General features: G+C 43.4%; 1 protein-coding gene across 3 annotated transcripts; it reads left to right on the top strand.

Moving 5' to 3' along the window:
• The first annotated feature begins 41,530 nt into the window (after positions 1-41,530).
• On the top strand, positions 41,531-138,221 carry LOC135460627 (mothers against decapentaplegic homolog 2-like). 3 transcript variants are annotated; one of them, XM_064737524.1, is made up of 11 exons: positions 41,531-41,581; positions 55,779-56,073; positions 102,829-102,918; positions 104,050-104,243; positions 104,736-104,870; positions 107,914-107,988; positions 109,407-109,460; positions 111,851-112,063; positions 114,170-114,307; positions 114,468-114,612; positions 136,339-138,221. In XM_064737524.1, exons 2-11 carry the CDS (start codon positions 55,838-55,840, stop codon positions 136,460-136,462), a joined length of 1,404 nt encoding a protein of 467 aa, XP_064593594.1. In that variant the 5' UTR covers positions 41,531-41,581; positions 55,779-55,837; the 3' UTR covers positions 136,463-138,221. The 3 variants fall into 3 exon arrangements, with proteins under 3 accessions (XP_064593594.1, XP_064593596.1, XP_064593595.1); XM_064737526.1 differs by lacking the exon at positions 102,829-102,918 and having other exon boundaries at positions 41,532-41,581; XM_064737525.1 differs by lacking the exon at positions 107,914-107,988 and having other exon boundaries at positions 41,546-41,581.
• Positions 138,222-144,179: the final 5,958 nt, after the last annotated feature.

Here is a 144,179-nt window from a genome sequence, read left to right as displayed (position 1 = left end):
TGGAGCTGTTTTCTGGGATCTGAAAGATAAAAATATTCATTCTAAAATATGCAATTTATTGTAAGAATCCGTGTCTCTTGGGCTGTTGTATGAGTCCAGCCCGGCTAGCTCGGACCCTAGCCCACATGGACTTACATGGACAAAGTAAAAGTCAAGAAGCGCTCTTCTCTACGTGGGGACAAGTGTCCTGTATATTGGCTTGGGAGGAGACACTTCAGGTTCTAGCTACCTTCCACATGAAAAAGAGGATGTGACCTTCTTGCAGTGGACTTTTATACCCGAGGGGATGGGGGCGGAGGAAGAGGACCGCAGCAAATGGGATACCATTGAGGAGGGGCGAGGGGAGGGGTAACCAGGGAACAGACCACCAGGGGGTATAGCAGAGGGGTGCATGAGGGAAAGACTATGTGATGGGGGAAGATAAATAACACTCGATGTGACATATCATACTCAGTACAAATTTCCAATCACCCAGTGCAAAACAGCAACTAAATAAACTATTTAGTGCAATACAACACCTCCCCCTTTTCTGCTAACCAAAATTAAAAGGAAAAGCATCAGACTATTTCTGCTGCAGATTATGAATTTGTCCACCACTCATGATTCGTGGGCCTGTCAATTTGCTTTAGGTCCACAAACTCTGTGGTTGATTTTTGAGGTTGTGGAGACCAAACCGTTGATAGCCTTTAAAAGTATGCGACGTAGAATCCCGAATGCTAACAATGACTAGAAAAAGAACAACAAAAAACAATAAAATTGTCCTAATTATAGAAGTCTGCCCCCCTGAGAGTCCCCAGTCCTTGAACAGTCCACTGAACCAGTCCTTGGATTCCTGCTTGACTTGTCCAATCAGGCTTTTAACTTCTTGGAGAGCCGCATGGACATTGGGGGCTTTTGATGTTAGGTTCATGCAGCACAGTGCTTCAAATTCCTGGCACTCGTGTCCGTGCAGCAGCAGGAAATCTATGGCCGCATGATTTTGGAGTGTAGCCTGCCTGGTAATCTCCTCATCCTCTAGGAGGGAGCTGATGGCCGTGGATGTCAAGTTTGCCTGTTTGACTACCCAGCACTCCAGGTGGCCCAATTCACCTACCGCCTTGGCTGCTGCAACCCATGGAAGGAACAGGGATACAGCAACTCTTTTTGACTTGGCCCAGTGGAAGATTTCTGCATCACAATTTGGGTCCAAATTGTCAATGTTTCTCTTTTGAATTTTGCTGACCAAATTGTTCTTTCGAGTCCATTCGCCAATCATGGTTTGGTAGGGTGTCAACAGGGACAACCACCCAATGGTACATGGCCCTCCTAAAAGCCAAGAAGGGATGTCTGCCCATTCCCCATTCCCACAAATTAAAAACAAACCTTTGGGGAGGCTTTTGGGATGTGAATGGTACGGATTGTCTACTGCAACATGGCTTAAAGCCTTACACCACCTTTTGGCAGTGAATTCCTCTCAATACTGTTTAATGTTGTTAAAAGGTTTGGTGTTGGAAAGTGGGATAAAGAAGAAGTGTATGCAGTATTGTGCAGGGGAGGAGCCCAGCAGCTCTAACTCTTGAGGCTCCTGAGCAGCTCTGGGTAACTTTGGCAGCCACTCTTCTATGGGGTTTTTAATCATTATAGCTCGCCGGTGACAGATGTTGTGTGGTTGTGTGTGATGTGATTTGGGACTTGGGTGAGGTATAGTAATGAGCCTTAATTGGTCTCATCCTAGGGCAAGCTATTACAGCTCCAGAGCTCAGCCCCCAAGAGGACTGAGTGCCAGAGGCCAGCTCGCTCAGACCAAGGCCGTGGGTCAGCCCCTAGCAAGCAGGGGATATTCAGCTCTTATAGTGATTAGCCAGCTCTTATGATTTCAGCTTTGATTGCTAGGTAACTTGCCCTTGGCTTGAGGCTCCAGCAGACGGTAGAGAGAGAAGGAGAAGATGCTGGCTGTTCCACGAGTATGGCTTTATTGGAGGGGTCCGTGAAGGGTCTCAGCTCTTCTTCTGAGTTAGTAGGGGTACAGTATGCTACTTTTATAGCCTTGGCCCGGTTCCAATCCTGACCAATGGCAAAAGGTTAGAGGGACCATAAGTGATCAATGGTAGGGTTAACAAGATACTGCCTAACATGGTTATAGGGATAGGTTATAGGGTGAATGTCCCTGGAGTCAGGAAGCTTCTTTGCTGCTGTGTCAGCATTTCTATTATTCAGATTCTCCACGGGGCCCTGGCTAAACCTGTGGGTTTCACTACAGTATAGGCATATCTAACTTGTCTGTAAACTCTTCAGCTTGCAATGGAATCCCTACCAGGCAGGTAGACATTGGGTCTTTCACTGCTGCTGGGGACAGGCATATATTTTCCTGTTGGAGTGTCTGTGCCAGGGTCACCCAGATGTTTTGGCGTAGCTGTGTAACGATCCACGCAGCTGTCAGACTGCTCAGCGCGAACAGGATGACAACTCGGATAGGGCTCACCGTGAGGTTAGGTGGGAGGAAGATTTTCTTTTCTGCAAAGAAAAACAAAAAAATAAAAAAACATATTCAAGTTCATGGGTCTGACGGACTGCAGCTCTTTTAGGAAGATTCTTCCTCCTTTTTCTGGCGGAGTCTTCTCTTTGAGGCAACAGCTGCTTGCTTCTCATCCCTGTCTGCTGGAACTGGATTTTTGGGGATGAAAGGTTTTACCCACTTTTGGGGTATCCACTGAGGGCCTGAGGGGGTGGATACACACACATAACCACGCCCCTAGGTGATGAGCTCATAAGGACCCTTGGTTTCCCAAGTTTCTGGGTCCTTAATGAGAACTGGTGGACGCTGTGACAACTTAAACCAATTGTTATTATTGAAATTATGTATTACTGGAGGATTCATGTTTTCAAATGAACAATTCAAAAAATTTATGGTAAAAAGGGCTTTGCAGAGCTTTTGTTGTGGAGTCATCCACGCTGCAGAACTGCCCTGCCTAGCCAGGACTCCTATGAGTGTATGGTGGGCACGCTCGATCACAGCTTGACCTGTGGGGGAGTGGGGAATGCCTGTCTTATGCTCCACTTCCCACTGCTGGACAAACTCTAGGAACTCCTTGGAGGCATACGCTGGGCCATCGTCAGTCCTAATCTCCCTAGGGATCCCCAGTACTGAAAAGGCTTGCACGAAGTGTTGTTTGGCATGCGCAGCCCTTTCCCCTGCGTTGGCAGAGTCATAAACTGCACCTCAATATGTGTCTATGCTGACATGCACATATTTCATGCGACCAAAACTGGGAATGTGAGTGACGTCTGTCTGCCACACTTCACAGCTTCCAAGGCCTTGGGGGTTAACCCCAACACCCAGTGATGGCACTGCCTGAAGCTGGCAATTGGGACAGGTAGCCACAATGGCTTAAGCCTGACTTCGTGTTAGCTGTAACTGACGGATTAGACCTGGAATATTTTGATGGTATTGCTGGTGACTTAGCTTTGCCTGTTGGAAGACCTCCGGAAAGCGTGCCATTTCTGCTGGGGCAGCAAGGGAATCTGCTTTGCGATTACCTTCTGCGACCTCGCCTGGCAAATCGGTGTGTGACATCACGTGCATCACACAGAAAGGGTGCTCCCGCTGCCAAACTAAATAAATTAGTTTTGAGAGCAACCTGAAGAGATGCTCATTCTTGATGTCTTTGAGAACTGCCTGCTCCGCCCTGGACGCTACTCCCGCCACATAGGCTGAATCGGTGACCAACTTAATTGGCTCCGAGAACTTCTCAAAGGCTCTCACAACTGCGGCCAGTTCAGCGATCTGGGGCGACCCCTCCACAAACTCAACATCAGCTTCCCAATGCTGGGTCTAGGGATTTCTCCAAGTTATCATACTTGTGGGATGCCCCGGACGTGTCAGTGAACACTGTAAGTGCCTTGAGTGGCCCACGACTCCTTTTCTCAGGAGCAATGAGGTGGAATTCCTCCTTTAACAGCTTGTGTGAGGGGGCTTGGACTGATACCTGTCCACTGTAGCTGTCCAGAGATAGCTGGAGACTGGAATTGCTTTGGAGCAGGTGTTTGAGCATCACTTTGGTTAACCTCACAGGAGAGTTCTTTCCCTCCTTAGAAAGGCTGACTGGAAGGTGAATACACTGAAAGTCACAACCAGCCAGCTAATGCAATCTTACCCTGGCCTTCCAGATCAGCTGAGCTATTAGCTCCTGTGGCTATGTGATGGTCTTGGATCACTGGTGGGAGAGGAAAACCCACTCTATGATTAGAAGTGGATCCTTCTGCCCTTCAAACCACTAGAATATCAACCCGTGTATGTGTGGTAACTTCCCCAAAACAATGAATTCAAAAGGCAGCTCGGGCTAAAAACAATGAGCCTGCCTCTCAGCCAAAGCCTTCTCCACTTTTTGGAGTGTGTTTTTTGCCTCTGGGGTTAGTTCCCTGGGAGAGGCTAGCTCTCTCACTTCAGTAAGTTGAGAAGGGTAGCTAGGTACTCGTTGGTGAGGCCCAGCCAAGGCCTGACCCAGTGCAAAGACCCACACAAGGAATGGAGATCTTCTAGTGTTTTGGGATCACTCTTAATTTCCAATTTCTGCGGAAAAAACGTCCGCGCAGTGATTTGCAAGCCCAGGTAATTCCAAGGTGGCATCCTCTGAACCTTGTCTTCCTGCGGTTGGAATCCAGCAGAGGTTAAAACTTTAATCACTAGGTCAAGTGTGTCTTGGAGTATTATGTCATCAGGGGCACACACAAGCACATCATCCATGTAGTATAGGATGATTGCCTCTTTTTTCTGGGCGTGCACTGGGGACAGTAATGAAGCCACGAACCACTGGCAGATGGATGGACTGAATTTCATCCCTTGAGGCAATACTTTCCAGCATTTCCAGCCAATTTTTGGGGAGCATCATTGTGGAGGGCATCCCTGGTTGGAGAGATCCCATGTCCACAATTACTTAGTTTATTTCTCTTAAATCATGAGAAGCCACCACTTCTCCTTCCCTGGCTTTTTTATTACAAAGACTGGGAAATTCCAGCAGCTAGTTGACTCTTCAATGTGTCCTTTAGCCAATTCTTCTTCCACAAGCTCCTCGAGCACCTCTATCTTTTCATTACTGAGTGGCCACTGTTTTACCCAGGCTGGATCATTTTTCAGCCATGTTAACTCTTGGGCAAGGCGCTCCACAGTGGCTGCTTCTGAAAATCCTGGGGTGTCTTGGGGATGACCAATTTGACCCCCCACTGGGACATGGTGTCTCTACCCCACAAGGGAGCTTTGTAATTAGTAAAAAATGGGCAGACACTGGCCAATTTAACGTCTGGTCCCTCAATTTGCATGATGCTTTTTGATATCTTAGCCAATGTGACTCCTCCTACACCTTGGATTTTACCAGTCACGGGCTGCAAATCCCAATGTGACAGCCACAACCTTTCAGGTATGATTGTCACATCTGCCCCCGTGTCAAGCAACCTTTCCACATGGAGATGTTCTGCTCCACACATTAGGTTGCATCCCATAATGGGTTTGTCCTCAGCAACCACTTCTGCCCAGTATACACCTGGTGCCTTATCCTCTACTGAAATTTCTGCTGGAACAGGAATGGCCTGGGCGATGATTTGCCCCTTGGCCAAATAAAAGGGTGGCTGCGGACAGCACGCCAGGAGAATGAGGTTAGGTATGTCTCCTTTGATGGTCATGGGAGCCACCTCAATCTCCATGGGTGTGTGTGCCGTGTCCCCAATAACAAAGTACTCACTGTCCAATCTTGTGTGATCTTTTCTCAAGTTCTGCGAGTCCTCCGGTAGGTCCTCTCCAATGAATGTCCACTGGGTAGACCTGAAAACAAAATCTTTGGTGGTCACAATATTGAAAGTCTTGTGAGGCCACCAGATTTTATCTTGTATACAGTTATTTTGCTTTCCCACACCCTGCTTCCCTTCCTCCCCCTTTTCTGTTCTGAGGGAGGTTTTCCCCTTTGGAAAGCCCGCTGCATTTATGTCTGTCCTGGTTTAGGGCAAATTTGTTAAAGAATCTGCAAAGGAGGGCCCCTCCAGAAAGCAAATCCACACGGCCCCTCCCCCTAACCGGTTCAGAAAAAAAATTCCTTGGAGAGAGGTGGAAAGAACCTGTTTATTTCAGGCACAGCACCCCCCAGCACACAAAATGAACAATACCCGATGACACCGCTCTGAGAAAGATGGCAAAATCAGAAAGTCTCTTTCGGGGGTGGTTGCTCTGTTCTCAGTCCCTCCGGCGCTGGGGCAACTGCTGCAGCTAAACCTTTGGTGTTCCCACGTCCCAGTCCGGAGCAGGTTCGAGATGGTCACAGAAACGGGAAGGGAGAAAGAGTCCAGGAAGGAGTGTGGACTGTTTAGCTAGAACTAGCTAATAAGCAGAGGCCAAAGCAGAGCAGAAGCGAGAGCAGAAAAGAGAGCAAGCAAAGCAGCAAGCTGAAAGCAAGAAGTGAAAAACAGCCCTAAGTACTGCTTGTCTCTGTGTCCCTGATAAGAGGAACCCAAACAAAACTTCCACTCTTCAGAGCCGGTCTTAAAAGGCACAGAACAGATGAATGGAGATACAAGCATCATAACGTCACCCCAGGACAATGTCGTGACATGGGGAAGGTGCACGCTCACATCGTAGCTTTTTTGGTGTGAAGGGTATCTTTTGTTGCTGGCTTTGGTGGCGGTCTTGGGCAAAGTTTCTTGTTTTTTTGCATATGAAGCAAATAACATGTTGAAGTTGCTCTGGGGACATCTGTTGCCTCCTGACTCCTGGAGATACAGCTGCCACAGTCTCTGGGTTTTTTGGCCTTGACCACGCCTCCCGTGCAGCAAAGAGTTCCGCCTTCCTAGCACAGGCTTACATCATCTCTGACAGTGTAGGTGGGGGGTTGAGAGGCAGTCCCAGGAGCACCCTGCTGCAGGCTTCATTGGCATTCCTCTGTGCCATCTCTTTCACTGTCTCCACTTGTGTCTTGGGGTCCGTACTTGTCTCTCAACCTGTGCACAGAGTCGGTCAACAAACTGCAAGAAACTTTCTGAAGGAGACGGTTTAATGTCAAGGAAACTACCACTAGCTTCAACAATTGGTAGCTGGTTAAAAGCTTTATCCACAGCCTTTGAAATCTTATCTAGAATGAATTTTGATGACACCCGAGCTTGGTCCTTAGGCTTAGCCCACTCCCCCTCGCCGCACAGATGTTCATAAATAATGCTATTATTTTCTAAATCTTTGGCACCCTGGGGGGTTTGTTTAAGTTCCTCCAAGAGATCCCTGAAAGATCTCTTTCAGGAGCTTTCCCATAGATAATTCTGACTGGGTAAGCAGGCACCGGAAAAGATCTAGGAGGTCAGTAGGAACAAATTCAAGGGATGTTAATGTAGCTCTCATCATGCTTCTAAAAATTTCACTACTTCTCCCAAATTCTAATTTACTTTTACATAACTCATGCTTTGTCTGATATAAGAAGGGCTGGTAGGTTCTTGGGCTGGCCCTACCACCTCTGTATTGAACAGGGGCTACCAAGGGAATTACTTCTTCCTCCTGGTTTTGAACCCCAGGGTTTTCCTTTTCAGCCCCACCCCTGTGGGACCCAGCAGGGGGACCACCCTTTCCTCCTGTACCACCCTCATGGGAACTGGGAAGGGAACCATCCCCTCCCCCACCCCCACTGCCTTGGGAAGCAGGCGGGGAAACACCCTTCACCCCCCCCCATGGGGACTGGGAATGGGTACACCCCCTACCTCTGCACCCCCTACCCCAGAGCCTTGGTAACTGGGAGGGGGGACATCCCCTCCTCATGCCCCACCCCCATGGGAACCAGGCAGGGGCCCATCCCCCTAGCCCTTGGCCCCACCCTCTTGGGACCCTTGCAAGGGAGTATGGGAAACAGGAACAGGCAGGGGGGCAGGGCAACCGTGGGAACTGGGGGCAGCTACACGGGATGATGTCACAGAGGGCGGGGACATGAAGAGAGGGGGAGAAGCGTCCAAAGGAACGAAGGGGTTGTGAGACCGGAAAGGGGTTGGGGGAGGGGACAGGTGGACAAAAGGGATTGTGGGGAGATGAAGGCTAAGTTGAGGGCTGAAACACGTGGATGCAGCCATTTAGGGCTCCGACTATGCAGTCAGCAGTATCCTGAATGCCAACCATGTGGTCATAGCCATTTTGGGAATAGGGGGGGTCAGAACACGAAATTGGGGTGACTGGAGCTAGGTTAGAGGGGTGCAGGGAACGTGGTCCGTCAGCCTGCGCACAACTGCCAGAGCCAGGGTACTGAGAGGGAGGTGGGATGCCAGGGAAACAGTGTCAGTGCCAGGTACCCTGTGATTGCTGGGGAGCCTTGCTCATCTCTCTCAGTTCAGGGGCAGAGGGTTTGGGAGGAGGGGTAGGAGAAGCTGCAGGAGGGGAGATTTGCTCTGGATGTCCTTTCAAATCCCTCTTTAGGACTTCTTTCTGAATCACCAGCAACGTAGGAAAAAATTGAAACACTGTCCCATCTCCCTGTTCTGCTTTTGCTGTTAACAAAGCTCCAGTTTTGTCCCAGGCAGAAACAGAATTAACATTCTGCTGGGTAAACTGAGGAAAATGAAAAGATATCCAGCGAACAAACTGTTTCAAAACTGCTTTGGAAACCTTAGTGTTTCCACTACTTAGGGTATCTAAAACGAGGATATAAATGCTTCTCTGTGTTGCAGAAAACTTTGCACCCATTCTGATGTTATTTGCTCTTTGCAGCACTCAATCTACCTTCTTTACAGTCAGCACAAACAAAAAACTGAAAGCACTGAGTCCACAGCCAATCCAAGAAAGAATCCGGGCAGCCTCCCCTCCCTTCCTCTCTGGGGGAAAGACAAAACTGCTTGCGCCCAAACCGCGTGGCTTTTAAAATAACGGGTGGTAGCTGCCGGCTCCCCCGCGCCACGTGGCCGCCACGCAGGTGCTCAGAGCCGCCTGTGCTGGTCCGCCGCTGCCCGGGCGCAACCGCTCACTGCAAAAACACAAGCCGTAGCTACTCTGCCACCGCTTGTGCCACCGCCACGCCAAAAGCTGCCCGTACTACCGAGTTTACCGCCAAACCTGCCCGCGCTGCAGAATTACGCTGCACGCGACGGTACCGCCGCTTCTTGGAGTTGCGCGCCTTGGGGACCCGACCAATGGAACCACGCAGCCTCCGGAACCTCGCACAGGTGCTGCCACAGTGCCAAAGCCGCTCCGCCCACGTTGGACCGCGCGAACCCGCAAACCCTCACTCTCGGGACTGGACCATTCCCTGCACCAGGAGCTCACCACCAACCTCTTGGGGCCCCCCGGGATCCCACTACCACTCGCAGGGAATACTTACCCCTCTTGGGGACTTTGGTTGGCTGGGACAGCTGTAAAGAAGTCCTCGTCCGAAATCAGTCCACCAGGTGCTCGGTAGGTTCCTGATTCCACCCTCTAGCCTTCTTGCCGACAAAAACGCGATGAAGGAGACAGAGGAAGGTGAAAGTCCCAAAAGCTAACGTAATCCACTCATGGGAATTACCAGCTCCTTCGTGACCATCGTGGGAGATGACCACGTGGGGTGCCACCTCTAAGAATCCATGTATCTTGGGCTGTTGTAAGGGTCCAGCCCGGCTAGCTCGGACCCTAGCCCACACGGTCTTACATGGACAAAGCAAAAGATGAGAAACGCTCTTCTCCAGGTGGGGACGAGTGTCCTGCATATTGGCTTGGGAGGAGACACTTCAGGTTCTAGCTACCTTCCAAGTGAAAAAGAGGGTGCGAGCTTCTTGCAGTGGACTTTTATACCCGAGGGGATGGGGGCGGAGGAAGAGGACCGCAGCAAATGGGATACCATTGAGGAGGGGCGAGGGGAGGGGTAACCAGGGAATAGACCACCAGGGGGTATAGCAGAGGGGTGCATGAGGGAAAGACTATGTGATGGGGGAAGATAAATAACACTCGATGTGATATAACATACTCAGTACAAATTTCCAATCACCCAGTGCAAAACAACAACTAAATAACTATTTAGTGCAGTACAACATCACTGGAAAAATCAATGCCCAGAACAAAGAAGAGGTGACTGACAAGTGGCTGCACATGTACAAAACAACTGAGGAGGACCGAGGGATTATACCCCAGAGGATCCACTGGTTATAACAATGAGGCTGGGGGAAAAAGGGAAAAGGGTGGAAATTTTAGTTGATACAGGGGCCGCATATTCAATTTTAAATAACGCTTTAGTACCTGTGGAAAATTATTATGTTGTAGTGCGGGAGGAAACCAGCCATTCTGAAAAGGCATATTTTTGAAAACCTTTGAGGTATAAATTGGGAAAACAATAGAGTATTCATAAGTTTTTGTATATGCCCAATTCACCAAAGGCACTATTAGCAAGAGATTTATTGGAACAGCTACAAGCAACCATTAAATTCAAAAATGAGGAGGTTACTCTGGAGATGAATGATCAAAAGAATATAGAGGTGTTAAGTTTAACCTTAACAGCCACTGAAATTAAGAAGGAAATTAATAAAGAGGTATTAAGTCAAGTATTTCCCGGGGTATGGGCCTCTAATTCACCAGGGAGGGCAAAAAATGCCTCCCTCATAGTAATTAAGCTTAAGGAAAGGACACAACCAGTGAGAATTAATCAGTACCCCCCAAAAAAAGAAGACAGGGAAGGAAGTAGCCCAATAATTGAAAATTTTCTGTGGTTAGGGTTATTTGAAAGAATGCTAATCTGATCTCAGTACTCCCATTTTTTACCCATTCGTAAATCTGATGGGTCATACCAGATAGTACAGTATTACAGCGACCTTAGACGGTCACTGTGGTGAGAGAAGGACGAGAATCTTGTTTCTTGATCAGAAGGCTTGATTTATTTATATAAGATATATAATACATTATAACTATACTAAAAAGAAAAAGAAGAGAAGTTGCAGAGAGCTGCTCAGCTAAGAATAGAATAGAAAGAATGAATAACAAAGTTCTGTGTCCAGGGAATCTGTCCCTGAGCTGCTCTTGTGATTGGCCTTTAATGGTACACATGGAAGATGAGCCAATCACAGGGACACCTGCTACATTTCACAGCAGCTGATAACAATTGTTTACATTCTTCTTCTGGGGCTCTGCTTCCCAGAAGATGGACAAATGTGAAAGAAAAGATTTCTATGAAAAAATGTCTGCGACATCTCACCTTTCTAAATTGTATAAATTAAAAGAAAAATGCTGATGTGAAATGAACAGGAAATGTCTTCACCTGTAAAATATACAATACTAACAAATCACTAAAACAATCCTACAATATAAGAAAACGCAAAAAACAATGCAAAGAGAATTCAAGTCCAAGCAGCTGGGTTTCAGGAACAGTCCAAGAGCTGAAGTTGTTTCTTTTGGACATCTGAGAGTCCTTTTTGGTCCTGAAAACAGACTTGCTGCAAAAGAGTCCCATCAATAGTTATCAAAAAACCATTGACAGTCCTACAAAAATTTCAAACAATTTGAACAACTTTGGAATGTCCCTTTCTGGCCCTTCAATGCTTCAGTGCTTCAGAGCTGCTGCCCGCTATTTTCAATCTTTTTTATTTAATTTTAATTTTTTTTTTTTTTGATCGAAAATGAGAAGAGCAGCAGCAGAGCAGAGCAGTGCCAGAGAAGGAAAGGCCCCGGGGGCCCTGGCCCATGATGGACCAGGAACCCCAAAACTGGCCCACAAAGGGGGACCAGGACCGGTAGGAGAAACCTCAACCCCCAGTAACACCAAGAGGCCAAATGCTGGCCCTGGCCCAAAAACTTCCTGAGCCCAACGGCCCAGGCCAAACCCATGAGGCAGGCTCTGCATTCCCACAGGCCTGCACCCTGCAGCCAGTACAATGGCAGCACGAGTGGGGACATGCTTCCTTTTCCCAAAACCACTGAGGCATGCCAGCAGCAGGGAAATAGAAGCCTTCCCCACCAATCTCATCTGGGGTCTGGAGATGTTTGTTCCCCACAGCAAACCAGCTATGGTCTCCTCCATCTGAGCCCTCTCCCTCTGCACTGCAAACGCAGCAGGTTTGTCTCTCATCTGCCCCATGGTTTCATCCCCACCCCCTCCAGGCTGGGAACCAAAGGCAGAGCTCTCGGGATGCACCTGCCCCCCGCCACTAGGGCGCAAGAGAGGCGGCAGAGATGGCAGCCTCCATGGGACAATCCCCGAAAAACCACCCCCGAACCCGCCGAGAATGCTGATCTTAAAAGCAGGGAGACGGGCTGTCCCCCCAGTCAGCTGGCGGGCAGCCCCCGCTCCACGGAAGGGAGGACCAGCCGCCGGGGCCACTGCTACAGCAACCGGTCCGGGATGGTCCGAGCTCGAACAAGCCGCCGGTTCCAGGGCAGTCTCTGACGCCGACAGGGAGGACACAGCCTCCGACAACGGCAGGACTGCTGGGGCAGCCTGTGCAGGCAGCGGGGGGGAAGCCGGAACCGGGGAGGGAATCTCGCTGGATGTAGGAGTGGCCGCGGGCTTTTCCGAGGGTCCCGCAGGTTCGGCGCCATCTCCAGCACCATCCTGAACAGGGACTGTCTCGGCCTGAGGCGGCTAGGAGGCCGATGGAAGCGGCAGGGGGGCCCGAGGGGCTGGAGAGATCTCCTCCGCTGAGCCGGAAGCTGGAGACGCGTCGTCATCGCTTAGCAACTCAGCAGCCACAGGAAGTGCCTCTTCTGCATTCTCAGACGCAGGCGCTGGCAGGGGCGGGGAGGCCTGTGAAGCCGTGGGCGGGACCGCCTGGAGAGGCGGAGACGGGATCGCCTGGAGTGGCGGCCGCGCCGGTGAGGCGGGTCTTGAAGGCGGACGCAGCGCTAGCAGGGGTGGCACCAACGGCGCTGGCTCGAGCGGGACCGCCCACTCCCATCCCCCCGGAGAGAGAGAAGTGGGGGAAGGAGAAGGTTCCGTCTGCGCAGGCTCCGGAGAAAGAGTAAAAAAAACTTCTTCGCGCGGCGAAGTTTCGCCCCCCCCCGCCGCGACGCAGGGCGGGCTGGGAAGCCCCCACTCATCCCCCGCCGGGTCTTCTCCCACTGGGGACGGTGGAAACGGAGCCTGCCCATAGCAGTTAGAAATCCATTGAAAAACAGCTGCTCTCCGTTTCAAAACTGGGAAGAGCTTTATAAATGCTGGGTAGATAGAAGGCAAAACACGTTCCTGGCCCCAGACGAACTGGAAAAGGGAATTCATGCACTCCCAGACAAAAACATCCAAGGCGTACAGGACATCAGTAAAGAACCCAAAAAGCTTTGCCCATCGAAAGAACTCATAGAGATCTGTTGCTGACAGAAAAATCCCATCTTCTCTACACCATTTTTGCCAGAGGGCAATAAGTTTCTCCTCTGAAGGAGAGAACTGAACCTCTTCTTCCAAGGCATGTGTCTGCCATACCAACCGCCACAAACTACGAAGGGCTGGTTCATCAGGAAGGGAATAGCCAACAGTACCTTTTGAAAGTGTCCAGCTTGCTCTGGCCAGCTCCTCGGGTCTGCTGCCGTCTCCGAACATCTTCCTGAAGGTTTTCCAGAAGAAGGTTCACTTGTGGTCAGCCTTGGCTGTGAACTCTGTCCAAATCAGGATCTTCAGTTCTGCAACTCCTGGCTGAATCCACTTCTGTGGTCACTTCAAAGCAACCATCACTTGCTACACATACAGGATTTTTCCCAGTGCAGCAATTTTGCTCCTCTGGTCTTTATCAAATTAATTTTTGCTCTGACACGAGGGGTCACCAGATATTACAGCGACCTTAGATGGTCACTGTGGTGAGAGAAGGACGAGAATCTTGTTTCTTGATCAGAAGGCTTGATTTATTGATATATGATATATAATACATTATAACTATACTAAAAAGAATAAGAAGAGAAGTTGCAGAGAGCTGCTCAGCTAAGAATAGAATACAAAGAATGAATAACAAAGTTCTGTGTCCAGGGAATCTGTCCCTGAGCTGCTCCCGTGATTGGCCTTTAATGGTACACATGGAAGATGAGCCAATCACAGGGACACCTGCTACATTTCACAGCAGCTGATAACAATTGTTTACATTCTTCTTCTGGGGCTCTGCTTCCCAGAAGATGGACAAATGTGAAAGAAAGGATTTCTATGAAAAAATGTCTGCGACAAGTACAGGATTTGAGGGCTGTCAATAAAGTAAAAGAAGATTTAAATCCTGTGATAGCCAATCCATATACTTTATTAACTTGTCTAACACCTGAGCTAACCTGGTTTACTGTTTTATACCTAAAAGATGCCTTCTTTTGCCTCCCTATCCATGAAGCAACCCAGAAAATTTTTGCATTCGAATGAGGAAGCCCTAAAAGCAGGTGCAAAACCCAGCTCACATGGGCCGTGTTGCCTCAAAGTTTCAAAAATCCTCCACTCTGTTTGGGGAACAACTTGCAAAAGATCTGGAGTCCTGAGAAGCTCCACATGAAGAAGGAAGGCTATTGCAGTATGTGGATGATCTTCTAGTAGCCACTCAAATGAGGGAGGCTTGTGTGGCCTGGACGGTAAGCCTTTTGAATTTCCTAGGACTTCAAGGATATAAAGTATCAAAGAAAAAGGCACAGGTAGTGAAACAGAAAGTAATCTACCTAAAGTAGGAAGTGAGTGCTGAGCAACGGACTTTAGGGCAAGCTCACAAAGAAGCCATATGCCAAACCCCAAAACCCCAAACAACAAAGAAACTCTGAACCTTCTTAGGCATGGAAGGGTAGTGCCGGCTGTGGGTTTATGATTATTGACTGCTGGTCAGACCCCTCTATTCTCTTATTGCCAATGGAAACAGAGATCTCCAGTAGACAAAGGAAGCTACCAGGGCCTTTCACCAGCTAAAGAGTGCCCTCATGTCAGCTCCAGCTTTTGGACTTTCAGATGGAAGTAAACCATTCTATCTTCCCATTAAAGATAGGTAATTGCCTTGGGAAAAGTGGCTCAGGACTTAGGTCGATTCAGAGAGCAGTTGCTTACTTCTACAAGCAACTAGATGCAACGGCCAAAGGATGGCCAGGTTGCCTCAGAGCTGTAGCAGCAGTTGTGCTGAATATTCAAGAGGCACGCAAGTTTACCCTGGGACAGAAAATGACTGTGCTGGTGTCCCACACAGTGTCCGCAGTACAAAAAGTAAAGGGCAACCACTGGCTTTCACCACAGAGGTTCCTGAAATACCAGGCCATCATGGTAGAGCAAGATGGTGTAGATAGTGGTGACTAATATTGTCAACCCAGCTTCTTTTCTCAGTGGAAATCAAGGAGAAGCAGTGCACCACGATTGCCTGGAGACCATTAAAGCTACTTACTCTGTGACGGTGTTCACTGGGGTTTTCAGATGAGGGAAGAGACAAGGATGTTGACTCCATATTTTGCAAGGCTTGATTTATTGTTTTATGATATATGTATATTACAATAAAACTATACTAAAGAATAGAAGAAAAAGTTCTCATCAGAAGGCTAGGCTAAGAATAGAAAAGAATGAATAACAAAGGTCTGTGGCTTGGACAGAGAGAGAGCCAGGTCTGCCATGATAGGCTATTAATTCCAAACATCTACAGGAGACCAATCACAGATGCACCTGTTGCATTCCACAGCAGCAGATAATCATTGTTTACATTTTGTTTCTGAGGCCTCTCAGCTTTTCAGGAGGCAAAAATCCTAAGGAAAGATTTTTAATGAAAAGATGTCTGCAACATGTCACCTTTTTTTATTTAGTTAAATTATAAAGAGAAGTGTTTGTAATTTTCTCTGCTGGGCTCATGCAGAGGAAAGAAGAAACACTTGACAGGTTATCTGTTGCCAATCAAACCTCAATCAAGTGCTGATGTGAAATGATCAGGGAAATTCTTCACCTGTAAAACATCAAATTCTATCATATCGCTAAAACAATCTTACAATATAAGAAAATGCAAAAACAATGCAAAGAAAGTTCAAGTCCAAACAGTTGAGTTTCAGGAAAAGTCCATGGACTGAAGATGTTCCCCTTTGACATCTCTGAAAGTCCCTTTTTGTCCTGAAACAGGCTTGCAGAATCCTGAAACAAATTGCTAAAGAAAAATTCATCAATAGTTATCAAAAAGTCCATTGACAGTCATCAAACAATTTCAAAGAAGTTTGAGAAAAGTTCTGGAATGTCTTGGCCACAGCCCTTTATTGAACAACTTGAGCTGAGGCTAATTTTTGGCTCTTCAATGCTTCTGAGCTGTTACTAGCTCTTTCAACCCTTTTTATTTAATTTAATTTTTTTTTCCCCAGAAATAGCAGCAGCAGCAGACAGCCTGAGAGGCCCTGGGGGTCCCTGGCCCTCTTGGAAGGATCGGGAACCCCAGACCTGGCCCACAGAATGGTGGCCCCGGACCTGACCGGGGAAGCAAAGCCCCCAAGCCCAACATCCAGCCGGGTGGTGGCCCTGGCCCAGGGAACCAAGCCAAACAGCCCAGTCCAGGCCCATGCGGCAGGCTCTGTGTTCTCACAAACCAGCACCCTGCTGCCAATGGAATGGCAAAACGAGTGACCAAATGCTTCCTCCTCCCCTGACTCCCAGTACAGACCAGTGCCTGGGGAAGAGAAGCTTTCCCGAGAATCGTCATCTCGTATCTGGGGATGGTTCGTCCCCACAGCAAGCGAGTGATGGTCGCTTTCTGCTGTTTCCCCCGCCTCTGCAATGCAAATGAAAAAGATGTTCCCGCCTCCTGCCCCACGGCACCACACCAACCCTCTCTGGGCTGGGGACCAGAGGCCGAACTTTCGAGAGCCACCTCCCCCGCACCGCTGGGCCGCGCAAGGGATGGCAGGGACCTCTGGAACCCCCAAGGGGGAACCGCTGACAAAACATGCACCAACCCGCCAAAAATGCTGAGTTTGAAAGCAGGCAGCTGGTGTGCGCCCACACTCAGCTGTCGAGCCATACCTCCTCCACGGAAGGAGAGGCCGACGCTCCCTTCCTGTCCCAGCTCGCCTCGCAAGGGCAGCCCTGAGGCAGCCCGAAGAACTTGGGGGGGAAGTCACGCTGGTTGCAGGAAGTGCCGCTGGGCGCAGTGGGACCGCGGGCGACTCTGATGAGGGTCCCGCGGGTTCGGCGCCGTTGTCAGCGTCATCCCAAACCAGGATCGGTTCGGCGGAAGGCGACGAGGCCGCCGGGGGAGCCGGTGGGGGCGTCACGGCCGGAGGGAGTGCATCCCCTGCTGGGCCGGAGGCAGCAGCCGCGTCTACTCCGGGTTCCAGAATCTGCAGCGCAGGCGCAGACTGCAAAAACGGCGGAGCCGACATGGAAGGCGGCAAGACAGCCGGGCGGGGCAGCGGGAGTGTCGCTGCCGCAGCCAGAGCCTACACAGGTTCTGCTGAAGGGGCGACCGCGAGAGGGGCTGCGCGGGGAAGCGCCCGCACCCGCGGGGCAGGTTGGGGCAGCCCCACGGGCCCGGGAGGCGGGGTCACATGGACCGGTGCCGCCTGCGGAGCTGAGCGGGGCGGGGTCCACGGGGCTGGCCGGGGCGGTGCTCGCGGCGCTGGCTGGGGCGGCGCAGCCCACTCAGATCCCCTCCTGAGAGCAATGAGGGGAGGGAAAAGCGGTTCCGTCTGAGCATGCTCCAAAGACACAGAAAAAAACCCTTCTTCGGCTGTGGACAAAACTTCGCCCCCCCGCTGCGACTCAGGGGGGCTAGGAAGCAGCAGATCGTCTTCCTCCAAAGGGTCTTCTCCCGGGGGAATTGGGGGGAACAGGGCCTGCCCCCTGAAATCAGCAATCCACTGAAACGCAACTGCTTTCCATTTCAAGACTGGGAAAAGCGTCCTGTATGACGGATGAATCCGTGGGTACCCAAATCCACGGTCCACGGCAGCTTCAAAAATGGATTCCATACATTCCCATATGTACATATCAGGGGCGTAGAGCACATTTGTAAGAAACCCATAGAACTTTGCCCATCAAAAAAACTCATAGAAATGTCTCTGCACCATAGGAATTCTGTCCTCTTCACCCCATTTTTGCCAGAGGCCAATAAGTTTCTCCTCTGAGGGGGAGAAAGGAACCTCTGCCTCTGTGGGGACCCTCACCTGCATGTGCAGCCACATTCTGCGAAGGTCAGCATCGTCAGGAAGGGAAGAGTTAACAGTACCTTGTGACAGTGTCCACCACGCTCTGGCAGGCAGCTTGGTGCTGCTAGGCTTTCTGGACATCTTCCCTGGAAGCTTTTCAAAAGGTTCTCTTTGTGGTCAGCCTTGGCTGTGAACTCTGTCCCAATCACGATCTTCAGTTCTTCAGCTCCTGGCTAGAATCCACTTCTGTGGTCACTTGTGAGGTGACCATCAAGGCCACACACTCGGGATTTACCCAGTGTAGCAGTGCTCCTCTGGAGTCTCACCAAGTGATGAATCTTCTTCAGTCACTCGAGGGTCACCATCTGTGACGGTGTTCACAGGGGTTTTCAGATGAGGGAAGAGACAAGGATGTTGACTCCATATTTTGCAAGGCTTGATTTATTGTTTTATGATATATATATATTACAATAAAACTATACTAAAGAATAGAAGAAAAAGTTCTCATCAGAAGGCTAGGCTAAGAATAGAAAAGAATGAATAACAAAGGTCTGTGGCTCGGACAGAGTGAGAGCCAGCTCTGCCGTGATTGGCCATTAATTCCAAACATCCACAGGAGACCAATCACGGATCCAACTGTTGCATTCCACAGCAGCAGATAATCATTGTTTACATTTTGTTTCTGAGGCCTCTCAGCTTTTCAGGAGGCAAAAATCCTAAGGAAAGATTTTTAATGAAAAGATGTCTACAACATTACTACAGCTGCCCAGACCTAAAGGAAACTCCTTTAGATGATGCAGAGACCTGGTTTGTGGACGGGAGTAGCTATGTTGCCAGTAGAAAGCGATATGCTGGGTACGCAGTGACTACATGCAGAGAGGTAATAGAGTCTGGACGTTTACCAACAGGCACCTCTGCGCAGAAGACTGAGATAATTGCCCTGACCCGTGCCTTGGAAATAGCAAAAGGAAAGAGAATAAACATCTATACAGACTCGAGGTATGCATTCGAATTTATGCATGCACATGGAGCCATCTGGAAAGGGAGGGGACTGCTGACCTCAAAAGGAAAGAACATCAAACATGCACAAGAGATAATCCAGCAGCTGGAAGCAGTAGCAATTATGCATATTAAGGCACAGCAAAGAGTGAGCTCAGAATTGGAAGAAGGAAATAAGCTGGTGGATAGAGAGGCAAAGGAAGCAGCGAAAGGTGAGGTAACTATTGAAGGAGCCCTAATTCCAGATGGACAAATTTCCCTCGAAGGTAAGCCAGAATATAATAAGAAAGATAAAAAACTAATTGAAGATCAAGAAGGGATTTATAACCAAGAAGGGTGGGCTACCATTGAATGGAAGCTGGTAATCCCTTCCCATTTGTTGTGGTCACTAGTAAGGGAAGAACATCAGAAAGCACACTGGGGAATAGATGCTCTAAACACCTACTTGACTGAGAGAATCGTTGCTGGGAATTTATATGCCGCTATTACTCAAGTGACCCAACAGTGTGATCTTTGCCTCCAGATTAACCCCAAAAATATTCCCAGGCTTAAACCTGGTCAGATTAAGAGGAGCCATGGGCCTGGATAGCAGTGGAAAATTGACTATTCAGAACTCCCAAAGAAAGGGGCGTATTGGTATTTATTAGTACTGACAGATACATTTTCAGGGTGGCCAGAAGCGTTCCCCACCAGAACTGTCAAGGCTCGAGAGGTGACCCGGGTATTATTACAAGAAATAATACCACACTTCGGAGTTCCAGCCACAGTATCTTCAGACAGAGCATCGCATTTCATTTCCAGAATAGTGCAACAGATTAATAGCCACCTGAGCACAGATTGGGAACTTCACAGTCCATACTGCCCCCATTCGAGTGGCCAGGTAGAGAAAATGAATAATTTGATTAAGCAGCAGATTGTATGACTAAGGCAGGAAGTTAATCTACCCTGGCCCCAAGCTCTTCCACTGGCATTGTTGCGAATTCACACTAAACCTAAGGCTAAAGAAAAGCTGAGTCCCTTTGAAATGCTTTATGGAAAACCATATGAAATACAAAAGGGAACGTCCACCCACACTGAGGAGGTAACATTGGCCACCTACATGGTGGCTTTAAGCAAATAGCTCAGAGAAATTGAAAAACACGTGGCTGGAACTCAGAGCAGGGAGCTAGATGGACCAGTACATAACATACAGCCTGAGGATTATGTATATGTTAAGCCTCTTGCAGAAAAGACTTTGGAACCACAGTGGGAAGGACTACTGCAGGTGCTTCTCACCACCTTCACTGCAACCAAGATTAAGAAGCATAAATGCCTGGATCCATCACTCTCGGGTGAAGAAGGCCCCAGAAGCCCCTTAGAGAGTGACATCAAGAGACAATGAGCTGAGACTAAAACTTACTCAGGCAAAATGAGTATATTGCGGCCGGGGGTAGTTTGTAATTTCATTTACAGAATTGTTTTGTATATAATTATTGTTGCGGTGTGAAGCAATATCCTGTTCCAGTTCCTCCCTCAGGTGTGCCAACCTCTCCCTTCCCCTCCCCCTTGCCCCCTTCCTAAGTGCTGTCTGTCAATCTTAACATCCCAGCAAGGGTGTCATCTGGTTGGTGAAGTTCAAAAGATGCTCCTCAGCCCTGGGGTCATTGGCCCGTCTAGGTGTCATTGTCCCCTGAGACTCCCTCCCCCCACCTGGTTGGTGGCACATCTACCCCTTCCCCTCCCCCTTTCCCCGGGCTTAAAAGGACACGGGACCATGCGGTCGGTATTCTGTTGTAGCTGTTACAAGATTCAGAGATCCGTGACCCTGGAATAAAACTCTGGATTAAACCCTACGGCAGAATCCGTCTCCTTTTCCTCTTCACATTACCTAAAGCCTTTCCACCAGAGGTAATACTGAGTTCCTGCTTGCCTGGACTTGTTCTAAGTGCCTAGCTGCAACATCCAGCCAGTCAAAGGTGTCTCTGAGGTGAAACACTACAGCTGCCACCTTTGGTCAAGCAGCAAGAGCCAGATGAGCCCAGGCACGTTCCATCTGGTAATATTGGGATCTTATTCCAAATTATAACTGGAATCTTAGAATTAGAGAGTACCTCTATTCAAAGCGATGCTGAATGGCCTTGGTCCCAGGCTTTTAATCAGTATACCGGATCCATGGGAAAACTTTCTGAGATAATAGATCTAAACTTATCCACTGTAGTAATTCATGAAGATCAGGTATATGAGGAGCAGGAGTGGCAAGAACAAGAACTGTGGACACTTCAAGATATCAGGAGAGAAGAAATCAAAATAGGGTGCTGGGTAGTCAGTGGGATGGCTTATGAGAGACCAGATGCAACTAGTTGACCAGTCCGGCTGTTCGTCTCTGCCTGGTCACGCTTAGGATGCCCTTGGGACAGCCCGTGCTTCAAAGGATGAGTCTGGACTCCTCAGATTTTCAGTCTTCGATATTGTTTATTATTTCTTATCTACAAAATTTTCTTCCAGCCTGACAGAGGTCTGACCAGCAAGGCAGCCAAGGGCACTCTGACCTCCCACTGAGCGGTCGTCTATTTTTATACTAAAAACTACATACATCATATTTACCTTTATTTCCCAATACCTTTCACCCATATTAGCAAGTGCACCTTCACCACAAACCAATCCCAAAGTGCCAACATCACCACAGAAAATGGATGACAAGAAGAAGAAAGAAGAAGGACAAGACACGCCCTGATTCCTTCATCTTGTCTCCATAAACCCCCTGTACCAAAATCCCAAAAAATGTATTTCCACCCTGTGAATACTTAATTCTTGCACTATTCATCCCCAAGTGATTCTCTTGTCCTCAAACTGGTGGCACATCCTGTGCAGGGTCAAAATCCAACCACCAAGCACTTCTGGCAACATTCCAGGATTTCCGAGTCCCCCAAGGGTTGTCTCGGTAACTCTGGACATCTGGAGTGATGTGCTGAGTTCCCACAATTAGTGTCTCGACCTCTCCCATATACAGGCACCAAGAAGTTTGTGATAGCCTAATGTCATGGTTTGACGCTGGCGCAATGCCAGTGCCCCCATGAAAATACATTCTCCCTGGTGTCTGCTGTGAGATGTGACCAGGAATAAGCAAAGCAGCCTCCCACTTAGAAATAAAGAAAAAGAAAACTTTATTAACTAAGCTACAACTCTAAGTAACAAGAAACACACAGGGAAAATGAAAACTTTCCAAAAACATTTTGTCTTCCCCCCCACCAAATTTCCAATACATCTATCCCCCAAAATCACCAACTCTCCATCCATCACCACCCTTTAGGTAACCAATTCTCAATTTATCAAGAAGAGAGGAGTCCTTCTTGTGCCATAGGTGTCCCCAGGAAACACCGTTGAAACCTCGTGTGTTTCCATGTCACTCGTGGCACCGCCCGGAGAAGATCTGCCATCGTGACCTCTTCCTTTCATGTCTAGTGCTCTCACCACTGCACATGGACCAGAGCTGCTTCTAGGGTCGTCTTTTTTAAGGATGCTTTGTCCCGTTCCAAAAAGAGCAGAGTCTCACCTTTGGGACACCTGTCCCCCCCAAATTTCACCCCCTGGGGCAGAGGGGTATCAGCACTTCACCCTCTTGGCTCCGAGCCATCGCCTCCCCCTGGATGCAGTCTCTGTGTCACAAGGAAACACGGTTCTGTCCATGGCTATAACAAGAAGAGCCCAGCAAAAGCTACTCCATCATCTCTTCCCATCTATCTCTCTTCTAGGAAAGGTTAATGTTTTGCAAAGTTTTCATTGTCCAACAAAAGGGTTAAAAGATTGGGCTCTGCCCTCCCAGAGCGGCTGGACACCTTCTCGCTGCACCCTCCCCCACTTTCTCTGCTGGCTGGGCTGGGGCTGCCAGCACATGATATCAGATTTCAAGGTGGCACAGGATCTCTCTCTCTCTGTCTCCCGGGGGGGGGGGGGGGGGGGCTGCCCAATGCCTCTCGGTGCTCTTCCACTCTTCCACCCTTCCATCCTCAGGGCCCGGCCTACCTCTCAGCTGCATGGCCTCCCCTCCCCCGCCCAGCCGGGAGCTGGGCAGGGGACATCTGACCTGCTTCCCTCGTAGGAACTCAAGAGAACTTCCCATGGGAGATCTCTGCTTTTTAACCCCTGTGTTCTCAGAGGCGTATCCATTGTCCCCAGTGGCCACACCAGGTGCCAATATTAAAATCTGAATACCTATTGGTGACCACAGCATATCCCAGAAAAACCTACTTCCTCTCAAACCACGACACCTAAGTGAATCAGACTGTTGGTGTAATTTCACCTTGACACAGCCCGTAGAAGTGACCTGCCTTTAGGCTCGGGATGCTATCAAGCTCTTGAAATAAAAAGGGCCAGGAGACTTCTTCTCCTTTATAATGCCTTTATTAAAAGTGATCAGCTCAGGATTGGGCAGCTCGGCAGGGCTGCAGTCCCCGTCGCGTCTCCCAGGGCGACTCAGAGGAGGAGGATATGCGCAGCTCTGTCCACTAGGGGCAGAGCCGGGGGATCCAGTCCTCGTGGGAGCCTTTAGGGCGTGATGTCCCCGTCAGATCTTGGTTTCCCTGGTTCGGTCCTGCCTGGTCCCGGCGTTGGGACGACTCTCTGCTCAGGGCGACAGGGGCTCCGCATCTCTGCAGGCTCAGCACTTGGCTCCTCACGTCTGGACATCACTTTAGTCTCTCAATTCTTAGGTGGCTCGTTGTTTTTAGGGTTTTCTCGTTGCATTTTGGAGTCGAGGTCTCAAAGCATGCTGGTCTTTGGAGTCACTTTGCATAACCCCCCCCACCCTCTCAGGTGTCTTCCTTATGCTGGAAGAGAGCACAGCTTTGGGGAAGGGCCATCACCCCACCCAGCCAGGGCTTTTACTAATACAAAAGAGGAGATAAGCTACAATGACCCGTGATTACAATAACAAAGCACCAAGAACCCTGGCAGAGACAGTGATCTGGCTGCGTCCCTGTAACTCTTTCTCAAAAAAAAAATATTAACTGAATTTTTGTTCATAACAGTCCCCCCTCTTTTTCTTTGATCGAGCTTAAATTCTTAAGCTCGCATCAACTCACAATTTTTTGTTTTGAATCTACTATAAATCTTTTGTGTACTTTGGTAATCATGGTTACTTAACCTTGTTACTTTTCTTGGTTTCTTCAGGTTGGTCTGTACAGCCAATACTGTTTTACTAAAACAGATAAATAAGCATAGTAAAAAGAGCAATCCTCCAAGTCTACACACAGTGAGAAAAACTACCTTTTCCCATACATTTCTTCTGAAAATCTCTAAGTTCTCCCACCCACTGGGATCAAGTGTAGGAGTTTGATCTTGATTATTTACACATGATAATCTTTTTATTTTGTTTGAAATGTCCCTAATAATTGAATTCTTTATTTTTAATACTGCCTGGAGCCGGATGACTTTGTTCAACACAGATTTTGGGATCCGAACTTGGCTTTTGCAATTTTGGATTTTCTCAATTTCTATTTCACTTTCCCTGTTTTGTTTAATTTCTCCCTAATCATTATATATAGGAACTCCCAAACTTGATCCACTTTCTTTGGGTAATAAGAAAATTGGTTTTATCACTCTAGCAATGCAGTTGCCAGATGAGATCAAACTTAGGGGTTTAGAGCTCCCCTGAAATGTGTTCCAAAAGGGGTTTATCTCTTTTCCAGTACACTCATATAAATACTTGTAACAAACAATTTTTCTTACCATTTTCACCATTTCTTTGCTTTTTACTAGATCTGCTGAGCTTGTTTCAGCAGCATCACATTCAAAGCAAAACCAGGCTTCCTCTATAGGGCACTCTCCCAGGAGTGGCTGCCTAAAAGTGGCAGTATTCTGGGCTATCCAATACACTCTCTTATTTTTCTGATAAAGAACCAATTGGGAGTGGTTAACACAATCAGGGTTAGAACTGATGTGGACTCTCGACAAGGAGCTCACTTCCTCCTCATAGCGGGGTTGGTAGCATTCACTGCACAGCTCAGCCGGGGTCCCCTGAGCAACACCAGCAGTTAGAGCTATCATTACTACCCTTCCCAAGAGTCCGGTATGGGTCATCTTGCACAGCCTGCCCACCCGGCCTTGCCTCTTGGGGTATTTTTTACTGAGGAGAAGGTTCCAAGCTCTTTAGAGTCCCTTCTACCCACTTCTCTGGTTAAGCCTCTCTTGGTCTGTTCCCTACAAATTTTGGTTTCCCCCCCCAGGGGAGTGTTCTGTAGAGAATTAACCTGGAGTCTTTAGAAATATATTGGGGAACTTAAACCAGAATTACTTATTTACAGCCTTAAACTTTTTACCAACATAGTTTACACAGAACAGTTTTGAAGCATTTTAGGCAATGTTAGGACTCTGATACCAATTTTTCCCATACAGTTCAGTCTTTTTGACCCTTCCTCCTGAGAGTCAACTTTAAATCCCAATATACTCAGGTGAATTAACTTGTGTGTGGATAAATCCTTATCCAGTGCCCGGAGGTGATTGTTGTGGACTCTGGCCCAATGCCAGAGGGAAAAACTGAGAGTCTGGCCCAATGCCAGAAGGAGAAAGGGGTGGAGCCCGGTCCAATGCCAGAGGGAGAATGGGGTGCAGTCCAGTCCAATGCCAGAATGCCAGAGGGAAAAACTTGGTGTTGAATCCTGGTCCAATGCCAGGGCGTGAGAGTGATGTGAGTCCAACCGTCTTAGTAATGAAGAATACCTGAAACGGGCTTTTAAACACAGGCATTAATGATCTGCTGTTAATGATTTTATCAAAACTCAGCTTCTCTGTTTAATGTTATCAGTAATTTCTCTTTTTCCATAGCTTGTATGTTTCTCTCATCAACTTGTACATACTCTGTATTTTGCAAGGAGTTGTATTTCTCAGCTAACTTGACTCCCAAAGTACTTTTATTCTCCTATTTTTCTGTGTATTTAATTCACTGGTTTTCTATTTTTCAAGATCTTATTTATTTATCTCTTGCTTCTGTTTCTTACTTTCACTTACAGCTTAAATACTTCTTTCAACCCCTTACACATAATTTTTTTATTATTTTTTTCCTTACACCATTCTTTAACACAATACACTTCCCTCTAAGGAGATGTGGTAAAACTTGTAATGCACAATCTACATTACCTCTATTCTAACTAGTTTATATTCACACTCTCATTTCTCATTCACTTTCACACATTCCTTCACACCCTCAAGACACAAAGTGGATCATTATTCCTAGATAATCACGGGTCCCTGTAGCCCTCCTTTCACCCTGGGGGTTGGCCCACAGGTCTCAGTATCTCTGGGCCTCTTGGAAGGGCCCTGACTCTGGTTGCCTCTGGTGCACATTCACCTGTGAGGCTGTCTGTGTGTCAGTCACGCTCTTACAGCTACGGCTCCCTCACACATCTGGGGAGCACTAGTCTGGTTTGCAGGTCACACACACACACACTTTGGTCACAGCCCCCACCCGCCCGGGGGACACAAGCCTGGTTTGCAGGTCACACACACACTTCCACTGCCCCTTCCCACCTGCCCGGGAAGTTGAGGCTGACTTTGCTTGTGACTCACTCTCACACACACAACAAGACAACAATAAGGTACCTTTTACTTTCACACTACTTATTTCAAGTTTTAGTCTTACTGGCCAGTTTTGGTGCTATTGGATATCCTTTCTGCCTAGCTGGTTTTTTGTCTAACTTCAGATGTTACTTTGTTGAGACAGGACTTATCTGCTCCTGTTTCAACCAAAAATTCTAATTCTTCATTTAGGGGTCCCACTTCAAAGTTTACTAAGGGCTCGTCTAGATGTTGCATCGGGTCCCCTATAGTGTAAAGCCCCTGACCCTCTTAATCGTCACTTCTAAGGATCTTCCCTAAATTATCTTGTTCCCTGGCTATTGCCGCATCGAGACTGAGCTTTCTACAAAATCTCCTGGTGTGTCCTGCCTTTCCACAGTAACAGCAATATTGTTCTCTCAAAGGGACTTGAGCTGTCTCTATCCCTCTTGCACCTGACAGTACAAAAGGCCTATCCTTGCCTCCTCCTGGTGGTGGACCCGCCCACCCTGCACTTTCTCTAGCTACAGTAACCATGATCTTAGTCTTGGCCTTTGCTTTTTCCTCCTCCCTCCTTAAATACACCTTCAATGCCTCTCTTAATAACTCATTAATGTCCTTCTCTTGCCAATCTTCCATCTTTTCCAGTGTTCTCCGTATAGAGGGCCAAGATTTGGTAACAAATTGGACTTTTAGTAGCATTTGACCTTCTAGGGTGTCTGGGTCTATTCTAGAGTACAACTGGAAGTTCCGCTTCAGGTGGTTAAGCCAGGCAGCAGGAGCTTCATCTTTCTCCTGTGTACCCTCAAATGCCAATTGGGTGTTAGTTCCTTTGGGAACTGACTCTTTGATCCCCCGTATTATTAAAGATCTATATTCCATCATGGCCTTCCTCCCCTCCTCCTGGTTAGGGTTCCAGCTGGGATCCGTTAGTGGCAATTTCTGTTCACCTGATAGCACCTGGGGTCCTGGACGGTTATCTTTCTCCCAAATTCTTATGCCAGTCACCCTAATCATCTGAACCTCTTCTGGGGAAAATAATATACTCAGAATGGAGTTCATCTCCCCCCAAGTGTAGATATTTGGACCTAGAAATTGATCTACTTGGTTAGCTATGCCCACTGGGTCCTCAACTAAACGCCCCAACTCTTTCTTGAATCCTCTCACCTCAGAAGCAGTTAGGGGAGCATTCACAAAGCAAACACCTCCCGCTATTCCTCCCATAGGAACTTCTCTGAGGGGAAAGAGTGTCTCTGCTTTGGAGGTCTTTGATCTGGTGCTACAGTACGGCCCATCTTCAGATGCCAAGCTACTTTGAGGGATATCTGTGTTACCCTGAACATTCTGCCCATCAGCAGGTGTATTTGCTGACAGCTGTTTATTGGGCGAGGAGGCATTTGTGTCCCAACTAGGAGGAGGTAAAGGGACAGCAATAGGAGGGGGAGAAGAGCCTGAGTGAATATTAAGTGGAGCTGGAGAAGGGGTGGAGAATGCAGCAGGTGGAGTAGGCGCTTGTGGTGGTGCAGAAGGAACTGGAGGACATACTGGGTTTATCATAGCGGAAGCTGAAGAGATAGAAGGCGGAGTTTGAGCAGGTGGTAATGAGATGGCAGCCGGGGGAAGAACCGGACCTGCCATTTGAGGTGCTTGAAGAAGAGGATTATAAGGTGGAGGGGCAGAAGGAGGCAGATAATCCAGGGGGTCCCATCTTTTACTAGTCCTATCATCCCCTCCTTCATTCCCCTCTTTCTTCCTCTGTACCTTACAAATTCGCACCCCTTCATCCCCAACAGTGCTCTTTAACCAGCAAGCTACATACAATAATTGCTCAGGATCAGTATCTCCTCGAGCTGTCAGATAATTATTTAATAGTTGGCACATCCACTTATCCTTTGTCCCACACCAAGGCCATCCTCCTTGCACCTCTAATTCTGGCCATACTTCCATACAATAATGGATCATTTTCACTTTATCTAATCCCTCCGTGGCCTCTATAGAATCCCATTTTACTAACAGTTCTCCCAAGGGACTATTGGGAGGTATGTCCCTCAGTCTCTTGCCGGTCTTTTTACTATTACACCCTCCCATTTTACAGGTCTTAACAGTAAAAAATCCCAAAGGTGCCTTTACTGACCGGTAATTTCAAAAAAGACCCTTCTTTGAGGAGCTTCAGCCTCCTCCACTGAAACTTCAAATTTCTGCCTGATGCTCAGGACTTTATACTGAAACAACTGCCCGATCTCTTGATTGCCTAACTTTCCCCACGTCAGGTCTTACATCTATTGGGACTTGAACACACGAAGCCTCGGCCTAAGAATCCGGGTCGTGCCTGACTCCCTCTGTCAGGAAAAACAACTGCCTGATTTTTAGTTTGCCTAACCCGCCAATTTTTAGACTTCATCATATCAGGACTTAAAAGCAAACCACAGCCTCCTTCGCTGGGGTTTGTGCCTGACTCCTGTGTCAGGACTTACTTTTGCCTGCAGGGCTTGTGAGCTACCCGAATCCGTCTCAGGACTGACAAAATCGTACGCGAATCCTTCTCGAGACTTACAAATGCTACCCGAATCCTTCTCGGGACTGACAAATCTGCCTGACTTCCCTCTGTCAGGGCCTATTTTGGGTGCGTGCCACTCAGACAAATATTCACTCGGCACGCCCGGGGGGGCCCTTTATTCCCCCTTGGGAGATGTCTCAGTCACACTAATTCCACTCGTTTCCCCCTGTTCCCGGCTGGCCCCTTCGCAGGAGTCCGGAACCGTGGTACTGAGGGGTCAGCTCTCACTTCGAGGGTCCGGCTACCGACCTCGTCTAACTCACACACACATGCGCACGTCTCCCACTCCCGCCACCGGCTTCTCTCACCAGTCCGGTGCTCCGGTGCTCCTCTGCCGTTGCTGGTCCTGAGCCGATCCCTCTGGTCCTGGTAGCCAGGTGTCCTGAAGTCCAAGATGGCCAGTCTTGAGTCTTCTTGCGGCGTGGCTATCCCGGACGAGTGTCCCCAGCTGAAATAAACAGGGCCAGGAGACTTCTCCTTTTTAATGCCTTTATTAAAAGTGATCAGCTCAGGATTGGGCAGCTCGGCAGGGCTGCAGTCCCCGTCGCGTCTCCCAGGGCGACTCAGAGGAGGAGAATATGCGCAGCTCTGTCCACAAGGGGCAGAGCCGGGGGATCCAGTCCTCGTGGGAGCCTTTAGGGCGTGATGTCCCCGTCAGATCTTGGTTTCCCTGGTTCGGTCCTGCCTGGTCCCGGCGTTGGGACGACTCTCTTCTCAGGGCGACAGGGGCTCGCATCTCTGCAGGCTCAGCACTTGGCTCCTCACGTCTGGACATCACTTTAGTCTCTCAATTCTTAGGTGGCTCGTTGTTTTTAGGGTTTTCTCGTTGCATTTTGGAGTCGAGGTCTCAAAGCATGCTGGTCTTTGGAGTCACTTTGCATAACCCCCCCCACCCTCTCAGGTGTCTTCCTTATGCTGCAAGAGAGCACAGCCTTGGGGAAGGGCCATCACCCCACCCAGCCAGGGCTTTTACTAATACAAAAGAGGAGATAAGCTACAACGACCCGTGATTACAATAACAAAGCACGAAGAACCCTGGCAGAAACAGAGATCTGGCTGCGTCCCTGTAACTCTTTCTGACAAAAAAAATATTAACTGAATTTTTGTTCATAACAGCTCTCATTTAAATTTAAAATAGACACTGCACTTTTTACAACAGCAGGACCTTATACAACCCACACTAGTAATCAAATAGTTCTGACCCAACCCAAACTTGAATCTGAAGTGTATGAAATAGGCTTCTACGTAGTGAGGAATGTGGGTGAACAACAACTGTTGTTCAATCCAGAATGGTCTCTCAAACGTGTGGAGTTGATAATGCAAATCAACATCTCAAAAATCCAACCAGCCTGCTCCTCTTTCCTGAGAACATCCTTTGAGAGCTAGACAACGTGGTTACAAAGATAGGTATACCTCAGGAGCAGAATAAGAAAGGATCTAACTGAGATATTAAGGAAAAGATTGAGAGTTTTAAATGGAATTGATCAGAAATACTGATGAATAAGCTGGCCACTGCAGCAGGTAGCCTAGCAAAATTGAAGCAGCCTTTACAGTCATCTCTATTGGCCTTAGGAACTAGCCAGTGGCAGATTTCAAAAGTACTACCAAAGTAGGAAAAGGCCAGGGACCAAGACCACAAGTTAATAGTAGAAGCACTTAGTACAGTTCAAGATAATGTGTTTTTAGCTTTCAGTTGTATACAAGCACAGTTATAGATGCAAGCAACAGCAGCTCTGATCATATGGGAAAGGGGTGAAGGTAATTTTCCAGCTGAAATTCAGAATATTGTCTGAGATAATGTGATTGATTTTGAAAAGAAGGTTCAATCCTGGTGGACTATGGTAATTTTCACCTATGATCCTGCTTCTAATGTGGCCACTGCCTTTGTGCTTACCATACGTAATGCCACTGTTTACGTTATCCATCCCATCATTGCACTAAGATTAAATAATGAAAAAACAGTGCTCTAACCTTCAGAACATAGAGTGTAGGCACGAAAAGATGAATGAAAAGTGACAAACAGTAAATTTAGAATCCTGCATTACTAAAGAACAACTAAGATTCATTTGTTAAAGCAATACTATTAATGCCCAAGATGTGTGTTTAGACACTGAACAGAGTATTTGCCACTTCGAAATTCATCCAGTTACTGATCAGAAAACTGTGCTTGTATATACTGGTAAAGGTTGTGTGGGCCTGAGAACTGCTTGTGCTGCTGTAAAAATTGATAACAACGATGGTTTTTTGTCTAGCAGAAATCATTCTAATTTTTGTATTTGTAATTTTGTTAAGATCATTGAGTGCAATTTTTCGTACTTGGTCCCAGTGACATCCCACCAGTTTATTAAAATCAATTACACAATGTATCACTGACTATCACCTACTCCTATTAGGATGGACCCCACATTGGTAAAACAATTAATTAAGCACCAAGACCTACTGGGGATCTTGAAGAAAAACCAAAGAAAGCAGAGAGAAAACCCTAATTACTGTCCAATATTATACGAAAGAATTCACCAGAATTCTGGAAAGAATAAAACAAAATGCAGATCATCACTGGTGGGACGTGATCTTTGGGTGGTCACCATCTGCAAATGGAATCTTTAATAAGTTGTGTCATCCCATTGTATTTTTGTTAATATTAGTGGGAACAAGTTTAGGATTATCCATTATATTGCTAATTTGGAATTAGAGAATACTACAGCAAGTAGCTGTGTTAATCTCCTTATGAAACGTACATAGTAAAGCACTAAAGTACGCTTATTGTCATAGTCTTATGAACAAAAATTCAGTTGATTTTTTTCTGTGAGAAAAAAGTTACGACTATTGCTGGGCTGCTGCTTGTATTATGGTAATTATGGGTCGTTGTTGTTAATAGTTGATTTTGTATTAGTAAAAGCCCTGGCTGGGGCGAGGTAATGGCCCTTCTCCGAGACAGTAACGGGTGGGGACCTTCCCGAACAGTGAGGAAAAGAGACCTGGGCGGGGGGGGGGGTTTATGCAAAGTGACTCCAGGACCAGCATGCTGTGGGGGACTACGGCTCCAAACGTACTGAGAAAACCCCAAAAACAACGAGCCAAATAAGAGTTGAGAGACTGGAGTGATGTCTGGACGTGAGGAGCCAAGTACTGAGCCTGCAGAGATGCGGAACACCTTTGGAGTCCCTCTCGCCCTGACCATGGGAGTCATCCCCAGCGCCGAGACTGAGGGGGACAGAGCCGGGAAAAGTAACAATGAAGGGATCTTCACGCCCTAAAAGGCTCCCACGAGGACCTGATCCCTAGCTCTGCCCCTAGTGGACAAAGCTGGGCATATCCTCCTCCTCTGGGTCGCCCTGGGAGAGACTACGGGAGACTGCAGCCCCGCCGAGCTGCCCAATCCTGAGCTGATCACTTTTAATAAAGGCATTAAAAAGGAGAAGAAGTCTCCTGGCCCTGTTTATTTCAATAGGAATTTGCATGAAGTAAAAGAATTTACTTCTTCCTTTTAGGAAAGGAGGGAATGAGGCAGAGTAGAAATTTTTCAGGGTAGAAATTAATTTTGATTTAGGTGGAATTTACATCTTTAAGTATGTAGCTTGCTGTGTAGTTTGACTGCAAAAGCCTAGGCTCAGAGAAACTGCTTCAGTGAAGGACAGAGATAAGGGAGGGGGAGACAGAGAGTGATAGAGAAACAGAGAGACTGCTTTGAGAGCAGGTCAACCTGATCTAATAATTCTTTCTGATGAAGAAGAACTAGTGGCAAATGTCACACGAAATTTGCAAAAATGAATATGTATGAACCTATTGTGAAATTGTATGCATATGTATTTGAGAGGTGTTGTAGTGTGTTGGTTAAGTCCATTTAATTCCTCCCCCATTTTATGTATCTGCTCCCCCCCATTTTGTGTAAAATGGTTCTGCCCTCAGTTTTTCCGCCACAGCCCTGCCAGTTATATTGTCAATCTTCTAGTTATATAATTCCTCCTCCCCCTTTTCCCTTATATGTATGCTTTTTCTCCTCCCTGGGCCAAGTCAATCACCCTCCCACTCCACCTAGTATTCCAGAAGCTTCTCCGCTTCTCCTCTTTGGGGGTTGTGGTTGGCTGTGGTCCCGGGGCCCCTCCCATACCTGGTACCTATTGGGCTCTCCACTATGCCATTTGTGTTAAGCTCATCCCCTCTTCTCCCCTTATTGGTCTTCTGTAAACCCCTCCCGGGTCCACCCCTTCCCTTTATAACCCTGAAGCACCTTTTGTTCTTGGTCATTCGCTGATACATCGTGGGCTTTCCAATAAACCAAGTTTAGCCCCCCCGGCAAGTGTCCAGCTCCTTCCTTCTTGTCGTTTAGCAGCGATCCCGTCCACAACCAGCGCAGCCCGAGGCCTTACGACGCCGAGGGGTGCTGGCAGACCATGCAGCGAGGTGTCGGCCTTAACCTCAGCTAGCTGGACTCTGACCTTCTCTGCTCTAGAAGGCTAAACACACATCACTGCAGAGAGGGGGATAAAAAGGGACCTGAAGTTCCCAGAAAGTACGCATGTCATTTTAGGGGAATGATTGCCACATGCGTCCAGCACTGTAATAAACATACCGGCTTTACAACTTTCACAAAAGTTGTGGAGTTTTGTTTATCTCCGCAAAACACTGTGACCAGAGAGCCCCCACCACAGCAACAGTGTGTTTCTTCTGCTGGCAGTTGGTTGTAAGGTGGAGCTTCCTCAGCATGGGGTACCTGTTCTTGCTCTTCTTCGTCAGTGAGATCAAAGTTTTCACCTTCTGGCCAGTTTGTAATTATTTCCAAGATCCCAGGACGATTTGGGTTTCTAATATGGGTGTGGTGTGTGATGAGGGTAATCCACTTCCTCCCTGTGGCATCGGTGGTGTGGTGGGTAGAGGGAACCTTTGCTTTGAACATCCACCCCAGCACTGGTAGTCTGGGTGCCAGGAGGAGTTCGCTTCAGTGCCTATTACCTCTGAGGCAGCTTGAACTCCTTCATAGGCTGCCAAGATTTCCTTCTCTGTTGGGGTATAGTTGGCTTCAGACCCTCTGTATCTTTGACTCCAGAATCCCAGTGGTCGGCCCAAGTCTTGCCAGGTACCTACTGCCAAAGGCTCCAGGAAAGACCATGGTTCCTGGCTGCAGAGTAGAGCATGTTCTTCACTTTGGTCCTGTCCTGACTGGGCCAAGGACTACTGCATGAGTGATTTCCTGCTTGATCTGGGCAAAAGCTTGTTGCTGCTCAGGGCCCCACTGGAAATCATTCTTCTTGCAGGTGAGCAGGTAGAGAGGGCTCACAATCTGGCTGTACTCAGGAATGTGCATCCTCCAAAAACCTATGGCGCCTAGGAAAGCTTGCATTTCCTTTTTGGTGGTTGATGGAGACATTGCTGTGATCTTGTTGATGACCTCTGTGGGAATCTGTCGCCATCCATCTTGCCACTTCACCCCCAGGAACCGGATCTCTTGGGCAGGTCCCTTTACTTTGCTCTTCTTGATGGTGAAGTTGGCTTCTAGAAGAATCTGGATGATCTCTCCTTTCTCAAATACCTCCATTGCCATGTTCCTTCACGCAGTAATGTCATCAACATACTGGAGATGTTCTGGAGCCTAATCACCAGTACCAAGTTTCTGGCTGCAGGCTCTGCAGCAGCTTGGAAAAAACCAAACAGAGACCACTGCTTCTTTTAGCAGGATCCATCTTTATTAGGCATACTTCACTATTTATATGCTTCTGCTATGAGAAAGGTTTGGGAAGGTGCAGAAGCAAAGACAAAACAGTCACACCACCAAGCACCCGTTAGAGCAGATGTTTCTGCCCTTATCAGTCATTTGCTCAAACATGCCATCTCCCAGTGTTTGGGTGGTAAAGGGAAACATTCACACATGGTGTTTATGGCTGTAGTCAATCCTTTTGTATGCACCTTTCCCAAGAGAACAGAGAGCCTTTATAAAAGTTGAGATAAATGTGATCGACTGCTGCTTCTACATAGAGCTCTCATCAAGGTCAGGATGGCCTGAGCAGGCTACTGCTTCTTCAGGCTCCTCTGATACAATGAGCTGGCTTAGTTTGTCCTGCAGCCAAGGGATTGGTGCAGCACTACACAAGCCTTGGCCTGCTCAGATTAACTGTTATGTGTAAAGGCTTTACCTTGGAACTGGAAGATTACTTGCACTTTAGGAGATTTAGTATCTCACAAGGACAAAGGAGTCTGGGCCAGGAAAGACAAGAGGCTTTCTGTCAAACTCCTGAGCCCCTTTCTAAAAGAGAACTGAGCCTGAATGCAGGAAAGCCTTTTGGGAATTGAAACATGCTTTAATTACTGCTCCTGCATTGGGACTACTGGACTTAAAAAAACCTTCAGAATTGTTTGTGCATGAAGGGTCCCATTTGACACTGGGGGCATTGACATGACTGGGATCCTGGAAGAGCAAAGGATGGCCAGCCTGCCTTAAGGCAGTAGCCTCAACAGTCCTCCAAATCCAGGAATCAAGAAAATTAACCCCAGGACAGAAATTTACTGGGTTTTGTGCCCCATATAGTTACAGTGGTGTTGTAACAAAAAGGACACTGGTTATGATCAAGCAGGATGTCAATATACCAGGCAATATTGTTAGAACAAGATGATGTGGAGTTAAAAGTAACTGCCCTTCTGAATCCAGCAGTGTTCTTAACAGCTGACCCAGGAAAAAGGGAAATTGGTCTGTGATTGTTTGCAGACTATTGAACAGGCATACTCCAGTCAAGATGATCTACAGGACATGCCCTTGGAAGAAGTCAATTGGGAACTCTTCATGAACAGGAACAGCTTTGTGAAAATGGAATCTGAAAAGCTGGGTATGCAGTAGTAACTCAGCATGAGGTAATAGAAGCCAAAACTCTAATTCCCCAAACATCGTCTCAGAAAGCAAACTGATTGCACTGATGAGAATGTTAGAGGTCTCACAGGATAAGACTGTAAATATATGGATGTCCTAGGGGGATATTATGATGCTTGTATCCCGAATCGTGTATTCTGTTTATGTTGGATATATTCTGTGCCCTCAATACTGGCTGAGAATGAAGGTGGGGAGAAGAAGAAGCACAGAGTTTTGTTACCAGGGACTGGCCTCCTTCTCCACAGTCTGCTGGAACACTGTTGATGTTTGGGCACAGACGGGGCAGAACACCATGCTCCTTTTGGTTTTTTTTGCTCCTTTTGCTTTTTGCTCCTTTGGATTTTTAGTTAGTTAGTTTAGCTAGCTGAGGCAGTCTGAGCTTTCCCAGGACTGTTTTTCTTTCCCTCTTCTTGTAACCATTTGAACCTGCTCCAGACCGGGACCTGAGGAAATACTGAGAACACTTTGTAGCCTGCTGGGGCCCACTCTGCAGCCTTTCCCAGTGCCAGAGGAACTGATAACAGAGCAACCACCCACCGGAGAGACTTTCTGAAATTATCATCTCTTCAGAGCAGCAAATGAGTTTTGTCATCCGGTATTATTCATTTTGTGTGCTGAGGAGTGTGGCATTCACATTCTCTGAAAAAATCCCTTCACCCAGGATTTTTCTCCTGGGAAGCTGAGAGGCCTCAGAGAAAAGGAAAACAATTCTTATCTCCTTTGCTTCTCCTGTATTGTTCTCATCTGGAATGTGTTTGAAGATTGTTTACCCAAAGGTGATTGCTTGATTGGATTCTGGTGTGAGTTGTTTTGACCCTTTGGCCAATTGGTACCAAGCTGTGTCCAGACTCTGGAAAGAGTCACAAGTTTTCATTATTATCTTTTTGGCATTCAGTAAGTATATTTTCTGTATTCTTTAGTATAGTATAGTATAGTATTCTTTAATATAGTATAGTATTCTTTAATATAGTATAGTATTCTTTAATATAATATAGTATAATAAAGTAATAAATTAGCCTTCTGAGAACATGGAGTCAGATGCATCATTCCTGCCTTTGTCAGGGCATCCCTGCAAATACAATAGGGGAGTGCTTTGCCTGATAAATAAACAGATTCTTTCCACTTCTCTCTGAGGAATCCTTCCCAAACCGGTTGGGGGGAGGGGCCATGTGGGTTGGCGTTCTGGAGGGGCCCCCTTTGGAGGTTTTCTCCCAAATTTGCCCTAAACCAGGACAATGGACTGTCTTGAAATTTGCTTTTGGAGTGGTCCATGCCCATGGAGCCATTTGGCTGTAAACCTCTCAGGGATCCCCCGTGAAACATGGACTATAAAGAGATTGTTAGAGGGGGTATAGCTACCTCAAAAGATGGCAATAATGCATTCTAAAGCTCATCAATTAAGAGAGACCCCAGTGAATATTGGAACTAGCCTGGCTGACAAAGCAGCTTAGGAGGCTGCCAGTGGAGACATTCTGTTGGTCTTACCTGAGAAATATCGGCATTTGGACAAGGAGGCCTCCGAATATCAGGCTGAAGATGAGAAATTGGCAAAATTGTTAGATGCTGAAGAGTCCTGAAGGATAGTGGATTACACCCAGAAAAGAGGTAATAACTCCCCATCACCTTATGAGGAAAATTGCAGGGGAACAACATAAGGTAACTCATGGGGGAATAGAGTCTATAGTAGTAATATTGAAGACTCATGTTTTGAGCATACGAATGACTGGTGTCATTGAAAGAAATTATCCTGAGGTTTGGAGTGCCAGTGGGAATGTCATTAGTGAGAGGTTCACACTTCGCTGCTGAAACAGGGCAAAGCCCAGCTAAAACGTTAGGGGTGAAATGGGACTTGTATACCCCATGGAGATCTCAGTTGAGCAGGAAAGTAGAAATAGTGAATCAGTCTAACAGAGTATGTTATATCCCTAGGGAAGGCAGTGCCTTCTCACCACAGATACATTGTACTGGCAGCACCCATGATGCTGGACATCACTGCCCATCTATACCAACCCAGAGACTGGGTGTACCTCAAAACCTTGATTGAAGAACTTCTCTGAGAATGGTGGAAAGGACCACATCAAGAGATCAAGTGGAAGATGTGTTTAATTGAATAGCATAATGAATCCCAAATTTAAGTGCAATAGTAAGAAAACTGATTGGCATAATTATCATAGTTTTGATATTAATTGTTGGTTTATGTATTTTATTCCAAATTTGCAAAATAGGATGTAATAGAATGTATAGATCTAACAAAAACTATCTTTCTTTTCTAAAACTGAAAAAGATCTCAAAAAGATGGCTGGCTACTCTGTATAATGGAATTTTTTTGAAAAGTAAGGTTTTTTTAATCTAGTGTTAAGAAGCTTGATTAGTATTGTTAAGGTACTAGATAATTTAAATGTTTTGCCTAATAAGTTTTATTAATAGTGATTATTACATTTTAGTGTCTTAAGTATTGCTAAACACGCAATGATTTAAGTGGAAGTAATCTTTAAAAAAGTAATTAAGATCACTTCCAAAGGGGGAAATTGTTGGAAATTATATACATTTCCTAGCTAATTTTTAATTAGTTGTTTTAATTAATTGTAAGCAGCATCCACTTTTAGCCAGCACTAGTTAAGTTTCTTCACAGACTCTTATTGTTACTTTGATCATTAAATCACTGAAATCTTAAGTTTTCTAAACTAACCCCGACAAGCTTCAATAAACAAAGCCAAAAGGATTTGAATACTGGGCATCTGAGATCTTAAATGTATGGCATTTCAAGGACATTTTAACCAAATGAAGTACTAAGGCCTGAACAACAGGCCTTGTGGCAACGTTGACCTCTGGACGAACCTTCCAACCAAATGTTATATGTATCCACTCATTAATGAAGTATTATTAGCAATATGATATATGTATCATTAGTGAAACATGTATTTACTTTTCCGTAAGTAGAAGCCAGACAAGGCCATGAAATCAGACATCTGGCTTTGTGTCAGGACCCAGGACATCCCTCTGGCTGTCCCGAGCAGCCAAGACCCCTGCCAGGGGTCTCAGAGACCCTGGCACAGAGCCCAGAATGCCTGTGGTTTTGATTATGACCCGCGAAGCAAGTTACCAACCTTAGATGAAGATCTGCAAGCCACAACAAATTAAGTAGAATGATAGTGAATTTATCACGAGGTGAAAAAGTAGATTTTTGGGGGTTTTTTTAGAATGGAGGTTCAGGGGGCAAGATGGAGGGATCTGGGCGTGTTCTGCCTTTATCCTTCTTCTTGGCCTCCATCTTCTGCTGTGAGGTTGGCACTTTTAGATTGGTTTAGAGTAGAAGCTCACTGTCTAACATAGATGATAGGTATTGGAAAGTAATTGTAAACATTGTATACCTAGTTTTTAGTATAAAGACATAACACCGCCCCGGGGGCAGGCAGAATGCCTCTGACCGTCGTGCTGAGCGGACCTTGGCAGGACAGGAGAAAGAATTTTATAGATAAGATACAATAAACAACCTTGAGACTGAGAAATGAAGAGCTCTGACTCTTTCTTCAAGCACCGGGCTGGGAAAAGAGACTTTCTAACTTTTCTCAGGGTCACTCTGACCAGCTAGAGATCCAGACAGCTTTGTTTGGAGGTGTATGATCAAAGACAACTCCCTTGTTTCATCCTTGAGCCCTGGCCAGGCATTGGGAGAAACCCAAGGGGAGGATGAAACCAGATGTTCCCATGCTAGAAGTTATGTCAGCTTGTTTATTCAACAATATAAAAGCTGGGCCTTCTCACAGCAAAGTTGGAAGCCTTGCTTGTGGGTGGACGGACCACACAGGATTTCCCAGTTGCTGGGAGTGGATCTCCAGTCCTTCGCTGTGACAGGAGCTTCCCCAGCTGTTGCGCAGTCCTGGATGTAGGAGTTAAGTATTAGGGTAACTGGTGATGTATCTTTCCTAATCACTATAGGCAATGTTTTGTAGTAATTATCATGTGCATTGCTTAGCTTATCCTTTTGCAATTATTTGCAGCTTTGCATTATAGTAAATTACACTTGTTCCTTAAGTTTATGTCTGCGTCTTTGGTGCTGACTCTGCCTACTGGCAAAGCACCAGAAGATACAGAGGAGATTAAGGCCTGGAAAACTGAAGACTCCCCACCTGAGAAAAAGAGAGCAAAAGGATTAAAGAATGTGGACTGGATTAACATGAAGAGGGAGAAATCAATAACCAATTGAGGATAGAATACTAATTAATGAAAAGAATTATGTAACTTAGAACCAATGAATATTAATGTCTTTGTTTGCTGAAAATGCATAAATAAGTGAAAAAGTGTTGTATAGGCATCTGTGTGGAGGCCAGAACTTTGTCACCCCCACACACACCTCCTGGCCAAAAATAAAGTAATATCTTACGCACCAGCATCAAATAGACAGTGGTAGGGAGTCTCATTTATCCCAACGATTTCAGTGACACTGTCACTTGTTACATAGGAGAGAAGACCAACCCCTACCTGGCTACAACCTCCTATGAGGCAGTTATAGAGAGGTCTCCCCTCAGTCTCCTCTTCTCGAGATTAAACACCCCCATCTCCTTCAGCCGTTCCTCATAGGACTTTTTCAGCCCCTTTCCCAAGCTCCATTGCCCTTCTCTGGACACACTCCAGTACCTTAATGTCTTTCTTGGAGTGAGGGACCCAAAACTGAACACAATACTCCAGGTAGAGTCCCACCAGTACGGGGGCACGATCACTGCCCTCATCTTGCTGGCCACACTTATTGCTGATACAAGTCAAGATGCCCCTGGCTTTCTTGGCCACCTGAGCACACGTTGGCTCATATTCGGCTACTGTCGACCAAAAGATTCAGGATGTGATCAGGGAAAAGGGGCCTGGTGAGGGCTGGGGGAAGGCCAATTTGTCCTCACCATAGCTGCAGAGACTACAGTATTGTGCCCCTGAGGGGTCACCGTGGTTCCCATCCGTACCCCGACACTGAGGGAAGAGGTTTTGCCCTCCCTTATCCAAGGAACATTTAAACCTCGATTTAGTTACGGCTTTATTGGCCGCTTGAGGGCAGGAGGTCCGGATGAACGGAGCGGGGGGGTGGTGTCACCGTGCCGGGCCCGCCGCGGTTCCCGAGGTAATTTCTGCCGGGAAACAGCGCATTGCTTTTTATCAGCTCCCTGCGCCCGGCACGGAATGTTACGGCAGCGGCGCGCGAGCGCTCATCCTCAGTGCGGCTGCGCGCCTGCGGGTAACCCAAACTTCCGCTCCGATTGTCGTGTCTTGATCAACCACCCTTAATGGGCGCGTGGAACGAGGAGTGATCAATAAGCGTCGCCCCGCCCTCGCCGCGCGGAACACACCGCCCCACCCAACCGGATCCATCTCTCTTGGCCTCTCTTCTTTTTTTTTCTCTTATTTTTTTTTCGGGTCGCGTGCATTCGATCGGCGGCTAAATGCGCCAATCGGCGGCTGGGGTCGGGCCTTGGCAACCGTTGCCCAATCCTCGCTCACTGTTTCTCAAGTGACGAATGGCCGAACCAATGCGGCGCCTCCCCGCCCACTGCTGAGGGCGTGTCTGAACGGGAGCCAATGAGTGTGGGGAGGGCGGGCGCCCAGGGGAGAGCAACGCTGAGGGAGCAGGGCGGCAGGGCTGCTTGCTGAGCAGGAGGTTGGTTTTGGGGTGGTTTCGACGAGCGGCTCGGCCGCGCTGTGGGAAGGAGTGTCCCGTCGGCGGTGTATGGGCTAACTAGGTCCGGCGGGAGACGGGGGCTCCTTCCCGCGCCCTCTTCTCCGCGCACCTCTTCACTCTTTGTTGTGGTGGGGAGCTGCTGGCGCTGAGGGCGGCAAACAGGCGCGGTGGGCCCCAGTGGCGGCGGCGTTAGCTCTGGAGGCTGCCTCTCCTGGCGGAAGGAAACTGCCGCGGGGGAGGGGGGGGGGGGGCGGCTCCTGCTGGATGCTCCCAGGAAGTAGGGCCGGGGGCGTCGCTGTCACCTCCTCCGCCTTTCACACGCCAGAATAGCCCTCGACGCGGGGTGTTGAAAGGTGGGAAGGGTTGGCCTGCATCCTCGGTGTGTGTATGAGGGATTAGGGGGAAAAGGAATATATGCTTTTCTCTCCTCCCTCTCTTGCTTGGACTTTTTATCTTACATAGATTAGGTGTGCAAGACTTCGCGCCGGGGTGGTGGAGAAAGCTAGAAGCAAGTTGGAAAGAAGTGTTTAGGATTTCAAGGTTTCACTTCAGCCAGTGCTCTTTTGTGTATTCCAGAGCCGTGAATGTCAAATATACACAGTCTACATGAGACACGTACATGGAAATTTATTAGTGGTTTTCTTGATGGTATTAGTCTTAATGCTGTCGCTATCCATGCGTTGGAAGGTGAAAATAAACATCATCTGTTAAGTACGTCATCTACCTAGATAAGCACATGGGGAAAGTTGTGTTGTGATAAATACAAGTAGTTGGTGTTACTGCAGAGTTCCTTTTTGTAAATTTGTGGAGTTCCTATTTGTAATTTTTTTGTAGGGGCTGGAGGGGAAGAGAAACAGTGTGACACTAGTCTATTAGTCTTCATTCTGGGGAAATAAAAGAATGCTAAAAAGTGGGTGAGTGAAGAGCTCTTGTGATAGTCTTGGAGAGCTGTTGAATTGGACAGCTGGAATTCACACTGCAGCCTAGTCCCATGTATTTTTGTTTGTCACAGTTTTTGACTAAAAAAACCCCAATGGGGTTGTTGTGCTCTTTTCAAATCCTTTACAAACAAGTGGATAGCATTAAAAAAAAGTTTCACTTACTGAGTTTACCATCAAACTGTTTCTGAGAAGAGCGCTAGTGAATGCTGCAACCTGTATAGGGCTCATGTTATCACAGTTCATGGTTATAAACGAGTCAGATTCCATATATAACAAAAAGTTTATAATAACAGCTTATTAGGAGACTGCACGTAACAGCAGGTTTATTTTTTCTGAAGTGTTCCTCTTAGCCTGGAGTGCTGTACTTTCAGATTGATTTGTGACATTATTTTTGTGGAGACTGGACTCTCTAGTGAGAGACTGATTAGTCTTTGCTCTGTTCTCCAAACTGGAAAAAACCCCAAACCAACAAAACCCCCTCTTGTTAAAGTGAAAGGCTTCCCTTAGTCTATACAGCAACGTTGTTCTTCTTTCCTATGCTTCACTGCAGTGTTGGAGCTTGCATTGTGTGAGTAGATTGACTGTGTATTTGTTCTAAGGTATAGCTTTAAAACTTAAGTGTTTACAAACTAGTGAATTAGAGGAGAATGAGAATGTAAGTAAACAGGAGGTTTGTGAGGTCCCTTCCCCTGTTTGCTTAGCACTATCATGATGAAAGATAGCATTAGTTACAAATGCCTTTAAAAAGAGAAAGGGGAGGGTCTCATTTAAAGTGGCTTAAATTTAACTCAAAGACGAGTCTAAGCACATATTTACGACCATATTGTGATTTTAAAAGAGTAGCCTGGTAGTTGATTGTTGTTCTTCGGTTGTGTGGATCAGACTCAGACTACACTGACAGTCACCAAAAGGAATGAGAGTGTTTGAAGATCCAGTTTTCTTTAAGGAAGAAGCTGGGTTTGTGTAATATAATCTTGAAGAAGAATTTGTCAACTTTCCCGAGGTTCTCCTTGATGATTAAAAAGAGGACCACAATTGGAAAAATGACGTTAAAATCATTGGTCTCTTAATTGATCTCTTCTTTTACTCCACCCAGAACAAAATCAAATAATTACAGTAAATCTCCAAATGAAAGCCCCTTCTGGGTCCTCTGTTTTCCTGTTCTACTTGATGTTTCAGAAGTGTTGAGCACCAGTTGATATAATTGAGTTTATTCGAGCTCCAAAAAATTCTCTGCTACTAAACAGAACTTAAAAAACCTTCTTTCCACCTCTGTAATCCTTTTCCCACAAAAGTACTGTGAGAACAGGCCTGGATAATGACTCTGATCTCTGCTTAGAACTGAAATAAATTCCTAAGTTTTGTTTGTATAAAGAATAGCGCATAAAAGTTTTAATTATTATCAGAAGTGTTTTTGAGCTTTCAAATGTATTCAATGCTGCCTTAATGATTGTGCATATAAATACCTTGTAATTACAAGCATCCATTTATGGGCCTGACTTGCTTAGTGAGCTGTAAATTCTGCTTTTCAGATTGGATTTAATTACTTTTATCATAGAGCCATTAACTGATTGTGAAGTGTGCTGAGAGGCAAACAATACCTAAGCTTACTTGCCAAAATATTTGTAATTGTTGATTTGTTAAACTGAATTACTGCAGGTCATGCGATGGGATTATTATTTTTTTTTTTGTAATAGAATGGAGACTACAGGCAGCCCTGTGTTCCGTACTCTGGGCTACGGCAGAAAACCTTCCTAAACGTTCCTCTCCACTTCCAATAGTGAAACTGTTACAAACAGTAAGGCTTCATTCCATATGACTTTTTATTATTCTGATGGATGACAGCCATAAGTGGTCAAGTAACACCAAGAAGAGACTGAGAGAGCAGTTCCTGGGTGTCCTATCAGTTTAGTCTGGAACTCAAGCTAAATTTAATTACACTGGAGCAATATGAGCTTATGCCAAGTGAACTCTGCTTAACAAGGGAGATTGTTTGAGAAATGTTTATGTTTGGCCTGTATCTTGCATTAACTAATTGTTAAATGCAATTGTTTGGGCTTTAGTGAAGTGGAGAAGCTGCTAAATTATACAGATAAAAACTGAAATAGCTACCTAGGTACCTGATAATCCATTCTGTGAATATTCCTGTCTAATTTAGCCTAGGAGTATTTATTTTCTAAAATAATGAAGTTGACACTTTATTACACATGAAACATTTTAGTCAAAATTAATGAGGTAGGGGCTTAAACTGTTGTGGTTTGGAGTGCTTCTTTGGTGCTTTTGTGGGGCTATTATGGCCTTCTAGTTTTAAGGAGCAATACTGTTAGGTTGTTCTTAACACAAAGTGGAAGAAGTTTGCTGCTTTGCAGAAACAGGTGAATTGGCTGACTGCAGTTGTAATTTTCCTCATTTGCAATTCTACGGGAGTTGCTAAAATACCTCAATCCTATTAGTAATTTGATGAAAGGTTAGTAAAATTAATATCTTTCTTGTGTCTCCAGTTGCATGCAATTTTAGTATACCATGAATGAATGTGTTACATAAAGTGGGATTTTCTAATAGCAATATAGCTTTTCATTACTACATTTGGATATCATTTTTAGTAGTCCTTAGTAATTAAAAAAAAATCCAATTTCTGAAGCTTTCATAATGTCACGATTGTGTTTATTTTAGCTCTGTGTATGAGAAATATGAGTTTTCTCATTTGATTCATAAACAAACTTCATGAAGAGAGTGAGAGGAAAAGTCTACTTTCAAAGTAGGTGGGTAATTCTGTTTTCAGTGAGCTAAAGGTACTACAGTTATGCAGAGTTTCAAGATGCATTGCAACACTAGAACATAGTATACTTAAAAATTGAGTATGTTGAGTCTCTGTAGACATGTTTGAAATTCTCATTCTAAAGCTGACCCAGAGCAAGAATTTTCCTTGCTCCTGTCCCCCCAGATCACAAGCAGCCAGCCTCATTGGCTCATGTCAAAGCTCAACCAGGACCATGGCTTTTTACTCCTTGGAACCTGGGGCTGTGAGCTGGCCAGATGGAGCCCCTTTGGAGGGAGCTCTTCAGAGCCACTCCCCACTGCTGAGCTAATTGGCTGAAAAGCTGAACTGGGAGTTAGATTTGAGGGCATTGCTCAGTAAGGCTGCATTCCCCTTCTTCCAAAGCAAAAAACCCTAAAACCCTAACACCCAAAAACCAGTAAGGGAATACTCTAATATGTCCTACTATGACTAAAATATGAGGACAGAAGATGAGTACCATCTCATTTTCTTGTGTGGTTGTTTTTCAGAAAAGTATGTATGTGGCAGTAGGCTTGAGCTTCTCCAGTATGACAAAACCAGGTGTCTAATATTCATTTGTAGAGAAAGAATTAGCCCTTATGGAATTGCAAAAGGCAGTTTTTGGAGGGATTATGGCTGCAATAGAAGTGAAATGTCTTGTCTGTTACACTGTGTAATTTAACTAGAGTGTATTCTATCTGAAAGGGAATTTGATTTTAGTTTGAAGTTCATGCAAAATTCAGGTTTCCTGCAAGTTGAGATCATTAACACAGCAGAGAACTTTTTCAGATTCCACAGAGAATAAACTGTCTCCTTGGATGGAATAACAGTGTGAAGGATCGAGAAGCAGACAATAAATTAGTTTTGTCTTTTCTTCTGTTTAATGCAAGATGAAATACTTGTTTTATTGTTTTTCTAAGTCTTAATGACTTCTGACTTAATATAGGAGACATGCAAGTACTGCATAAACTATGCCTTTTAAAACTTCAGCTCCTACTATTGTTTAACCTAAAGTCTTGACTCTGTTTAAAATAGACTATGCTTCAATTAATGTCACTTTATTGTGAAACCGGTAATATCACAGGGGCACATGTGAAGGGAAAGGGTGGATATACCTTTGTCTTCTGAAAGATCTTAAACATTGTGCAGTTGGTGAAATTGATAAAGAATCTTGTCTGAATTCCAAAAGTAATGAAAAAAAAATTTCTTAAAAAAATCTCAGAAATGGGACTAAAATTGTGAGGAAATGAGCTTGTAGACTCTCAAATACCACTAATTATTTTCCTTGATCTTCTTTCCTTAGGAGCTTAATTTATGTACTCTTTATTTCAGAACAGCTCTTGCAAATGAAATTCCTCTAAGACAGAATGCTTCTAGTAAAACTAAGAGAGATCAGATTTCTTTATTTTCAAGTTTAAGATGAATAAGCAGACTGATATTTCATATGTTGCATAAGGTTTTAGAATAAATTAGCCAGAAAGCACTTGATACTTTTGGTAACACCTGTATGTTTATAGTATGTTCAAGTCACTCAGGAAAGGAAAATTTCTCTTGAAGATGTTAGTCTGATAACATGCTGTCTTTAAGGTTTACTTTGTATTTTATGCTTAGTTATTGCTGGGATAATGGGCTTAATACTTGTTCCAGAGGACCACAGCAGAATGAAATAAATAGCAGACGTGACTCAAGCTGTGACTTTAGAAGCTGCCAACTATGACACTGACACACTATAGAAACGTGCATCAAGAAGCAGAGATACTATGGGGGCAGAGATTAAATAAATATCACCAGAGCTAGGCAGTTTGTAGCTTTTCCAGCATTAATCTGTTGGGAATAACAGCATGTGTTCCCTGTGTTCCATCAATCTAAAGAAACTCTTGTACCTCTCTGGGAAACAGTGAGTGCACCTTGAGTATTCAATGCTGCAGTTTTAAGGCACAATCCAGAGAATGTGGAAAGGGATAAAATAGTGGAAGTTTTCTGCTATGTATTGCACTGCTGCCTTGATTCTAATAGTTCACCTATAGTTGAGTTCAGGAAGTGATCTTAAGAATCTCTCTGTAGTTACTCAGAGTCCCTGTATGTTGGTGCGTTGTAGTGGAAATTGAAAATAGTACATGGGAATTAAAAATCCGATTTGGGCTGTGGTGTTGGGCCTCAGTAGTAGAGAGAGCAAAGGAAGAGGCAGTAAAAAGAATATGTGATTGTGAAGCACGCTTAAAATCCTTAGAAGCAAAGGCTGTAAATGAGTACTCATTTTTTTGAGATGGTTGGCTGTAGGCTACAAGGAAATCACAAAAAACATATGGCAAGGAAGAGGAGATATTACATATTTAGCATGTCTTTAATTTGCAGCCAATTTAGCAACATGGAAATATTTCTTGCATTGTTGGCAAAGATTGTTTTCTGGGTGTGTTTGGGGAAAAAGCATTTTATATTTTTTTTGTGAATGAAGAAAATGTACAAGGCAAAAGAACTAGAGGAATGTGTTTAGCAAGAGGCTTGTATCAACAGTGCCAGTGTATAAGAGGATGATTCTTTAGGAACGAAGATCAAAACCTATATTACTGTATCAGTTTGAAGGGAAAAGGTAATTGATTAATTGACATGGGATTTACTGGTCAAAAATGAGCTGCAACAGTGACTCCCAAACCTATTACCATAAACATAGCGTCTGAGACTGGGTAGATATTTGGAACCCAACACAGATGTAGAGCTCCTCATTTTTATTTGAGCTCTTGCCAGATATTCAGCATCAGATATGCACTCTGCCTTCTATGTCCAATTCCTCATGAGATGTAGATTTCTGTCTTTGTACTTTTTTTAAAAATTATAATGTTGAGAGCTTTAGGATAATATGACCAAAAAGATAAGTGAGACGATAACCATAGACTGATACAATTTTTCTGTGGTCTTTAGGTCGGTCCTTAGGCAATGTCTTTGAGTATTTGTAATTTAATTGAAGTAGTAAAGCTTTCAGGCTTGGCATCTCTCCAGAGGAGCATCCCAAATTATACGAGCTGTGTTCAGATACTTTCTTTGTGACAAAAGGCTGATGATAGCCCTCCATTTGAGGGAGGGATGTGATTCAAATGTACAGAATCGTGAAGCTTGCAGGCAAGATGAATAAAAACAGGTCTTCAGCAAAGCTTGCAGCGGTAGTGTTGTCCACAAAAATCAGATTCGTTACCTGGCGTGCAACAAGCCAATAATTACACACTCGAGGGAGACATGGATTATTTATTTCAGAGTTGCATGAGCCTGGGTGCTCAGTGGTATTCCACAAATCAAAGACACCGACTATTAAAACTTTTTACTATTTATACGTTTTAGCAAACAAAGGAATTAGTGTTCATTGGCTACAAGTTACATAGTTATCTTATTAATTAATATTCTATCTTCTGTTGATTAATGATTCCTTTGCTTCTAATGCTAATTATTTTGAATGCTCAGTCTTTCTCTTGAGTCAGTGGGTTTCTTGGGTCAGTGGCTTGTGAGTATGTGGTTGTGATCTCCCCCTGCCAGAATTACCTTTTACTCAGTTGGAGCTGATTCAGCACAGTTGCTGAGTTTGCTTTATTAGTTTCTCTATCTTGGGAGATCTGCCAAATGTCCTTGTGGCCTGTAAATTCTGCATTCTTTGTGTCTACTATTAGTGGTGCATCTTTCTTGCCAAGCTTTGTTAACCTCCCCCTAAGTCTGAGATCTTTGAAACACGTGGAGCCCTAAACCTTAACAAGGCAATTCTACCAAGAAGTAGTTTGTCTTTGTAACACCTGGACATCACTTAGAGCTTGTTAGCTACTCTGTTTCATGGATTAAATCTCCCTTCTTGTTGATAAGGCTTAAAAGTATATAAAGATCAAAGAACATCCCTTCTTAAGAGAATTTTATGTATTCCACATTTTGCAACAGTGGAACAAGAGGCACTTTTTGAAACTAAGATGCTACACAAAATAGCTAAAAGTAGTTCTTTAAACAGTGAACAGTTAAATTCTGGTGCAGTCTGCCACAAGGTGGTGGAGACAGGTTCAAAAAGTGGTTAGATGAAATTTTGGGCAGGAGGTCCATAAATGTCTGCTAAAGGGAATGGGTAGGCATGTAGCCTTTAATTTACTGCTGTAACAGTTTAAGATGCTGAAGAATTATGAGAACAGGCTCAGAAAAGAGCCAGGTTCTTCTGCTTTCCTTGAGTAGCATGTCCTTTTGCCACCTTTAGAAATGGAGTGCTAGGCTGGATGTACCACTCCTGGTAGAGTAGGGTATTTTTTATTAATTTCTTTATTACTACTTTTTCCTTGCATAATTTGCATTTATCTAAATTGGTCATAATTCAACCTAACTATGCCTCGCACTTTGCACTCTCTTCTAGGCTTGGAGCAGAGTGCTGCTCTCCTGTGAGTAGTCATCACAATTGGCTGAAGTATTAAGATGAATGGAGTCCTGTCCTACTTGTGTCATATTTTCTCTGCTTACCCTTTGAAATATATAGGGCCACTACTGGAATAGCTTAGTGAAATTCTTTTTGATACTCCTGGCAAATCCCTGACATGGCAAAACAATAACTAGAAAGAGGAGGCTAGTTTAAACCTCCCAGACTTAGTATGCAGCTGTGGTGTATGTTGTGGGGTTTTTTTGTGTCTTTTTAATTTTTTTAAAAATAGATGCTAAGCTGTAATAGTCATTGTAATAAAGGGTTCTTTAAGTATATTCCTTTGTGGTTTATATTTTTAAAAGCTACTTTTCACTGGGGTAGCAGATCAAACACTGAGAGCTTCTAGAGAAGCTGGATGAGTACACATCTATAAGGGAACTGGTTAAAACCAAGTATAGTATCTCGAAATTTCCAATTAGTTAGGTCTGAGCTTAGAGTCTTTTGGAAGTGGGAAAAGAATGATTTATATTTTTTTTCCCCTCTGAGTATGTCAAAATAGTGTGAGAGTTCAAATACACAGAAAAACTGAAATGTATGGGACTTAGAAATTCTTTCCTGCTGCAAGACTTAAATTATTCAAATGTACATTTGAAGCAGAAAGGGAAATCTTGATTAAAAAAAACAAACAAAACACCAGGGCATACAGAAAATGATACATAGATCAATCTTAAGGGACATAATACTGCAAAATAGGACACCTCATCACAAGGAGTATTGTAAAACTGAAAAATTGGATAAAAAGCCTTGAGAATATTTAGAGGGCCTAGAAGAATAGGCAATTTACCTTGGTGATAAATGAGACTGTACTGAAGTATTGTCCTGGGTTAACTGATGCTTGTATCCCTAATTGTTTGTTCTGTTTATGCTGAATAATAAGTTTTGCACCTTTAAGACTTGTTCCAGAGAGTGAAGGGGGGAGAGAAGATGCATGCAGTTTGTTTTCAGACACTGCACTCACTCCTCCACATTCCTGCTCCTGGACTGTGTTGTCTGCGGATGGACAGACAGCGGGACAGAGCTCTCCTTTGTTTTAGTTAGTTTAGCTAGTGGAGGCAAAGAAGTTCCCTGGACTATGTTTGGTTTTTGTTTTTTTTTTTTTTTTTTCCTTTTCTTTGGATCTGTTTAAATCTGCTCTGGACTGAACACCCAGAAGAGCACTGGCAGCTCGCATCTGTGGCCCGCTGGGCCTGGGCTGAGACATTTCCAGCACCGGAGTGACTGATAAGAGACTGAGTGAGCCAAGCTGCAACAACCCAGGGAGGGGACTTTTCTGAGTTTGTCATCTCTTTTGGAGCAGCAAGGGGTTCTATTTTTTAATATTTATTGGAATATGAATCCCAATATAACCAGTTAGATTGTGCCTGGGTCAGTGTGACCCTCGCTGCTGGGCCAAAGGCGGCACTGTGGTGCTTTACCCCAGAGATTCCTTGGCTGCTGGAGATTGCAGCAGGGCACTGAGCAAGTCCAGGCTTGTCAGGGACTCCGTTTACCTCAGGAGAGAGAGCTTCTGGTGATGGTGAAGAGATAAAGGAGAGGATTCTGCTGGAGGGTTATATCCAGATGTTTATTCCATGGTTACAGAGGTCTGAACCGGGGCAACTGCTCCAACCAGAATAGAGGCCGCATGGTCTCATTAACCTTTTAAGCTCCAGGACAGGGTAAGGGGAGGGGACAGGTGAGCTGCCAACCAGGTGAAAGGGGCAGGGTCTCAAGGGACTAGGGACACCTATCCAATGTCCCCCAGGCCTGAGGGACCAACCACACGACGCCTTGCAGTATGTTAGCCTGATTGACAGGGCACACTCAGCAAGGGGCGAGGGGGAAGGGAGAAGGTATAGGCACACCTGGGAAGGGACCCGGAAGTTTAAAACAGGACATTGCAACACACCGCAACAAATATTGTTTAGGTTTCCAGGTGCGAGCTGCAGGTGCTCTTGTGGGTATTCAGTCCAGAGCAGGTTTAAACAGGTCCAAAGAAAAGGGGAGAAAAAAACCTCACAGTCCAGGGAACTTCTTTGCCTCCGCTAGCTAAACTAACTAAAACAAAGGAGAGGTCTGTCCATCCACAGACAACAACAGTCCAGGAGGAGGAATGTGGAGGAGTGCAGTGTCTAAAAACAAACTGCGCTTCTTCTCTCCCCCCTTCACTCTCTGGAACAAGTCTTAAAAGTGCAAAACTTATTATTCAGCATAAACAGAACGGATTATTGGGGATAAAAGCATCATATAGTCAACCCAGGACAAGTGTGTGTTTTATAAGACTGGCAATCAAAGGAGTATTCTGGGGCAATGAAAGGTAAAAAATTTGAAGCTAAACAGGAAATACATATATCTCAGTGAGCTCTATAGATGAGGAAAAGAAATGGTGTGTGGATAAGCACTGATAGTGATACTTGGTTGCCCACACCTTTCAACACTGAATTTAATGTTCAAGTATTACACCATCAATTGCTAGTATTTAAAATGGGATCCTTAATGCAAAAGAGATTATCTTCTTTGATTTGGTCTTTTTCAATTTCTTGCAAATGCCTCTGAAGCATCTAATGTTGGCCTTGCTCAAATATTCAAGTCTTTTTATAACACTCAGAGTGACTGCTATTCCCTGTTTCAGAAACCTAGTGTGAGAGTTTGTTAAAACAGAGGCCATGCAAACCTCCTGTTTAATCTCTGGAGTTACTTCATGTACTGCATTAGGGGACTAACATGTTTCACTTTGAGGCTTGTGAACAGTTCAGAACATGCGAAAAAGGGAGTGTAAGACTGCCTATTTGGCTTTGCCACCAAAATAAATGATCTAAGTTAAAAGTACGTGCCCAGATTTGCATTTCCAGCAAAGCAGTCAATGCTACAATGGCTGCTGAAGGCTGGGACTGGAGTCCTCCATACATACTCCTGTAACTCCCCTGACATCAGCTGGAGTACTTACAGTACTCTGTGTGAGCTGCTGCAACTTGTTAACCTGAAAGAAGACTAGTTCAGCAAAAAAGAAAACAAAAGCTATCCCTAAGTGGGTCTGTTTTTACTTTTTTGTTGTGAAAAACGCCAATCACTTGTTTTTAAAATTTTAAAAGTTTAATAGTAATAAATGGTTATAAAAAATAGTAATATAATTAGAGTAATAAAAATTTGGACAATTAGGATTAGGACAATGCGAGACAATAAAAACAAAGTGTTACGGACAGTCCAGGTACCTCTTTCTGGGCAAAATAAGCCTGAAAAAGGACACACGTTAACAGAGGATTAACCCTTAAAAGCAATAGCCTGTTGCATATTCATACATCTCATACATGATGCATAAATTCCATTCAAACAAAGGATTCTGTCTGGTCTGTGTCAACTTCTTCCTCTTAATCCTGGCAGCATCTTCAGGGATGAGCGAGGCAGGAAGAAGATAGTTTCTTCTGATAAGGGACTATTGGAATAAGATCCCAATATTACCAGGTGGAACGTGCCTGGGCTTGTCTGACCCTTGCTGCTGGGCCAAAGGTGGCAGCTGTGGTGTTTCACCTCAGAGACACCTTTGGCTGGCTGGATGTTGCAGCCAGGCACTGGAACAAGTCCAGGCTTGTAGAAACTCAGTTTACCTCTGGTGAAAAGGCTTCAGACGACAGTGAAGACAAAAAGGAGAGGATTCTGACGGAGGGTTTATATCCAGAGTTTTATTCCATGGTCACGGACATCTGAATCTTGGTAAGAGCTCCAACAGAATGCTGACCGCATAGTCCAGTCTCCTTTTAAGCCCAGGGACAGGGGGAGGGACAGGTGAGCACCAGCCAGGTGAGAGGAGGAAGGTCTCAGGGGACAAATGACACTTGGCTACGCCAATGACCCCAGGCCTGAGGGGCATCTTTCGAACTTGACCAACCACACGACGGCCTTGCTGGAATGTTAAGATTGACTGACAGAACCCAGCAAGGGAGAGAGGGAGAGGGGGAAGGGAGAGGTTGGCATACCTGAGGGAGGAACTGGGAAAGGATATTGCTTCACACCGCAACAAGGGAGCAATAAATTCTTTTTCTCTGAAAGATTTAGGTGTCCTGTGGCTGCTATCTCAGTGCGACTACCTCATTCCTCTCTTAAAAAAAATATCTTACATAGCATAGTTTCTATTTTAACATTATGTTATAACCTAAAACTATATTTAACATACTACTTAAGAAAATTAATACAGCATAACTTTCTAACATAACACATATAATATTCATTTTAATATTTGTGAAAAGCCAATCATAAAATATGCATTTTTCACAGTTATCTAGCTGAGTCTTTGTGGTAAAGTATTAGCACAGATGCAGAGGTGGTGGTGCCACAGGGTAGAAAAGGAGGGCTGTGCTTCCTGTGTCAGGAAACTGTTGGGTTGGCTTGCCTCCCTATGAAACTGTACCCTGAGTGTCCTAGTCAGTGTTTAATTTGAAAATTTCTATGATTCACTTATTTAGGACAGATTATTTTGAATGGCTTGCATAAAGTTCCCAGTGTAAATCTTGAGACCCTGTTAATTGGAACTTATGTTTCCCAGATCCGAGAAAACTACATTTCTTGCTTCACCTGTGTTTTGAGGTGCTCTCAGAAGCTGGTTTATGGAGGTATAATTTAGTTGAAACTGAAATTTCATGCCTACTAAATGTTCTGTTTTGCAGAAGTTGAAAAGTTGATTTAAAGTTACTTGTAGAATATAATATAGTGTCTGTTGACTTGGTTCTCAGTGAAGCTGCAGATGTGACAAGGTATAAATTAGCCATAAATACTGTAGCCTGAAGTATCCCAAATCAACCATGCTGTTTTTCTGATGGGAAACTTCAGTAACATTAAGTTGGTGTGTTCTGAAAAGAAGTGAGGAATGTACCGGTACAGGATGTAGAGACATGTAAGCTGCCTTGAGAGCTCAAATTGAGTAGACTGAATCTAGTGTTAAGTTTTAGCTAAAACAAGTTTTTTTCAGCTGACTGAACTAATTTATACAGCTTGGAAATAAGGGAACTTCCTGGAGTTTGTTCCGTGGAAATAAGATTTTTTTTTTTTTTTTTTTACTTCAATGCCATACTTCTATCCATAAGACCATTATGTACTTGAACAATTTCTAACAGCTGTCTGCCTGAAATAATGTGGCTGGTTTGGGGCTTATATTTTAATACATAAAACTAGTCTAATAGAAGCTCCAAAACCAAGAATTTTTTTCTAAATGGCTATAATTTTTCTTTTAAATTATTTGAAGTGCAAGTTGTAGTGAGTGTTAAACATAGCCCAACTTTCAGCATATCTTCTAATATTTAATTTCATATAAACAACCTGATCAGGTAATTGATACTGAAAGGCTATCAAAATTGAAAATGGATAGTTCTATTACCCATGTATCTGCAAACTAAGATTTTAACTATCCTTTAATAAATTTTGAAAGACTTGATGATTTTGAGCACTGCCAGTTGAGAAGATTAATTATCTGTAAGCCACTGAACTCTAGATTGAAAGATGGAAATAAGCTTATTATCAGATTTATAAGTGAATTTTAAATTGGTGTACCAAAAATTGGTAGTTACTTAAAGCATGACAAACAAGGAAAAAAGGCTTATGAAATGGCTGGCTCTTGAAAGACTTCTGTCAAGCTGTCATGACTAAATGACATTTCAAACACAATTTTGCTTGCTAAATTAATTTGGAGACGGGCAGAATGTGCATATCACTTGTGGAAAATTTTAATAAATTAATAGATCCAGCCAGCCTAGGTGCAAAGCTAGACTAGAGTTAACTTGTTTTTTTTTTCTTGGATTTAGCCAGAAAAGACTTGAGGAAAAATTAAATGTCTAATCCAACAGTAACCTTAGTCTGTGCTAACTGCTGAAGAGTCTGCAGCAAACTTGTATTTGAATTTTATTGATGAAGTACCTAACCTTTATGCAGACTTATCTGACTTATTTTAGGATGCAGGGTCCTATGGCATTTGGTAATAAAAAGTCTGAAGCAAGGTATTTGTTTCACGTGAAACCTCAGTGCTAATGTGTCTGTTTTGGTTTGTGTTTCTAGGGATCAGACGGGAATCTCTTTAATTTATTGCTTGCTGAGTGTTCTGTCTGGTGAAAGTCATGTCATCCATATTGCCATTCACTCCACCAGTTGTGAAGAGACTTCTGGGGTGGAAAAAATCTGCTGGTGGCTCTGGAGGGGCTGCTGGTAGTGAGCAGAATGGTCAGGATGAAAAGTGGTGTGAAAAAGCCGTGAAAAGCTTGGTCAAGAAGCTAAAGAAAACAGGACAGCTGGATGAGCTTGAGAAGGCAATTACCACTCAGAATTGCAGTACAAAATGTGTGACAATTCCAAGGTAAGTGCTGTTATGTTTAAAATTGTTACAACCACTATGGAAATAAGTAAATGGATGTTTAGGCTAGCTGAACAAATTACTAAAGAATCAGTTGCATGCTTTGATTCCTTACAAATTCTTTAAAGCCTATTTTGTTTTTTAATAGTGCTTGCTCATAACTGAATCACATGCTTTGTAAAGTTACAATTTCTAATATCTTTGTTTCAATTTTCATTGCTGTTTAGATTCAAATTCTGTGTATTCTGGTGGTACCTAGCACAGTTCTTAGTTTGCAGCACTGCCTTATGGTTTTATTTAATAACCCTGTCTATAGTCTGAGGAGCATACTTGAACTTTCATTTTAAAAATAAGACTAGTTTTTCCTTGGTCAACACTTCAGTCATCTATTTATTTTCTATTGTGTCTGGTAGTTTCAGTTAAATTGTACAAGCTGTATCCATTCTCCCTTTTGAAGTTTTGTCTTTGGAGGCACACTGTCTGAAGACTATGTTAATTCTTTGTTATTGGTTATTGTAAATGCTTTTTTATTGAATAACTTGAAATATTTCTAGAACTGTTCTTCCACTCTTGATATGTATATACATTTAGGTAAATAACTTGCATTATACCGCTTTGTCTTTCTCAACTTAATTCATAGCAACTGCTGTGCGAGGGGCAAGTGAAATAAACAGGGCCAGGAGACTTCTTCTCCTTTTTAATGCCTTTATTAAAAGTGATCAGCTCAGGATTGGGCGTCCCGGCAGGGCTGCAGTCCCCGTCACGTCTCCCAGGGCGACTCAGAGGAGGAGGATATGCGCAGCTCCGTCCACTAGGGGCAGAGCCGGGGATCCAGTCCTCGTGGGAGCCTTTAGGGCGTGATGTCCCCGTCAGATGTTGATCCTGTGAGCTTCCCAGATGGCTAGTCCCGGCGTTGGGACGACTCTCTGCTCAGGGCGAGAGGGGCTCCGAAGGTGTTCAGCATCTCTGCAGGCTCAGCACTCGGCTCCTCACGTCCAGACATCACTCCAGTCTCTCAACTCTTATTTGGCTCGTTGTTTTTGGGGTTTTCTCTGTGCCTCTGGAGTCGGGGTCCCACAAAGCATTCTGGACTTTGGAGTCACTTTGCATAACCCCCCCCACCCTCTCAGGTGTCTTCCCTATGCTGGAAGAGAGCACAGCCTCGGGGAAGGGCCATCTACTGCACCCAGCCAGGCTTTTTACTAATACAAAAGAGGAGATAAGCCTCAACGACCCGGTATTACAATAACAAAGCACTAAGAATACCGGCAGAGACAGATCTGGCTTCGTCCCTGTAACTCTTTCTCACAAAAAAAAAATATTAACCGAATTTTTGTTCATAACAGCAAGGGTTATTTTTGTAAGTATAATGTGATCTGTTTTCCATTCATGTTGTACAGAAATACCGCTAAGGTGCCTGTGCAAGCTCATTGTGTGCAACACAAGTATCAAATCGCTTCACAGGTGTGGTTTTCTATGAAAAAGAGGATCTGGTGACATGGGAATATTTTGGGCGTTTAGTGCCTTGACACTTAAAATAATTTCTAGGGGAGAGAAACTGCATCTGGTTTATGACCCTAATTTCTGTATTAGCATGTTCATCCCAACTACTTTTAAACTTTTATTAATTATAGCACAAACTAGGTTTGACTGGTGTCACTGGCGATTTCCATATATCAAATGTATATAGCTCCTATAATGGTTCTAGTGTTCTTTTAGATTTGACACAGCTGTTTGGGAAAATCATGAGTATGATCTGAATAAATGACTACTTTAATTGTATTTTCTCTTTTCTATCCACCTTTTGTTTCTAATGCTGCCCTCTGCTTGTATTTTCTTCCCTAGAGCAGTTCCAAAATTATCTGGGTTTCCCTTCTGCTTTCTTCCTTTTGCTGGCTGGAAAACAATCGGAAATAAAATATTAGCTCTTTCTTGTCTTGGTGTATATCAGTAGACTAAGATTGGAACCTGTAGGGGTATGTATTTCTTGAGTTGACATAAGATGACTATGTATTTAGCAAGTCTTTACCATGATAAAGACAAAATGCTTTAATTGCGAGGTGTTTCATATGACAAGCTAAATATCCCATATAGAGATTCACTTGATATAAAATGTGTATCTGTCTTCTAGAGCTCTCCTGCAAAGGTACTGGGGCAGTAAATATTCATATTTCAAAAGAACAGTTGTCTAATTTTTCTAGAGGATTTAAACAGTATGCTAATATACAATTATTTTCCTAGTCTACATTTGGTATGTCCTGCTTGCATGACCTTTTGTGTGACATACTAAATAATTCTTTAAAACGAAATACAAAGCTCTATGATACTCTGTATAGCCTCCATGTTATGACCAGTAGTTCTTGCTGGGCTGTGATATACTGTTCTCCTCTATCCTCCAGTAAGCTGTAAAAAGTACTGGACCTAGGTTTTACTTTTCTTAACTACCTTAGGAGTAAGCTAGTAGCTAGAGAGCTCTTGAAGTGATGTTGGCAATTGTACAAGGTTTAATTTTAAACTAAGAAATGGCTTTAGTATTAAGGGGTGAGATTATTTCAGGCTTGCCAGAATTATTGAGTTTCATAGTTAGGTTTTGGATTGTTGATATTATTTCACTTTGATAGCAGGAGTCTGGGTTCCCAGGAAATAAAAAATGTCAACTCAGTACTATAATGAATTCTGGAGATTCTTGTTCTTGGATTTAGTAAGTTAATGACACTGCTGATTGAAATCTATTTAATGAATGTCTTAACGATCTGCAGATCAGCCGGGATAAATAATAAAATGCTGAATTTGGACCTTTTTTCCTTCCTAGTCAGCAGAAAGTTTGAAGTGCCAAGATGCTGTGGTGTAGTTCTGATGTGGCAGCTGGGCTAGCTTTTCAAACCTTGTTTTGCTTGGGGAGGGTTTTTGTGTTTGATTTTGTGTGGATTTTTTAAACTTCCTTTAGATTTACTTACTAATACTCAGTGTAGATATTGACAAATGTGGGATGTTTCTGTTTCCCACTGTTGCATTATTTCTTCAACAGAAGTTTCATTTGTGATTTCACAAATTTCTGGTCCCCTTGGAGATTTCCAGAGAGTTTGATACAGTACTTTAGTATACTTTTTCATCATAGAAACCTAAAGCAACTAAACACCTACAAGCTTTTCTCAAAACTGAAAGCAGCTTGAACAAAGGTTGTATTAAATTGCCTCTTCAGAAATCTGCATATTATATATTACTGTGTCATTGATAATCCTGTTGAATTAGGATTGCTCTGTTCCTATGCTGTTTGTCAAGATGACTACATACTGAGTGAGGCTGTTACTGTGTGTGCTGTGCAAAGGCTGCTCATGTTGTAATTAACAGAACTTCTTATGCAGACTAATAGAGGTTCTGAGAAAGCAGAAGCCAACAGATGGAGTGGGTGTTGGCATTGCACAGCAGGGATGCTTAACTCTTCATAAGTGGGTCAGTAATCTAGAGCAGAGGCTGAACAGAGGTCCTTTTGACACTAGCCCTCTAAGTAATTTGTAGTTATCTTGCTGAATCCTCCCAGCAAGCCAGTGGGATTTTAATCACATAATCCCTGAGTATCTTGAAACTAAATGTTGGCATGTGAATCCACCATTTATATGAGTCTTTTAATGGAGCAGTTTCTTCCTTATTATTATGGATTGCTCTGTTGAAATAGAATCACAGAATCATAGAATAGTTTGAGTTGGAAGGGACCTTAAAGATCACATAGTTTGAACCTCCCTGCCATAGGCAGGGATACCTTCCACTAACTAAGTAAGGTTGCTCAAAGCCCTGTCCATAAATACTTTGTAATTAGTGGTAGCTAAAATCCAAGCCTTTAACAAACCAAACCATGCCACATAGTCAATAGTCAAATGGCATATTCATAGTTTATCTTCATTATTTAAAAAGTTCTTTCAGTGATGACAGTATACAGTATTTGAATCCAAAGCAGAGAAACAACTAGTTTCATAATCTCAGTATTTTGGTGTGATTAGCTGTGTGGCTTTTCTGTCATTAAAAGAGTATAGATATGCTTCATGCCTTCTTCTTGCTTCTTTTAAATAGACTTGCCAAATGCACTTGCTTTTGTAAAATGCCTGATAATGTACAACTAATAAGAGTTTAGCTGGGGCAGGTTTGGGATAATGTTGGCCTGGAATGTTGTAGCTCCTATGTTTTTAAAACTGAAATAAAGCTAGGTGAAGGGAAGCATTGAGTTTAGACTTCTTCGTGATGTCCTGTGTTCCTCTAGAGCATATGTCTGAAAGCTAGTGCAGAACTGACTGTGTCCTTCCTGAGCTGTAACTGAGTACATCCATACCATAGGTTGAGTTCTGCTTCCATGCAAACATTTGTAAAATGTGATGACTGTATTAGGGATTTATTTTGTATGAAGTATTACTACTAAAACTGCAGAATCTGGCGAAAGATCATCAAGCATGTGAAAGCAAGACCATTTTACATGGTCAAATTTCTCCAAGGAAATTATGAATTTCTCTAATATACTAATGTTATTCCTTTGCTTGCTAGTCCTGCAGCCCTTTTTTACATTCCCTGTAGTGAGTTGGCACTAAGGATAAGATAAGCAGCCTAGGCATAGCTTATGGTACATGTTAAAATTGTTTCCTGAAGGCTCACTCTCTTTATTAGTTAATATGAGCCTCCATACATGGAACTTTTGTGCTGATCACAGTGTCTGCAAAGGAGTTAACAGCAGAAGCAAACTAGGCAAAGATGGGATAATTGACTTGGAACTGCTGTTTCAGAAAAAAAAAAAAATTTATAATTATGACATTTTGAGGCCTTTTCTTCTCATAACTGAATAAAAATAATTTCTAATTTAGGTCTAAAGGGCACAGTTTTTTTTGACTATAACCTGTGCTACTTGTTAGCATGTTTTCTTTAATTCCTTGGGAATATTTGTCAGGAAAGTGATCACATAGCTGCATGCAATAACCTAGTTTTAGGGATGCTTTTGATCACCAGTAGGGCAGAGGTGTCAAGCTAATGTGGCTTTTAGAATAAATTGTTTTCAAACTTTAACATCTTTCCCCAAAATAGGTTGCTTTAGAGTATAGCAATACAGGTTAAATCCATTGGAAATGGATGGTTTCAACAATTAGACTTGGGGGGAAGGAAAAGTTCCTCTGGAAACTGTTTCAGGAGAGTTCCCAATATCTGCTGCTAAGCTATGAGTGCATTAGGTAAGGGGACAACAGCAGGCAGTTGGATTGACACAGTAGATCCTAAAATAACATTGCTATCCAGACAGAGGTGAAGTCTGTTTTCCCAGAAGCAGAACTTGGCACTGCTAGTTTGTAGCAGAGCTGGGATAATTCACTATTGAAGTTGGGGATGGACATTGATTCTTAATCATAGCTCCCAAGTTGAGAGTTGCTATATATAAAGAACATTCTCATGGCATATACCATATCTCAGTCTGGATGCATTCACTTAGCTGTAAATTGGTTCTATGAATTTTTGAAGACTATAGTTGAACATCTTAAGCTTTTTAAAAAAGTATAGTTATTTAAACAGTGCATCAGAATATACTATTTTTATTGCTGAGGTTACAGGAAGAATGTGCTTGTAAATTGTTTGTTTATAAACTGACTCCCTTTTCTTATGACAGGATTATTGAGGGTGAAGCAGAGCTCCCTGTGATTTTTCTCTTGTTGGAATTTTGATTAAAATAATGCTTTAGAAGAAAGCCAGAGAGATCTTTCCTGGAAATATGGCAAGAGATAGTTGATATTTTGGGGAGTGTTGGCCAAATAAGCTTAAAAATCCCCTCATCATCATGATAGCTGGTACTGTGAAGACTTTGGCTGTGTTAACTGGAAAGGTATAGCAGGAAGATCAAATTGTCCTTCCTTTTCTCAGTTCTGTAATTATGGTGGGAGTTGAACATTGTCTCTATGTTCTTTGTAAAAGACTAAAGAAAGTTCTTGGTGCTTTCTAAGTGCGTTGCACCAGGCTCTGGTGTCCACAGGGCAGTAAGGACAGAGTGATGGTGTGCTTTACAGTAGCTTCCTGTTGCATGTGACATTTCTTCATCTTGGAGTTGGCCCTATGTGTATGTACTTCTCTGGCAGCTTACTGTGTGACTTCCTCTTAGTAAATTATCCCGGCCTCCTGCTGAGAGCAGGCTGCACAGGCCGGATAGCTCAGTCCTCTTGCGGCGACAGACTGCCCGAAACCCAAGCAGCTCTCAGCCACTGGCAACCTTTAGCAAGTGTAAGGAATATCAGCTCTTTAGTGATTATCAGCTCTTTGAGTTCAGCTCTTTTGCTTGCTAAGGTGCTGCAGGCCAGCTGGCAGATGCAGAGAGAGGAGAAGGCTGCTCTGGAGTTCCACAGCGATGTCTTTATTGGGGGTCCGAGAAGGGTTTCAGCGATGGCTCTTCTAACCAGAATGGGCTAAAGCAGCCCATTATATAGGGTATGGAGGGATCCAAAATTGTCCAATAGCAGGGGTTAAGGGAAAGTGACCTATGGGGTTACAGAGAGATAAGCTGGGGTCCGAAAGGCGGAAGACAGGGGCTTCTTTGCTATTTCACCGTGACTTGGCATTTTCTTATCTTTAAGCCTCTTCCCTCCATGGAGCCCTAGCAGGCCCAGTGCCTTCTACAGTAAACGGTGTTGTGCAGCCTGAATTTCCAGCCTAGGAAGCAGCCAGGCAGCTGCTTGTCTGGTGAATAGAGTCCACCTGCATTGCCTGAACATAAAATGTAAGGTGATCCTGTGAGACAAGCAGTCTGTTGTTTCTAAAAGTGGTAAGTGTGAAGCCGTTGACTTTAGGAGTGTTTTCTGACATTTTGTAGTGTCTTTTAATCTGTGTTAAGCATTTCTTTCAATAATTTTACAACGACCATTTTCAACTGTTCCATGTTCTGTAGTGCTGTATTGTGCAGTCTTGATTAGTGTGTAGAGAGAATGAGAGTGCTCTGAAAGATTCTAATAATTTCCTTGGAGCCTTTTGCAGAGCTGGAGTGGCAGAAGCTGGCACCTGGTTTTCCAAGACAATCTTGCACCCAAAGATAAATGGTTCCAGCTCTTCTTAGTTCCTAAATTTTCAGGATGACGTGGTTATAGACGCAAGGATGCTGTCCCTAATTACATATGTGTAAAATGACATGTTCAAACTCTAGGTTGCAGAACACTTTTAGATGCTGTATGGACATACAATGGGAAATAAAAATTCATGTCAGGTTTGACTTCAAGTCTCTATGAAACTTAATTTCTAAGCTTGATGTTAGCAATCAATAAGACAGTGTTGTGAGATTCTGCTTGATTGAATGGGGCTTTGAGTAACCTGGTCTAGTGGAAGGTGTCCCTGCCCATGGGGGGGCGGTCGGGCTAGATGGTCTTAAGGTCCTTTTCAACCCAAATCATTTTGATATCTGTATACAGAAGAACGTATGTGCATCAGTTGGGCACTGCCCAGACACTGTGTATTACAGCAGTTAGGACCTTGCAAATCAGTCATTCTTTAGAAGATGAATTTGAAGATTTAAGTTTTCTAGCCTTCTAACAGTGTTGATTGAAGTTAAGAATAGCGATTGTGTTCAAGTGTAATTGAGTTTTAATTATAAATACTAAAATATAGCTGATAACTTGGTTTGTTGCACAGCTGGTGATGAGGACTGAATTGCTATAACTAAGGTTAAGCCTTAGTGTAGACATAGTTCAGGTTACAGCATCTTATAATGATGTCATCCTGAAAAAAGAAGTCTTAGAGTATTAAAGATACTTAGGGCTACCAGTCTGAAGCTTGTGCAATTCAGGAAGCCATGTAACTTAGCCACATAACTTGTTAGAGTTGGTGTGTCAAGCAGAAAGTATCGGCATGTCTTTTGAGGTAGGTCAACATGTAAAAATATAAATGTACAAGATACTTAGCCAGTAGCAAAGTGCTGTTTAGTTCAAAGGAGCTTGTCTCTCAAGTCAGGGGGGGAAAAAACATTGAATTTTGGGGACTATATTGTATACTAACTGAAGCACTGGATAAAGGCTCAGGGGATGTGGATTCTGGCCTTGGCTCTGCTGCTTTTTCTCAGGTAACCTTACGAGTTTTTTATTTGCTGTAATTTTTCAGTCTATAAATATAGATGATTTTTTGTAAGGTGCAGGATAATGCAATTTCTTCACCTCAGTAGTATAAGCTGTGTTATTTGTTTAGGGAGTAAGTTTAAGGTATTGTTCTCATTGTAGTATCAGTGATGTGGAAAGCAAGTTTATAGGTGAAAAAATGTTGGAATTTGTGCAAGTTCAAGTTACTGTTGCTCCTCATTAGGATTATCTTAATAGTAAGCAGGAAAAATCGGAATCAAAATTAAATGTTAAAGCTTGCTTGATTTTTATTGTTTGTCAGGTTAACAACTGATGCTAGGACTGCTGAGTTTTAAGCAAATGAAAAACAGCTACTTGTAATTACTTTAGTGACTTACCTGCTCAGTAAATCCTGGTATAAAGCTCTAACTAGTTAGAATAATATCTGTATCTGGCCCTTCATGCTGCCATTAAGAAGACATATTAGTCACTCAAGAAAAATGTTGACTGTGCTTTGTTGTCAATACTGAGCCCCAAATTATCTCATAAATAGTACTTATTTTCCCTCTGGTAATGGAATCAAGGCTTTAGTTAGCTTCAGTCAATTCTAAACTATTCCCTGGTTTACTGTGATAATTTGCCTTTATATCAGGCCAACTATTCAATGTAATGAAGATTCCTCTCCTCATTATATTTTTCTTCTGTAGAAGTTAGCTAATTTAGTTTTCTTGGTACTGTAACAAAACACCTGAATGCTGTTTTTACTGGTGGGAATGTTTTATGACAACCAGAGCAATTTTACAGAAAAAAACCCTTCCTGGTTGTGTTGCTCAGGCAGTTAGCTTACAAAGAATGTTTACAATAAACAACATACTGCAGTTCTTTTGCTTCTGCAACTTTTAACACAAATAGCTAGTTAATAGGCTCCCTACTGATTTAATCCTGCTTCAAATCTATACCTGCTGATTTAATAAAAGTAACTTCCCATGTCTTGTTTACTTTTTGTTTAATTACTCTGAGTTGCAGTGCTGATTGGTGGAAAACTAAAATTTACTGTATAAAATGCTGTAGTCTCATAATGAACAACTTTCTTTGGCTTCTGTCATGCTGTATTATTTGAAGCTGATCAGCAGGATACAACAGAACAATTGAGAGCTGGAGTAAGTTTGCATCTTGCTGCATATGCTTAAAAATTGGCAGAAGAACAATGAGGTTGGGAAAATCATCTTGAACAAATACTGCACAATAATCTGACTTGAGCATTTGTTCAGAAAAGATTCCCCAAATTGTGGCTTTTTATTCTGAAATGTATGAGCAAATTTTAGTAGGTCAGTGAATTGCAGAATTAGGACGTGACAATGAAGATTGTAAAGCAAGTATGTTTTATTCCAGCTGGGACACATGGGGGATATTTCCACCATACATGCGTACCTGGTCAAGACAGGTTTCAGGTTTAAGTACACATTGATCCCGCAAGCCCACACCTCCCTGTCCACCCATTCCCCGCCCACTGTCTGCCTCCTTGCACTTCATATTATACTTAGTCTTCTGTGGTGCCATGCCTTCTGGGGGTCGTGGGCAGGGGTCTTTCAATGAAGTAAGAAGTCTTCCTCAGGTGTTTGCTACTTGACCTTCGTTTCTGGGCATGCGCTGTGGAGGTTTGGCCAACTCCTAGGTCAATGTGTCCTGGCCAAAACCAGGAGCCTGGTTCCTGCTGATTTGAGTTCTGCTTTATGGGTTTGAACAATACCTAAGTCTCGCTTTACTGAGCTTAGACAATATACATTTTATTTTTATCGCTTTTACCTATTTAAATAAATCATGCGGGACTCCATTTTCTTCATTGTGGAAAAAGCTGAGTTTATTAAAAACCACACACTTTTATAGACAGTTACAATACAGGTGTACCTGATTGTTCCTCAATCAATATCCCTCACACCATTGGCTAATTAGACACACCGCCCTTCTTGCACCTCTTTACATGTAAGCAACATGTTCAAAACACCAGCTGCAAAAATTGTTTTAATTCTTTCTCTGAGCTTTCCCAAAACTTCCCAGGGCAATGCCTGGGAAAATTTATCTGACTCTCTTCTCTGACCAGTTGCCAGTAACCACGTTTACCTAGCAACTAAATTCCTATGTGTTCTGTTACAAATTGTTTCTACCTAACAAGTTACATTCCTGCTACAAGCTGTGTTCTGTACTTTTGCAAACTTGCAAACTAAGCTATATTTTTCTGTTTCCCTCTACCTGTCTAAATATGTTATGTTTTTAAAACTCTGAATTTTCATAAACATAAATGTCTCCCATATCAATCCCCCCCTTTTATTCTAAGTAATGCAAATTCTTTTGCTTCTTAAAGTACTTAGCATATTTTCTATTACTTTTTTTGATTAGTTGATTTGATAATACAATAGACATTGTGGCTCTCCTTTTTGACAGTTTTAAATTCTAAAAAATCATAACCAAAGACAAAGCAAAACTTAATCCAGCTAGAATTAGCAAAACTACTATAGGATGACACAATCAGTTTAGAAACCGTGTTGCAGTAGGGGACCATCTAAAGAGTACATCCCACCAGTGGTGAGATGTATCTTCCTTTATCCTTCTAAAGACTCTTTATTGTCTCTGTGTCATGGTGTATTGTTATCAAGGTCTTCCTCCCTATGTTTTTAATTTCTTTAAGAATTTCTTTAAGGTCTTTGTGTTTTAATAACTGCTTGACCAAAGTAAGATTCATCCCTATGGGCACAGGTGATATGTCTTGCACAGTAGTCAACTCTGCCTTTATATGTTGATGTGATATAACAGGTGCCTGATAGGAAAAAATCACATCCTTCAATTTCGATAAAGTTATAAATACACAAATTAGATTGTGTATCATTCACAGGGAGTCTATCCACCACTATAGTGGAGCATGCTGTTCTGAGACATACACAACCCTGACCTATATACACAAGCAGAGTTGTCTGGTTGATTGAGTGCATTTCAGTGACAAATGCTTTGTTCTGTGTCTAGGCAAATATCTTGGTCATCATTTTCATTTTCCTTACATATGAACCCTAGTTGTTTTCTCATGGCACATGACTATATTAATAGTCCACTACTTCTCTTCAATTTCTCGTGCCCATGTTCTGTGTTCAGAAGGATGTAGCACAGCTCCTTCGTGGTTTCATCTTAAGGCGACTATTGGGTGAATCATACTCACTGATGCATTGTGTATAGTTAAAACAAAATCAGTCACTACACTTGTTACAGGGTCATAGGTGAAATTGACTAAAACCCACCAGGACCAGAGTTCTCTCTAAGTCAGAAGCATTGTCCCAGATAATGTTGTGAATCTTAGTGGGGAAGGTACCTTCTCAACCTTCCCTAATAATTGAGGCAGCCACTGATTGCATCCACAATTGCACATGTATGAAACCAAGGGCTAAAGAGATATTTTCACTAGCTGTTCCCAGAGTGTTGGTTATCAATTCGTGATCTCGTTCTATGTTTTCCTACTCTGTTAATATCTTGGACAATTTCTACTGGCTAGTACCTAATGCTAATAAAGATGATTGTAAGGGTTGTTGCAATTTAACTATATCATTACTGGTTGCAGTCAATTTATTCATTAATAGCTCTGAATCTATTGTGTTCAAGACCCCCAGTCCTGTATCAATATTCCTGTAAGATCTCTTTTCTGTTTGATTGTATAAAGTGCACACTTCTGCAACCAAGTGGCCCATTCCATAAGAGAAGTTTTGAGGAATGGAGTATACTCTGACCAAATAGCAGAAGCATTTACTTGCATTGCCATCTCTACTCACTTTAGGGACTACTTTGGATTGAGCAATAGCCTTTGGATCCCTGTTTTTTTAATAGCATAAGGTCCTATTTCAGTGATTAAAGGTTGAATTGATTCTTTTGGGGTTTGAATTAGTGTGGCCTGGGTGACTATGGTTTCTCTTGGTGTCAGGGTTTGTGGAGTTGTTCTAGTTTCTCTATTTGATGTAATACAAATTACTACAGTCCTGGATTCAGAACAGTTGGTTAAGCATTTGTCACAGCATTGAGTACCAATTTGAATGGGTTTTATGGGTCCTCGGTGTATTCCATCCTGAACAAACTTTACCTTACATCCTGGGACATTTCTCCATGCAAATAGTTGAATTTGTGATTTGTGACACCTGTCACAGAGACTCAAAAGAGTTAAAGTCATAAGCTTTCCCATGAGAAACATACATGGCAGTTACATTATACACAGGTGGTCTTGCATTGACATCTGTGACAGCCATGGCTATGATCATGACAGGCATAGCTTTCCAGGTTGTACTTGCTTGATTCTCCATGGTGATTGTGAAGCCTTTTTGATCCTAGTGTGATGTATCCATGCAGCTTGCTCTCTGATCTTGATTTTGGTGAAGGAGGTGAGGAGCACTTGAAATGAGCCTTTCCACTGTGGTTCCAAAGTCTTTTCTGCAAGAGACTTTACATAGACATAATCTCCAGGTTGCACATAATGTACTGGCTCATCTAATTCCTTACACCAGGTTCCCAATACATGTTTCTTAATATTATTTAGTTGTTTCCCCAGGGCTATCATATATTCTGTTATGGTTTCTTTACTAGTGCTGATGTTTCTTTCTGCATCTCATAGGGTCGCCCATATAGGATCTTAAAGGGACTCAGTCCTTCCTTTGCCCTTGGCTTAGTTCGTATGCATAAGAGAGCTAAAGGAAGAGACTGAGGCCAAGGCAGATTGACCTCTTTTCTTAATTTCACAATTTGCTGCTTGATCAGGTGGTTCATCTTTTCTACTTGTCCACTTGATTGGGGATGATATGGGGTATGTAATTACCAATCTATACCCAGAGTGTTGCTAACCTGTTGTACCACCTTTGAAATAAAATGGGGTCCTCTGTCTGAGGAAATAACAGCTGGAATCCCAAATCCTGGTACTATTTACTATTTCTTTGATTAATACCGTGACCATCTCCCAAGCTTTAGTGGTTCTAGTGGGAAAAGCCTCGGGCCATCCTGAAAAGCTATCAGTTAACACCAGTAAATAACAAAACCCCCTATTTTCTTGGGAGTTTAAAAAAATCAATTTGCTATTGTTGACCAGGTCCATTTCCTCTCTCAATTTGGCCCATTTCTGGTTTTGGAGTGTTTTTAGGATTAGTCTAGAGGCAGAGATCACACTATCGGGTTACCTGCCTTACTGTAGTGTATAAATTTCTAGCTATGATGTCCTGAGTCAAGTGCTTATACAGGGCCTCTGTTCCTCAGTGCTGCTTCTTATGCTCTTCTCTTGCTATAGACCATATTAAATGGCTAGGTATGAGTACCCTTACTTCTGGAGTGTAGGCCTACCCTTCTTCATTTTATGTCCCCTCTAAATCTGTGATTAGCTTCAGATCCTCTTTGTAATAATTTGGCTTACCCTCAAGGGAAAATTTTCTGTCTGGAATGAAAGCTCTTTCCATTTTTATCTCTCTCCTTGCTGCTTCTTTTGCCTCTCTGTCCACCAGCTCGTTTCCTTTCTCTAATTCCGAGTTTGCTTTTTGACATGCTCTGATGTGCATGATTGCTATTTTTTTGGGAGCTGTACTGCCTCTTAACTTCAGAATTTCTTCTGCATGTCTAATGTTTTTCCCTTGGGAGTTCAATAGCCCCCTTTTCCTTCCAGATTTCTCCATGGGCATGCATGACTCCAAAAGCGTACTGTGAATCCATACATATGTTCATGTTCTTACCTTGGGCCAATTCTAAGGCTCAGGTCCAGGCAATTATCTCTGCCTTTTGTGCAGAGGTATTAACAGGCAATGGCTCTGACTTTATTACCTCATGGCAAGTGGTGATGGCATATCCTGCATGCCCTTTTGCCATTTAGGATATAACTGCTTCCATCTGTGAACCAGTTCTCTGCATCTTCTATAGGAGTATCCTTCAGATCCAGGTGGCTTGAGTATGTTGCTTTGATGGTTTTCAGGCAGTCATGGTGCACTGGTTCCCCTGTGTTTCCACTGAGGAAAGAAGCTGGATTGACAATGTTATTGACCACAATCTCTATATCATCCTGTTCTACCATTATGGCTTGGTACTTCAGGAATCTCTGTGGAGAAAGCTAGTGCCCACCCTTCACTTCTAATACTGCAGACACTGTATGGGACACCAACACAGTCATTTTCTGTCCCAAGGTGAATTTTCATGCTTCCTGGTTGTTGAGCACCATGGCTGCTACCGCACACAAGTACCCTGGCCATCCTTTTGCAGTCGTGTCTAGTTACTTAGAAATGTAGGCGACCGCCCTACGGTATGGACCCAGATCTTGTGCCCGTATTCCTAGGGCAATTCCCTGTCTCTCATGAGAAAACAAAAAGAAAGGCTTATTCATGTCAGGGAGCCCCAGAGCTGGAGCTGACATTGGGGCCTTTTTCAATTTTTCGAAGGCCCCCTGTGGCTTGTTTATCCCATTGAAGATGCTTCTTCTTGGTGTTGATTAGCGCATACAGGAGCTTAACAAGTAGTCCATAATTATAGATCCAGAGGCAATACCACCCATAATAAAGCCTGTATTGGCCTTATCATAGGCAGAGCATGAGCCCGGGATCTCTGTCCTCAGGGAGATAGAGTGCCAGAAGCTAGCTCGCTCAGCCAAAGAGACTGCGGGTCAAGCTTCCAACAAGCAGGGTGATACTCAGCTCTTATAGTGATTAGCCAGCTCATAAGATTTCAGCTTGCTGCTGGGTAAGTTTGCCCTTGGCTCGAGGCTCCAGCAGACAGAGAGAGAGGAGAAGGAAGAAGATGCCGGCTATTCCATGAAGATGGCTTTATATTACAGCGACCTTAGACGGTCACTGTGGTGAGAGAAGGACGAGAATCTTGTTTCTTGAACAGAAGGCGGATTTATTCATATAAGATATATAATACATTATAACTATACTAAAAGGAAGAAAAAGAGAGGTTGCAGAGAGCAGCTATGCTAAGAATAGAATAGAAAGAATGAATAACAAAGTTCTTTGCCCAGGGAATCTGTCCCTGAGCTGCTCCTGTGATTGGCCTTTAATGGTACACAAGGAAGATGAGCCAATCACAGGGACACCTGCTACATTTCACAACAGCTGATAACAATTGTTTACATTCTTCTTCTGGGGCCCTTTGCTTCCCAGAAGAAGGAGAAATCCCAAAGAAAGGATTTCTATGAAGAAATGTCTGTGACATCTCACCTTTCTAAATTGTATAAATTAAAAGAAAAAGGCTGATGTGAAATGAGCAGGAGATTTCTTCAACTGTAAAATATACAATACTAATAAATCACTAAAACAATCCTACAATCTAAGAAAATGCAAAAAACAATGCAAAGAGAATTCAAGTCCAAGCAGCTGGGTTTCAGGAACAGTCCAAGAGCTGAAGTTGTTTCTCTTGGATATCTGAGAGTCCTTTTCGGTCCTGAAAACAGACTTGCTGCAAAAGTCCCATCAACAGTTATCAAAAACATATTGACAATCTTACAACTATTTCAAACAATTTCAAACAATTTGAACAACTTTAGAATGTCCTTTTCTGGCCCTTCAATGCTTCAGTGCTTCAGAGCTGCTGCCCACTGTTTTCAATCTTTTTTATTTTTTTTTTTTTTTTTTTTTTTTTTTTGATCGAAAATGAAAAGAGCAGCAGCAGAGCAGAGCAGTGCCAGAGAAGGAAAGGCCCTGGGGACCCTGGCCCATGATGGACCAGGAACCCCAAAACTGGCCCACAAAGGGGGACCAGGACCGGTAGGAGAAACCTCAACCCCCAGAAACACCAAGAGGCCAAATGCTGGCCCTGGCCCAAAAACTTCCTGAGCCCAACGGCCCAGGCCAAACCCATGAGGCAGGCTCTGCATTCCCACAGGCCTGCACCCTGCAGCCAGTACAATGGCAGCACGAGTGGGGACATGCTTCCTTTTCCCAAAACCACTGAGGCATGCCAGCAGCAGGGAAATAGAAGCCTTCCCCAGAAATCTCACCTGGGGTCTGGAAATGTTTGTTCCCCACAGCAAACCAGCTATGGTCTCCTCCATCTGTGCCCTCTCCCTCTGCACTGCAAACGCAGCAGGCTTGTCTCTCATCTGCCCCATGGTTTCATCCCCACCCCCTCCGGGCTGGGGACCAGAGCTCTCGGGAATGCCACTAGGGCGCAAGAGAGGCGGCAGAGATGACAGCCTGCAGGGGACAATCCCCGAAAAACCACCCCCGAACCCGCCGAGAATGCTGATCTTAAAAGCAGGGAGACAGGCTGTCCCCCCAGTCAGCTGGCGGGCAGCCCCCGCTCCACGGAAGGGAAGACCAGCCGCCGGGGCCGCTGCTACAGCAACCAGTCCGGGATGGTCCGAGCTCGAACAAGCCGCCGGTTCCAGGGCAGTCTCTGACGCCGACACGGAGGACACAGCCTCCGACAACGGCAGGACTGCTGGAGCAGCCTGTGCAGGCAGCGGGGGGGAAGCCGGAACCGTGGAGGGAATCTCGCTGGATGTAGGAGTGGCCGCGGGCTTTTCCGAGGGTCCCGCAGGTTCGGCGCCGTCTCCAGCACCATCCTGAACAGGGACCGTCTCGGCTTGAGGCGGCGAGGAGGCCGATGGAAGCGGCAGAGGAGCCGGACGGATCTTCTCCTCTGCTGAGCCGGAAGCTGGAGACGCGTCGTCGTCGCTTAGCAACTCAGCAGCCACAGGAAGTGCCTCTTCTGCATTCTCAGACTCAGACGCTGGCAGGGGCGGGGAGGCCTGTGAAGCCGTGGGCGGGACTGCCTGGAGAGGCGGAGACGGGATCGCCTGGAGTGGCGGCCGCGCCAGTGAGGCGGGTCTTGAAGGCGGACGCAGCGCTGGCAGGGGCGGCACCAACGGCGCTGGTTCGAGCGGGACCGCCCATTCCCATCCCCCCGGAGAGAGAGAAGGAGGGGGGGGAGAAGGTTCCGTCTGTGCAGGCTCCGGAGAAAGAGTAAAAAAAACTTCTTCGCTCGGCGCAGTTTCGCCCCCCCCCCCCCCGCCGCGAAGCAGGGGGCGCCGGGCAGCCCCCACTCATCCCCCGCCGGGTCTTCTCCCGCTGAGGACAAGGGGCTGGGAAGCCCCCACTCATCCCCCGCCAGGTCTTCTCCCACCGGGGACGGTGGAAACGGAGCCTGTCCATAACAGTTAGAAATCCATTGAAAAACAGCTGCTCTCTGTTTCAAAACTGGGAAGAGCTTTAGAAATGCTGGGTAGATAAAAGGCAAAACACGTTCCTGGCCCCAGACAAACTGAAAAATGGAGTTCATGCACTCCCAGACAAAAACATCCAAGGCATACAGGACATCAGTAAAGAACCCAAAAAGCTTTGCCCATCGAAAGAACTCATAGAGATCTGTTGCTGACAGAAAAATCCCATCTTCTCTACACCATTTTTGCCAGAGGGCAATAAGTTTCTCCTCTGAAGGGGAGAACTGAACCTCTTCTTCCAAGGCATGTGTCTGCCATACCAACCGCCACAAACTACGAAGGGCTGGTTCATCAGGAAGGGAAAAGCCAACAGTACCTTGAGAATGTGTCCAGCTTGCTCTGGCCAGCTCCTCGGGTCTGCTGCCGTCTCTGAACATCTTCCTGAAGGTTTTCCAGAAGAAGGTTCACTTGTGGTCAGCCTTGGCTGTGAACTCTGTCCAAATCAGGATCTTCAGTTCTGTAACTCCTGGCTTGATCCACTTCTGTGGTCACTTCAAAGCAACCATCACATGCTACACATGCAGGATTTTACCCAGTGCAGCAATTTTGCTCCTCTGGTCTTTATCAAATTAATTTTTGCCCTGACACGAGGGGTCACCAGATATTACAGCGACCTTAGACGGTCACTGTGGTGAGAGAAGGACGAGAATCTTGTTTCTTGATCAGAAGGCTTGATTTATTGATATATGATATATAATACATTATAACTATACTAAAAGGAAGAAAAAGAGAGGTTGCAGAGAGCAGCTATGCTAAGAATAGAATAGAAAGAATGAATAACAAAGTTCTTTGCCCAGGGAATCTGTCCCTGAGCTGCTCCTGTGATTGGCCTTTAATGGTACACAAGGAAGATGAGCCAATCACAGGGACACCTGCTACATTTCACAACAGCTGATAACAATTGTTTACATTCTTCTTCTGGGGCCCTTTGCTTCACAGAAGAAGGAGAAATCCCAAAGAAAGGATTTCTATGAAGAAATGTCTGTGACAGCTTTATTTGGGGAGTCCGTGAAGGGTCTCAGCTCTTCTTCTTCTGAGTTAGTAGGGGTACAGTATGCTACTTTTATAGCCTTGGCCAGAATCCAAGCCCAACCAATGGCAAAGGGCTAGAGGGACCATAAGTGACCAATAGGTAAGGGTTTCAAGCTTTTTCCTTAAAAGGGTATAAAGATAAGTTCTGAGTCGGGGGGTCAGGAACTTCTCTGCTGCTGTGTCAGCATTCCTATTGTTAAATTCTCCATGGCACCTTTGCTAAACCTGTGGGGTGTACTACCACACCCGGTCATCTCGAGAAAAGTTTTCCGTTTTTTTACAGTCTGTGGCTTTGGTGTTTGGCATATAGCCTCCTTCCAGGCTTGTCCCAAGGTCCTTTGCCCAGCACTAATCTTATAGCCCACATAAATGACTTCTTGCCGCATTACCTGGACTTTCTTCTTAGACACTCTACTCTTGGAGCCCTGAGAAGTTTAAGAGACTTACTGTCCAAGCCATGTAAGCGTCTTCTCTCTCAGTGGCAATCAGGATGTCATCTACATATTGTAGCAATCTCCCCTTCTCAGGTGGGGTTTCCCAAGACTCAAGATCCTTGGCAAGTTGATTGCCAAATATGGTGGAGGAATTTTTGAATCCTTGAGGCAGTACAGTCCAGGTGAGTTGTTCTTTGTCTACTTTTAGGATTTTCCCATTCAAAGGCAAATATCTTTTGGCTGGCTTCATGGAGAGGAAGGCAAAAAAAAGCATCCTTCAAATCTAAAACAGTAAACCAAGTTATTTCTGGTGTTAATACTGTTAACAAAGTATATGGATTCACTACTATGGGGTATAAATCCTCTATTTTATTGACAGCTTTTAACTCTTGGACCACTTTATACGTTCTATCAGGTTTCTAGACCAGTAATATGGGGATGTTGAAATCAGATTCACATTCTCTTAACAAGTCTCATTGCAAAAATCTTTCTATTACTGGCTGGATTTTTTCTCTATCTTTCTTTAAAGGATATTGTTTTATTCTTACTAGTCATTGTCCCTCTTTAAGCTTTAGCTCTACCGGTGATGCACTTTTAGCTCTTCCTGGCTTCTCAGTGGCCCACACTCTAGAGTGCACTTGGGCTATGATGTCTTCACTGATTTCTCCTTCTGTGGGAACATCAACTAAAAGTAAACTCATTATTTGAATGTATTGCTGAGCATCTACCTCCAGAGTAATCTCCCCTTTTTAAAATCTGATTATCGTATTTAATTGTTCAAGTAGATCCCTTCCCAGGAGTGCCTGTGGTGAGTTAGGCCTATACCACAATTTGTGTATGCCTATTTGCTTTCTCATTCTATATTTTAGTGGTTGACAAAAATAAGCTTTTTCAACTAGGCCAGTGGCTCTCTTAACCATTATATAATCTTCTCCCATAGGGGTTAGAGCTTTATTTAAGAGCAAATATGTTGCCCCCATATCAACTAGAGTTTTCACCTGGTTTTGCTCCTTTCCCTCCCCTAGCTCTATTATAACCAGCAGATCTGCTAGGGAACATTCCCTTGGTTCCCATCAGTTTTCATTCCCATTTGCCACCACCTTTACCCCTTTATTTCCTTTCCCCTAGCGCTCTGGATACTTATTTTTTCTGATGGCCTAATTTTTACAAATAGCACATTGGTCTTTCTCCAGGCGAGGAGGTGATGGCCCCTTTTTAGAACTTTTGTTCTCCTTTTTAGCTACTGCAATCACCTTTCCTTGTTTTCCTTTATTCCCTTCTTCACAGTTACTGAACACTCTCCACTCTCTCATGCAGTAACATTTCCAAGTTTCTTCCTTCCGTGCATCCTAATTTCTGAAGTTTGTGTCTTATATCACTGGTAGATTGCCCTAAAAATGACGACACCAACTGTTGTATTCCTTTATCTGATTCTGGGTCTAAGGGTGTACTGCGACGCATTGTGTCTTTTAACCTATCTAGAAACTCAGATGGAGACTCAGAGGGACCTTGTTTGACAGCATACAAAGCTGACCAGTTAATGGATTTGGGGATGGCCTTTTCTATTCCCTTTGCAATCCACTCCTGATATTCTAGCAATTTTTGTCTTTTTGCTGCTCTATTCACATCTCACCTTGGATCCTGGAGGGGAAATAATTCATTCACATCCTTTCCTAGTGTTTTCTAGTGCTCCTCAGCCAAATCCCATTACCTTTAAGATCAGCTGTTTCTCTGTTTCTGTCATTGCATGTAATAGTAACTGTATATCATTCCAATCAGGGTTGTGTTATTATTAACCGGAAATGTTCAGCTATACTTATAGGATCCTTTTGGTAGTCTTTTACATTCTTATTCCGTATTTCCAAATAATTGCTATTGAAAGGAACCTTTAGTAATATCATTGTTCCATCTGGTCCCACTGCTTCTCAAAGGGGTGCTTGCAAAGCTGCTGGTTGTTCCCTAGTTCTTGTCCTTGTATGGAAGGATACTGGACTTCCCAGGTGTATTGGTGCCCTCTCTGAGTTCCCACCCAACTCCAGTGATTGAGGAGGGGGTCTATATAGATCATTCAAATCAGAATCTTATTCCTTATATATCTTATAATTTCTAGTATACTGCTGGCCAATACTACAGGCAGAACAGCATAGTTTTAATTTATGTGGGACCCCTCTGTTTTCCTTTTCCAATGCTAAAACTATAGGATCTTGCGGTGTGTTTATACCACGATCCCTTTGCCATTCTGGATGATTTTGCAAGGTGAAAAACATATCTGCATATGATGCCTCATCCCATTTTCCTTCCTGCCTCAAAAATAACATTACTATGATGCCTTATGAAGGCTGACCTAGAACAGAGACTAGGCAGAGTTAAAGAATAAAGTAGAAATTTATTAGAAGGCCTCAATGGATACAGCTTGGGCAGCACAAGAGCCCAGTCAGGGCTACACCCAAGATGAACCCAAAATAGGCAACCGGTCATGGGGTCTCACACTTTCATAAGTTCTGGTCCATTAGCATATTGGAGTTAATAGTCCAATTATAGCTTTAGGTTATGAATTCCCATCCTTGTTTCCCTCTCTTCAGTCCACCGTTGTTTATGCTCTTGAGACTGAGATTTGGATCAGTTGTCCTTGGTCCCCAGCTAGAGAAGGAATTGTTTTGTCTACCTACTCTGTGAAGAGAGCTTACTATCCCCTAATATGAAGCTCAGAAGTACACACTAAAGCAGAACAGAATCTGAAAAATATAAAAGCTAAAACCTGAGGCATCAACTGCAATGTGGTATTATATTTTATATTGTCCTATTTGACAACCACTTTGCCCCAATTTATACAGAGGCTACCACTGATTACAGTATTTAATCAAAACCTTTTTACTCTCCGTTCCTCCCATCCCCACAATCTCCTTGCAATGGGCTAGTATGCATCCTGAAGGATTCTTTTAGGGACTTGCTTACTCTGCTGGCTTCCCATTGTCTCTCGCCTTATTTCTCTTTCTTTCTTTCTTCTTTAATTTCCACTCAAACCTCTGCTTATACTGATCTTTCACCTTTTCCCAATCATCTTCGAAAACATCCCAAATTTCAGGGACTAAATTACTCTTTCCATAGATCAAGTTAACTATCTCACATTAGGCAAGAGCCATTTCCCAAGTATAATATCGCTGCTCTGGGGTACACCTGGAGCATGTAGGCTTTCGCCTGTGAGATATGCTATGCCACTTCCTTTTATGCTGTTTGGACTGGAGGAGAACCCAGGCTGAATGCTACCATGATTCCCAACGAAAGATTGTCAGCCTACACACAAAACAGGGAACTACTCTTCTTTGTCCCTGTCTATTGGGATTTCTAAGTTCTCTCTCAACTGGAGATTGTTCCCAATCAAAAGCCAGGTACCGACCTGCTGAGTCTAAGTATATTCCTCCTAAGTATACCTGTCCCACTGTTCTGTCCTCTCGCCTTAGAAAGGTCCACTTCCCCCATCATTTAGAAACTCACCCGGTTTGAGCTGAAACCGTCTAAAAAGAGCCTGCCTGGATGGTCAGGCTCTTTGGGCTTGAGCTTGGGCTTCAGCCACTTTTAATAACTCAGAAAACTACTGATCTGTTCCAATTGTATCTTTTGACACAAGAGGGTAGTGTTACCACAAAAATAAATACAATGATTTCCAAAGATTACGCTTTCAAGAGACATGCTTTCAAGAGACACTATATAAGAAAATAACAAACTTAAATTACCCAGCCACCACCAAGAATTGAAGTGATGAAGTTACAAAACACCATATATCCCAACAAACACAATATATACAGGAGCAGTGAGGATTATAGCAGCAAACTTATAGAAAATACTGATAATACCTTAGATTCTGCTTGAGCTACCCCAAAGCTCACTAGCGGCCACACTGTGCAGTCAGCAGAAACCTCCTCTCACCAACTTTCCAGTACCCTTTCCCAAAGGTCAACACGTTATGTCAGATGTCTCTGACACGCTGCCTTCGCCAAGCGTGGGTGTCCCCAGCATCTTATAAGTGTACCTTGAGCCCCCCATAATTCCAGTAAAAACATACCTTATCAGCTGTATAGAAGGGGTTCTTGTTCACCCCCGCAGCAAGCCTGGGGAGCAGAGGTCCTCCAGAAAGACCTGGGGTGCGCCTAGGATGTCCACTTCCTGGGGTTCCTGCAGCCAGACAAAGAGATCCTTCTGCCTGGCTCGCCAAAACTAACTTGCAGAATTAGGACGTGACAATGAAGATTGTAAAGCAAGTATGTTTTATTCCAGCTGGGACACATGGGGGATATTTCCACCATACATGCGTACCTGGTCAAGACAGGTTTCAGGTTTAAGTACACATTGATCCCGCAAGCCCACACCTCCCTGTCCACCCATTCCCCGCCCACTGTCTGCCTCCTTGCACTTCATATTATACTTAGTCTTCTGTGGTGCCATGCCTTCTGGGGGTCGTGGGCAGGGGTCTTTCAATGAAGTAAGAAGTCTTCCTCAGGTGTTTGCTACTTGACCTTCGTTTCTGGGCATGCGCTGTGGAGGTTTGGCCAACTCCTAGGTCAATGTGTCCTGGCCAAAACCAGGAGCCTGGTTCCTGCTGATTTGGGTTCTGCTTTATGGGTTTGAACAATACCTAAGTCTCGCTTTACTGAGCTTAGACAATATACATTTTATTTTTATGGCTCTTCCTTTTTGGCACCCAATTTATATGTTTTTATATATATATATATATATATATATATATATATATATATATATATATATATATTGCATGCTACAGTAATAGAAGTTACCAAGTACAAGCTTTCGTGTGGAACACGGAGTTTGTCAGCTGCACAGCTTATCTTTTGCTGAGTTTGGGGTCATGGTAATACAATGGTTCTGTGCTTTGTCTTTATGTTGATGGCTGGGGGAGCTATCTTGTGTGGACGATGAGGGATTATACCTCCTTCTGCCTTCCCAAGATTGATGTGAATGGTTTTGCAATGCAGACTCCTGTGGTCCATGTTCATCCTTATCTGATTTGTGTATTACTATTAATTAATATGGTTAAGAAATCATATGGTTTGTGGAATCTGATGTTGTTCTGGTGTAAGAGAAAACACTTTAGGTGAGGAGCTATTGAAATCTGCCCTGAGCCATCCAGTTCCTGTGTATCAGGATGTGTGGAAGGATTTGGGAAGCTTCCTTGGGTGATTATCACCTGCCATTGCCTGGGACTTGACTCCTGAACAGATAAATAGCCCTAAGAAACTGACCTGTCAACTGATAGAAGGGTGCCTTGCCTACCCCAATGAAAACCAGAAGCTTCTCACCCTGTACTGGGGCCTGGTCTGTGCCTACAGAGCCACTCTACAGTACTCTCAGAGGACTGTAGTTGAGGCAGGAACCCAAACTGCATTTTAGGACACTATGCCTGAGAAAGGGACTCAAACCACAGCAACTACACTAATTGCTCAAGTAGTGAAAAGGAAATATGGATAAGGAGAGCTACAGGTCTATATAATCAATTAGAAAGGGAGGATCACACACAGAATCACTAGGTTGGAAGAGACCTTTAAGATGATCAAGTCCAACCCATGCCCTAACACCTCAAGTAAACCATGGCACTGAGTACCACATCCGGTCTTTTTTTAAACACATCCAGGGATGGTGACTCCAACCATCTCCCTGAGCAGACCATTCTGGTACTTTATCGCTCCTTATGTAAAAAACTTTTTCCTAACATCCAACCTAAATTTCTCTTGGTGCATCTTAAGACTGTATCCTCTTGTTCTCTCAGTTGCTGCTTGGAAAAAGAGACCAACCCCCCCTGACTACAAACACCCTTCAGGAAGTTGTAGAGAGTGATAAGGTCACCTCTGAGTCTCCTTTTCTCCAGGCTAAACAACCCCAGCTCCCTCAGTCATTTCTCATAGGGCTTATGTTCCAAGCCCCTCACCAGCCTTGTTGCCCTTCTCAGGGCATGTTCAAGCATCTCAAGGTCCTTCCTAAACTCAGGGGACCAGAATTGGACACAGTACTCAAGTTGTGGCCTCACCAATGCCAAGTGCAGGGGAAGAATGACCTCCCTGGTCCTGCTGGCCACCCCATCTATTCCTGATACAGGCCAGGATGCCATTGGCCTTCTTGGCCACCTGGGCACACTGCTGGCTCATGTTCAGTTGGCTGTCGACCAGTACCCTCAGGTCCCTTTCCTCCTGGCCACTGTCCAGCCACACTGTCCCCAGCCTATAGAGTTGCAGGGGGTTATTGTGGCCAAAATGCAGGACTTGGCACTTGGACTTGTTAAACTTCATCTTACTGGACTCTGCCCATCTATCCAACCAAGGAGGAAGAAGGAGAATCAGCAAAGGAGGAGTTAGATCAAGAAGCTGTTCCTTCAACACAGAAATTGAAAGGAGTGAGGCAAATCAAACAGGAAACTGAAGTTACTCAGTCCCTGATTTCATCAGAACTTCAAGGCTTGCATAAAGATTACAGCTTCCAGCCAGGTGAGCAGATTTCTGCATGGCTGCTTTGATGCTGGGATAATGAGGCTGAGAGTCAGCAGTTAGGTCATGAAGCCCAACAGCTGGGATCCCTTGCTAAAGATTGGGAAATTGAAAGAAGAATTGGGAAGGAAGGAGCAATTTGCAGCCTTTGGAAATGGCTTCTCTCAAGCGTGAGGGCAAGATATCCGTTTAAGGAAGATCTTGTGAACTCCCCAGGGAAGTGGACCACTGCAGATGAAGGTATCCAGTTATTGAGAGAATTAACAGTGCTGCAAGTTGTCTATAGTGATCTAAAGAATAATGTCCCTAAAGATCCAGAGGATGTCTCTTGCTCAATGGCCCTGTGGAGGAAGGTGATTCAAAGTTCCCCTGCATCATATTCCAGAAGCTTGGTAGCAATGTATTACCTGAAAATGGATATGCCAACTGTAGAGATGGAGCCAGGAAGACACTGAAACTTACAAGAAACTCTGGGTACTTCCACATTCCTACAGGCCAGCACCTCAGCTTTTAGGGGCAGCCCAAGAGGTCAGTTCTCTCCTGCCCCAGTCAGAGGGAAACCCCAAGCACAGGCCATGTAACGAACTCTGTTTCTTTGTGACCAGAGGGAGGACATGAGGAAGTCGGATGGTGAACCCACCTCTAAGCTGGAAGCCCGTGTCAGTGAACTGAGAGGGAAGAGAGTTGTTAAGAAGGGGCTGCCTGAGAAGGCTGTCAGTGTAGTTGCTGCAGAAAGACAAGAAAACAATCAGCGATCTCCCAGACACAAGTGAAATCACTTCCTTTGACCCTGGTGAGGGGACATCTGGCGTGGCATTGCAAAGGTCAGACAGCGAGTACTCTGACCAGGAACAGGAATAGAGTCCCTGCCTTTGGCCAGGAGGAGGAAATGGATGATCGGGTATACTGGACTGTGTGGGTTTGATAGCTTGGCACATCAGATCCACAGAAGTATAAAGTTTTAGTAGATACCGGTGCACAGTGTACACTGATGCCATCAGGGTACAGGGGCACAGAACCCATCTGGATCTGTGGAGTGATAGGGGGATACCAAGAATTGTCTGTGTTGGAGGCTTAGGTGAACTTAACAGGGGGCAGATGACAAAATCACCCCATTGTGACTGGCCCAGAGGCCCCTGTCTCCTTGGCATGGACTGCCTCAGGAGAGGGTACTTACTTCAAGGATCCAAAAGGGTATTGATGGGCTTTTGGTGTAGCTACAATAAATACAGGGAAGGTCAAACAATTATCCACCCTGCCAGGCCTCTCAGAAGATCCTTTCATCTTAGGATTGCTGCAGGTTGAAGACCAGCAGGAGCCAATTGCCAGGACATTGCACTGGCAGCAGTATTGCACACACTGAAACTCCCTAGCTTGCATCCGTGAGCTGATTCGTCAACTGGAGAGCCAAGGAGTGATCGTGACTCACTTGCATTTTAATAGTCCATATGGCTAGTGCCAAAGTCTGATGCAGGGTGTAGGTTAACAGTAGGCTATCATGGCCTAAATGAAGTAATGCTACCACTGAGTGCTGCTGTAACAGACATTAGAGTTCCACTATGAACTGGAGTCGAAGACAGCCAGGCAGTGTGCTACAATTGACATTGCCAATGCATTTTTCTCAATTCCTTTGGATACAGAGTGCAGGCCACGGTTTGCTTTCATTTGAAGAGGTGTCTAATACACCTGGAATTGACTGCCCCAAGTGTAAGAGCCATAACAAGAGATGCGGGACTTCAGGCGGCTCTTCAAAATGCAGTTTATTGTATCCAAGATGTTACAACAGTCCAGGGTCGTGGGTGACAGAGCCTGTGCCTACAGCTGTCTGCTCCAGCTGCAGAGAAGCTTGAAGACCCTTTAGTTTTGGTTACATTGCATTATATACTTTTCTTTGCTGAGCATCTTAATACATAAGAACCAGTCTATACCTTTACTTTTACCTATAGGCTATCATAACTACTATAATTACCATATTATGGTTAATACTATCCAATCACATGAGTTAGTATTTTACAGTTTAAGCCTAAAGTTGTTTTTCAATTTTCTTGCAGTGGAAAATTCTTAGACCTTTTTTCTACTTGACGCATCGACATGTCTTGTTTGCCTGTGGTATCTTTCTGCTTGGTAAAAAACATCCTGTTGTTTGTGGTCAGCTTATCCTTTGCTCTAAGGCATCAAATCTCTTTCCAACTCGACATAACCTTTGCCTTCTTAGTTGTCCAGCAAGACTGGCTCAGCAAACCTCAATCTACACTTCTATTATTCTTCTATATCAAAACTTGCTTTCATCTCTATTTCATTCTCAGACTCTACATTCAAAGATCTTTCTGCCAAGCATACATATCTGTTAAACTTTCTTGTCAAACTGTCATCCTTCCCAACATCTCCCCTGTTCTGATGAAAAACAAAGATGCTAGAAACTGTCTTATTCATCATTCTCTACACACATTGAAGTGCACAGGGTACCACTACTGTAATTACAATTATCACCACTAAAACAATCAAGCTTATTTTACAAAGTTCCTTCAGCCAAGGTGCAAAGCTCCAACCATCAAACAGTCTAGCCAAGATGTTTATTCTGTTGTAGTTTGGTTAGCTAAATCTCTTAAGTTTTGCAGCTGTTCATGAAGAGAAGCAGAATGATCAGACAAGTTCATACAACATAATCCTTCAAAATCTTCACAGCCATGCTGTCATGGTTTGACCAGGAAGGAGTGGGAATTCTGGGATGCTGTGGTCAAACCAATGGATGTTCTGAGTTTCATACTGACACCTGGTGTAGCCAGTGGGGTTTGGACACACCTCCGAGAATACACAGGGGTTAAAAGCAGGGCACTGCCCTTGGCACTCTCTCTTTTGGACATCGCGGCGAGGAGGTCAGATCTCCCCCCCCGTCCAGCCCGCTGCTGCTGGGCGGGGGAGGGGCGGCCATGCGGTAGGCCCGGGGCCTGGACAGAGATGGGGTTGAGGGGCTTTCAAGGATGGAAGGGTGGAGGAGCCCCAAGAGACATCGAGACATCGGGCAGCCAGCCCCCCCCCCCCCGGGAGGGAGAGCGGCCGGCCGCAGCAGCAGCACGTGTGGGAGTATCATCTCGTCCCAGGACAGACAGAGACTGAAAGCTTTTAACCCTTTCTTGCATGATTGGGGCCTTGCAAAAATGCTAATCCTCCTCGAAGCTGAATAAGAAGGGAGATGAGAGATGAGATGAGACAAGGACCTTGGCCCGAAGAATGTGGAGATGATTGGATGGGGGGAGATGATTTGGAGTGGCCTTTTGCCTGGACTTTTTCTTGTGGCCATGGACTCAGTTGTTCCTGTGACACAGACTGCATTTTAGGGGGAGGCAGTGCCTCAAAACCAGGAAGGTTCTTCGTGAGGACCCCCGGCCCCAGGGGGTTGGAAAAATATATGGGGGGGACAGATGTCCCAAAAGCAGAGACTGTGCCTTTTTGGAGTGAGACAAGGCATCCTTGAAAGACAACCCTAAAAGCAGCTCTGGCCATGTCTCAGTGGTGAGAGCACTGAGCATGGAAGGAAGATGTCACAAGCGGCAAAGGACTTTCCGGGCGGTGCCGAAGTGACAGGGAAGCACACGAGGTTTCAGTGTGTTTCCAGGAGAAGCCTATGGAACGAGAAAGACTCCTTTCCTCTTCATGAACTGAAGTTTGAGTATACTAAAGTGTCGTGCCGGGCTGGGCAGTTGATTTGGGAGAATGTATTGGATTGGGAAAGTCAGGTAGTGGGGAGGAGGAAAAGTGGTTTTTGTAAGGTTTTCAATTTTTTTTTTTCTTTCTTTCTTTCTTTATAGTCTTTCCCTATTTTCCTGTAGTTTAGGTAATAAAGTGTTCTTTATGTTTAAGTTGGAGCCTGTTTTGCTTATTCCTGGTCACATCTCACAGCAGACACCAGGGTGAGGCATTTTCATGGGGGGCACTGGCTCTGTGCCAGGCTCAAACCATGACACATGCCCACGTGGTAGTAAAAGAAAGTCAATAGCATCTCTATTTTGAAAAGTGGTGTCCTAGGGTGACGTTATGATGCTTGTATCCCCATTTGTGTGTTCTGTTCATGCTGGATATTATGCTCTGTGCCTTCAAGACTGGCTCTGAAGAGCAAATGTTTTGTTTTGTTATCAGCCTGCTCCCCCACGGCTGGTGGGACACAGAGATGGGGCAGTACATAGTGCGGCTTTTGCTTTGCTTTCTGCTTTGCTCTTGCTTTTTGCTTCTACTAATTAGTTAGATTTGCTAAGCAGTCCAAATTTTTCCCTGGACTGTTTTTCCTTTCCCTTTTTTTTGGAACCACTTGAACCTGCTCTGGACTGCGACCTGGGAAACACCGAGTTTGCACCCTGTGGCCTGCAGCAGCCATCCCCAGCACTGGAGGGACCGATAACAGAGTGACCACTCCCAAGAGAGACTCTGAATTTGTCATCTCTTTCAGAGCGGTGAAAGAGTGTTGTCATCTGGTATTGTTCATTTTGTGTGCTGTGGGGTGTTTTCCACTTCTCTCCAAGGAATCATTCCTGAGCTGGTTGGGGGGAGGGGCCGTGTGGGTTGGCTTTCTGGAGGGGCCCCCCTTTAGAGATTTTCTCCCAAATTTGTTCTAAACCAGGACAAGTGGCGTGTCTAACTGCCTCTTCATGTGTTAGCAAATCACTAATCATAGCAGAGGTGGTGTTCTGGTTTGGAAGCAAAACCAGTGTGAGACTCCAAGTCAGAAATACAATTTATTAGGAAAAGGAAAAAAAACCCACAAAATACATGCAATAATACAAAAGAAAAACCACTGACAGAGTCAGAATACAACCTGACACTGTTGGTCAGGGTGTTGGTAGCAGTCCAATTGAATGGTGGTTGCAGTCCTCCTGGAGTGGCAGATGTGGTTCTGTTGAAGCAGTGATCCTGTAGAAGGGTGTAGTCTTTCTCTGAAGATCCAGTGGAAGAGGCAGCTGTTCCTCTGCGAATCCAGTGGAAAGGCTGATCTGGTATCCCAAAAATCTCAGATTATATCCAGTTAGGAATGCTTGGCAGAGCATCTCACAATGGGATGATGTAATTTTTATCAGTCATGCAGTGACATTCAATAGGTCATTAACAGCAGATGTCTCCCTGGAGGGAGGATTGGTTTGTGGAAGAGATAAAAAAAACTGCCCAAGTAACAGAAGAGAACTGCCACACCTCTAACAGATGGCAAATAGAATACATATTGCCTTGCAATCTAGGACAGGTGGCATTTACTTCTTTACTGAGCCAACACCCTAATTTGTTTAACTGTTTCAATGCAATTGAAGAACTTAGCTGAGGCCAAAAAATGCTTGTAACAATTGATTTTTCGGAGTTCCAAGGGTGAAAATCACTATCGCAGTTGCCCTCATAATGATGCCCTAAGGAAGACCTTATTTTTCTGTTTTTCTTTTTGATTGCTTTTTTGACACTGGGAGCAATTATTGTAAGTTGTTCCAGGGCACAATGGCCACCATCTAGTTTTGAGGGAATACCTTGCCAAGCCCTGTTTCCACAGATGAGCCAAATTCCTTTAGGAAATTGAATTGGAAGTTTGTTAAAATGATCTGTGTGAGGTTCATCATATGTAAGAAGCTTAATTTGATGACACCAAGAAGTCATAATAATGGACTGGATGATAAGGAGTAACATTTAGATGAGGCCCATTTTTTCCTACGAAATGAAACAAATAACAAGTGTCCATAGTTAGTGAGCCTAAAATTTCTAATTCTTGAAGGTCAGATTTATCAACTTTAAAATTATCAATGTAAGTTTGGTGTCTCGGGCTGGGAGTTGGGGAAATGTGGTGATCATCATATGGCCAATATTTATCAAAAGTGACATTATCAAAACCTTCTGGGAAAGGCACTCCAACTAAACAAGTTGAAAAAGGTTTATCAGGGCTTGTATTGGATAAGCAGATGGTGTCAGAACCCGTGGACTTGGCTAAAGAAACCCAAACATTTGTCTTTGGTTGAGTTACAACTGAATCTTCTCTGCAAAAATAAAAACACAAGGGTAAAAGCAGCATGCATCCGTACAAATAATAATACAACTCCATTCTTTTCTTGAACTGTTTCTGACAGACAGTTTTCTCTGGGTGATTCTGTGTAGTTCACATTTGGGTGCCTGTTTCTCGGCTTCCACTCGTGGGATCACTGGCTGATGTGGAAGCGTCAATGGGCTTTGATGGGTGGTATGGTTTCACGTTTTTTGCTGGCGGCCACTTGAGTCCCTTATCTGTAGAAATACATGCAAACCCCATCCCCCTGTTCTAAGACCATATGGTCCTTCTATTTGTCCTGATTCTAGATTTTTAATTAAAACCGGGGGGTGCTCTTTCAGTTTTGGTGTTTTGTTGTTCATGAAATGTCTGTAAATAAGAGGATCAGGCTCTTCTGCAGAAATGTTGAAAAAATTATAAATATACAAAGCATTATTCAACCTCCTCTGAGGTGTGTCCTGGGTGCCTCCCCCTTTCTGCTGATCTAAAAATGCATTTCAGAGTTTGATGTGTTCTTTCTACCATTCCCTGACTCGTGGGAGAGTAGGGAATACCAAATGTATGGTGAACACCCCAGTCATTTAAAAATGTGGCCAATTCTTGTGAAGCATATGAGGGACCATTATCAGTTTTGATTTCTTGAGGGACACCTAATGAGGCAAGCGCTTGTGAAAAATGCTGGCAAATATGCTTAGCTGTTTCTCCTGTATGTACAGATGCAAAAACTGCTTTTGAAAATGTATCAATAGAGACAGATATTTTTAAATTTCCCAAAAGAAGGGTACTTTGTGGCATCTGTTTGCCACTTCCGTAAACTTTCCAACCCCCGTGGGTTGGTTGCTGAAATAAACAGGGCCAGGAGACTTCTTCTCCTTTTTAATGCCTTTATTAAAAGTGATCAGCTCAGGATTGGGCAGCTCGGCAGGGCTGCAGTCCCCGTCACGTCTCCCAGGCTGACTCAGAGGAGGAGGATATGCGCAGCTCTGTCCACAAGGGGCAGAGCTGGGGGATCCGGTCCTCGTAGGAGCCTTTAGGGCGTGGTGTCCCCGTCAGATGTTAGTCCTCTCAGCCTAGTGGGCCCGGTCTCACCGCCGGGGACGACTCCCATGGTCAGGGCGAGAGGGACTCCGCATCTCTGCAGGCTCAGCACTTGGCTCCTCACGTCTAGACATCACTCCAGTCTCTCAACTCTTGGGTGGCTCGTTGTTTTTGGGGTTTTCTCCGTGAGTTTGGAGTCGGGGTCCCACAAAGCATGCTGGTCTTGGAGTCACTTTGCATAACCCCCCCCACCCTCTCAGGTGTCTTCCCTATGCTGGGAAGAGTACACCTTAGCCTGGGGAAGGGTCATTACCTCGCCCTAGCCAGGGCATTTACTAATACAAAAGGAGCGATAAGTTACAACGACCTGTGATTACAATAACAAAACACACAGAACCTTGGCAGGGACAGAGATATGGCTGCCTTTTTGTAACTTTTTCTCACAAAAAAATATTAACCGAATTTTTGTTCATAACAGGTTGCTCCTGTAGAAGGGATAGATTGGACAAGCTGGCAGTCAGGGCAAGCACGTACAATGGCTTGTGCTTACTCTAGGGAGATGTGAAAATCTCGTTTGAGTGCCTGTGCATTTTGGTAAAAAAAAAGGCATGACTCAATTTAGCTTGTTCAGTAATGTTAGGCAAGGTAGCTGCAGGAAGCACTGAAGTGGAATATTCAATGTCTGCTGCAACCCTTTCCCCAGACTCTGCTAATACCAATGCATCAGCTTGTGCATTTCCTTCTGCCATAAATCCTGGGAGACCAGAATGAGCTCTGATCTGAGAAACAAAATAAGGATTATATCTGTATAACAAAATTTGATAAAGACAGGTAAGCCAAAGACACAACTTGTCATTGTTAATGAAATAAACAGGGCCAGGAGACTTCTTTCTCCTTTTTAATGCCTTTATTAAAAGTGATCAGCTCAGGATTGGGCGGCTCGGCAGGGCTGCAGTCCCCGTCACGTCTCCCAGGGCGACTCAGAGGAGGAGGACATGCGCAGCTCTATCCACTAGGGGCAGAGCCAGGGGATCCGGTCCTCGTGGGAGCCTTTAGGGCGTGGTGTCCCCCGTCAGATGTTATTTTCTCAGTGCGGTCCCCCTCAGTCTCGGCGCTGGGGACGACTCCCATGGTCAGGGCGAGAGGGACTCTGCATCTCTGCAGGCTCAGCAATTGGCTCCTCACGTCTGGACATCACTCCAGTCTCTCAATTCTTAGGTGGCTCGTTGTTTTTGGGGTTTTCTCTGTGCGTTTTGGAGTCGAGGTCTCAAAGCATGCTGGTCTTTGGAGTCACTTTGCATAACCCCCCCACCCTCTCAGGTGTCTTCCCTATGCTGGAAGAGAGCACTGCCTCGGGGAAGGGCCATCACTCCACCCAGCCAGGGCTTTTACTAATACAAAGGAGGAGATAAGCTACAACGACCCGTGATTACAATAACAAAGCACCAAGAACCCTGGCAGAGACAGAGACCTGGCTGCGTCCCTGCAACTCTTTCTCAAAAAAAAAATATTAACCGAATTTTTGTTCATAACAGTTAACATCCTTTAAAACAGACCCTTCAATTCTCTTCAAACATTAGCAACATATGCTGAATCAGTGACTAGGTTAAAAGGTTCTGGAAAGAGCTGAAATGTTCTTACAACTGCTGCCAATTCAACAATCTGAGGAGAACCTTCAACTTTTTGAACATCTTGTTCCCAGGCTTTAGTATCTTTATTTTGCCATGTAACTACTGCCTTGTGTGTTTGTCCTGACCCATCAGTGAAAAGAGTAACTGCATCTAAACGTTCTTCACTGATCAGGGGTTTTTCTTTGTAGCATAATTTAGTTTTGATCAATTTGCGTGCTGGATAATGAATGGAACAAACACCTGGAAAATCTATCAAGGCATAAAGCAAATCTTCTGACTTTTGCATAGCCCATTCAAAGTAGTTTTTAATCATAGGTAAATAGATGATTGCAAATTCGCGACCTGCTATAGAAAGAAGCCTAACTCTGCCATTGATAATAATTCAAGATATCATCTCTAAAGATGTGAAGATTGTCTTCGGTGCCCTGCAAGAAAGAAAAATCCATTTGATTATTAACAACAGATCTTTCTGAGAGGAGTGAAATAAACAGGGCCAGGAGACTTCTTCTCCTTTATAATGCCTTTATTAAAAGTGATCAGCTCAGGATTGGGCGGCTCGGCAGGGCTGCAGTCCCCGTCACGTCTCCCAGGGCGACTCAGAGGAGGAGGATATGTGCAGCTCCGTCCACTAGGGGCAGAGCCGGGGGATCCAGTCCTCGTGGGAGCTTTTTAGGGCTAGATGTCCCCGTCAGATGTTACTTTGCCTGGCTCGGTCCTGTCTGGTCCTGGCGTCCGGACGACTCTCTGCTCAGGGCGAGAGGGGCTCCGAAGGTGTTCAGCATCTCTGCAGGCTCAGCACTCGGCTCCTCACGTCCAGACATCACTTTAGTCTCTCAATTCTTATTTGGCTCATTGTTTTTGGGGTTTTCTCGTTGCATCTCGAGTCGGGGTCCCACAAAGCATTCTGGACTTTGGAGTCACTTTGCATAACCCCCCCACCCTCTCAGGTGTCTTCCCTATGCTGGAAGGGCGCACTGCCTCGGGGAAGGGCCATTTCCCCACCCAGCCAGGCTTTTTACTAATACAAAAGAAGGAGATAAGCCTTAACGACCCGGTATTACAATAACAAAGCACTAAGAATCCTGGCAGCGCCTGAGACCTGGCTGCCCCCCTGCAACTCTTTCTCACAAAAAAATATTAACTGAATTTTTGTTCATAACAAGGAGTCCTCTTGGAAAATGAGGCCATACAGTCTCAGCGTTTCTCCTAAAACTGCAAGGAAAAAAGGTTTATCTGGAACATAGCGATGTGTTTGTCTATTTTGCAGAGCATCATAATTGTCTCTAAAGCCTTGCAGGCTTCAGGAGTAAGAGATCTGGAGGATGATTTTTTGGCTCCCTCTGTGTTTCTTGCTGCTGGTGGCGACCTGCATGGCAATGACATGCAGGTCCCGCTGTATTGAATTTGCAGCGACCCCGTGGCAGAGAGGAATGATGCATCTGACTCCATCTTATCAGAAGGCAAATTAATTACTTTATTATACTATATTATTCTACACTATATTACATTACATCTAAACTGAATCTGGCAAGCACTCAACTCTGCACACAACTGCACAGAATCTTGTGACTGTCAGCCGACAGTCCCGACTCACACACACACTTGGCTCTGATAGGCCAAGGAAACAAAACACCATCACTTTGGGTAAACAATCTCCATACTGCATTCTACTTTGGCACAAACACAGGCACAGCAAATAAGATAAGAATTGTTTTTCCTTTCTCTGAGGTTCAGAGAATGTGAAACCCAGAAATATTCTTGGGAAGAATTGTGCCTTGCTTTTCTCTGTGAAGAGAAATGTGGCTACACCGCTGCCCCTGCAGAGTCAACTTCCAACCCCCATGCACCTTGGCCATGGAGCCCATTCCAGCCCTGCCATACACCCAAGGGTGGAAGCACAGCTCTACTATTTGTCATGGACTGATCCAAACTGAACTGGAAAATGCCCCTGAACATCTACAATATATTGATAACGACATTGTGTGGGGCAATAAGGCAGAAGAAATATTTTAGAAAGGGAAGAAAATTCAGATTCTTTGGAAAACTGTCCTATGGTGACATTATGATGCTTGTATCCCCATTCATGTGTTCTGTTTATGCTGGATATTATGTTCTGTGCCTTTAAGACTGGCTCTGAAGAGTGAAAGTTTTGTTTTGGTTTCTTATCAGCTACTCTGTCGCAGACATTTTTTCATAAAATCCTCTCTTTTAGGATTTGTCCTTTCTGGGAAGCTGGGGCCCCTGAAGAAAAATGTAAACAATAATTATCTGCTGATGTGGAATGCAGTAGGTGCAGTGGTGATTGGTCTTCTGTGAGTGTTTGGATTTGCTGACCACTCACGGGAGAGTTTGTCCTTGCTTTCTGCTGAACACAGAACTTTGTTATGCATTCTTTCCTATTCTATTCTTAGCTTAGCAAGCCTCTGCAACTTCTCTCTTTATTCCTTTTAGTATAGTAATAATGTATTATATATCATATATCAATAAATCTAGCCTTCTGATCATGAACCAAGATTCTCGTCCACTTCTCTCACCCTGAAGACCTTCATCAGGTCGCTGTAATACTACTCCCCCATGGCTGGCGGGATACAGAGACTGGGCAGTACATAGTGCTGCTTTTTTGCTTTTCGCTTTGCTCTCTCTCTCTCTTGCTTCTGCTTTGCTTCTGCTTGCTCTTGCTTCTGCTCGCTCTTGCTTCTGCTCATTAGCTAGTTTAGCTAAACAGTCCAAATTTCTTCCTGGACTGTTTCTCCTTTCCTTTTTTTGGATCAACTTGAACCTGCTCCGGACTGGGACCTGGGAACACCACGAGTTTGCACCCTGTGGCTGCAGCAGCTGCCTCAGCGCCAGAGGGACTGATAACAGAGTGACCACCCCCAAGAGAGAGACTTTCTGAATTTGTCATCTTTTCAGAGCGGTGAAAGAGTGTTGTCATCCGTTATTGTTCGTTTTGTGTGCTGGGTGGGGGAGGTGCTGTGCCTGTTAAATAAACAGGTCCTTTCCACTTCTCTCTGAGGAATTCTTCCCAAACCAGTTGGCGGGAGGAGCCGTGTGGGTTTGCTTACTGGAGGGGCCCCCCTTTGGAGATTCTCTACCAAATTTGCCCTAAACCAGGACAAAAACTGAGTTTGCCAAAAAGAAAAGAAAGATCAAGGGACCTTCGGAATAAAATGGCAGGGTGGACGCTGTCATGTGCTTACAGAGGTGATTAACAAAATAGCAACTTTTCTCACCAGCTAACAAGAAGGAAACACAAGCTTTTCTAGGCCTTGTGGGGTTCTGGAGAATGCATGTTCTAGGTTTATAGCCAGCTTCTGAGCCCCCTCTGTCAAATGATCTGAAAGAAGAACCTCTTCAAGTGGGGTCTTGAGCAATAAAAGTTCTTTCATGATAGAGAGAAAGGGGGAGAGAGAAAGAACAGAGAGAGAAAGGGGGAGAGAGAAGGGAGTGAGAAAGAAAGGAGGAGAGAGAGAATGGGAGAGAAGAGAGGAGAGAGGGAAGAGAGACAAAGAGGGATGAATGAGGAGAGGGAGAGCAAAGTGGAAGTAGAAAGAGGGAGAGAAAAGAGGAGAGAGCAGAAGACAGTCACCACCTGTGGATCTTACAGCATCCTCTGAGTTCTCCTTCACCCTGGACTTTGTTGTGGGGATCCCAGAGTCATTTTTCTGGGGGTACCAACTTTACACAGTCCAAGTTTTGGGTATCTATGGGGTGATCACAATGGCATGCATAAAACTTGGGATGATATGTGTATTAGCAGTTGCTTCTGTCCAGATGCATTACCCAGTATGTGCTACCCAGATCTCACCTCTGCCCAGCCTGGAATTAGCACCTTCCTATCACAAATTCCTCCCCTCTGTGCTTATCTCAAGTTCCTGTTCCTGTGGCTTTTGGCAGGTTCTCTCTGTGGCCTTGACAGTGTTTGAGATGGGCAACTGTGCCTTTTTGTCACAGACATTTTTTCATAGAAATCCTTTCTTTCACATTTGTCCATCTTCTGGGAAGCAGAGCCCCAGAAGAAGAATGTAAACAATTGTTATCAGCTGCTGTGAAATGTAGCAGGTGTCCCTGTGATTGGCTCATCATCCATGTGTACCATTAAAGGCCAATCACAAGAGCAGCTCAGGGACAGATTCCCTGGACACAGAACTTTGTTATTCATTCTTTCTATTCTATTCTTAGCTGAGCAGCTCTCTGCAACTTCTCTTCTTATTCTTTTTAGTATAGTTATAATGTATTATATATCATATATAAATAAATCAAGCCTTCTGATCAAGAAACAAGATTCTTGTCCTTCTCTCACCACAGTGACCATCTAAGGTCACTGTAATACCTTTTAAGTCCTTACACCACCCAGCACCATCAATGTAACCCCTAAGTTATATCTCCCAGTGCCAGATCTGGATGTCTCTTGAACACCTCCAGGGATGGTGACTCTTCCACTTCCCTGGGCAACCTATTCCAATGCCTGACCACCCTAACAGTGATTTTTTTTTCCTAATATCTAATCTGAATCTCCCCTGTCTCAGCTTAAGGCCATTTCCTCTGGTCCTCTCACTGCAGGTATGGCAGAAGAGACTGGCTCCCACCTCACTACAACCTCCTTTCACATAATTGTAGAGAGAGGTTAGGTGCCCCTGAGCCTCCTCTTCTCTAGACTAAACAACCACAGCTCCCTCAGTCATTCCTCATAAGACATGTTTTCTAGACCCTTCATGAGACTTGTTGCCCTTCTCTAGACATGCTCCAGCACCTCAATGTCCTTTTTGAAGTGAGGGGCCCAAAACTGAATGCAGTAATCAAGGTGCAGCCTCACCAGTGCTGAGTACAGGGGAAAGATCACTGCCCTAGTCCTGATGCTTACACTATTTCTGATACAGGCCAGGATGCCATAGGCCTTCTTGGCCACACTGCTGGTTCATATTGACCTACGTGTCAACCAGCACCCTCTGGTCCCTTTCTGCCAAACAGCCCTCAAGCCACTCTTCCCTCAGCCTGTAGCGCTGCATGGGGTTCCTGTGACTCAGGTGCAGGACCCAGCACTTTGTCTTATTGAACTTCATGCAGTTGTCCTCAGCCCATTGATTGAGTCTATCCAGATGTCACTGCAGTCTTCCTATCCTTGAGCAGATCAGCACTCCCACCCAACTTGGTATTGTCTGCAAATTTACTGAGGATTCACTTGACCCCTTTGTCCAGATCATCAATAAACATGTTAAACAGGACCACCCCCAAAACTGAGCCCTGGGGAAAACAGCTAGTGACTGGCCACCAACTGGATTTAGCTCCATATACCATAACTTTCTGGGCCTGTCCATCCAGCTGTTTTTTTACCCATCTAAGAGTCCACCCATGCAAGCCACAAGCAGCCAGTTTTTCTAAGAGGGTGCTGTGGGAGATGGTGTCAGATGCTTTATTGAACTCTAAATAGGCTACATCTGCAGCCTTTCCCTCATCTACTAAGTGGGTCACTTTGTCATAGAAGGTGTCTTAGTTTAAGACAATTTAAGGTGGATGCAAATGAGTTACCTCTTTAGTTTTAATGAATCCTTTCCCACCAATAAGAAGAAACTAATACAAGTAGATATAAGTGAAAAAATAAGTTTACTAAAAAATGAAACATCAACAAGCAAAAAATAAGTTGTAGACACTAGTTACAAAGTTGCTGAAATCCCACAGACTCCCTGTGAACAGAGAAACCCAAAATGGCAAAGTGTCTCCTTCCCCAAGAGGGTGCTCGCCACTTGTGTAGAGAGACAAAGGGAAAAGACAGTGGCAGCTCTCCCTCCAAGATGGCATGCTCTTCAGGTGCCTGTGTTGTCTGTGAGACAAAAGGGAGATGGCAGACTAACCCCACTCAGTGCACCCTTGCTCCTGGGGAAAAAAAAAAAAACAAACAGGAAAGTAGGAGCTTATGAAGCAGTTTAGTGGAAGATGGGAATTGCTGATGTTTGTGAGGGTCAGTGTTACTGCTTCTTGATGCCTGCCACCCACTGGACTTTGCTGGAGGTGGCACTGCTGTCTTGGGTCTCCGCTTTCATGGGGGGGGGAAGAAAATGGACTCTCAGGCACTCATGCATGGCAGCCCAACCCCAGACCAGCTTAGACTTCGCACTGCTGACAGGTGTTGCAAATTTTACTCTGAAACAGTTTTTGATCATGAAATGCAGCTTCTTGAGTTGCTACTTTTGTGAGTCCAGTAACCTGCCTGAAACAATCCCCTCCAGATGCCAGAGAGAAACAGAAAATAAACCACAAAAGGGAGCCGTTGCCTTGAGCAAGAGCTACAAGGTGAAAGAGAGAGAGAGAGCCAAAATGGCAAGAGAGAGAGGGCTCCCTGCATGCTCCAACTTTTAAAAGCCCCGGGCAACTCCTGCCCCACCATTGCACTGCAGGGTCTTAAAGAGACAGTAACAATTTTGGGCACCGATAGATATGGAATACAATAACATTTTGGGTTACTCAGGACAAAGGAGATCAGGTTGGTCAAGCAGAACCTTCCTTTTGTAAATCCATGTTGGCCAGGGCCTGATCCACTCATTGTCCTTCATGTGCCATGTAGTGGCACTCAGGATCATCCATAACTTTGCCTGGCACCAAAGTAAGGCTGACAGGCCTGTAGTTCCCTGGATCATCCCTCCAACTCTTCTTGTAGATGGACATTACATTTACTAATTTCCAATTAGCTGGAACTTCTCTGGTTAACCAGGATTGCTGGTATATGATTGAGAGTGGTTTGGCAAGTTCTTTTGCCAGTTTCCTCATTACTCTGGGGTGGATCCCCTCTGGGCCCATAGACCTTTGGGTATCTAATTGGCATAGCAGGTCACTAACCATCTCCTCTTGGATTATGGGGCCTTCATCCAGCTCCTGATCCCTACCTTCCAGCTCAGGGAGCTGGTTATCCTGAGGACAACTTGTCTTGATATTAAAGACTGAGGCAAAGAAGCCATCAAATACCTCTGCCTTTTCTTCATACTGATGCACAGACAGATGACTCTTCAACTAATTAAAGTTGAAAAGAGGAGTATTTATTGCAGCACACTGGACACATGTGGAATCATTTCCAAATACATGTGCAAGGAGTCACAGACTCCTGCTCTCTATTTATGCAGAAAAGGTTTTACATATCCAAGTGGTTTCTAAGGACACATAATACATAATCATTACCTACCCACTTTGTATTTTAATCAGCTGAAATAGACATTACTGCTGTGCAACTGTACTCCCTTAATTGGGTCTGTGGGATTTTGAAATAAGGGAGTGGGTGTATGGGAGGAAGAAAGCCATCTTCCTCATGGTGAACTCTTCACCCATGGCCAGTTGGCAGGACTTTTTGATCTGCTGGTCATGGTCCAAGCCTCTCCTAACTGTTTGATTATTCTTAAGGCAAGGTATTTCTATGGTCTCTGCTCCTTCACAATTGCTACATCTATCCCTGTCACTCCTAGCTTCTCTTTCCTAATGTATTTGTTACTCTTTAACTCAGGTACTTGATTCTTGCCACCTACATTACTAACTTAGCTTCTTAACTAATTTTAAAATCTTAACTAAAATATGCAATCTTCTACTATCTCAATTGTATTCCTAGCTGGCCCCTCGACTCATCTACAGTTTTCAATTATCCTAAATATATTTCCAGCTGACCCCTTGACTCAATACCCTGACACTACACTACACTACACTACACTACACTACCCTCTGCATTCAATAAATGGAGATTCTCCTTGACCCCCCTTTTGCTGCAAATGTATTTATAGAAACTTTTTTTTGTCTTTAACTGCAGCGGTCAAATCAAGTTCTTGTTGGTCTTTTGTCCTTCTCATATTTTCCCTATATATGTCCCTTGTGACATCCTTATAGTCCTTCCAAGTTATCTGTCTCTCCTTCCAGAGATGATAGATTTTTTTTCCCCTAAGTTCCAGCCTAAATTTTCTGTTTAACCAGGCTGGTCTTTCCCTGACAACTTGTCTTTCTACACATGGGGACAACCTGCTCCTGAATATTTAACAATTCCTTTTTAAAGCATATCTAGCCTTCCTGGACACCTTTGCGTTTCAGGACTGACTCCCCAGGTACTCTGTCAATAAATGTCCTAAACAGGCCAAAGACTGCCCACCAGAAGTCCAAGGTGGAATTTGGCAGACTTGTTAGGAACTGTCTGTGCTGAATACAATATTGTATGTAAGCCAATGAACTTTTTTAATAGCTTTGTTTCATCTATATTACACCTAAGCTTGTCAAATCAGGCTTTCCTATTACTGTTGTCTTTGAGACCCTCTCTGAACTAGTTCCAAAGGTTTGGCATGTTTCCCTCCCAGCTGTTCTTGAACCTTAGGTGTATCAGAAAGAAAACTGGTATGAGAGGAAGGATTCTGTTCTTTCATCCATCAATTCATTGATCCTTTTCTCAAAGTTAGTATCAGTGGAGTGTAATGGGACAGTGTCTTCACAGGAGCTTCACCTGTGATGAACCAAAAAAAGCCCCACAAAAAACTCCAATCACACAAACAAATGCTAATTTGCTATACAAGGTACAGATCTTTAATCTGCAGACTTCAACCTGTTTTCTCAGGCAAATTTTACACAAGCAGCCATGAACAATGTTAATGCATTGACATTTGCCCATTTGTTGTGAGAAAATAGGATTCTCTAAATCTAGTGGTCATTTCTTACTTCTCTAACTCTTGTTTTGATAGCTTGGTGTAGCTCTCAAAGCAAATTCTGCACCTCTTTTCTACCCCCCTGGCAAAATTAGTAAGTCAAGGTAATAAGTCCTGTAAATGTTAGGCTGGTATAAAGGTGTTTGTGTCCCTGTGCTAAGTAACTTCTCCAGTTCAAGTGAAAACCTGATCATATTTTTTGTTGCGTTTTTCTTGTTTAGTCTTTCAGTGAAAATGTGAGTTAAAACAAATGTCAGGCTCATATCTATAGGGAAGATTTTGCATAACAATTCTATAATTTGAAAACTTTAATCTCCTACTTTAAAACAGATAAATGGGGTACTGTCATGGTTTACTAAAATTATTTTTTTGTTTCAGTCACAGCTCCAGCACTACAAATGCCTCAGAAAATGTAGGTGTAGACAGATTAAATGGAAGAAATGCTTGTGATTATAGGATGCAGGAAAAAAACCAAATGGAGATGATTGCCTTGAATGTGGAGTTGGCAAACTTCTTAGTGGCTGTAGATTCTAAAAGATATGAAAGATTCAGTAGAAATGTTAGTGGCTCAATGTAATATTTCACAAATAAGCAAGTTGAATGTGCAACACCATTCTGTAATGATTTCTGTATAATGTGGGCTTTGACAAGCGTTATGCTATTTGCATTTCAGGTTTTATTTGCCATTTCTCTAGTGCTACCACTTCAGGTAAAGAGTAGGCTATCAACTGAACTTGGTGCCTTTTAAGCTCCTTTACAGTTCTGCTTTCTGAGACTGAAAAAGAAGAAAATTATATTTAGCAACTTCTGTATAGAGTTTCTGGTACTTCGTATGTAAATATCTTTGAAGTGGTTCTGATGATGTGCCATTCACAAACCTGGGAATTGTGTAGAAGAACAGTAATTGGCATGGCCCAGTGCTGGGGAATGCCCTAGCTGCTTTCTAGCATAAATGATCACGTTCCAGGGCATGGGAATATTTCCAGACAAGACTTAACTTATGAGTACAGATGTTAATCCTTGATTCTCCTAAATTCTTTATGGAATAAGGAATAGAAAGGACTCTTCACAAGGGGTTTTGGATGCTTTGGATGTAGGTTTAGGAGAGAATGCATCCTATTTATTTTGGGACAGTAATTCAGTACTCCTGTTTCCCTTTCAGAGGGTTTTAGTGGTTCCATTACAGTGGTTGTTTAAACATCTTTCAGAATGCAGTCACCCTTCCAGCACCACCCTTCTGGGATGAATAGATATGTTTGCCCTCTGTCAGGCTATTGCTTGCATATGAATGAACATATTGTGGTCTTTCATGGAAGTGCTGTGCATGAAGTATGCTTTTTAGGGTTGTGAGGAATTTCATTCTGATTTAGTGTGTATGTGTGTGAATATTAAGAGGCCTTGTTTACTATCTGGGTGATATAGTGGGGGGACAGTCTTGCATCTCAGGTAATGGTTCTTTTATGTAAGCAGGAGAGTAGAGAGACCACTCTATTTCCTCAGATGTTTCTTCCAGTGAACAGTAAAAGCTATTTTGAGCTGACTTTATTGACTGTATGGGTTGATTTCCTGCAGGCTTTTCTGTGTTTGATTGTGCATTACTGGAGTTGAGTATAGTTATAGTGTAGATGAACTAGTAAAATATTTCTATTAATCCTAACTCTAAGCAGACACATTCTGGAAGATAGCATGTCATGTAAGCTGCTGTATGTTAGAGCAGTTTTGCTCTAATTTCTAACTGTTCACTTTTTCTGTACCTCTTGGCCTGCCTTCCCTCCATGGTGTCCTGAGCTTCATTGTAACCTATGACTGTTGCAGTCACTTCAGGATTACATTTTTCGTTCTGTAGGTTATGAAATATGCTGTCAGCTTTGATAGTTTGAATATTTATAGATAGAAGAGGTTAGCAATATAAAATACTGTTCCTATTCATCATGCTTTGTCAGGAACTGTGAAATTTTACTTTTGCATGTGCTATCTTAAGTCTTGTGCAGCAAATGTGTGGCATGCCATGCTTTCACCAGTGATGCACCCCACAATTTTGGGAATGTGTAATCTGTAATAGTGTCAGCTTTGGAGCACTGCTTTGTATAAAGGATCCATTGCTCAAAGGTAATGAGCTGACTGTGTCAATTAATATGCAGCAGGCTTTGTGTCTGCTGATTGTTCTTCTGATTTAATGTATATGATGGTCTGTCTTACAAGCAGCAGTGGTGAATATTTAAGGACACAGTACAGTGTTGGAATGCTCCCTGGCATCCCACAGGCGCCTTATGCATCTTCAGGGCAACTATTTTAATCATTACACAGCTTCTGGCAGTCTACCATCCTAGAGACATTTTAGGAATGTGAAAAAGAGAGGCTGTATGCTCTGCTGATATAGTGATGCTCAGGATCCCTCTTTGCCCACTTTCTAGAGATCTGTGATGCTGCCTGTGTCTGAGATAGATATAACTTGTTCAGGAGAGTTGGCTCTTTGGAAGAGCTGGATCTAAATAAGAGAATAGGCCTTCTTGTCTGACACTGCTGCTCTCTACTAGACAAATGTTCTCTATTACAATATTTTACTTGTGTCCGTAATCAGTAAAATGTCAAAGGCCATATTTTATGTAACAATTTTATTTGTGATAAATGCAGGCTGCTGTCCACAATTATAGTCTTATTCCTGATTCGTAGTGCTCATAAAGCTCTACAGTGAATAGAAGTGATATAGAAAAGTAACTCTCAAAAGTTAAATTTTCTGCCATGTATGTTCTGTGGTCAGATAGCCAGTTGATTGATTTGGGTTGCTGCTCAATTGCATGAACATTTCAGCCTCCCTGGAATGGCACTAAAAGTGAGGTGTTTGGGACAGGCAAGAAGGGGACAAGAACCATTAAGTCCCTTCATCAGTAGCCCACGCTTATGTTTATGTCTTCTTGTTTCATAACACTACTGAATTTTCCCTGTGTAGAGAAGGGAAATAAAAATACCTACTTCTCATCCCTTAAGCACTCAATCCAAACTTGTGACTGTATCAGCTAAGTTTAGTAGTTTAAATTGCAACACCTATATTTAAAACCAGGAGTTTGGTGAACTTGGATTTTTTTCTTTCTGTTGCAACTTTTCAGAGGCTATTTATTTTAGAGACTGTAGCAGACAGTCAAACTTCAGGCTCTGTAATTAGGAAATAGAGATGTAAGTTGCTTTTGAACCAAATTCTCATAATTTCTGAGGTGCGAAGTCTAGTTGTATGTCACTTGTATAAAAATAAACTGTCCATTTTTAGTGATCACAGAGCAAGTCTGTGATAGAGCTGAGCTGGATTTATGCTTCTGAGTCTGCTTTCTGTTTACAAACCCATGCTCTTTTCTTGCTTTGTTTAAATCTGATGTTGCCTTTAGTTTGTGCCTCTGACTGAAGGCTCCTTTTTCTTTACTGTTGTGATCTTGTCCTTGAACCAGTTTGGCAAAAATTTAGTTGTCTCTCTTTTCCTTCTTCTTGATTTAGCAATTTAAGGTTTGTTATCCTGTAGCTGAATCATAAAATGCTATACTGTAAAACTGTGTTAAACATTCTGTGTTTTGTATACTGTGGAAAAGAATATTTAGTTCTTTAATCAAGGAGAGTACAAAAATCAGTGAAAAGTATTAGCTACGATGTGCTTTTCTTTAAAGTCTGAATTTTCCTCTTTTGGGGAAAGCAGCAAGTTAGTATGTGCATGGAGAATGAGATTAGTGCTTAAGTGATGGTACCTGAAAGTTAGATTGTGACGTTCAGTTTCAGATATACATGGCATTTGTTTGAAGTCTTAGGGAAGCTTATGTTTAAAAACAAACAAACCCCCCCCCAAGAAACAAACCCAGAAACCACCCTTTAAAACGGAGTTTTTTAAGAGCTAGGCTGAAGAAATTTAGCCTGTTTTAAGTGATGTTACAACTGTACTGGCTTCTTAAAAGCAGAGAACTTGTTCAACTTTAAAAACATTTATCATTTACCTTGAATCACTTGTTCCATTTTGATAGCCTCCTTCATATAGAAAATACAGCATGCGATGTCATTCTAAATGCAAGTCAAACAATGCTCTATCTTCTATGTGAAAGGAAGTATTCTCTATGTTTTTCCATGTTTGACACCATAGTGTTTTGAATAACCATGTTCCATATTCATATCAATTTTTTGTTTTTGTTCTTAATTTATTATGCACAGCACTTGTTCAGAAATTTGGGGACTGAGTACACCAAACACGATAGATCAGTGGGATACAACAGGCCTTTACAGCTTCTCTGAACAAACCAGGTGAATATTCTGCCCTCTTGCATCATAGAAATCTTGTGGGAGGGATTTGCTTTGGAGGGTCTGTAATGGGATGCTTTAGCTGTAAAATAGACTAAAATGCTTCCTAGGCCTCTCATGGTACAGCATTTTAAGATATTTGCTTGCCAGTGTAGAAATCCAAGTGTTATCAGCTGATGTTTTGACCAATGAAATTCTAATTCTGCAATATTGATTTTTCATGACAGTGCTATTGAAAGAATGAGAAGACTTCTTAAATGCAAGCTCTAATATGATTTGGTATTTATATTAATGAAGTTGGGAAGCTTGATTCTTTAGGCCTAATCTTACAAAGTATTTTAACTGCTTTGTATGTCAAAAGCTTTCAGTTAAATCTTGCTAATTGGCTCAGATATGAGCTACTAAAGAATTGTTTATAAATTCTTCAGTAGTTAATGGCAGGCAAATTCTAAACAGTGTCTTTATTTTTTCATGTCATATTACTTGATTTCTGTATTGAGGTTTGTCTCCCATCCCATAACAATCATAAACATCTGCATTTGTGTAAGCATATGCAGTCTGTCTTAAAACTAGCAAAATTATTTCAGTTGGTAATAAGGCAGATGAAGTCAAGAAGATAAACTGTACAGTCCTTAAAAGATGTGCATTCATGCTTTTTACATTGCAGTTATACTGCCATGTGGATCACTTGAGCAGCTGACTGCTTATAGGCTTATTTGCAGTCCTTTGGGAGTTCTTAAAGCCATAAAGCATCTATGCCACAGCAAAGCTTTGAGGTTTAGTAGTGGAAGGGACTATTAAGTGTGTGATTTTTTTTTTAACAACTCTCTTCTGCATTTAAAAAGATATATGAAGCAATCATCCTAAATACTTGGTTGGAGGTAAAGTGGCTTTTAATGAATTCTAAATTTAACTGCCAATGATTAGAGCAACCCAAATACAAGTTAAGAGACTACTGATATGATCATTTTTATCACATTTGAAGCTTTTCAACAAGAGTACAAATGTCACTAGCAGTATCAATCCACTGAATTCTGAAAATCATTAAACTACCCATCCCATGTGTGTACACTCTTGCTTAAGTGGCTAAGAGCATGCATTCTGTAAAAACTTTTTAACATCTTATCCCTCCAGATCTCTCGATGGCCGTCTACAGGTATCTCATCGTAAAGGATTACCACATGTTATTTACTGTCGTTTGTGGCGTTGGCCAGATCTTCACAGTCACCATGAACTTAAAGCAATCGAAAACTGTGAATATGCTTTTAATCTTAAAAAAGATGAAGTATGTGTAAACCCTTACCACTACCAGAGGGTGGAGACACCAGGTAGGAAGACTATTTCTGACTTTGTATAGCATCTGTATGCGCTTGATCAGCATGTTATAAGTGAAAAAGAGAAAAATGCTTTCTCTTGCCAAAAGTTCAAGATTCTTAGATACAGCTTTTGCGAAAACCACCCCTGATAGTTTTTAATAGTAAAGTTACTGAAAAATCTTTATGAATGTGGAGATATCTTTACTCCGATAAACATTTCCAGGACCTCTAGTAGTTTCCAGATGGCTAAATATGGCCCAGACTTAAAAGGAGAACAGAGATGATTCACCTTTGCTACTGTGGAATAGTCTTAGTCAAGAGGCACTTCAGGAATCTGTTTCTACCACTATCAGTGCAATCATAATACTAGCAGTACAGACATTCAGAAAATTTCAAAACATCTGAAGATATTGTTAGATGGTTTAGATAGATATTTTTTCCTTTTAGCTCACAGAAGCGTGCATTTTGAGGGTCTTACCAATGCTTTGAATTTTGCTTTTCCAGTCTTGCCTCCTGTACTAGTGCCACGGCACACTGAGATTCTAACAGAACTGCCACCTCTTGATGACTATACCCATTCCATTCCTGAAAACACTAACTTTCCAGCTGGAATTGAACCACAGAGCAATTACATACCAGGTATTTTCTTAACTTTCACTGTAAACAGTATGTTTGACACTGTGCCGCTGAAACAAAGATGATAATTTTATGCTCCTAAGTGATCAAATTAATTGCAAGATGTGCCAATAAGTTAGATCTAGTTGTTTTTGTGTATTAGTTCCAATGGAAATACCTGAACATTGCTGTTTGCAGAACACAATCCTGTGTGAAATGATATTGCTTACTTGGTTTCAGTAGCTTATTTAAGATTCAGAATGCTAAAGAGTGAAAAACAGACCTTTGTCTTATGCTTTTAATCTGTTTTACAAGCATATAGGGGTTGCCAAATGCTGTGTGTTGGAGATTGAGAAGCAGTTTACTACTCAGTCTCACCAGATGTAGTTTGTGGAGAAAACTTTTAAGTTTCAAATGAGTGACTTAGTGTTTTGATCTGCAGTCCACAACTGATCACGGTCTGCTTTGTGTGTTTGTTACTATTGTGTGCACAGCTTTGTCTTTTTAGTATGAAAGAGCAACCTAACAATATTAAAATCAAAGAATTCCTTCTTCCCCTTCTTTGCCCCTTCCCCACCCCAAGGCTACCCTGCTACAGTGCACCCAAAACCTGGTACTGTTACTGAAACATAAAATCAGTGAACTTTGTTTCCTGCCCCAACTTTGTGTTTCCTATCCCTTTAGGAAGTTGCCTGGAGTGTAAAACCAAGTAAAGCTGAAGCTTTCTCATAAATGTTTAATGCAGCTATGTTATGAACAAGCTGAAAATTCAGATCTAGACTCTCTTGAAGAATAAAATTACTTGAAACTCAAATATGTGTAATATAGAAATTGTATCTATGTGTCTTAGGTTATTGTTTGTGTTTTCTTTAAATGCATCCAAGAATTGAAATGGCATTAAAAATGTAATAAATTTGTTCTCATCTGTTTAATCTGGGCCATGTTTGTTGTCACCTAGGGACAGCAGATCTTTAAAGAGCAATTTAAGGGGATAGAAATTGGTGCTGCTTTCCTAACTGATGCATGCCTTTTTTGACTCCATCTGAGGGCTTTTGATACCATTTCCTAACAACTTACTGGAAAGCTACCATTTGCAAATCCAGTGCTATGGAAATGAGCTAAAGCAGCTAGGTAGTTACTTGCAGGAAGTATGTTCAAGGTGATTGTGGGTATTCACATGGTTTTCAAATGACTATGCAGTTAACCGCACCTTGCATCCTTATCTTTGTCACTGACACCCTCCTGTTATATTAATGGCATCTTACTTTATTTGACCTGGCTGACTTAATCTTGAACACTTAGCTAGGTTCTGATAAATCTTGTGTGTCTTGACAGCCTGCTTCAGAGAACCATTTTCTTTAGCAGTAGGCCAAACTAAGACTGTAGTAGCTTTGCACCACAATACTGTCTCAGTACATGGTCTACAGAGAGGTTGGTTTCACTTACAGCTGGGAAGATGGCAGTCGTGAAGGTGCAGGATGGCTCTTGGGGCTATATGTTCCATTAATACTACTACATGGAGGAAATCTCTATTCAGATAGAGATTAGTTATGGAAAATAATCTATGCCAACGACTCTAGATTAGCAACTGGAAACAGGAAGTGTGAGTTGGATTGGAAATGGTAATTGACCTTTTACCATGGCTGTGGCCTTTATAATGAACGATTTGGAGAAGGGTGGAGTCCACTTTATCACAATGAATTCAATAAAAATGTTCAAAATTAGTATGATTTTTGTTATCATAATTCTTGATAGTGAAGATTTCCTTTAATCGTCCTTTTAAATTCTCGTTTGAATTTTGTCACATCTATATGTAGCTCACTAGTTTTTACAGAGTGAACCAAGGATAATTCTTTTGGTTAATTTTTTTTAATCAACTGACTTAATCTAATTTCCTGTCACTGACTTCCTTCTGACCTTAATATATTGCTGTAAATCTCAGACATGATATTTGATATTATTTGATTTTAATTCTTGGGCAAAAAGCTCTTAATTTCTGCTGTTTGATAGTAATGTAATTAAATGTACTTAATCCCTCAGATGTCTCAGAGACAATTCTAAGGTGATTGTAGACATAGTTATCTTCAAACACTTTCACTAAAGCAATCCAGGTTTTGCCTTTAATATATAGAATCATAGAATATCCTGAGTTGGAAGGGACCAACAAGGATCATTGAAGTCCAACTCCATATAGGAAAAGATATTTGCCCAGTTCAAAGAAAATTATTTCCTGAAAGGCAGTTGATTAACTTATCTGGATTACAAAGTACCTTTTGAATGGAGAAAAGGAACATGCATACTCTTCTGGGTTTTGAAGATATTTCTGTTGAATTGGGCAAAGTTTCTAGTATCAGAATGCTTCAAACTTGTTTCTGAGTTTGCTTTGGTTACTGAAACTCCATCTTTAAAGAAAGCTAGTTAAAAGAATAGATGATTGTTTTAATAGAGCTTGGAAGTAATAATGATAATAGAGCTTGTGCAGTGTAACTAGTTAAATAATATAGTTATTATTGAGTGAAATTTTTAGATAATGAAGGAAAATGGATTTGGGAATTGAACTGAAAAGTAACCTTCAAATCTATAAGGCATGGGAGGGTATCTGACCTGATGGTTATAGTACATTAAGACAGCTCACGTGATTTTTTTTTTTGTGCAAGTCACCAGATGTGGGGTTTTTTTATTTGTAATTCTACTAAATGTGAAAGCTGTTGATCACAATTACAAAACTGTTACTTATTCTAGTGAAAGTATCTTGTCTTAAATGGAAAAGACAAGTATTAACACATTTGAACAGTTGACTGGAATAAAAGAGATTATACATTTTGCATAGGCAAGGCAAGTAATGTGTTTGAAGACCTACTGGAAGGAGAAAGGGATGGCAAAATGACATTCTAATAAAGTATTTAGGTATTGAATTAAGCTCATGAGGACTTGAGAACAAAACCTCAAAATGCTAAATTGTACAAATTTCCTCAGTCATTGAACCATTAGGTTTTTTTGTTTTTTTTTTTTTTTTTTGTTTGTTTTTTTTTTTTTTTTTTTTTTTTTTTTTTTTTTTTTTTGACAGAAACACCACCTCCAGGATATATCAGTGAAGATGGAGAAACAAATGACCAGCAGTTAAACCAAAGCATGGATACAGGTAACTACTTTCAAAACTTGGGATCACTAGCTGTGATCCCTCTGCATAGCAACATGAATTCAGGCTAAAAGATGATGGCAGTTTTCCTCTGTACAACCTGGTGTTTTCTGTTTAAAATATCACTTTCAGTCTTTAGTGAACAAATTAATATTTTGTTAGGGGAATGCTTTTAAAACATTCTGTGCCATATTAAGTACATTACATTTGTTTTATAATAAAAATATACAGATCTAATTAAGTCATCATCAAATTTTAATAGCTGATTTGTTTTAACCATCTCCAACTTTACCTTCTGGAAACAGGTTCGTTGAAGCAACATGTCTGTTGGCCTAAACAAGTTACAGATATGTTAGCAATCTTTTTCAGTTAGTTGGAATCAACTGCACCAGTTTCCAAAAGAATTGCAATATTTCCCCACTATGTGATAATGGCTACCTTAATTTAAAAAGCCTGATATCAGCAATCATTGTAGGAATGATTCTGTGCAAAGCCTCTTTGTATTTTATCTACAAATGCACAAATTGTGTTGAGGAGTTCATGTTTTTCTAAACTTTTTCCTTCCTCCTTCCAGGAAAGAATAATCTCAAATGAGGAAATCCAAGTTGTTCTTCTAGAGATAAACCCTCTCCTTTCAGAATAGAGGCAATATCTTGCTTGTCTCGTCCACTTTTTCTTAGCTTTTTTTCCACTGAATTTGAGAAGAAGTCACTACCTTCTTACTGGGCTGAAGCACCTCTCTTATGAAGACAGAGAGAGTTGGGGTTGTCCAGCTTGGAGAAGAGAAGTCTCCAGGGAGACATTAGGGCACCTTCCAGTACCCAAAGGGGCTACAGGAGAGCTGGACAGGGACTTTGGACAAGGGCATGGAGTGATAGGACAAGGGGGAATGGCTTCAGACTGATAGAGAGTAGAGTTAGATGGGATATTGGGAAGAAATTCTTTCCTGTGAAGGTGGTGAGGTACTGGCACAGGTTGTCCAGAGAAGCTGTGTCTGCCCCATCCCTGGAAGTGTTCAAGGCCAGGTTGGATGGGGCTTTAAGTAACCTGGTCTAGTGGAAGGTGTTCTGCCCATGGCAGGGGGATTGGAACTAGATGATCTTGAAGGACCCTTCCAATCCAAACCATTCTATGATTCTGTGGCAAGCACAGATTGTGCATGAAGTGAAAGTTCTGCCAAATACAACACTAAGATGTTAATTAGGTTTATGAGGTGGGGTAGGGTCCCATGAGTCTGAAAAATTAAATGCAGTCTTAATTCACAATAAGTGTGTGATATGCTGGAAAAGTGATGTTAGTATTTCTGAGGTTTCTTATTCTGAAGAATTTCAATGTAAAACTATATCTAGATAATGGTTATTCCTACTTATCTGAAATAATGAGAGTCATTTGCTCTCAAACAATCTGTATTGCTTCAACAGGATCTCCAGCAGAGCTGTCTCCTAGTAGTCTTTCTCCAGTTAATCATAGCCTGGGTAAGCTGGAAATTCTTGTAATTGTTTCTCTGTGTGATGACTCATCTTTATGTATATGTGGTGGTTTGACCAAGAAGAAGTGAGAATTCTAGAATGCTGTAGTCAAACCAATAGATGCTCAGAGTTTGATATTGGCACCTGGTGTAGCCAGTAAAGTTTAAACACACCTCCGAGAATACACAAGAGTTAAAAAACAAAGTTTCAGCCCTGAGAAGCCCTCTTGGGACGTCGAAGCGAAAAGTCAAATCTCCCTCCCTCGTCCAGCTGCTGCTGCTAGGCAGGGGAGGGGCAGCCATGCAGTAGGCCTGGGCCTGGACAGAGATAGAAAGCCCTCGAAGATAGAAGAGTAGAAAAGCAGCCCCAAGAAACAGCCATCGAGCAGCCATTCCCCCCCCAGGAGGGAGAAAGAGGAGAGCCGGCGTCTAAATGTGATAGCAGCCGGCCCAGGAAGTGAAGGGGGGGGAGAGTGCCGGCCGGCCGCAGCAGCAGCGCGTGTGAGAGTACCAGTATTCTGAAACAAACAAAGACTAAAAGTTTTAACCCCTTTCTTACATGATTAAAGCCTTGCAAAAATGCTGATCCTCCTCAGAGCTGAATAAAAAGAGAAATAAGAAATTAGATGAAACAAAGACCTAGCCCAAAAGATGTAAAAATAACTGAAGAGAGAGATAATTAGAGTAGCCTTTTAGCTAAACTTTTTTTGTGTAGCCATAAACTCAGTTTGTTCCTGTAACACAAAGACTGCACTTAGGGGGAAGCAGTGCCTCAGAACCAAGAAAGTTCATCGTAAAGACCCCTCAGCCCCAAAGAGTTTAAAAAATATGGGGGGGACAGATGTCCCAAATCAGAAACTGTGCCTTTTTAGAGTGAGACAAAGCATCCTTAAAAAACAACCCTAGAAGCAACTCTAATCCATGCACAGTAGTGAGAGCACTAAGCATAGAAAAAAAATGTCACAAGCAGCAGAAAAACTTTTCCGAGCAGTGCCGAGTAACATAAAAGCATACGAAATTTCAGCGTGTTTCCAAACGAAGCCTATAGAACAAAAAAGACTCCTCTCCTCTTCATCATAGACTGAAGTTTGAGTATACTAAAAAGTAGTGCCAAACTAAGCAGTTAGTGATTTAAGAGAATGTATCAAATTAAGAAATTCTAGTAGTAGAGAAGAAAAAAGTATTTTTTGTAAAGTTTTCAATTTTTTTTCCTATAAGTTTTCCTATTTTTCCTGTAGTTTAAGTAATAAAGTTTTCTTTATGTTTAAACTAAAGCCTGTTTTGCTTATTCCTAGTCACATCTCACAACAGACACCAGAGTAAAAACATTTTCATAAGAGCACTAGCTCTGTGCCAAGCTCGAAACATAACAGTATATATTACATTTAAACTGAAAACGTACTTAAAAAAATTAAGAACTGTATTAGGAGGAGACTATTGGGTTGGCTTCCTGATGATAAACATGATAGGGCTGGGTAAATAACTTCTTAACTACTACTCTATTTCTGTAACTGTTGAGTTCCTAGCAAAGAGAAAGAATAATATGGTTGTGTGTGCAGGACTAGTGTTTAGAAAATAGTTTAAAGGATGTTAGCCAATACATAGTGCTGCCCAGACTTGCTGACTCCCTTGTATATATGTTCTGCTACTCTTCTCACGTACTGTTTCACCTGTAACTGCAACACAATCATTGCTCCCACATTAGTTGTCCACCTGCTTTGATGAGGTGCCATTGCTGTGTATTTGTATAAATGCCTAAGGAAGATCAGATTCCCCTGGGTGTGTTTAAGCAATGATGACAGAAAAATGCTGTTTAGAATGCTTAGTAAGTAATGAGGGTAGGTAAAAAGGGCAAGCAGCTCAGGAAAAGTTGAAGATGCACAGGGAAGATATTGAGCTCTCATAGGGGAGAGTAAAAGGACCTTGGAACTGCTTTTAGATAGAGATGGTATAAGATCTAGTGTAATATAAGAAAATATAATTTTCATATTAATATTTTTCCCTTTGTGTGGTTCAGTGTTTGATAGTTTAATCTTTTCTTTAACATTGCCAAAATGTTTGCAAATTATAGAAAAGCAACAGAAATGTCTCAACATCTGGCACTCATAGCAGAATTAGTTTTTTGCCAAGCAAAATGCAAGTACTGAACTAAATGGGCTGTGGTCAGATTAGATCATCCCTGTAAGAATCCGCACACCCCCTCTTCCCCTCCTTCTTCCTTTGTGTGAAAATCTAAATTCCATTATGTTTACTGGAGTAGGTAAAAATGACAGCAAGTAAAATATAATTTGCAGAGATTAACAGCTGTTGTTTCTGGGAGAGACAAATAGCAGGGCAGATAGATTTCTTTTCAGCCTCGAATTCTGCATTAAGCTTGTTTTATTTCTTTTTTTATAGACTTGCAACCAGTTACTTACTCGGAGCCTGCGTTTTGGTGTTCAATAGCATATTATGAATTGAATCAGAGAGTGGGAGAAACCTTCCACGCATCCCAGCCTTCTCTGACTGTAGATGGCTTTACAGATCCATCAAATTCAGAACGATTTTGTCTAGGTTTGCTTTCCAACGTAAACAGAAATGCTACAGTGGAAATGACAAGGCGACACATAGGTAAAGATCTCTGATCTTTAATTTCATTTTAGACGTTAAATTATCTGGACTGACCTAGGTAGAATGGGCAGATCTGTGTTTTGGGTTCCTTTCCCCCTTGTGCAGCCAGCCATAGAACTTCTCCCTTGGGGCTTGCAAAGAGGAGCTTGATCTCTCTTGCTAAGGACAGAAGTGGAAAAATAGAGAGGTTGCTGCTTCTGAAACTGAGGAGAAATATAGCTGCTTCTGTTACCACAGCCTGTTGCAATTGGGAAGAGATGTAGTGATGGCTACAGCTGAAAGGATCTCCCTTTCCTCAATCCGTAGTCACTAAGCTGATGGCAGCAGCAGTCACACAACTGTCAGGATGCAAGCAGCACAGAAGGAAGCCACTCAACTGTAGGGGTTTCTGTTGCTCATGTTGCTGTTCTCTGCCTTCTGGAAAGAGTTGACACACCAAAGTATCCCAAGGAGCAGATTTTTGGCTTTCAGGATCCTCATTGGACTGCTCTGCCCTAGGTAGCATTTATATTTGGAGTTGCTTATAATTGAAATTAAGCTTTAATTGCAAAATATTAGCATGTTGCTTAGTTTATTCTAATTTATAAAATGCAGCATGAACATTGGTAGTACTTGAATGCTTTTCTGAAATGGGAAAAGCTGCAGTTAAGATAACATGCTGTTTTGACATTATTAAGATTTTCTTTGTAATGGTTAGTAAAGAATATTGTTTTCTACAATGTTTCATTGATGAAGAGAGACGGGGAAGACTGGTTCAGTGATCAGAATCTGATTTATTGTGGGATACAAACACTTATATACTGTTTTAGGGAGACTAGTAATGTGAAGTACAATGATTAGGTTAAAATCACAATCACAAACTTACACATATTACAACATCTCTTGCTTGCAGAGTTTAATGAGATTTTCTTTTTCCGGTAAACCTGCCTGATTTAATCTTCTTGCAATCTAGATCTAATTTTCAAAGTTCTGTTTGCTTTTGCCAAGGTATTTTGTTTATCAAATCTCATGCTAATAAGGTCCAAAGTCCATCATCTGTCTTGTGTCTCCCAACATCCCAACAACAATGCGGTGTCTTTGCTTTAGGTTCTTCAATAAACTAGCCTTTTTTTTTTCTGAATTATTTTATTTAGCAGTATTCATTAGGTTTTTTGGTTTGATTTTTAGTAAAAATTTCAACTTCTTTAATAGAACCTTCTGATTGCCTCTATGCCAAATCCAAATGCTTGTCTAATAAAAATTTAGATGTTCAGAAGCCCCGGCTATACCTGTGCTAACTAATCAAAATGACTAGTGATGAGGAAAAGCAAAAATGTAAGGAACTCTTACTTTTTTAATAGACCAATTCACATTTTGTTTGAAAAATTGTTTTAAAGGGGAAATAGGAACTATGGCCTTTAAAGAACCTGTTAATTATAAATAGCTTTCTTTGAGAGCTCAATTGTACATTACTTATCTTCTGCTAGAAATAAGCCATACAAGTTTTTTACCACTCTGAGAGAGAGAAAAAAACCACAATTTAAAAGTGAACAATAATATTTCTTAGAGTTGTTGTAATAGGGCTGAATGAAGTCCTGTTGATTTTGCTCAAATACTACAGAGAAAGGGGTATGCAGTGGGTTGTGAAATTGTATGGGTGCATGTAAGCAAAGAGTGTTGAAGTGGTACACTGTGTTTTCCTTTTTTGCCATAGTGGTCTGTGTTCCTTCATATACAAAACTTTAATACTAGCACAAGTTTTAGCTCTGTTAAACCTAATATTTTTATTCTGGTATTTCTTTAACTAAAAATTATTTGTAATCCACACTGCTTTCTAATTTTGATTGGGTTATAAGCCATTACATGGCTAGAAAAGTCTATCTCACTCTTGACCAAAAATTATTCTGCTTCTCCTTCAACTATTTTGAGTTCGTGGGAGGAAAAATGCAAGTTAATTGTGTTCTGCTCCCGCTACAGCTGTCAGCCCAGCAGTGTTGTCCTGTAGATTATTTATTTCTGTTTCTGTTATAATGAAAAACTGTGGCCTTCTCTGAAACAAAATCCTCTCTTGTTTGTTAATCTTCTTGGGTCATATCATAACTAAAGTTCTTTTGAATTTTGCTACAGGAAGGGGTGTACGTCTCTATTACATTGGTGGAGAAGTTTTTGCTGAGTGCTTAAGTGATAGCGCAATTTTTGTTCAGAGCCCCAACTGTAATCAAAGATATGGCTGGCATCCTGCAACTGTGTGCAAAATTCCACCAGGTTAGTAGCTTACCAAAGGTATTGTGTAAAACTATTCAGTGAATGTATTCATTGGACATTTGATTTCCTTTTCATAGTTTCTTCATAGTTTTGGGTTTCTGTGTAGCAAACACAAATATTCACTGATTGATTGTACTCTTTGGACTTTTTTTCTTTATAGGATGCAACCTCAAAATCTTTAATAACCAAGAATTTGCTGCTCTTCTGGCTCAGTCTGTGAATCAAGGTTTTGAAGCAGTTTATCAGCTTACTAGAATGTGTACCATAAGAATGAGTTTTGTTAAAGGATGGGGAGCTGAATACAGGTAAAAAACTTTAAATTTAATTTGAAAGTTAATTTTTATTCTTTTGCTAATCCACTATTTCTGTCTGGTTTGAAAGCTGTACCTACAGGCTTCTTAGTGCTACTGTAGACATGCTGTCTGCAAGTTGAACCCCATATTTTCCTTTTTCTCCCTCCTCAGCTATTGAGTTTTTAAGTTATAAAGACCAGAAACTGATTTTAGTATTATAGTCAGCTGTTGAGCAAGGAATGTTGTCAAAGTTGTTTCTTCACTTGGTTCTGCTTGCTTGCTTATTATGGTAAAATCACTGACAATATCTAGAAGTTTCACAGTTTGTGCAGAGAGATTATTTGCTGTTTGTTAGATGCACAGTAATTTTGGTCTCTGTCCTGTTCTGTGTGGAGTATAATGAATTCATTAGGTTGTGGTGAGGAATGCAGTTGACAGTATCTTACAGAAAGAACTGAAGTCATTTGGAGTGCATTCTGCAGAATGAAAAAGTTGGAGAAAATGCATTTAAGGGTTGACAAATATTTTGGAACTTGGAAAAAACTTTGTGGGAGTAAGATGACTGTGTTTATGTAGTAAAACAGCTAAAACTTTTTTTGAGTGGAAAAAATAGCCTTTTATCTGCTTTTTGAATAGATTCCAATTATATTCTTTATTTAAACAAATTCCTTAAGCGTCTCTAGAAATTGTTCCCTGAAAGAATGAAGTCTGACATATCAATACCCATAATGACTTTTTTAAAATCCATATAATTTCTAAAGATCAATAATGGTGTGTCGGTTCCACTGTGAATCTTGGGGGTTTGTTTCTTTTATCTGCTCTTGAAATATACACATGTAAATAGCAGTGTCATTATGTGGGGGGAGGCTTCTCAGATAAATTAAGCCAATTTTGTAGAAGTATAATTAGATGAAATGAGAAAATTCAGTAAGGGAATAAATTGGCACCTCTTTGTCAGTAAGAGATACGCAGAAAAAAAAAAAAAGTAGTTCAAGTTTAAAGAACTGTTGCATTTGTCAGGAAAATTAATCCACAAACATCAGAGGTTTATGTCCAAAAAGGAGACAGAGGAATCCTTTTACTTTATTCGAATAAAGGGAGAGGCCATGGGGGTTCCCCTGGGATCTCTCAAATTTTTAGAGGACGCACCCTCCTTTTTATCCTAATTTCCTGGCCGCATTTCCCTTCTCTCTTTCCCCATTGGCTGAGGTACTTGAGAGGTACAGACTTCCCGGAATGCCTGATACTCAAGATTTCCCTCTAATGTATAATCCTCCTTTTTAAAATTTTTAATTCTTATGGAATTTGGGGGTTTTCCCCATTGTTTCTTTCATCTTTCAATATCTAATTTCATTTATCAGCAAACCTACAATTTGTTTGTAAAGGTAAATATCTTTGTCCATTCATCAATCAGTGGAATCCTTCCCATTGTTTTTTTTATCTCTCAGTGCTAGTTTTATCTACCAGCAGACCCACAGTTCGTTTGTAAAGACAAATCCGTCATTCCTCTCAATCCCTCATCTTTTATTTTTTTTAAATAATTGTCTTTACAAACTTTAGTTATCATGGACCTAATTTCCTGTTCCTGGGTCTTTTTTGGTTTTACAATTATTTGCAGTGACATCAATTTCTGTCCTTTTGTAGCCATCTCTGGATCAGTAGGCATGGCTACTACCTGCATCCCTTTGATCACATATTGAATAAGTTGTACTAAGCAAAGGATCATGCATGGTAAAAAGATTAGAGTTGCTACAACACATAAGAGTAAGAAATGCATTTGTTTAACCCATAGTCCACCAGATAAGCACAAAAACATGTCCTATTTCCATCCTTTCCATGTTTGGACCGGTACATGAGCTAACTTTCTTATTCTTTTTGTTATTTGTTTCACCACCTTTCCATTGCCATCTATGTGCAAGCAGCAGTTTGAGTCATTTAAATTGCCACACACTGCCCCTTCTTCTGCTAATAAATAGTCTAATACCATCCGATGTTGAAATATTGCATTTCTCATCTGAGTAGATTGGTCAGCAAGGAGGTCAAGAGCTGTAGCTATCTGGTTCATTATTACTTCAAAGACAGCTTGTAACCTAATTATCTGATTTAAATTATATAAGGGTTCTCTGGCACCTGATATTAATTAGGATTCCATGTGTCTGATCCATAGTGTTGTATAATTCATTCAGGTGGCCATTCATCTTCACCCCACTTTTGGGTGCTCCTTCCAGCCAGGGATACATCAATTGACTGCTTTTCTCTAATTAAATCATCATGCAACTTGATTCTTAACTGATTTCCCTGAGCTTGTGGTAGCAGAAAGAACAATGGTCTAATATACCTTTGCATAACATATCCCTGACCGGTTTGGGGGTAACCTGCGGTAAGCATATTGGCCACAAATCCAGTAATGCCCTTTTAAAGCCCAGGTCCCATTGGCAAAGGGACCTTTCCAATTTTCATCATAAATTGGTGGGTCAAAATACAGCTTGCTTCCTGGGCCTAGTGGTCCCCCAACAATAGTTGCCCTGCTGTAAGAATCACAGTATTTGCATTTCCAAGCTCCCACATGAGGTTTCCACCTGCAGTTACATCCCAGATCTGTTTGTTAGATCTGGACCAGAACCTATTAAAAAGGGTTCAAGTTCCGTTCCAGTGTTGCCACTTCCACTGATAGTCACGGAAAACATGTGTCCTACTTGTGGAATTATCTTGAGGGCAGCTTAGAAATAAGGGGTAAAAAAACTTATCCTTCCCCACTGCTTTACAGACTTCAAAATCCTTCCGGTAATTATGGAAGGAACACCTTACCTAACTACCATTAGTGAGCTTAACATGCGTTTGATTCCATCTGCCTTGATATCTGGAACAATCATAAGGAGAGCAGTTTGGGGTCCAACAATCTAAACCCAAAGATAAAGTCCAGTCACAAACGCTTTTTCCCATGTATGTTTCCTGTTCTATTTAGACAATAAATGCCTCTTTCAGAAGAATGAAGCTGCCATGGACTTCCTTCTTCATCCCAAAATCCTGTTCAATTATGGACCTCACTCAGGGTGCTAACCCACCATTTAGGCTCGACTGGGCTGGCCACTCATGGCCAGCTTTCAGATCCCCCTGGCCCTCCACAGACCCAACAATTGCTAAGGTTAAAGGTTTTTGCTACTCCTTCTCACAAGGTTAAAAAATTATTTTCCCACTTTTGGCCCCAACCTAACTGACAATATAAGGGTAAGATTATTAAGAGAAACATTCTAATGGTGTAATCTAATCTCCTAACCTAATTTTCACTTTCACGTTGTCTTCCACATCACCTGTGGCGAGAGAAGGCACAGAAACAGCTTAACATAAAGAAAACAATGACAGCAAGGATTGGCCCCCAATGACTGGAGATCCGAAAGGAGGGATGCCCACACAGATTATTTCAGCAGGCAGTCTGTGGATAGGCACACAAGGCTTCCCCCGATGTCGACGCACTGGGTACTGCTCCAGTCCACTCCTGTGGAGTGTCAGTCACAGCTTCCTATCCTCCTCCAGCTGAGATGTCCTAATCTCCGGGCCCTCAGAGACCTTGACCCAAGTGTGATGGGTCCACCCATGTTCAGCTGTCTTGACAGCTGTTTCTGTGGTCAGCAACACCTGGAAAGGTACACGGCACTTCGCCACCAGGGGTGCTTCTTTCCACTCCTTAACTAGGACCCAATCTCCTGGCTGAATGTTGTGAACAGCAAAGTCCAAAGGCAGGGTCTGTGCCAGATGAGCTTCCTGTCAGATTTCACAAGAGACAGTATCCAGGCCACATATTGTTTCAAATACATATCACTTATCTCTATCCCCCCACTAGGCTGAGAATTACAAGGTTAAGGAATTCCAAACATCAATTCAAAGGGAGATAATTTACTATCTCCCCTGGGTCTGGCCCTTATTCTTGCCAAAGCCAGTGGCAAGAGCCACATCTTAGTTTCTATCACCAGCTTTGGGAGGTGTTTCTTTATTTCTCCATTCATTCTTTCAACCCTGCCCAAACTCTGGGGGTGCCAGGGGATATGGAGAGTCCATTGTATCCCTAAAGCAGTCACAACTTGTCGCTGTTGTATTAGGGATGGATGAATTAAGCGGCATAGACTCCTATGGTCTCAGAAGGCAAATGCAGACTTTATTAGCCATCACATTCTTTTATAGACAGTTCCGACAAAGCTGGACCTGATTGGTCCTTAATCAACACCCCTTACATCATTGGCTAATTACGAACAACACCCTTCTTGTAAACATCTTACAACTAAATAACACCATCTGCAAAGATTAAGGATTGTTTTAATTCTTTCTCTGAACTCCCCAGAGTAAAAATGGGGGAATAGGATGATGGGTGCTGCTGCCTATTATCTGTTCCAAACAAACCTCTCCTGTAGGTTGGGTTAACATTCAGGCAATGCAGTCAGATTCACACACAACACTCACTACAGCTGGCTCAGTGAGAGAGGCAGAAGGCTCTTTGCAGGATTTTATTCCAGCAAGGTTAATTGCATGTGGTGGCTGAAGGAAACCCAGGTGAAAGAGCGAGAGCACATGCTCTGGACAGTTTAAGAAGGGGAAGGGAGGAGGGGTGCAGAGCTAATGGCAGGGCAAAGGGGATTGGTCTCCAGGTGAGAGGGGGCAGCCACCAGGGGTACCCAACCAATGAGGAAACAGGGAAAGGAGAAACTAGGGTAGGTTGTGAAATATAGGGATCAGTGAGACAGAGGTCCATGGAGGAGTTTTGTCTTTTCCCACAGGAAGAATGAAATCTATGGTCTTTCCAAGGCAATTTGCTTGGGAATTGGCTGAGGAGAGAGAGTTCATGGGATGCTACACCAGAGCAACGCCTGGGAAAGTTTATCTGACTTTGACCAGACTGTCAGCATCCACAATTCCTCCTTTTTGTTTTAAAAAACAAGGTGGCATTTGTAAACCCCTGCAGGGCCCTTTGCAGGAAGGAGAACACACACAGCTCAAGAGGCCCTTTTAGTAATTTGCCGGTTACCAACCAGAACCTCAATCGGACACTAAATTAGAATGGTCAGGGAGATTCTCTTGCACATGCCATCAAATTCTTCACAATCACGTCCATGCACCACCATCAAGTTTTGTTGTTCATTCTTGCAAGAAGTCAGTTACTAATTATAATACAGTAAACAAAACATCGTTAGTCTGCTCAAAGAATTGGCAGTCTAACTTGTCGACATTCACTACTCCAGAAACAAAGAAAAAGATAGAATGCTCATTCTCTACTTGTAGAGACCGTCCAATTGATGATCAGCATCCTGATCATCATTCGATGGTTGCCTGTTGGCTACACTCTGCTTTTGGTGTCACAAGTCAGGGCGAACACACCTTGCAAGTATCCACCATACCCCAGCATCTGTGGAAACGCATGCATACCCACAATCCCAAGTGATAAGCTCACACGGGCCTTCCCACTTATTAGTGGTTAGATCCCGTATCCAGACTTTCGCTCAAGGCAGGTGCATCTCACCTGAAGACTGCAATGAAAGAAAGTGATTTAAAATGACAGGATTGTTTGAATTTTGTGGCACTGTAAGGTGATTAATTGTATATAGAGCCTTTTCCAGTCAGCTGTGCGGGGTTTCTCGAGGCATTCCTCCTTTTTGTTTTTCCAGAACACGCTCTAAAGTGCTATGAGCGCATTCAACAATAGCTTGACCAGTTGGAGAATGCGGAATACCAAATTCATCCGACACTCCCCATAAACGTAAAAACTGCCACGTCTTCTGCGAGACGTAGGTAGGACCATTAACAGTTTTCACAGAAGAAGGTATACCTAAGATCGCAAAAGCCATCCTCCAATGGGCAATAACATCATGACCCTTTTCCCCAGTATGAGCAGATGCCCACTTAGCAGAGGAGGTGTCAATAAACACGTGCACATGCTTAAGTCAGCCAAATTCGGCAATATGAGTGATATCCGTTTGCCAAAGCTGCAAGGCTTTTAGGTGTCTGAAAGCCTCTGGGGTTTACCCCTGCTGGTAAAGGTGCAGCAAGTCCATGACAGTCAGTGCAAGAACTGACAATGTCATGAGCCTCAGTTGGCATTAACTGAAGTTGTTTCTGCAATGTATGTGCACTTTGATGGAAAAAATCATGCAATGCCTTGGCTTGCACAATTTTGTCAGGCTGAGGCACTACCCATGCAGGGTTAGCCAACCTGTCAGTCCTGGCATTACCTTCTGTTATGAAACCTGGTAAATTGGTATGACTCCGAATGTGCAGGACGTAATAAGGATGAATTCAGGCCTGAATTACACACCACGTTTTCAGTTAGTGAAACAAAGCTGCATTATTGACTTCTTTCAGAAGTGAACAATCCAAACGTTTGGTTATGTCTGCTACACAAGCAGAATCAGTTACCAGATTCAGAGGTACCTGAGAAAATCGCTGGAATGCCATGGCAACAGCCTTCAATTCAACCAACTGGGCTGAGCCTGACTCGTGGCCTTCCAGCACCTGCCACTCAGATTTATCCTCCCAAGTAACAATGGCTTTCCCTGTTTTTCTTGAGCCATCAGTGAAGACGGTGGGTCCTTGCACTGGCACCCGACTATTTTTTGGCTGCAAAGACAGATTGGTTGATTTTTGCCAACTGCAATAACTTATGACTGGGCAGATGATAAGCAATCTGCCCTGAAAAGTTTTGCAGCGCACTTTGCAAAGGAGCGCTGTTAGCAAAGCTCCATTCAAAGTCTTCCCGCTCTACTGGAAGAATAATTTTTGCAGGATCAGCTGCCATTAATTGCAAACACCGTTGATGGCATTTGATTATCAAATGAGTGATCAATTCAAACAATGTGGGTGCTGTCTTTTTCGGTTGATGGGGCAAGAAGACCCATTCCAAAATGTGCAAAGGATCGGACCATTTTTCACTCCATTGGCCAATGATACCTGTAGAATGAAAATCTGGATTGGTAATGAAAACAGCGATATCAATGGAGGGATCTACTCGATAAACCTGATGAGCAGAAATAGCTCGCTGGACTTCCTCCAGCGCTCGTCGCGCCCCAGCAGTCAATTGCTGAGGTGAATTCAGATCAGGGTCCCCCTTTAAAACGTTAAACAGTGGGGACAATTGTGTTGTGGTTAGCCCCAAATAAGGACGTAACCAACTGATGGTACCCAGCAATTTCTGGGCATCATTCAGAGTCTTAATAGAATCCATTAATTGCACCTCTTGATGTTGAATGGTGCGATCCAAAATTTTTGCTCCTAAATATTTCCAAGGAGGATGCTGTTGAACCTTCTCTGGAGCTACTTGCAGCCCATAAGAGTGCAGAGCAGTGAACAGTTGAGTCTGTATCCTCAGCAGCTCATCCTGGGTGGATGCCGCCTCCAGGATGTTGTCCATATAGTGATAGCAATATGCTTCAGGAAACTGCTCGCAGACTCCAGACAAGGCCTGAGCCACATACCATTGACAGATAGTCTGACTGTTCTTGAAGCCCTGCAGCAAAAAAAATTTCCATTGATAGCTCTGCACAGGTTCCTCATTATTAATTGCAGGTACCATAAAGGAGAATTTTGGCTTGTCATCAGAATGCAAAGGAATTGTGAAAAAACAATCCTTCAAATCAATGATCAAAATTTTCCACCCCATAGGGATCAGGGTGCATGAGGGCATACCAGGCTGCAATGCCCAGATGCTTTCCATCACTGCATTGATTTTCCAGAGGTCCTGTAACAGCCTCAATTTCCCAGATTTTTCTTAATTACAAAGACAGGAGTATTCCAGGGACTAGTAGAAATCTCAATGTGATCCTGTTGCAATTGTTCCTGAACTAATTCACAAAGGGTGACCAACTTTTCTTTTGTCAGGGGCCACTGGTTTTGCCAGATGAGTCTGTTTACTAGCCACCACAAAGGCAACGTAGGATACTGTGCACCCTTCAGCACAGGGGCCCCCATCAAAAATGTGTCCCAATCCGTACCCCTCAGGCTGCCAATACATCCTGCCCCCAGAGGTTGAGTGGAGCTGCAGTGACATAAGGCAGAACTGTAGCTGTCTGCCCCTCTGCATTTTTGGCCAGCACAGACCATTGGCTTATAATGATCTATGTAGTTCCTCCCAACCCTTTGATAACCGAACCCATGGAAGCCAAAGGCCACGCAGGAGGCCACGCAGAGAAGGAGATGATTGTCATGTCAGCCCCTGTGTCGATCAAACCTCGAAGCTGGATCTGAGGCGGGCTGGCACCTGGTAGAATCAGGGTACATGTCATCTGTGGTCGCTGAGTAGAAATATCTGCAGTCCAGAAAACTTGTGGCAGTCCTGTAAATCCAAAGCTGCCATCTCCATGACTCCGCTGGTCAGTCCTGGGGACACATGACTGAAAAGGCACAAGTTGAGCAATGCGAGTCCCTGCAGGGATAGTGACGAGGGGGTGGGTACGGAAACCATGGCACAAATTTGGCCTGTAAAGTCAGCATCAATGACTCCTGGATGCACAAAGATTCCTTGAAGGGTCGCACTAGATCTCTCCACAAGCAGTGCACTCAATCCTTGACCCAAAGGTCCAAATACATCCAGAAGAACCTTATATACACAACAAGATTCTAAGATGACTGTTGCTGCAGTGTGTACATCCACTCCAGCTGCTCCTTGGGTACTACCCCTAAGCTGGCTGAGTAAGCCTGTGTCGGTACCATGCACTGGGGAATCACTTGTGTCAGAGCACAGGTCTCCTTTGTGCTCTTCCTCCTGTTTCCCGAGCCTGCCAAAAGCTGACCATTGGCATGGTATTTAGACTTACATTGGTTTGCATAATGACCTTGCCTCGCGCATCTAGCACACAAGAAATGACCTTTCTTTCCTTTCTGCTTCTCTGTTACCTGTTTTTGCTTGCACTTATTATTCACCTGTCTCTGTTGTCCACACTCACCGGATGCCTGGGCTGGCTGTATAGCAGCAGCCAAAACTGACATTTTGTAGTCTACAGAGCCCACTTTAGAGCATGCTTGGACCATATCTGTTAATGTTGGGTCACCTGGAAGAGCCTCTATGATCTTTCTGCAATCTTTTTTGGGGTTATCCTTTGCTAATTGCTTGCATAAAATCTGTCTCAAGTTGTCATCCTCAATCTGCTTTTCTAAGGCCGCTGCAATTTTCTCAACAAATGGCAGAAATGGTTCCTTCATTCCTTGAGTTATTTTCACATATTGCGGCTTGGGAATAGCCATTTGTATAGTTTTTAACAGTGCCCCAATGCTTATCTTTTGACTCTACTCAAGAATCCGAGGGTCCCAGGTAGCCTGAACATCAGGATTAGAAAAGATACCCTTCCCCATAAGAGCATCTACTCCAACAGCATATCTAGGATCAGCCTGAGGCAGTCGCATGTTATCTGCTGCAGTCTTATCAGACACCTGCCTCCAGTTGTCCTCAAAAACTCTAAATTGCACAAGTTGGAACAACACTTGACCCAGATGTTTAATATCAAATGGGGCAAGCAGATCAGTGTTTAACACCCTGATAACTTACATAACTTCTGAAGAACCAAGCCCATATTTTGCTACTTTATTTTGCAAATCCTGTACGACTTTCCATGCAATGACATCATGCCTGTTGACTTGTCCCATATTTGGAACAGCCTTAAACACAGGAAGGGCTTGGACACCCCCCTGTGGGGCTACACTGACTCCCTGATTCACTATCATACTTTCTTTAGATGATGGAACAACTACTTGATGTCTACCTGTGTTTCCCCCCCCTTCATCTATGGTCTTGATAATGCCACTCCTGGGCATCGCCATCTTCTCTAGCAAGTCCCAATTCCCCATTTCCAGAGCTCGCAATTTGACCAATTCCCAAAAACATCCCAGGTGCTCTGGTCGCATGGTCACCTGACATAGTGGCAATGTCCACAGGTGGCTCTGGGGCATTTTTGCAGCACTTCGGTGCCAGCTCTCAGCTGCCAGACACTCCCCCACCGCGGGACAAGCTGTCGGTCTCCATCCGTGTCACTGTCCACGTCCCGGGGCAATGGCACGCGGGACAGCCTGAAGGAAGCGGAGGAGGGCGGGCAAGCTTGAAGCACCGAGGCGGGGGGGGCAGCCATGGTGGACGCTGCGAGTGGTGGCGCCAATACAGCAGAAGCAGAAGGCACGGCGCCCACAGTTCCGCATGAGGCTGGTGGAGGAGGTGGTGCAGACACTTGCGCTGACCTTGCAGATGGGAACGGAGGGGCCGAAGGGACAACGGCTCCAACTGCATCACCTTTCTGCAGTGGAGGCACTCCCACCGCCCCCTGCAACGCAGAGGAAGGAGGGTCCAAGGGGGGAAATGAAGCTGCGTGCCACAAAGGCTCTGCTGCCACCACTTGAGACGCAGAGAGAGGAGGGGCCAGGCAGGGAAACAAAGCTGGCTGCAGCAAAGGCTCTGCTGCTGCCACTTCAGATGCAGAGAGAGGAGGAGGCGGGGGGGGGGGGGGGGGGCAAAACGAGGAGGACACTTGGCAATTTCCGACTGGGGCTCAGCTAACAAAGCGTCCGTGAGCTGCGTCACCGGTGACAGATACTTTGGCATTACAAAGTCACGGGGAGAAGGATATGTCAGGGGGACATAATCTCAAGGCGAGGAATAGATTTTACTAGCAACTTCCGTGTCCCTCAGGGGTCCAGGTGGAGCTGAGGGAAAGCCGCCAGCAGCTTCCTGAGCCTCCTCGCCTTCTGGCACGTAAGTGTCTATAGAGGGATCGTCTTCACCCTCTGAGTCCTCCACATCCGTTTCACCCTCCCCAGGGTCCCGTTCTGTAACGCTTTAAAAATAGTGCCCCAGGTTACTGCTAATTCAAATGCATCCTTATCTCCACTGGAGATTTCTTGCCACAGCTGGTCTCCTAGCGACTGCCAAGTATCTAGGCTAAAAGCAGTCCCAGTGTCTACCAAAAATACGAGCCTTTGCCCAGCAGAACAGGGCGTGCATGGAATGATCTAATATAGCAATTCCCTTGTGTGCTGTTATGGGTTAGTTGCGGTGGGGGATTAATCACCGACTAATAAGTCCAAATAAAATGAAATTTATTAATTGATACAGCAAGCGATAATAGGCAAAGTCAGCGCCCCGGGCGCGCAGGGCGACAGGAGAGTCCCCGCTCTACCACTGCCGCACTCTTCTGATATTTTGTGGAGTTCTTATACAGTCCTGCTTCCGGGCTGATGTGTAGTACTCTGCGTATTCTTCTTTCGTGTCTAGGTGGTCATAGTCCATCTCCCGGAGGTCTGAAGATGAAGGCCGGTATTTTCCTTATTTGCTGGGTTTATCTGATTCCTGGAATTTTAGGCTCAATCTGCTGAGTTCCTGGAATCCTAGGTTTACTGAGTGGATAAGCTGATACTGTGTTATCAATCATAGCAAACCCCCCACCCATATTAACAGTTTACTAAACAGATAAACAAATGTTTGTGAAACCCATTGTCTTTGGTTTCACCTTCCTTATCCTTTTAAGTCTGGAAATTTACTTAAGCAAACAACTAGAGGTGGTGCAACAGTCTTACTGGAATAACTTTGTCAGCTTTGATGAACAAACCTCAAGTTTTAACCCATTACATGTGGTAATTCATTCTTCCATACAGAAAGCGCAATTTCTTCCTCTGCAGAGGTTTGATTCCCCATCTTGTAGGGAAGCTTTCCCCAGCAGCCTACCTAAGCAGTGGTTTCCTCCAGAATACAAACTCTTGCATGCTGGGGACCTGTCCCAACCAGCTACTAGGCCGGTTCCACTACCCGTTGGTCACAAAGGACCAGCCCCCTCTGGGAGGATGAGGGGAAAATCACCATACCTCTCTTATTGGAGTATGGAAGGCAACTCCAAGTCATCAGTCTTGGCTGCAATGAACGTTGGAGGTTACCGGACTCCTGTTCGTCAGTCTTGGCTGCGCTAAATGTAGGAGGTTCACCAGATGTCGCTGTTCTATTTCGGATGGATGAATTAAGCGACACAGACTCCTATGGTCTCAGAAGGCAAATGCGGAGTTTATTAGCCATCACATTCTTTTATAGACAGTTCCGACAAAGTTGGACCTGATCGGTCCTCAATCAACACCCCTCACATCATTGGCTAATTAGGAACAACACCCTTCTTGTAAACATCTTACAAGTAAACAACACCATCTGCAAAGATTAAGGATTGTTTTAATTCTTTCTCTGAGCTTTCTCAAAACTCCCCAGAGCAATGCCTGGAAAAATTTATCTGACTTTCTCTCTGACCAGACTGTCAGCATCTACAACTCCTTGAAGAATTTTTCCTGTGAAATGATTTCCCCTATCTGAGTCTATTGCTTCCACAATCCTATATCTTGGAATTATTTGTTTCAAAAATACTTTTATAACTGATCCTGTAGTTGCTGAAAAGGCTGGAAATGCTTCTGGCCACCCTGTTAACTGACATAATATTACCAGAAGATATTTAAATCTTGCCACTCAGAGCATTTCAGTAAAATCCACCTGGCATCTCTGGAAGGGATGTACAGCCCAAGGCCTCCCTCTCCTGGCAAGTTTCTTTGTAAGTCTGTTATTGGTTTTAGCACAAATCAAACAACTCACAATAGCTCACTTTGCCAGAATAAAAAGACCCACAGCAGCATATGTTTTGAGGAAGGCTTCTGCCAGTCCTCGAGAGCCCCAATGACTCCCTTCATGAAGTTGTTTTAACAGCTGTAAGGCCAGAGCTTTTGGCATCCACTGTTTACCATCCCTTGTAAACCAATTACCCCTCTTTCCTCTGCCCCACTCTTTTAAATTATCTCAAGTTCCTCTGGTGGAAAAGACAGTTTCTCTGGCAGCGGTGCAGTTACTGGGAGCAAAGGGAGGCTCTTAGAGGTTTCTGGCAGCAATGCAGCTTTCCGAGCTTCTTTATCAGCCAGTCGGCTTCCTATTACCTCCTCTGAGCACCCTGTCTGGTGTGCCTTGATGTGTATTATCACTAACTTTTTTTGGTAAGCTCACCACCTCCAATAGGCAAGAGATTAAGTTCTCATGAGCTAGCGTCTTTCCCCTGCAGGTTAAAAACCTCTTTCTCCCCATAGTTTCCCAAATGCATGGATCACCCTATATGCATATTTAGAATCAGTAAAAAACATTCACTGTCTTGTCCTGGTATAATTCACAGGCTCTCACAAGGGCATACAGCTCTGCTGTCTGAGCTGACCAGGTGGGCAGTAACCTCCCCCCTTCCTTTAATTGCTTTCCATTCACTAAATCGAGTATCCTGTACATCGTTTCCCTTCTACCACCCTTGAAGACCCATCACTAAACACATTTTCTCCCTCAGGCCAGGGAGCATTCTGCAAATCTTCCCTAGCCCGGGTCTGTAGATCTATCACTTGAATGTAGTCATGGATTTCTTTCTGCCCCTCCCTCCCCCTTCAGGGCCATTCAAACAGGAGGCTGGGTTGGACCCTTTCCCACTTTTAAATTCTAAATCCTCTTGTTCCATTAAACAAGATTCAGACTGTAATAACTGAGTGCTGGTCATCCACTTAGAGGCTCTTTCAGTCAACAAAGCTTTAATCAGAGTTGAAATTTTCACTATCAGATACCTTTCCCTTGTCAGCTTTTGGACCTCAGCCACCATCAGAGCTGTGGCTGCACAGTTCTGTGGATAATGGGGCCAGCCTCTGGCTACCCAGTCTAACAGTTTAGAAAAATAAGCAATAGGCCGCTGTGTTCTCCCATGTTCTTGCACCAAAATTCTTTTAGCATAACCTTGTTTAACATCCACATATAGTTCAAATTCCTTTTCTGAGTCTGGAAGAGCTAAGACTGGGTCATTTATCAATTTGTCTTTTAATTTTTTTTAAAGCTTTGCTCTCCTTCTGGTGTCAATACCGTGACATTAGGACTATCTTGGGTTAAAAAGTCATATAAAGGACTGGCCACAACAGAAAAGTCCTCAATCCATGCTCGGCAGTATCCCACCAACCCTAAAAACTGCCGTAACTTCTTTTTTTTCTGGGGTAATGGTACTTATAAAATCCCTCGTATTCTTTCTAGATCAATACACCGTAACCCTCTAGTCAGAATGTGTCCCAAATATTTGGCATCTTTTTTTTTTCCCCTACTAACTGCTCCTTCATTTTGGACACTCTTAAATCCTTTTTTAGCGAGAAAATTAAGCAGCTTTACAGTAGCCTCCTCAACCGCCTTTTCCTGTCCCCCTGATAAAAGCAAATCATCCACATACGGCAACAACCTAACTCCTGAAGGTGGAGTAAACTCTCTTAATATTTTCTGCAAAGCTTGCCCAAACAAAATCCCCAAAAGAAAATCCCAATCCTTCCATGTATAATCCACATTTCCCAAATACTCCTCTATCTTTTCCCTTACCCCTATGGGATCATCCAGATATGGGGGTAATTCTTTTTTTCAACCCTCTTATGAAATAAACAGGGCAGGAGACTTTCTCCTTTTAATGCCTTTATTAAAAGTGATCAGCTCAGGATTGGGCAGCTCAGACGAGGCTGCAGCTTCCCGTCGTCTCTCCCAGGGCGACGAGGAGGAGGAGGAGGATATGCACAGCTTTGTCCACTAGGGGTAGAGCTGGGAGGTCCAGTCCTCGTGGGAGCCTTTAGGGCATGATGACCCCTTCAGATGTTAGTTTTCGCCATTTCTCCCCGTCCGCTCTCGGTTTCGGGACGACTCCCGTGCTCAGGGTGAGAGGGACTACGAAGGTGTTCAGCCTCTCTGCAGGCTCAGCACTCCGTTCTTCACGTCCAGACATCACTCCAATCTCTCAACTCTTAGTTGGCTCGTTGTTTTTGGGGTTTTCTCAGTACGTTTGGAGCAGTAGTCCCCCACAGCATGCTGGTCCTGGAGTCACTTTGCATAGCCCCCCCCCACATCTCTTCACTATTTTGGGGAAAAGTACAACCTAGCCTCGGGCAAGGCTCTGCTAATACAAAAGGAGCAATTAGCCATAACGACCCGTGATTACAATAAAAAAACAGTCAGAACTTCAGCAGCAACAGTGATCTGGCTGATTTTTGTAACCTTTTCTCACAAAAAAATTTGGTAGAATTTTTGTTCATAACACTTATATCCTGGATAGTAAGTGGTACACACAATTACAAACCCAAACCCTCCCCCTTGACCCCCTCCGAAGGAACCTGGCGGAGTGGCATCTGGTGTACCCGTCTCTTGGGTCCGGGGGGGCTTTTGATGTTCTAAATTGAGTTCCTTTTCTAGTTCTAGGGGGAGATACGATATGCTGCACCCCTCCCCCTACACTTATTATTCTCAGGTGGGGCTGTAGGAACAGCATTTCCCTGATCCCTTTACTCTGGGAGTTGAGGATATAAGGGGCCTTCAGATGGCCCTGGGTCAGCTGGCAACACTGCAGGACAAGACAGGAGAAGGTGCTGAAAAACATCCCAATTCTCACTGTTTTACTTCCCTTTTTCTTCTTCTCCCTTTTTTTCTTAACACATAGATTTTTCCTGTTCCTTGTCTAATCCATATCAATCCACATGCCCTTTCAATTTATCCTTTCCAATTCTCCTTTAAATACCTCCACAAAATTCAACAAAAATTAATTATATCTGTTCCATGAGGTGGCCATATAAGCACCTTTGGCAACTTATACTCTGGCCACACAAAATAGCAATATTTTACCATGATCTCCATAGTTACCACTGGGTGAATGTATAATCTGAAATAAACAGGGCCAGGAGACTTCTTCTCCTTTTTAAGGCCTTTATGAAAAGTGATCAGCTCAGGATTGGGCAGCTCGGCGGGGCTGCAGTCTCCCGTCGCGTCTCCCAGGGCGACTCAGAGGAGGAGGATATGCGCAGCTTTGTCCACTAGGGGCAGAGCTGGGGATCAGGTCCTCGTGGGAGCCTTTAGGGCATGGTGATCCCTTCAGATGTTGTTTTGGTCTGAGTCTCGCTTCCTCCCAGACCTGGCCCGGGGGCTCTCGAAGACAGGGTGAGGAACAACGAAGGTTTCCAGCGTCTCTGCAGGCTCAGCACTCGGCTCCTCACGTCCAGACATCACTCCAGTCTCTCAACTCTTAGGTGGCTCGTTGTTTTGGGGGTTTTCTCAGTACGTTTGGAGCGGTATTCTCCCACAGCATGCTGGTCCTGGAGTCACTTTGCATACCCCCCCCCCCCCCCTCAGGTTTCTTCACCATTCTGGGAAAAGTGCACCTTAGCCTTGGGCAAGGCTCTGCTAATACAAAAGGAGCGATTAGCTACAACGACCCGTGATTACAATAACAAAACAAGCATAACTTTGGCAGGGACAGTGATCTGGCTGCCTTTTTGTAACTTTTTCTCACAAAAGAAATTAACAGAATTTTTGTTCATAACATAATCTGTTCCAAGACCCCAGCATTCTCCCCAAGGGACTCTCTGGGGGTATTATGGGATCATCATCCCTTTTCCAGGGCCCCTTCCCAGCTTTACCCTTGCAACCCTCAATGGGTGTCTTGATTCACGTGTGCTACCCTCCAGGGATGCCCTCTCAGGTTTACCTGTGCTACCCTCCATGGGTGCCCTCCCAAGTTTGCTCCCCAAAGATCCCATTTTACTCACTGGTGAGATTTTCAGTGGTCTTTCCCTGTGGACTCTTCATGCACCCCCCCTGGTCCGCCACTCGTCTTTCTCCTGGACAGTCTCGGGAACCCAATCAATCTCTGGGTGCCGGCCGCCACCAAGGGGAGCTGAACACCAAAACTGGGTGAGGTGCGCCTCCAGCTCCACTCACTGCCCACCACCCCGGATGGTGTAAAGATTCTGGAAAGGGGCCCCAGTTGTCAGGAAAATTAATCCACAAACATCAGAGGTTTATGTCCAAAAAGGAGACAGAGGAATCCTTTTACTTTATTCGAATAAAGGGAGAGGCCATGGGGGTTCCCCTGGGATCTCTCAAATTTTTAGAGGACGCACCCTCCTTTTTATCCTAATTTCCTGGCCGCATTTCCCTTCTCTCTTTCCCCATTGGCTGAGGTACTTGAGAGGTACAGACTTCCCGGAATGCCTGATACTCAAGATTTCCCTCTAATGTATAATCCTCCTTTTAAAATTTTTAATTCTTATGGAATTTGGGGGTTTTCCCCATTGTTTCTTTCATCTTTCAATATCTAATTTCATTTATCAGCAAACCTACAGTTTGTTTGCAAAGGTAAATATCTTTGTCCATTCATCAATCAGTGGAATCCTTCCCATTGTTTTTTTTATCTCTCAGTGCTAGTTTTATCTACCAGCAGACCCACAGTTCATTTGTAAAGACAAATCCGTCATTCCTCTCAGATTTGTCTCAAAAGAAGTATGTGTACATTTACACATACTTAAATACAATATTCAAATCAGAACAGAAGGGGCTTTATCAGTCAGATTATATGGAGACAACTTGAAGTGAATGGAGTGTAAGTGCTGAGTTAAAACAGTGAGGAGCCCTTTGGTAAATTTGTTTCTAAGGAGGGAGAATGTTGATTGTTAGCAGTCTGTTGAGAGATCACAGGATTAAAAAAACTGCACTGCAAACACTGCCAGAACACCACAGAAACTGATTACTGGCATAATGCTGAACTAATTTCTTTACATCTCTATTTAAAATTATGCTATTAAAGTATTGATGCACAAAACCTGTAAGTTATGCTGCAGTTGTGATTAAAGCAAGACGAGGTTGCTCCTGTGTTGCAGTGTGATGTAATAGCCTGTCCATCCGGGTTCTTTCCCTAGGTGTGCCAATAACCCCTCCCTTCCCCTTGCTGAGTGCTGTCTGTCAATCTTGGCATTCCAGAAAGGGCTTTGTGTGACTGGCGATTGGCGAAGTTCAAAAGATGCTTCTCAGCCCTTGGGACATTGGGCCATCCAGGTGTCATTTGTCCCCTGAGACTTCCCCCCCCCCCTTAACTGGTTGATGGGATCCCTACCCCTTCCCTCCCCCTCTCCCTGGGGTTAAAAGACACAGCAACCACGCAGGTTTTTTTTGTTCTGTTGGAGCTGTTGCTGTATTCAGAGGCCTGTGTGCCTGGAATAAAGCTCTGGATCGAAACCCTCCAGCAGAACCCGACTCTTTTTCCTTCACCTCGCCTAAAAGCCTTTCCACCAGAGGTAAACCTGAGCTCCTGCATGCCTGGACTTTTCCCATGCGCCCAGCTGCAGCATCCAGCTAGCCAAAGGTGTCTCTGAGGTGAAACCACCACAGCTGCCGCCTTTGGTCAAGCAGCAAGAGCCAGACGAGCCCAGGCACGTTCCATCCGGCTATACTGGTATTTAATTCCAATACTCCTGCAAACACAACCTTGAATTTAAATTAATGTAATCTGAATTGTCAAAATATTGGGGGTTGGGGTTTCCTTTGCTTTCCTTTGCTTTCCTTGTTACTTGTGGATTTTTTCCCATTGAGTTGCTAAGAAATACTGATGACTGGGTGCTTGAGATGTCAGGAGTGGAACGCCTCTGGTTTTTGGAAGTTTTCTCGGGGGTGGGGGGAGGAGGCGGGACTGGACCACAGAGATACCAAGAGAATAGAGGCAGGTAAATGATGAGGGCTGGGGAGCTGGGGATTCTCTCTCTTGCTCTTTGGCATCGGAGGAGGACAGCCAGGCTGTTGCTTACTGCGGGGAGCTCAGTCCTGTGGGACCTTCACCATATACTCTCGTGCCCTGGGAAATCCTGAACTTCGTCTCTCCCTGCTCTTCTCAGCGCCAGGCTGTCGCTGCCCCACCCCTGCTGTTTCTTTGGTACTCCTCTGGGTTTCTCCACACTGTAGCCTGCGCCATCCTGAAGTTCCAGCTATCGCCGCTGACCTTCTGATACATCTCGTCCACCACCCCGGAATTTTTGCTCATTCCTGCCAGCTGTGACAGTAACTGCACCAAAGGGGAAAGTGCTGGCAGCTGAGAAGGCTGTTTCTGGATCCCTGGTTCTGTTTGTTGTTAATGCCATAGTTGTTGTTCTTTTGTTTGCCTTTGTTATAAATGAATTAGCCAATTTGATTAATGAGGAGAATTTGTTCCATAATTAAAATACAATTGAAAAAAAAAGCCACAAGCAAAGATCAGATGGTGCTGAAGTAGGCTAACAGCGTGTGGGGGGGGGGGGCTACTATGGCTCCTCTCCACTGTGCATCATGAAGAGACAGCTCTCACAAAGTCTTTTTTATATATTTCCAAGCTCCGAGGGTGGCCGGGGAGGGTTTCTTGCTTTTTTATCGTTGATCTTATCCTTTTAGCATATTTATGTAGTGTTTCCTTTCTTGCTGCCACTCTTGCTGAGAGTTTCCCGAAACTGGTAAATAACTCGCCTTGTTAGAGGAAAATCTCCTTCAATATACATTCTAGGAGACACATATTTATCTTATCGATGATGCATATCACTGGGATTTGGTCAGACAAATAATCCTCTGGAATCAACATTTCTGGAGACTAATATTCAGGCTAGGATTTTGGTGCATATCGCTGTAATCCCATCAGAGGGAATTTCCTGGAACCCTCCTTTGGTGTATATTAGGATTTTCATCAGGCGAGATTACTGTAGCCTCAGCACGAATTTATACATATCATCTATTATACCTTTTTTTACATACTAGTAAAGAACTGTTATCCCTATCCTCATATCTTTTCCTGAGAGCCCCTTTATTTCAAAATTATAATAATTCGGAGGGAGGGAGTTTACACTCTCCATTCCAAGGGAGGCTCCTGCCTTCCTTAGCAGACACCTGTCTTTCAAACCAAAACACAAAATAGACTAGGAGACACTGTAAAATCCATCATTCTTGTTAAAATTTCTGTGCTTCATCATTATGTCAAAAAGGTTTCTTATACAACAGGCCTGGGCAAAGCCAGAGCATTACTTATATTTTATGCTATGTGTGTAAATGCACAGGTATGGCAAAGTGGTTCATTTTGTTTATTTACCACGCTTATAAGCTTGGTAGACAAAACAGTTTATAGCTTTTGGCTCAACATATGTTGGCTAGAATTGAGGATGGTTGTAGAAGTTCAGATCAGCAGTCAAGTGTTCACGTTATCACAAGAACTATTCAGGTCTAGGATCATCTTCTGAAGAGAGTTCAGTAGAGATATAATTACAGCAAACAGTGATATGTTAGCTGGAAATCTGGGTAGAAGAGGCTGAGTTTTAGCTTTGAGACAGCTGCAAAGCAACTGTTGCTATTTTGTCAACTTCTGCCAGTGTAGTGCAAAGCTAGGGTTGTTGAACAGAACCAGTTATAAAATTCTGAGGAAGTGTGTTGTGGAACACATTGTAGGGGAGTTAACAGCATTGAAATAATGAACTTCCCTCTTTGGGAAAGGATTTGAGACTAAATGGAATTCTATTTCCTGTGATTTAAGTTGTTCTATTGGATCACTTTATCTTAGCACAGACATTTGGGGCTAAGATAAACAATGTTTTTTAGAGTGCTGAAAGTGCACAGACCCTAGCTGCTTTCTTTTTTTAGAAAATGTGAAATCACCAACAACTTTGGAAATTCATCTTCTCTCTAGCTTAATTTTTCTGCCTTTTCAGTTCCTCTGTTTATATAAATAGATTTCCTTAAAATGAAGGGTTGCAGTGCCAACAGTAAAAATTAAGGGGCTGGGTTTGTGTCTGACTAATCTGCTGCCTTTGAATCTTAATCTTGCTTTGACTTTGGAATAGCTAAAATTACTAGGAAAAACTCTTTTAGCAACAGTAGTCTTGGCAGTCAAGTTTGGGAAAATTCCCATGCCTGGAGCAGGTATAGTGAAAAAAACAAGATTTTTCAGGCACAGTATGTCTGATACTGATTTTTTTTACTTTGGGCATGAAAAGGAAAGTTTTTGAACAACAGGTCTCTGAAACAACAGTATATGGGAGAGTGAATGAAACTTTTTTGATTGTCAGCCCTTCAGTTTTACTGAGACTTGAGAGATGGTGTTTAATTAAGGGCTTCTATTGTGAAAAATTATAGGTAAGTTTATATTGAAGACAATGGAAACACAATTTTTACTTTGGTTGTTTTTGTGAGGATGTTGCAGTGCAAAACACATGTAGAAATGTAAGATTACAGAAAATTGGAGATAAAAGTTTACTGTTCCTTTAAGATATCATCAGTTAGCACATTATAACCACACACTGTGTTTTGACAGTGTTTCTGACATCTAGCAGTTTCCTTATACATTTGTCTTGTCATTTGCTCCAAAAAAGCCAGACCTTATGATCATCATAGCATTGTGCTGTTTGACCATGCTAATAGTGCAGAGTCAAGGGTTTCTAGTTTGTATTTCTCAGGAATTGTCTACAAAATTCAAACCCAGTTATGCATGCAGACTCTTTGAAGGTTGTGATGCAGCTGCACACAGCTATCTGTGACATGAACACCACATTGGTTGGACAATCTTCAGTTTAGAATTTATTTTTAGATGTAAAGCACTTGGTGTGGTACTTAAAGCATACTTGAAGCAAATGCTGAAGCTCTTTTTCTCCAGAGCAGAATATTCTCAATGTATTATGGACAAGCATCTAATTATTGATGTGTCTTACAGAAATTATTGATGTGTCTTACAGATATGGAGTGTTTTGGAGTTTTTGTTGGGTTTTTTTTCCTTCAAAGACTGTCTGAAACAAGTTTAGTAACAGTTATGGTAATGGTTGTAGATTTTTATCTTTCTGTCTATGAGATACAGATGGAAACAGATTTGATCATATTATGGAGAATCTTATGGTAGCTAAAGCTGCTTTCTGACTTCCCTATTATTTATTTTCTAGGCGGCAAACAGTAACAAGCACTCCTTGCTGGATTGAACTTCATCTGAATGGACCTCTACAATGGCTGGACAAAGTATTGACTCAGATGGGCTCCCCTTCAGTACGCTGCTCCAGCATGTCGTAAAACTCCTTCCTCTGTTACCAGTGGGCTAACTATCAAGGCTAATCAACAGACAATATAAAACCTCGTTTGTCATAGTATTTGTGTGTGGTCCCCATGAACTGTTTACTATCTAAAAAGGTTTTTTAAAAAGAAAAAAAAAGAAAAACAGCACTTGAGGTCTCAGCAATTAAAGCACCTTGTGGATTCTGTTTCCTATACTCTGCTACTAGATGAAAATTTAGTGTATAGAAATGCCTTCTTCAGAAAGAAGATGGGACTGTTCTCAAGACTCTTAATGGTGTTTTTATTGGGTATATAATTGAGTGTCCTAATGGTTTATCAATAACATGAATAACTAAGTATATGTACAGGTAATGCATCATGATCTCAAATATCGCAGTATTCTGCTGTTCTACATTTTAGTTCCCATACATAGTTGCTTGGGGTTTTTTGATTTGGGTAAATCTCTTATAAAATTCCAAGACTATGCCCTTATTCTTTTATACTTTTTTAAATAAGCAGATTTTTGAGTTGTCCTAAATATAAAAAGCTCAACTTTTTGCTGCCTTCTTAAAGAAAAAGAAAATCCCTCAATTGGAAAGAAATGTCTTGAGATTCATCTGTGAAATTTTAAGACACTATATACTTAACAGGGCCTAAATCAATTAATATTATAAATTCCAAGTATGTATCACACTGAGAATCTACTTTTCCCTACCCATCTGAGTTGATGAATCTGATGCCAGCATTATTGCTGGCAATGGTGTAATTTCAGACGTTTTTGTTTATCTTGAATCATTGAAGTCAGTGGTTTTTTTCTCATGGAATGAGAATTTATCATAGCATTGGATACTGGATTAAGTACACAAGGTTACTGGCTTACCCCTTACATCTGTATTTTTCATTGAACAAATCTCACTAAAAATCATGGGTTTTAGTTTTTAGAGCTAAATACCTTGAAAAACTCTTTCCCAAGGTAAACTACTCTTTCATATAGGTTTTAAATAGATGCATCTTCTTAATATATTTCAGTAACAGATTTTAAATTTCTGATCTGTGTGGCTTTGTATAGCTTACTTGTATACCAGATCATACACATTCATTATGTCCTAATGGGTCTTTTTATTAAAAGTAGTTGCTTTTGCAAAACCTCTAGGATAGTGGTTGCTGAGGTATGACTAGCAAAGGAGAACTTCTAGGTTCTTTGTGACAGTGCATGTTATTGTGAACCCTTGGACACTACAGCTGCACCATAATAAAAATATTCTGAAATATATTCTACAAATAAGTCTGGGTTGGGGATGGGTTGGGAAGCTATATAGAAGGGTTATTCTGACTTGAAAAATATATATCTTACTAATGAGCTTTGTGATCTAGCTGTCTGTCATTCTTTTGTTATTGTGGCAGTAGCGGGATTGTCTTTGTCTCTTTCCCATTGTTTCATCCATTACACTAGTACTGTACTTTGTAAGTACAGCTAGTGATAGCTTTTAGAACAAAAATGGGGCCAGTGTTACAGCTTTTAATCTTTTAACTGAATTGACAATAGTGATGGATATTTTTATGCCAAAATGACTAGGGTGTAGAAGCAATACCAAAAATCAAGCCTTGAAAAAGTGGGACGGACACCTTTCAAAAATTGGCAAAGAAGTTACCAATTTATGCTAGTTTTACCACTAGACTATGTATTGGTAGAACTTGTGAACCTAAGAAATAAGCTTCATGCGTGTTGCATTTGCCTAACATGTGAATACACTAATAAAACTTTTAATTCCCATGATGGTTGGGTTTTTATTAATTGCTGTCTGTATTTTCTGTTGAAGGTTAGGAGTTATTCTAACCCACCCAAATAAATGGCACAACTCTCCTGCATGTTGTGGCTGGAAAGGTATAGTTTAGATGTTGAAATCACTTCTCATACAGCTGTTGTGCAGGTTCTGGATCTATGTGTGTTTAGCAGTACAGATTTCTACTCTTGATCAAATTTATTAAAGCAGTTGCTTTTTCCTACCACAATCAAATTGCATCCTACTAGCTCAGATGATTACTTTCACCTATGAAACCTATAAGAGCAACTTGTCTGGGTGAAAGACTCCCATCGCATTTATGAGCAGTTTGCAACTTGAATCAGTTGGATGGCTTATTCTGTAGTCCCCTTACTGTGGATTTCTGGATGTGTTCTTTCAGTTACAGCAAAATTACTTGCTTTGCCTTGAATATTGTAATTAATAACCTCGACTGTACCCACTCTTTTTTGGTGGGCACTTCCAAGTAGACAAGGACACTGCAGACATTATCTGTGGACCTGTGGTGCTGCCTGCATGCAAGACCATCTCAGTCTATGTAGGTAGTTTTTTTTAACTTCTGTTAGTACCACTAAGATATTGTCTCCTGCAATTGCTGTTTCAGCCATGGCTTAGTGGCACAAGGGAATTTATCTGCACTTGAAACATTTGATTGCCTGTATTTCATTTAAATTCTTTTGTCAGTTCTTGAGTAACTTTACCTACTCCTGTTTCTTAATCCAGTGCCTTTCTGACTTATCCCACTGCTGTTCTGCTCTTCAAAATCTGACCAGTGTGAGGAAAGTGAAGGGAGACAATCACATCCTGATTGATTATTGGAATAGGAATCCCAATATTACCAGTTAGATTGTGCCTGGGTCAGTGTGGTGCTCGCTGCTGAGCCAAAGGTGGCTTCTGTGGTGCTTTACCCCAGAGATACCTCGGCTGCCGGAGATTGCAGCAGGGCACTGAGCAAGTCCAGGCTTGTCAGGGACTCCGTTTTCTCAGGAGAGAGAGCTTCTGGCGATGGTGAAGAGAAAAAAGGAGAGGATTCTGCTGGAGGGTTATATCCAGATGTTTATTCCATGGTTACAGAGGTCTGAACCGGGGCAACTGCTCCAACCAGAATGGAGGCCGCATGGTCTGATTAACCTTTTAAGCTCCGGGACAGGGGAAGGGGAGGGGACAGGTGAGCTACCAACCAGGTGAAAGGGGCAGGGTCTCAAGGGACTAGGGACACCTATCCAATGTCCCCCAGGCCTGAGGGACCAACCACACGACGCCTTGCTGGTATGTTAGCCTGATTGACAGGGCACACTCAGCAAGGGGCGAGGGGGAAGGGAGAAGGGAATATTGGCACACCTGAGAAAGGGACCCGGAAGCTAAAAACACACCACAACAATTGATGAGCATTGATCTCAGATTTATTGATCCAGCTTACTCACTTTTATAGTAGTGTTAATTAAGCTCATACATATTGCAAATCCTGAGCTCATCATTGGTTACAGATTACACACCAACCCCTCCTTTGTTGTCAGTACCTGTGGTTTCTTGTTGAGGCTAATACTTGTTTTTCTCATCCTGTTGTTGACTTGTTATTGACCATTCTCAAGGCCTCCATGTTTTCCACCATGTTTTTCTCATCACTTTACTCAAGGACATAGTGTTTATTGTTTTTAAGGAAAAAGCCTGAGAACTTGCTGCTTACAGCTGCCTTTTACTTTTTAACCAGCTGTATGTGCTCATGGCCTTTTCCTATAAGCCATGTCTGAACAAAATTCTCCAACACCAGTGCCTGCTCAAGCATCTTAATGCAGAATGCCTGTGGTACATAAGGAATGCAACTTCATCCCTCTTCTCTTCTGCCAAAGTACTGATATCCGAAGTACATATGAAAAGTGAATTTTTTTTCAGTGAGGCTGTTTTGTAAAATAAAATAGTTACCAAGCCGGAAGTACTCAAATGGAGATGCTTAAAGAATGGGTAGCCATCTGCTTATCTGTATTGTCAAGCTGGAAAAACTGTACATGTAATTCGTACCTTAAGTTTGGACTTTGATTCTGTAACCCTGGGTTCTGATCTCTCTCTTGTCACTAGCTCTGTCTGAGCTTGATTTTCATAGTATCGCCAAAGCCAAGTAATCAAAAGTCAGATAGTTTGTGTAAAAAACAGGCCTAAAAATTAATTTTGAGTTGCCTTTTGGCAAGTTGGGTACACTGAGCTAACATTTAAGTACCCTTTTCCCTCCAAAGAAAAACCTGATTTCATTTTGATATTGTTTCAGGGCTGAGGTTTTGAGAACAATGTAAAATGCCTGGATTCTTCTGGTTTTAAATTGTGAGAACTGATAGTAGAACATTTTCTCTGTGTATTTCCCCCTTACTTTAGTGCATGTTTCCTATCTAGGTGGTAAGCTCTCTGCAACATGAATTCTCTGCTGTTACTTAAGCATCTTGCAGAGTACTTTGGCTTTCAGGTGCTGTTACATAATTCTAGAGCAGTGAGAGCTGTGGTGTTTTCCTGCTCTTATTCAGGACATTGTGCTTAATCAGGACTTTTAACCTCCTTGAGACTGATTGCAGGCAAGCAGCATAAATAGTTTAATTTTAGACTACCCATATAATCAGAACAGAGAGGTAAAGTCTGAATTTGGGGCTCTGAATTGCTTTTTGGTAGAGAACCTAGGCTGTTGGCTGAGATGCCTGATTTAAATGCATAAAGTAGGAATATCTTCCTGTCCTGGTTCTGGCCAAGACAGGGTTAATTTTTGCAGTAGCCAGGAGGGGGCATGGCTAGCACACAGAGGTTATTCTTTACAACCTCATGTCATTTTCTGGGAACAGGGGAAGGGGTCCTTTTGGGGTCATGTAGTGTGGTGGGTGGGTGCCAGGCTCTGTGTGGTGAACAAATCCTGTGTGAATTGTTCACCTCCCTCATACACTTCTGCTATTAATATTGTTGCTATTACTATTTGTTTCCTTATTTCACTGTTGTTTCCAGTAAATTGTTCTTATCTCAACCCGTGATCTTTACCTTTTGTGCTTCCAATTCTCCTCTCCAGCCTGCCCCAGGGGAAAGGGGGGAGTGAGCGAGCAGTGCATGGTTTCAGTGGGAGCACTAAATTGGGGAATATCATTCCTAAACCATGACAGCCTTATTTGGTGCCCAACTTGGGGCTCAAAGGATTGAGATAACAACAGATCTTACCAGACTGGGTTGGAACCAAATTTGATCTAAGCATTTGTTGTATTAGGTTCAGAGCCACTGGTCACAATGTTGCTTGGTCTGTTCATGTGGTTGTGGCACCTAACCCTGTATATATTCCCGTATATGCAACATGTGCTCCTCATTATGATTTTCAGAACAAGGAGAGGGATCAGGAGTGTTTTGTTGATGTACTGTGTGATATTGGTTTATGACAGAACATCAAAGGCAATGAGGGTCATTTGAGATGTGTCTTCAGTGCTTCCCTTCTGCCTTTACCACCTTGCATGCTACTACTAGGAGTCCTTTAATAATCATACCCAGCCTGTGGGGGGGAACAGGGGAGGACAGCTTTTCATCTCCTTTTCCTCCTTCAGGCCTGTTACAACAGGTTTTGAGAATTTTGAATTCCTTTTGGGTGTTAAGGAAAGCATGTTCTTGTTGCTATGTTTGCCAGGTCACCTCAGTGAGGTCCATATCATGTTTAGTTACAAGAGATTTTTAGGAGGGTCTTTCAGAGATCTGCCCTGAGGGTGGATAATCATGAATGGCATGGAAGGTGGGAGAAAATCAGCCAGCTTTTGAAGGACTATTCTGCTCTAATGGTTTGGAAGTTCACCCCTGAACAACTACAGGACCCTGATAGTGGCAGTTTATTGGAAAGAAAAATGCTGTGGCAGTTCTAGAGAGGTGCGAAGTTATGGAAGGTGCTAGACCCTGGCTACTATTTATTGGACACTGCCCATTACTAGACAGCACCCTCAGGGGGAGGAGGAGGAGGAAAGCAGACCAACAGGCACTATGGCCACTCAAATTGCAGCTGAACCAGAGGTACAACCTGTGCTGCTAGCAGTTGCCCCTGTACAGAAGAAGAAAGCCAAGACAAAATCAGTTCTTTTAGGGATGAAGAAGTAGGGCCCTCACAGCAGGAGGAAGAGGCAGGGCCAGAGATAATAATACAATCCCTATTCCTGGGTAAGCTGCAAGGTATGCAAAAAGATTTCAACTGCCAGTTGGGTGAGCCCACAAGTAACCTGGTTGCTCTGATGCTGGGATGTCATGGCCCACAGTATGAAACTAGATGGTAGCGAAGCCAAGCAACTGGGATCCCTGTCCCAGGATGTGGGCATTGACCAGGAGATTGTAAAAAGAATAGAAACCCAGCCTCTGAAGGCAGCTCCTGTATAGCTTGAGGGAAAGATAGCTTTTCAAGGATGATCTAGTAGTGCAGCAAGACAGGTGGAACACCATGGAACAAAGTATCCAGCATCTGAGAGAATTAGCTGTGCTGGAGGTACTCTTTAAGGATTCAAATAATGAGCAATCCCCTATAAATCCAGATATGGTCAAGTGTACACAAATTGTGAAGCAGAAATTCCTATGGAGAGTACCATTGTCATGCATCTACTTATTGGCATTGATGTCAATGAAAGAAAGAGAACAAAGAGTGGGTAATTTGGTTAACAAACTCCAGCAATATGAAAAAAGTATCTCTTACCCTATATGGGCTTGTGTCTTGCCTGTGTAAAGACTGTCCAAGGACATCCATCAATTTAGAGGACTACCAGCAATTTAAAGAAGTGTTCCATGCCCTACTAGTACAAAGAGTTTCTGCTATTGGGAGAAAGTGCCCCCCTGCTCAACAGAAAGAGTACACATCACAAGGTCACTTGTGGTCTTACCTACATGGCCACAGAGAGGACATGAAGAAGTGGAATGGAAAACCCACCTCTGCCCTAACAGCATGGGGATGTGAGCTGAGAGTAAGAACAAGCACTGCAAGAAATCCTTCAAAGATAAATGCTGCTCCAGTTTCCAGTGGGCAAGTCCTCAGACAGAAGAGGAGGGTGTAGTGGTTTGACCTTGGCCAGGTGCCCACTAAGCTGCTCTATCACTCCCTTTCCCAGTGGGACAGGGGAGGGAGAATAAGATAGAAAACAGCTAGGAGGTTTAGATAAGGCAGTTTACGAAAGCAAAGAAATAAACAATCAAAAGTTTGCATGCACATCAGCAAAGGGAAAAGTTAATTTCTACTTCCCATCAGTGAGCCACTGTTTAGCCTCTTCCCAGGGAGCAGCGCTTCAACACATGCAACAGTTGCTCTGGAAAGCAAACATTGTAGAATCACAAATAAATAAATAAATAAATGCCCCCCTCATTCCTCTTCCCTACCTTAGCTTTTATATCTGAGCTGACATCATATGGTATAGAATATCCCTTTGGTTAATTTGGGTCAGCTTACCTGGTTACGTCCCCGCCCAGAATCTTGCCCACTTGTCACCGCAGGGCGTCCCTGACCAGGTAATAATTAGCATTGCCTCCATGATTCACAGAAGGCTGATCAATCTCTTTATTATATATTGTCATTATTAAGAAACCCATTGCTTTTATAGACAGTTACAACACACCTGGACCTAATTGGTCCACCAATCCAAACACCATCACCATTGGCTAAATAAGAAACCACCCTTTGGTAAACAAATCTCCTTAACACATTCCACATGTGCACAACAACAGGTGCAGCAAATGAAGATAAGAATTGTTTCTCATTCTTTTCTCTGATCTTCTCAGACTTTTCCCCAGGACGATGCCTGGGAAAGTTGTCTCTTTCTCTGTGGCCAGAGAGCTGCTGCCACACCTATTCCCAGCCCCTTGATGGGGGGGAAGGAATGTTAGAGGGACAGCATTGTTCAGCAGTAGCCAAAACACTACCAATGCAAAGCACAGAACTGTGAGGGGTGCTAAGGAAA

Source organism: Zonotrichia leucophrys, unplaced genomic scaffold (assembly GCF_028769735.1).
Source record: "Zonotrichia leucophrys gambelii isolate GWCS_2022_RI unplaced genomic scaffold, RI_Zleu_2.0 Scaffold_68_246365, whole genome shotgun sequence".
Lineage (NCBI taxonomy): Eukaryota > Metazoa > Chordata > Aves > Passeriformes > Passerellidae > Zonotrichia > Zonotrichia leucophrys.
Note: the sequence above shows the minus strand (reverse complement) of the source record. Positions and strands in the feature narration are given on the sequence as shown.

Excerpts from the sequence above, each read along its gene's own strand:
- LOC135460627 (XM_064737524.1), top strand. The coding sequence starts at position 55,838 with ATGTCATCCATATTGCCATTCACTCCACCAGTTGTGAAGAGACTTCTG. Across the intron at positions 104,244-104,735 it reads CCAGAGGGTGGAGACACCAG|TCTTGCCTCCTGTACTAGTG; the intron begins GTAGGAAGACTA and ends TTGCTTTTCCAG. Across the intron at positions 104,871-107,913 it reads ACAGAGCAATTACATACCAG|AAACACCACCTCCAGGATAT; the intron begins GTATTTTCTTAA and ends TTTTTTTGACAG.